The sequence below is a fragment of the Cibotium barometz genome, chromosome 57, assembly GCF_041138505.1.
Source record: "Cibotium barometz isolate CiBa-2024 chromosome 57, ASM4113850v1, whole genome shotgun sequence".
In the NCBI taxonomy this organism is placed as follows: domain Eukaryota; kingdom Viridiplantae; phylum Streptophyta; class Polypodiopsida; order Cyatheales; family Cibotiaceae; genus Cibotium; species Cibotium barometz.
Genome location: NC_141102.1, coordinates 4272290 through 4416468, shown reverse-complemented (window position 1 = coordinate 4416468; position 144179 = coordinate 4272290).

The window sequence follows — 144179 nt, the reverse complement described above, 5'->3', positions numbered from 1 at the left end:
ACATTTCCAATTAATTCTAATTGCACATTGGAAAGTTCTTTTTTGAATTTCTGTTTCAGGGGAACTTATTTTAATAAGATGAGATAATTTTCTATCTAAAAATATTAAAAATTTGAATATTCTCTCTCTAGAATATTTTCTCTCTCTAGGTTAAAACAGTTAGAAACAAGTCTTTTATATTTCTGAAGAGGGATTGATTATAGAAGAAGATACTAGACATCAAAAGGGGGTTTGGGGGAGGAATCTTACATTCTACCCCACTTAGAAAACGCGAGATGTCCTCATCTCGCAAACTGGGATAATTTCACAAGATGCACGAATTATGAGACTGAGAAAAATTTAAATCAGGATTAACCACCAAGAAAAAGTCTCAAAGAGAGCAAGATTCAAGATAAGAACAAGATTTAAACTTTATTCATTCTCAGAACTTATACAGTAAAGATAGAAGAACTCTTTACACTTCCATAAGCCCGTCCATCATATGATCACAAAAGCAGCACTCACAAGCTGCGCATGTATAAGGTAACTCATCTATGGGAATAATTCTGTTGGTTATTGCCGCACCTATCTCAGTGGTATGAGGTGTTCTAACAAAAGGACCTCTGAGAGGCAAGCCAAAAACGGGGTAAAGGCATATCTTCTCATGAGGAAGAAAACACGCCAGTAAGAAGACCCGCTCAGAAAACCCAAGATGCCTTGATCTCATGACGCAGTAGTATCGGGGACCCAAACCCAAGGCTTCAATAACCATGGCCAAGCGGACATTGTTGCGAAAGTGATGCTGACCCCAGGGTGTTACCCTAGTTATGTCTTGATAGGTCCGCCATTTGGTCTGCGCTACAGAAGTTCCCAAGTGAGGGAAAAGTGAGTGCTCATACTGTTCTATAAAATCCTTCTTCACAGACTCACTTGCGTCTTGAAGGTGAGGAATCATTATGGATAAAACTAATTCTTGTTGCCAAGCCATGAAGGAGATTAGGAAGAAAGGAGATCGATGGGAGTAAGATTACTGTGAGCGACAAGTAAAAGTTACGACTTATATAAAGGAAGGAGCTAGCGTAACTTAGAAGCCAACGGTATCTTGTCACTGAAGTTTTATCGTCTTTCCTTGATTTGGGTTTGGCACATATTTCTATGAAATACATTAAGAACTTTGAGATGAGGAGGTAAAAGAAGCTTGTAGGCTAAGTCACCTACTTTCATTGAATTCAGATATAAGGCTCACAATATCTGGGGGATAAGTTCTTATACTCCCCAAGAGATAAAGAACTTCTTTTGGGCCGTACTCGAATGAAAACCAAAACCTTGGTATCCAAAACACCGATTTTCACTTCTGAACTCATTGTTCTGAATCCTTAAACAGCGTGACTCCTGAGAAGCATTCTAGGGAAAGGGTCTTCCTTTTTTTTAAACAGAATCTTTCTTTTATTTTAGAGAGGGACTAATTATAAGATCAAAAAGGGAGATTCTTACTCCTGTATACCTCGAAGGCAGGGGAGGAATCTTACATTCTCCCCCACTTAAAAAGTGCGAGATGTCCTCATCTCGCCAAGTAGAGGACAACTCTTTTTCTTAAGATCCAATTTATTCTAGGGTTCCTTATATTCTGGTCAACCCAACAGAATACGGGGATAAATATCCCTTATATAGAACTCATCATTAAATAAATTCATTTCAGATCATATCATTCATATCTTTAACACGATAATGGTCCATCAGATCAAAAATTTTTCTTTCTGAACATTCCTCCCACGGGAATTTCAGTCAAGCAAGTTTTCAATTTGTCATCCCTTAACTTGATATACCGAGTCAAGTGTTAACAGTAGCACTTTGACAGCACAATCCACTAATCTCATAGTGATTTGCTGAAATCATTATCATCATTTATCATTACAGGGACTCGTCCCATTCATCCTCATTGCGGTTTTGCTCAGGTTATTATATTTCAACTAAATTTCAAAAATCATCATTTTTCAATCAGAATCCCAATCAATTCATCAGTTCCCAAACAGAATTAAAAATCATATCAACCACATTCAAATTCATCATCTGGATAGCATTAACGCTTATAATTTCAAGTCTTAGATTTACTCGTATATACTGTCAGTAAAGAGCTGCAGTTATACTCTCGGTATATACGGTAGTCACGGCCCTTGGAATTATAAGGTAAATACCATCATGTCTAGGCCTCAAGCAAGTCAGGGATTCTATATAATTGCGGTACTTCCATCTGAAGACCCAATTACCAATTTACGAATTTCAGTTTGAATATCAAATTGTATGAAATATATCACACAATTACAACCTTTTTTGTGCTTCTTGATAAATTTTTGACATATTTGGTTTCTCAGTTGATCTTTATTAGCCAAATGCTCTGATACCAACTGTGAGGTCCCCCGTTCCCACCTGTCCAACGGATTCAGGACACTGGCAGCGGAAGTAGCACATCATGCGTGGGTAGGGGTCTCACACTCGGGGCCTCGCCCACAGATATCCGGACAAGAGACTAATCCGACGGTTGTTCCAAAACCGAACTCGGGAAAACTTCCTTTACCCGGAAAGCACGGGCGATTCCACCAGGATAACTTTTTACTGTATCGTAGTCAAGATTATTTCTGATCAAGTTGATCCAATTGCATCTTCAAGATACTTGATCAATTCAAGGAAGAAACTTGCACTTGGATCATTGGGATCAACGCTTTTTTCCCCATTCAAGAGGCACAGCCGTTGATTCCTATCCATAGAACAATTTCTGTCCGGGATTTACTTTATCTATCGTATTGACAAAAATTGAGTCTCGATTTACGGATCCATCAGTCCAGCCTAACCCCATCCGATCCCATGGGTTAGTCAACCGCCCAACCACTGTAGTGATGGGATCCAATTTGGAATTTGGTTAGGTTTTGTCCCGGGTACCAAGGAAAAGAGTTCCAAGGCCCCCTAGCCGGAAGTTCATGCAAACATAAAATTAGGCACACCACTTACACACCCAATATGAAATTGCCTTATTCTTAGCATCAGCTAACTTTAAAACAATCCTTTAATGAAACCATAGTACCACTGATCACAGTCTTCCAAATTATCCGGTTGATTCTCAAATTTCCCATCATTCCTTCATCATCAGAGTATCTATGGCATCATTGGCAACTAGAACGCTCACCACCTGTCCACTCAGAGGCCGTTTCCATAGTTCCTAGCCCATAATACTCGGCAATATAATCATTTATCAAGATGGACTCTCGTTGAAGATCAGCAAGATCAACCAACAGATCCATATAAAAGAGCCATGGACTCATCCGTTGAAGACCAGCAAGGTCAGTCAACCAGATCCATGCCCGGTTTCACAAAACAACTCTTACTCCTTGTTCCAATATCTTCCTCGACGCACGCGTGGGTATCCTAGGCGACCCAGAGCCCGAGCACCGTATGGTCAGCACCCTCTAGGATCCTTCGCAGGTGACCTAGCGCTTCACTCATAGGCCGCTTCCTTGGTCCCTCATCCACCGTACCGGAAGCTCACCATTTTAATCGAACCGAGGCTGGTCAAGACCTCGGTCGACCTTTGCTACGCGAGACGTCCTCCATTGACTCTCCGTCAGCAGTTGCAACTTTATCAGTTAGGTCTCCACGACCTTAATCACAAGACGGTCAAAATGCTTCCCCAGCATTCTTGACATAAAACAGCCATTTACAAACAGCATTTACAAACAGTTTACAAATACAGTTTCTATATTAACTCTCACTTTTCCACATTGTTCCTCATTAATCCACATTACTTATTCCGCATTCCATTTATATGTGTACTCATCCAATCACCTCATTTTCCATCTCTTCACTTCAAATTCCTTCACATCACATATCATATATTCACATCCATATCCACATCCATACATCCACATCCATATCCACATTCACATCCATACATCCACATCTACATGCTTATCTCCATTTTCACATCTTCATTTATACATCCACATCCCATATCCACATTCATACATACACATCCATATCCACATCCATACATCCACATCCACATCCACATTCACATCCATACATCCACATCTACCTGCTTACCTCCATTTTCACATCCTCATTTATACATCCACATCCCATATCCACATTCATACATACACATTCATACATCCACATCTACATCCACATACATACATCCACATCCACATCCACATCCATACATCCACATCTACCTGCTTACCTCCATTTTCACATCCACATCCACATTCACATCCATACATCCACATCTACCTGCTTACCTCCATTTTCACATCCTCATTTATACATCCACATCCCATATCCACATTCATACATACACATTCATACATCCACATACATACATACATCCACATCCACATCCACATCCACATCCACATCCACATTCACATTCACATACATCCACATCCACATTCCCATACATCCACATCTATACATCCACATTCCACATTCACATCTATACATCCACATCTACATTCACATTCACATACATCCACATCCCCATTCCCATTCACATCTATACATCCACATCTACATCCACATACATACATACATCCACATCCACATTCCACATTCACATCTATACATCCACATCTACATCCACATTCACATACATCCACATCCACATTCCCATTCACATCTATACATCCACATCCATTCACATCTATACATCCACATCTACATCCACATTCACATCTATGCATATATATCTTCATGCATATATCCATTTTCACGTTCATACATCCACATCTACATGCTTACCTCCATTTTCACATCCTCATTTATACATCCACATCCCATATCCACATTCATACATACACATCCATACATCCACATCTACATCCACATACATACATACATCCACATCCATATTCACATTCACATACATCCACATCCACATTCACATTCACATCTATACATCCACATCTACATCCACATTCACATACATCCACATCCACATTCCCATTCACATCTATACATCCACATCCATTCACATCTATACATCCACATCTACATCCACATTCACATCTATGCATATATATCTTCATGCATATATCCATTTTCACGTTCATACATCCACACTCCCATCTCCACATCCACACATCCACATACATACATCCATTTCCACATTCCCATTTATATAACCCCATATACCTTCACATCTAATCTTTTACATCACATCCATTCTCGCCCTATCACAACCCATATACATCTTATCCTATCACATACACTTCTTACCTCATCCCCCCATACACATCTTAATTCATCTTATCACCTCCTAACTTATTTCATAAGCATCTTATCACCTCTTATCACACCTCTTATCACATCTCTTATCACCTCCTAACTTATTTCATAAGCATCTTATCACATCTCTTATCACATCCTATCACATCTCTTATCTATTTATAGAATACAAGAGAATTCTTACATTTGATATAAGATTTCTTTACACATTTATTTATGAATAAATTCTATTTAAGGAGATTAATACTTTCAAAGTAAAAATCAATCTTTTATGCATCTTCCTATGCATAAATTCATTTTTAATGAAAATGACACTTTTGAATTAAATTTTAATCTTTTATGCATTTTTCTATACATAAATTCAATTTAGATGAGAATGACACTTTTGAATTAAAAAATCAATCTTTTATGCATCTTCTTATGCATAAATTCAATTTGGTAGGAATTACACTTTTAGAATAAAAAAATTTCTCTTATGCATCTAAGTTAAGCATAAAATCCATTTATGAGGAAAGTCACACTTTTAGTATAAAAAGAATATCTTTTATGCATACCTATATGCATGAAATTCAATTATGATAAAAATCACACTTTTATAATAAAATAATTAACTTTTATGCATACCTCTATACATGAAATCCAATATGATAAAAGTAACACTTTTGATATAAAAATTTTTCCATTATGCATACTTCTATGCATGAAATAAAAATGGTAAAAATAACACTTTTGATATAAAAATTTATCCATTATGCATACTTCTATGCATGAAATAAAAATGGTAAAAATAACACTTTTGATATAAAAATTTATCCATTATGCCTAATATTAAAATTCAATTTCTCCATGATTGTAATGAAATTCTTTCAATTAATCTAGGATGATAATTCCTAGAATATGGTAGGAAGTCCTCTTTTTATGCTTTGAATGAGATTATTTTATGCATAATTTTTATAAAAATTTTGCCATAGCTCCGCTGCTATGACTGATAAATCTCAATTTTTCTAAGGGATAATGCTTATCATTAAGAAAATAATTAAAATAATCTCTAATTGGATTATCAATCCATAATGGATTGAATCATTAATATACATAAACTAAAAGCATAGAAAAAAGCCATTAATTTGGCCTCAAGCATAGCTTAATCTTGGGTTAAGGAAAAGCTTTATGAAAAGCTTGATTTGGATTGAGAACGGTTCATGAGTATGACCATTTCTTGAGTGAGAGAGAGAATTTACATAAAAATCATTAGAATTTAAACATAAATGAAAATTAACTTCAATAGCATTATGTAACTCTTCACTACTATTCAAACTTCAATAGCATTAAAAAAAAACCATACCAATTAAACTTCTCAAGCTTGAGAGGGGTTGAGAAGAGAGAAACATTGAGAAATTATAGAAAGATCAATATTCACTAATTACCTTACAACTTGCTTGATTCTTTGTTCACGGTAGAGGCCCCCAACCAATCAATTGGTTAAGTATGTTGATGGAGTCACTAATGGGGATTGAAGAAAGAGGGAAGCTCCAAAAACTAGTGAATTATTAAATGAATTCACAGTTCTTGGCTTAGGTGGAGTAGAGTAACGATGCATAAACACTATATATTTTTCAACAAGGGGGAGGCTTCTATTTATAGGAAAAATTGAGCTCCTAACCAAACAAACTGATTCTAGAATTTTCTAAATCAGTTTGGTCAATATTTGACCATTTTTAGGTCAGTTAAGCTAACTTTTTGGAACTAGACTTAAATGAGGAGAGAGGAGAGATGAAATATCTCAATTTTTATGAGTTTAAAACTCATTAAAGCATGTGAAATATGCACCTCCTTTAAAGAACTCCCCTTCCTTACATATGTCATATTTTTAATATTGCTCATAGTTTTTTACTAATAAACCTTGTACATTTTCAACTCTTCATCTTATGTGAAATATGCACCTCCTTTAAAGAACTCCCCTTCCTTACATATGTCATACTTTTAATATTGCTCATAATTTTTTTCTAATAAACCTTGTACATTTTCAACTCTTCATCTTATGTGAAATATGCACCTCCTTTAAAGAACTCCTCTTCCTTACATATGTCATACTTTTAATATTGCTCATAATTTTTTACTAATAAACCTTGTACATTTTCAACTCTTCATCTTATGTGAAATATGCACCTCCTTTAAAGAACTCCTCTTCCTTACATATGTCATACTTTTAATATTGCTCATAATTTTTTACTAATAAACCTTGTACATTTTCAACTCTTCATCTTATGTGAGCATTTACTCATTTTTGGGTATCTTCTTTTTCAAATTGGATTTATCTCCTCCCTACACATGGATTGATGCTATTGGCCCATAGGAACCTTAATTGGACCATAATCCAAAAATTTCTGAAAATCTAGACCCTTAGACTAAGGTCCTTTATACACATTTCCAATTAATTCTAATTGCACATTGGAAAGTTCTTTTTTGAATTTCTGTTTCAGGGGAACTTATTTTAATAAGATGAGATAATTTTCTATCTAAAAATATTAAAAATCTGAATATTCTCTCTCTAGAATATTTTCTCTCTCTAAGTTAAAACAGTTAGAAACAAGTCTTTTATATTTCTGAAGAGGGATTGATTATAGAAGAAGATACTAGACATCAAAAGGGGATTTGGGGGAGGAATCTTACATACAACTTCATCTAGAAGTTGCTCCTCAATCTCAAACAAATCCATCTACAGGCAAGTATTGATGCCATGAATACATAGATGTGTAAAACAATAGTCAACAAAACAAGACAACTACCACTATAAGGACCGGGAGGCTTGAAGAATTCAATACAATGCGATATGAGGCTAGACTTATAGTCCATTGTGTTGATTTCCTATAGTGTATAAATAATCAACATTTAAGAGAAACTAGCCTTCAAGAACACTAATAGGACCACACTGCTTGAGAGATTCAATACAACGCGATGTAAGGTAGTTAAAGAGCAATATCATGTTGTGCTGATTTCCTATCAAAAGGGTCAATGATGTACAAAAAATCAACAATTACGAGAAACTAGGCTTGAAGAATCTAATACCACAAGACGACGGAAGGAATTCAATACAACGCGGTGTGAGGCCGGATTGAGAAAGGAATGGTACCTATCACGTTGTATTAAATCCAACAGAAGGATATAAATATTTGAAAAATCAAGAGGCACAAAAAATGTAATATGTAAAAAAATTTACAAAATATCAAGAATTGGGAAAGAAGCTGGCAAAACAGTAGAGGCTCACTACAACGCGAAATGACACATGGAAAAGGCTTGGATGAGACTCTCAAGTTGTGATGATCGTGACACCAAAAAAGTCAAAAAGCACTAGAGAGTGTTTGAAATTCACTATAAAGCAATAAATGCCAAGAAAAACAAGACACCAAAAAAATCAAAAAGCACTAGGAAGTGTTTGAAATTCTACAGAGTAATAAATAGCAAGAAAAACGAGAAACGCAATGAGTTGGCCTTGTAATAGAGGTGAAGTCACTACAACGGGATATGGCCAAATGTGAGTTCACTTGTTTTCATCGTAACTGTCTCATTCTGTGTTCTTTTTCTTTAGAGTTATAGTGCTATGTTTTTCTTCTACCTCCATGACATGCTCTCTTGTCTGAACGATAGTCGGGACCTTGTCATGCGGCGTTGCTTGCTCCTCTTGCCGCCCAAGGAAGTACAACCACGAGAATCGCAAGGCCGCCGTCTACGCAAAGCCACCGAAGACACTTGTGGAAGCTATTGTGCTTGAAGCAAACCAGAAGGAATTGTTTGGAAAATCGAACAAATCTAGTAAAGCAGGAAGGGCACTGCCATTTTTGATAATTTTTTATGATTTTGATGAACTCACTACAAAGCGATATGGCCCCTTGAAAAATTTCTGAATGGCCAAATTGCGTTGTAGTGCATCTCATCATAACGTTTGTGCAGTACAGTAAACATGCAATAGCAGCAAATCATCTTCATTACCTGCTCCAAAGCCGGGTCACCTACTACCTCGATCTCAGCTACAGCCCATAAATCTGCATCAGCAGAAACCGCACTTTAGCAGATTACAACATTCAGGATTATGAGGGTTTTCGGCTAGGGTTTATCTTTTGCTCGATGGTTAATGGCGCACTAGCTTTACAGCTAGGGTTGTAATCACGCAAAGTCCACTTTGCTTGTGTTAAGGCTTTGACGTGGGATTATCGAGCCTTTTGTGATGGCCTTGGCAGTGAATACAACCAGGAGCTGAAGATGATCTGTGGTGGCAAGTGAGTCTCATCTCACCAACCTACTTGGCCGTGCACCTAGACACAAACAACCCACGTTCGCTGTGCACTGGCTAGCTTATGCGGCCATAGGTCTGCCCATATTTTTTGCGGCCATATCGACGGGCTCTGTGAACACACCCTTGACTGATTTTGGTTTTGGTGAACTCACTACAACGCGATATGGCCCCTTGAAAAATTTGTGTGAATGGCCAAATCGCGTTGTAGTGCATTTCATCATAACTTTCTCATCTCTATCCACCACCAAGCTCACGAGCCCGCCGTCTACCCAAAGCCGCCTAAGGCCTCTCCAATCATCAGCCTTGGCTCTCATAATTCAAGACGACGCCCATTTTGGCACAGAGACAACATGGCCTTTTTGTTTGCAAAGGTCAAGGTCCTTCTGCATCAATACGGCAGCTAGGCTTAAGCTTCCTTCTCTTGCGGCAGTGGATGGGCGCCACCTTAGCACCTTCTACAACAGAAGGTCTTTGAGGGCGAAAATGCTTCATGATAACCTACTGCTCCTAACAGGTCCTGTCCTAAAGATGGAGGGAAAAGAGCACTCCTGTAAGAGTTCAAAATCAACACCTGCAGTACTGGTAAAATTTAGGATTTCTTTGCATTTTTTTGATTTTCGACACAAGTGACGGCTACTAGGACTGGTGCGGCGCCCATTGTATCTAGGTATAAGCTCCCCGAAAGTGGAGAATACTTCGCCAGGTTGGGTGTGGGCGGCGGCAACCCAAGTACTCGCAGAGAGCGACTTCTACATGCAACTCTATTTACTCTCTCCATCTAAACGCACACAACTGTGTTGCTTACAGGCAGAGAGTTGGCACAAATTCTGCAGTTAGCTTTAATCAGTTTGCAACAGCGGTGGTGCGGCTGCTGCCAACTCCCCTAGCTCCTCTCTGGGGGGGAGCCTTTGTGGTTGCTCTTGCTTGTGCATCATTTATTAGCCAAGTCTGGCACACCGGCGCCATCTGCTGAGAGGGTGCTTTCTTAGCCTTGCGTACCATCCCTCGCCTAGTCACATCAGCATACTAATCACAGGGGAAGATGCCGTCACGCCACGTGGTAATGGGGTCTGTGTAGGGTGAGAGGCTGGTGTAGCGGCCGGCAAAGGTGGAGAGGAATCGCTTGCCAGTCCTTGTGTATGTGTTACTTGCCCAAGCGCTTGCGTCCTACTCGCTGTGACCACACTCGGATACTCGCAAATGGGACCGTGTCCTTGTGTACGTGTTACTTGCCCAAGCGCTTGCATCCTACTCTCTCTCTCTCACCACACTCGGGTACTCGCAAACGAGACCGTTGTGGTTACAATATTGCAATGCGGAGATGTTCGAGAAATGACTCATTGTGGCTACGGTATTGCAATACAACACGCGGAGGAGAGGCCCCTGACCCTCATTGCTCGCATGGTGGGCATGCAATACTCAAGACCACAGGTCTACATGAGGTTCTTATTTAGCCTCGATAGTGTAGCTACCATGTCGTCAAAGAAGCAACATATCATTGCTTTATATCTTCTCAAAAGAGGTTGGGTGCAGGGGGGGTGGCTATGCAACCCTATATCTTAGTTTATTATGGTAACCAAGGGGTGCGTTAGGGATATAGAAGGCATAAGGTATGGGAAAGGAAGGCAACATATATGTAATACATATGTATTGTGTATGTATGCACACATGTTAAACACCTATTTTACAAGTAATACATATGTATTGTGTATGTATGTACACATGTTAAACACCTATTTTACAAGTACGTGAACCAATCAATACAACGCAAGACGAGAGCCCGTAAGTGTGTCGTCCAAGATAAGAAGAAGAACACAAAGTGCAGTAAGTGCCCAATACATAAGCATAAATGTCGTCTTTGATTACCATAGTCTTGCTCAAATATTATCAATGATATACAAGGACGCTCTTCACGACGATGAAGCCAACCTTCTCACTGAAGAGGAATTTCAAGATATTCAACAAAAACTAAATAGTCCACAATTTTATTCAAGTCACTAATCTATAATTGTGAAGTTTATTGAAGAATCAAATTTTCAATATCCAAAGCATTAAGACCTGTGAATTCAATGTGTTCTATTGGCTTTGGCTTCTTTCTCCTCTATCCTAACTACAATCCTCATATACCGCCACATGAGTAATTCCCTCAATGCAATGACTTCATGGATTCCACTACCATGTAAGGTGGCCTTCTGAAACCCACAACGAGTTTGCCAATGTGAGTTCTTCATGCCTTGGGTAGACTAGATAGCTAAGCAAAGTAGAGACCATGAGCCTCCAAAATGTGTTGGAAAAAAAATGACAACAGCATATGCACATTGGTTATTTTCAATTAGAATCACTAAACAACATAGGAATATACAAATTTGGGGATCTTACCACCATATAATGTGTCCACCCATATATCAACCTGCTTTCTCCCTAATTCCCTGGCGTGTTGCATTACATAAGGGTTTACCTTAGAAGTCTCTGTCCTCTTATAGAGATGAGCATACTCATCATCCAGGTCCACATGTATAAATCACTTCTTAGAATTAGCTTTAATGTTCTACAGACCATAAAACAATATTAAAATTACAATTAACTCCTTTCTTTTTTGCAAAAATATACAGGGCAATAAAACATTATCATTAATTTCAGACGCTTGCATTTCAAATAACATAAAAATTAATGCTGTCTAATACCTCCATTAAGCATTGTAGCAACACTTCTTGATGCCCTTCTTAATGAAATCCTGGTAGTAAAATAATTGGCTATAGAAAATCAATGAAGGCAAATATGACTTTTTGGTTCCACTTCAAGGAACCAGAAAGTCAAATCTCTCTTCTCATTGTTGTCCATGCATAAACAATATGTGAGCAAAGAGGAGATTCAGGTGAAAGCTTAGAGGCTTCCTTTAAGAGATTGAAGATTTGAATGGAGAAAATTCAAACGGAGAAGAGTAGCTATTGAATGAGGAATACTCGCCCAATGAAAACCACCATAACTTCATGAAAATGCACTAGAATAGAACTTAGGCATGTTTACTTGTGCTTAAAAAAGAACTTTTCAAAATACTAAGTTTTCTTCAAGATATATTCTAGTTCTTTTAAAAAACCACTATTTTCAATCAACATCTTCTAATTCCATATTATACTTATCTCAGAAATATAGTTGCATAGGTACTTGTTTTCTTACTTTATAGAGTACTAGCTTTTCACATTTATAAATTTTCACTCGGATACAATGGTTGAAGATACGTAGAATATAAGCACATTAGAATAAAATAAGCATTGAATCTCTTTAGAAAATATGGAAAAAGGTCAATTTAGATTCGAAAAGAAGAGAGAGAAACCCAGTATAATAATATTATTTTTACACTTTTTTAGGATTCCAGGAGGAGAGAGAAAGTCCTTAAAGGGCCCACTTGGAGCCCGAATTTTTCCTTAGAATGGATGTTCTCATATAGAGTAGTCATCTTCTGGTGTCAGCCCCTTGACTGTGGCTTTAGCCTCAACCCATAGGTATGATAATTTATCATGCTTGAACTTGTAGGGATAAAGGATTTAAAAAAATCCATTTCCCATTTAGAAAATGGCCTAATGGAAGGGCATCTTATCTCTTTGTTGTGGTTTTGTGAAGCACTGACATCATAAAAAGGATGCACCCAAGTGCGTCCACATATACATGCACAAAAATCACCCCTACTTCCTTATCTCTTTGTTGTGGTTTTGTGAAGCACTGGCATCATAAAAAGGATGCACCCAAGTGCGTTCACATATACACGCACAAAAAATAACCCCTACTTCCTTTTTTATTTTTATTTACCTCCTCCTCTTTTTATTTTTATTTCCCACCCTTCCCCTTTTTTTATTTTTATTCTCCCTATTTTTAATTTTTCAAATAAATAACAAATTTTAAAAATGCAAGGTAAATTAAAAAAATGATGTGGCTTGTGGCTATATAGCCACATGCCACATAGGCCCCATTGGAGGGGCACCTCACCTTGGGAGCCCCCCATGCCGGCCTTCCCTTGTAGAGAGTTGCAAATGAGTTGTCCACTACCTTGTATCCCATTTACAACTACCCTTACCTCCTCTATCGCCTCCTCTATATGATCCCCACATTGCCGATGTACATGAAAGATGGGCAAAAAGTTGGGCCCATGTAGAAGCTTCTTCCAACAATGAACAACACTCTATTTTCTTGACACTTTGCATTATGCTTTCTTCGACTCTCTTCTCTTTTTCTCCTTGTCTCCTCTTTTGTTTTGGGTTTGGGTATCCCTAGATCTCCAAAGGATGAATCCTTAAATATGTACAGATTATCGAGGTTTTTGTTATTGTGTAATTTGAGTTTTAAAGTTTTGTGCTATGAAAGATCCTACTTCTTATGAGTGCTCTCTTATATATACAACGCACATTGTATTCTCTTACATCCTGATCTTAAATCAAATTTTGTAAATACTTGAGCACCATGCAAGCGGTCTAAAAGCTCATCTACCTGAGGGATTATGTATTTATTTTTGATCTTACACCCTTATTTCAAGATAACTTTATAGATGAGGGAAAGATGATGTCTTAAGACTGAGTGTACAAGGACGAGTATGTTGATATTCTAGGGCCAAGTACCAAAACAGCTAACTAGGTATTTGTTCGATTCCATTCATTATGCACCCTTCTGGTAGTGACTGCATCCGTTGTTGCTAGGATATGGGTTGTCAAATCATGGGAGCACATAAGCAATTAGGTCCTTGCAGAGTAGGTATAGGGTCAAAACACAAGAGCACAGAAGCGATTAGGTGTGCAGTGTGTTTAGAGTGCATCTGATTAGAGGGTTCGACAACACATTTTATGTCTAGTATAGGGGAGCAACTTTTTGGTTATTTGTTATTGGCCGCACAGCTTTTCTAGGCCCTTGCATACAGTACAGTTGAGGATTGCAAGAAAGAGTAGTGCAATTGCATCATAAAGGAAAAATTATTAGTGTATTACCACAATTAAATTTTTAGTAGTGGTTTAGTGCAAGCAATTTCTTATTTGCAGACGAATAGGTTAAAATGTGGTATTTACGTTGGCATAGCACAAGGAAGTTGCAGGTTACATGTCTTGGCCATTAATGTAGTAATCTCATTTGCAAGTGGATCAAACAGATTGCATTACATTGTTTAAGGGTTTTAAAATTCCTAGAAGTAAAGGTTGCTGAATAGGCAGTGTGGCCTAGCCCACATCCCAAAAAAGGGAAAAAGAAGGCTAGCCCACATCCCAAAAAAGGGAAAAAGAAGGCCTAATGTAGAACCTTATACCATTATGGACCTCAGTGAAACCAAGGAGAGATATATAGACAAAAAGATCTTACAAGTAGTGGGGGGTAGCATCCATCCTTAGACTCCACTTTTGACTAGCTCAACTATGTATGCTATGTTCCTACAGTGAAGTGTGTTCCTACATTGTAGTGCAGATAAGGCAAGCTTTGGATAAGATGGAAATGTTTAGAGTTGCCACCATGGGGCATGGACCTCTATAGTTGTTATGATGCCATTGCCACCTACAACTAGAAGACTGAGTGTGTGGCCATAAGTACTTTGAGAATGAAGCAGAGAAAAACTTCATCAACACCTCATTAAGATCACACCAGATCTAATTTGACGGACACTAAATATGCCAACATTAGTGAACAAGGACTATAACAAGAAGATTAGCACCCCAATTGAGAAAAGTGAGGGCTTCAAGACCACTCAATAGAAGCACTACTCTAGAGTGAGATTATGTTGCCACAGTTAGTGATGCCCTATAGGATATATTATGCCTATCTGCTGTCATTCTATAAACCTCATAAGAAAACTCAAGCCAATGTGAGCATCTTCACTAGGTTCAACAAAGCTTTGAGGTGCCCAAAACCCCAGTAGGTCTTTAGTGTGAGAGTCTGCAGAAGGATTGCCATTTGTAATAAGACCAACCACACCACTGAGACAACTTCTAACTTGGATTCTAGTTAGGAGGATTGCCATTTGTAATAAGACCAACTGCACCACTGAGACAACTTCTCTAATATAATACCACGAATAGGAACCCAAGGGTGACACACCGAAAGACAGTAAAGGAAATTGTTGGCTTGCCAGCACCTACTCTTTACAATGTACCTTAACCAGGCCAAGAACTGGCCCAAAGAGGAATTTTAAGAGTACCCGAAATGCCCTTACCACCCCTAGTTCTCTCACCTCAACCCCCATGTCGCGAATCACACATGTTCGTCAGCTAACCCTGACGAAAATCTTTAAAGAAGGGGACAAGGGGGAAAAATTCTTGAGGGTCCTACCTACGAACCCTTTGAGCCAACTAGTCCAACCTCTCAAATCCTGAGCCACTACGTGATGGAGGGTGACCAAATGTACCCAGTGTACATAGCTACCCCAATTCCACGGGACCGGGACATGAATACAATGGCAAAACTACCACCCATGCAATGCTATCGTTGCATAAGATCTCACTAAGTGGCTGAGTGTCTGATCAAGAAAGGGACGGCAATTACCTCTGTAGGTGCTCCCTCATTAACCCCTTAACTAATAAAATTGATTAAATGTAAGATAATGGTGGTAGCTCTTGTTAACCCTAGAAATGGGTTAACATCCCCCCCCTTTCTGATGGCGATCACATCCTCATGATCACGTTGAAGACCTTTGTGTGGGAAAAATGAACAAGCTTTGTCGATGGCTTTCATGTTGATTGATGCTCAATGGTCTTTGTCCCTCCAGAAGGAATAAGAAAAGCTAGTTAGTAAATAAAAAGGTTAGTGGTTTATTGGGAATTCCTAACGGGGTGGGGGGTGTAGTTTTTTGCAAATGATTGCATTTTTATATTCGTGTGAGCATGTTTTTTTTGGGGGTTTTTTGCTCACTTTGTTTTTTGCAAACATAAGCAAGGTTACATGTGATTTGTGTTAGTGGGAATGATAAGAGATGTTAATAATGGGAGAGAAGAGAGGGGACGATCTGGAGGAATATAGACATAATCATTAGAACAAGATAGTGATTCTCAATTCCTCATTTGATTCATTGAAGCAACATTTATCATTTGAAGAAATTGGCCTTCGATGGTGTCCCTTTGTGTGGTAGGATTCTTGTGAAATGTTGTTGAGTAGGACCTATTCTTGCTTTCTTATGCCCATGTGTTTTTAATGTTTTTATATATATTTAAGTGCTTTTATGAAGAAGATATATTTAAGTGCTTTTTATGTTTTTATATATATTTAAGTGCTTTTATGAAGAAGATATACTTGAAGTATAAGAATTGAGTCATATATAGACTCTTATTAAACTGCTCTATGTTGAAGTAGCCACTTGATGGCGAGGTTGAAAGAACTACATTGACTTGTGAGGCTAATATAAATATCTAAGGATTGAAGATCATTTATTTGTGAAGATGGTAGCATCGTTTTGGAGAGGTTTGGAATTTGAAGGAATTTTCCAAACGATGGGTTATACCATTGACCAAGCATTCGCCCACCATGCCCCCCCCATCCAGAGATGTACCTGGAAGTTGTCGATGGTGAGGCTTTGGTGCAAATGTTCTCCAATGCATGAGTATGGATATGTACTCATGGAGCAACTGCTACATTAATTTAGCCAAAAGAATAGTAAGCTATAAGCTTAACAATTATATAATGGCTATTGAAAATCATTGGGAAGGTGTTAATGTGTGAGATGGCTTAATCCGTGATATGGCTTAAATCCGTGATATGGCTTAAATGGTGAAAGTGGAGGTTCTTAAGCTGTGAGACTAAACTCGTGAGATTGTAGGTTTTTTGACCATGAAGGGTTATTCCATGAAATGGCCTAAACCCGTGAAAGGTAATCTCATGAAATAGTTTAAACCCATGAAAGTGCAAGTTTTTAGGCCATGAAGGGTTATTTTGTGAAATGGCCTAAACCTGTGAAATGTAATCCCGTGAAATAGTTAAAACCCATGAAAGTGCAAGTTTTTAGGTCGTGAAGGGTTATTCCGTGAAATGCCCTAAATAGGTTCTTGTGCACTTATGCTTCACATCCAGAGGGGTGACAAGAGCATTGTTATTTTGTCCTTGATGGACTCATAAGTCTCCGTTCAGACATGGGTATTGATTCTTGAATTTGTTGCTCAAATGTTATCGAGACCGTAGGTAAAATTGCTGGTTGGTTGCTTGAACACACAAGCTCTTTGTGTAGGTGTGGTGAATGCATGAGAGTGGTTAAGTGATTGCTTAGCCTCCATTCTTGTCAAACTTTAAGTGAAGCTATTGGGGTTGAAGTCTATGGTGAGGTTTTCTTCACGTTGTTCGATCTTGGCAACCATATGATGGGATTACCATCATAGTATCCTTGTTGTTGAAGCACATGCACAGGCACCCATCTTGGATGAACATTATAAATTGGTGGCTAATACGCTTGGTGCTGAGGTTTCCTTCTTTGTGCAAGCTTATGAGACTTTGTGATGCGATTGGGAATCCAAGATTTGGTATTATCTTGGTAGTATCCTTGTGCTTGCAGTAAATGTTTTGGTATTATCTTGGTAGTATCCTTGTGCTTGCAGTAAATGATTTGGTATTATCTTGGTAGTATCCTTGTGCTTGCAGTAAATGTTTTGGTACTCACACTTATCGACTTGGTGGAGTTTGCTGAGGAACTTGCATAGCCTTTTGTGGATGGTGTTGTGGAGTACTTTTATTTTTTTGAGAAAGAGGCATTGACTGTCGAGCACCCAAATTTGATTAACGCCTTCGTAGTAGACTTGAGCTACAAGTAACTGCTTCTCCACCCACATCTTGATACCATTAAGATACCTTGATCTTGGTTGTCTTGGTGGAGTTTTCTTTTTGGACGATGCAGAAGGTTTTGGGCCCTCCTTGACATTGGGTAGCGTTGAGGCTGTAGGTTGGAGACTCATGGGTATTTTTGATGAGTGATGATGAGACTAGAGTTTCTTGTGGAGTGGTTGTCAATGATGAAGCTTTCAAGCATGCAATTGTCTTCTTTGGTGAGGTTTGTCAATGAAGAGGCATAGGTTTCGGGGATTTTCCTTTGAAATCCTTGTTAGAGATATATGGTTACATGGGGGAACTTCTTCAGGAACGGCTATTGATTACGAGGTTTTGGTATTGAACGTTGTTAGTGAGTATGGAGTTGAAGAAGTATATGCTTTATCAGAGTTGTTCGTTGATGCAAATGGTAGGTCATTGTGTAGAGGGGCTTCTATGGAAGAGGCTTGTAACCTTTTGTATTCAGCATCATAGAAATCCATTAAAGTTGGATCCTCTTCCTTGCATATGGTATTGTCAACTTTTTGTCATTGACCATCATGATGACTCTATCGCTAGCAAAGCACAGTGGTGCTTGGGCACAGCAGTAATAGTCCATTTATGCCCCAAGATAAAATCTGCTTCCAACACATACTCAACCATAAAAAATGTGCAAGTAAGGGGGCTAGTTACAATATACATTGTATGTTGAAAGTACCCCAAACATGGCATGTTCAAGTCTTGTGTAAAGGGAATTCTTTCAGGATGTGCTGTGAGTTAAGTTGACTTAACAAATCCCATAGCTCGAGGGTCATGAGATTGTGTTCTCATGTTGGATAAAGTTGTGCTTGATCTGTGATGATTTTATTTAAAATTTCCAATCCAACCAAAATCCTAGGGATCTTTTCAATGCAATATGTTGGAAGTTCCAGCTCCTCCAAGGTCTCTTCCTCCTGTAAGAGCAATTGTACATTGTCTACAGGAGTGTTCAAGGTGACTGTTTGTTTGCATGGATTCATCAAGCCCGATGGATTCCCTAGGCTAGAATGCTATGTTTTCCATGATGATTCAGACACTCACTGGTTAAAATATGTTAGGGTGGTTGAAGCACCTGACCACTTCAACCAAATTTAACAAAAGGAGTTAACAAATAACTCCCTTTTGGTCCACACGACCAAAAGAAGTTAACAGATAACTCCCTTTTGGTCCACACGACCATCCCAAAAGCTGATGGAGCCCGTTGATCCAAATCCAAACCAAAAAATCTTTGCCGCTCTACGCGCAAAGCACACAATAAGACATTAGCGCTAGTGGGAAAAGAAGCCAAAAGGCTAGTAGAAGAAGAAAGATCTATGGTAGAAGAGACCAAACAAGTGTCCAAACACTTCAAGACCTTTTAGATGGCCAACAAATTTGTGCAATATGACTCATCCCAAATATCCCACAGTGGACAACTAGGGACCTCATCATATGATGATCTAGACAAGGTAAAAGAAATTAATCTAGTAGGTCCGGGCGAAGACCCAAGGCTAGTATACATTGGAGATAACCTCTCTATAGAGGAAGAGACCGAGCTCATTGCTCTACTCACAAAATTCCAAGACTGCTTTGCCTGTGTCAAAATTATGGGGAGTATGCACAATGGAAGCAATAGTTGATGGCAACATAGAGCAACATATATGGAAGAGAGCAAGAATACAAGATGTATAGAAAGCTTCTATATTACTTTCTATTTCAGCCACTCCAAGATTATGGGGAGTATGCACAATGGAAGCAATAGTTGATGGAAAGATAGAGCAACATATATGAGAGAGAGCAAGAATACAAGATGTATAGAAAGCTTCTATATTACCTTCTATTTCAGCCATGGCCTTCACCCTCAAGTGTTGTGTTACTTGTGTTGTGTTACAAAAAGTGAAGCCTCTTGCCCTTTATATAGGGTTAACCAAGGGCTAGGGTTGGGCCAACCCTAGATCCCTTTTCCACCCATATGCCCACTTTATTTGGGGTGTGTTCACACCTACATGACCTCTTTCTCTCACCCTTTATCACTTGTACATCATATATTTCAACACCCCCTCTCAATGCCACCATGGGACAATGCCAAACATGGTGCAAGGTGACCATTGGACATACAAGAACAAAATTACCCCCTCTCAACCATAGGATAGATGACAAGGTAGGTAGCCTTTATAAATTAGGCTTTTACAAAAGTGATGAGTTATAGAGTAATGTGGTTCACTCCCAATTCTAGTAAACATGCTTTACTCCTCAACTAGAAGAGTTGTTTTTCATGTGAGGAACTTCGAAAATTCTCCTCAACCTTAGCAATATCTTTGGTACCATCTCTTCCATAGTGGCTTTGGGCACCACCCTTGTTGCTCCTTTGCTTTGATGAAACCATCTTCTTGCAAAAGACAATCTTCAAGTGGGATTTGGATGTACCATTCTTCATTACATTGGCTTCATTGGTTTCATCTTCGTGCTTCTCCAATCCTTTCTCATAGTAGACACGTTTCAGGTGTACATGTCTCCTTCCAATCATGCTAGCTTCCTTAGTCCAGCTGCCACATAGACTAACAAAAGGCTACCAGCCATGTTTTAATAGCTTATGCATGTGCTTCTCAATATACTTCTTGCTTCCACCTTCCACTTCATCATGATGCATAAATACATACACCAATACGAACATTAATTTAGGAGAGGTCTTACCACTTGTTTATCAACACAAGGGAAGTGTCTAACTCCATTTACAATACGATAGATGACTTCCATGCATATGAGTTCATCAAAAAAATTTAGGATTGGATTTCTGACGCATTGATTTTACTTAGTTTCAAAAATTGTGCATGCCTTGCACTTCCCAAGCGAGAATGGTACAAAATTATTTCTTTCTCCACTTGCCTCGAGCTTGAAAGAAATGTGGGAAAACCTTTGTGTGCTCGGAAAACCCTAGAGAAGAGGCTTTTAAAAAAACCTTGTAGAAAGGTTTGAAAAAGAGACTTTTAAAAAAAAGTCTCTTTTTTTTAAGGTTTCAAACCTTGTAGAAAGGTTTGAAACCTTACATAAGGTTTGAAAAAGAGACTTTTTAAAAAAAACTTTGAGTGTAAGATTCCTCCCTCTAGCTTTTGAGGTGTAAAGGTGTAAGAACCTCCCCTTCTGTTCTTGTAATTATTCCCCTCTCTGAAATAAAAGAAAGATCTTGTTTTACCCTATTTTGGCCTAGAGAGAGAAAATGTCTAGAGAGAGATAATCCAAAATTAAGATATCTTTGGATATAAAAATCTTCCTAGTGTCTAAAATGGTTTTCCCTGAAACAAACATTCAAAATGAACTTTCTAATGTGCATTAGGAATTAATTGAAAATAGTATGAGGGACCTTAGCCTAAGGGTCTACATTCTCAATAAAAATTAGATTATGGTCCAATTAAGGTTCTAATGGGCCAATTGGATTAATCCAAGTGTTGGGATGAGATAAATCCAAAGAATAAAAGAAAATACCCAAAAATCAATAAATGCTCACATAAGATGAAGAGTTGACTGAGTACAAGGTTTATTAGTTACAAATTATGAGATATTACTAAAAAAATGAGATATTTTAGAATAATGATGCATTTTTTGACACCTTGGTAAGGAAAGGGGGACTCTTGAGGTAGGTGCCTCTTTCACATGTGTGGAAGGATTTTTAATTCAAAAAAATTGTGATATTTTTATCTCTCCTCTCTCCTGGATCAAACCAAATCAAAAAGGGAGCCAAACTGGTCTAAATCTTGTCCAAATTGAGTCAAACTGAACTTGGAAAATTCTAGAACCTAGTTGGACTTGGTTAATGGCTTCCCTCACCTATAAATAGACCCTTAGTCATTTGTAATAAAATATTAGAGCTATACTATGCCAGTATTATATTAAAATAATCATATTTTCTATTATCCTTTAAATTTTTCTCTCTCTTGAGAGCTTGGGGCTCTCTCTCTCTACAACAACTCTTAGAGTTTCTCTTCTCCTCTTAGTGAACCAATTGATTGGTCGGGGGCTTCATTGCTAATAGAGAATCAAGCCAAACTTGGAGGTAAAATTAATTTTTATGGTTTTTTCCAATTTATCTCAATGACTTTCTTCTTCTCATAACTTTCTTCTTCTCAACACCTCTCAAGCTTGAGAAGGTTTCTAAATAATTTTTTTAATTCAAATCAAGCTTTCCCTTAAAGTCTTAATGCTTAATTAAGAGAAAGTTAATCTTTATGCTTATTTATAATGCTTTCTTTAAGTAAATCTCTCTCTCTAAATGAATAGCCATCTTTATGGTTAAATCCCTTGAAAAAGGATGCTTCTCAATGATAGTCTCTTAATTCAAAGCTAAACTCTAGGCTTGTTAAGCTAGAGATTAAGAAAATGGTATTTTTATGATTTTGTGTTAACAAAATAATGGTTATTTCTTTTAGATTATTTATAAGTAGTTAAAAACTACTTTGATTGATTCTAAATGAGAAATAGATTATCCTATCAATTTGAAAAAAGAGAAATAATGGAATGAGCTTAATCTAGTGAGATAATCATAATTAAGTTTATGATGATAGTTAAAATTATGATTTAAATTCATAGTTTGATTTTAAGCATAAAAGAGGAACTACTATCATATTTTCATTACAAGCTTTATTCTTTAGAAAAAAATAAGAATTATCAGTAATAGCAGTAGTAGCGAAGCTATGACAAAATTTTCAGAAAACAATACATATCTTATTTTTATGCATAATGCTAAAAGAGGACTTCCTACCATATTCTAGGATTGGACATCCTATGCAAAAAGAATGATTTTTATCATATTCATGAGAAATATTTTTTTTGTAATTATGCATAATTAATTGATTATGAGAAAAGAGTAAATTTTGGTAAATTTATTTTTAAGCAAAAAGATGAATTTTTGGTAAATTTATTTTTATGCAAAAAGAGGAATTCCCATGATAATTGAGGTCCAAGTAATTAAATGGTAAAAGATGAATTTTTGGTAAATTTATTTTTATGCAAAAAGAGGAATTTTTGGTAAATTTGTTTTTATGCAAAAAGAGGAATTCCCATGATAATTGAGATCCAAGTAATTAAATGGTAAAAGAGGGATTTTTGGCATAATTCAAATTATAAGTATTTATCAAGTGGAATTTTGAGCATTATTAATTTTATTGGAAAATATGGGTAGAATTGATTTTTGTAAATCCCATGAATCTTTTACTCAAAAGAAGAATATTGAATATATTTCACTTGAGAAATTTGAGAAAGAATATGAGAATATCCATCGAGAAAAAGTACCTTTAACTAGGCCAAGTAATTGGCAGAAACTTAGAAAAGTCCTATCTATATCAAAAAAAGAAAACGGTACTAAATGTGAATAAGATGTGAATGCAATGTGAATAAGATGTGATAAGATGTGAATGCAATGTGAATAAGATGTGATAAGATGTGAGTGGATGTGATGAGATGTGGATGAGATGTGATGTGATGTGATGTAATGGATGTGGATGTGATGAGATGTGGATGAGATGTGATGTGATGCAAATAAATGTGGATGAGATGAGATGTGGATGAGATGTAAATGAATGTGGATGTGGATGTGGATGTGATGAGATGTGGATGAGATGTGATGTGATGTAAATGGATGTGGATGTAGATGAGATGTGATGTGATGTAAATGGATGTGGATGTGGATGTGATGAGATGTGAATAAGATGTAATGATATGTGAAGGGATGTGATGTGATGTAAATGGATGAGAATGAGATGTGATGATATGTGAAAGGATGTGATGTGATGTAAATGGATGAGAATGAGATGTGATGTGATAGATATGTATGTGAATGAATGTGGGATGTGAATGGGTGTGATGGATGTGATGTGATGTGGATCTGGTTAGATATGAATGGATGAGATATGATGTGGATAGATGAGATGTGATGTGATGTGGACTTGGGTAGATGTGAATGGATGTGAAGTAATGTAAATAGATGTGAACATGATGTGATGATATGTGGATGTGATGTGGATCTGAATGAACATAGATGGATGTGATGTGATATGAATGGATGAGATGCAATGTGGATATGTTGTGATGTGATGTGATGAGGATAGATGTGCATATATGTGATAAGATGTAATATGATGTGATTGGATGAGAATGGATGAAGGACGATGGGAATACATATAACTGGATGTGGAATAAGCAATGTGAATTGATGTAGAAGAATGTGGAATAACGAGAAACGATGTGGAACAATGTGGAAAAATAAGAGTTTGTTAGAAACTCTATTTATGAAACTTGTTTTTAAATTACTGTTTTATGTCAAGAATTCTGGGGAAGCATTTTGACCATCTTGTGAATGAGGTCGTAGAGACCTAAGCAATAAAGTTGCAATAGCTAGGGGAGAGTCAATGGAGGACGTCCCGCATAGCAAGGTAGGCCGAGGTCTTGAAAAAACCTCGTGATTTTAATGGTGAGCTTCTGGTACGGTGGATGAGGGACTAAGGAAGCAGCCTATGAGTGAAGCGCTAGGTGACCTACGAAGGAGCCTAGAGGGTGCTAACCATACGGTGCTCGGGCTCTTGGTCATCGAAGATACCCACGTGTGCATTGAGGAAGAAAAATGGAACAAGGTGTTAGAGTTGTTTTCTGAACTCAGGCATAGATCTGGATGATTGGCCTTGCTAGTCCTCAATGGATGATTGGCCTTGCTGGTCCTCAACGGATGAGTCCATGGCTCTTTTATATGGATCTGTTGGTTGATCTTGTTGATCTTCAATGGAAAGTCCATCTGGATTTTCTTATGTGATCATATTGACGGGTACTATGAGCTAGGAACTATTGAAAAGGCCCCTGAGTGAACAGGTGGTGAGCGTTTTGGTTGCCAATGATGCCATAGATACACCGATGAAGGAATTATTAGAAATTAGAATTCAAGCTAGATATTTTGGAGGATTATGATCAGTGATACTATGGTTTTGTTAAAAGATTGTTTGAATTTGTGAAACAAGCAATTTCATATTGGGTGTGTAAGTGGTGTGACTATCTTGAAGTTTGCTTGAAGCACCGGCTAGGGGGCCTGGGAACTCTTTTCTCTAATACCCAGGGCAAAACATAACCAAATTTCTAAATGGATCCTATCACTACAGCAGTTGGGCGGTTGGCTAACCCATGGGATTGGATGGGGTTAGGCTGGACTGATGGATCCCTAAAATGAGACTCGATTCTCTTAAGTTACGATAGTTGAAGTAAATCCCGGATAACCCTTGTTCTATGGAAAAGAATCAATGGTTGTGCCTCTTGATGAGGAAAAAAGTGTTGGACTCTATGATCCAAGTGCAAGACTCTTCCTTGATCTGACCATGAGACTTATGGGTTCAGTCAGATCAGTTTGGTTAGTGATGACCTTGATTACGTTAGAATAAAATATCCTTGAGGAATCACCTATGTCTACTAGAGGCGAGGGAAGTTTTTTTGAGTTCGGTTTTGAGGAACCGAGGGATTAGTCTCTTGTCCGGATATCCATGGGTGAGGCCCCGAGTGAGGTTCTACCCTACGTGTAAGAAGTGCTACTTTCGCTGCTAGCACCTCGGAATTTGCTGCGCAGAGGGGGCAGGGATCTTTCATACTTAAGATAGTCCACTAAGTCTTAACTTGGAGAAAATTTCCTATTCATCGACACCTTGACCATGCAAAGATTCAAGGATACGATTCATAGGTAAGACCTAGTCCTATCCCGCAGGGGGAGCGTGATCTTCTAAAAATCAAATCACCCATAGGGTAATTGATCATAAATTGGGCAACTACTAGTCTTGATTTCTAGACGCAATACTTTTTTTCCTCATCCATGTAAGGCACAGCCACCGCTGGCCTAGTCTTCTAGAATAGAATTGCCAAAGAGCCTATTTATCTAGCGTAGGGCTTTCACTTAATCTGTTGGAAAGCTACCTGACTAATCGGGTCCACCCGTTCGTAGGATGGTGCCATTGGGGCATTCCATCCTCCCACTTTCCACCCTACTCACACGTCAATTTGTTTTCTAATTAATCCTACCACACTATTTGACATAAATAAACATGTTCCTTAATTAAGGCCCTTTTCACAAGGTTTGTTGAAATAGAATTTTTCTAGAGTACAATAATGCCAAAGATAAGATTTATAATTCAAAAAGTTTATACATGAATCAATTCCATACAAGCCAAACTGGCTCTCTTATTCTTTTCCTTTATACTGTCAATGATCTAGAATTCGGCCTTCTAGCCTCTACATGCTGGGCAAAACCCTACGGGACCATACACCTCATTGTCGGCCATTGGCGAGGACTCAAGCCGGCCTGTCGCCCTCTCAAGCTCTGTCACTCGATCCTCCTGCCCCCCCTCAGAGGGATGTCTGCACACTAGGGTGGGCTTATTCACCGCACTAGCCTGGGCCCTCAGAACTAGACAACATCATAATCTCTTGCCTCAATCGGCGAACCTTATTCTCCCAATGGTATGAGGGATACCTTGGGCCATTCCCGAGCTTTCTCGGGCTTTGCTAACGACGCCCCTCGGCTACACAAGCACAAAACAGAGTTAGCGTCGAAGCTAGGAAAAACTTGCACTCTTTAAAGATAACAATTTCAATACATTTCATTGAATATAGCATCACTTCAAATCGTAGCTTCATACAATTTTATTTCATTATTTTAAAAGAAAAAGATACACATTTATTAACACTAATATTAAAAAAAAACTCTTCTTTAAAAGATAACCAAGCTAACTTGGCCACCATTTCCTTGAGGAGCTTGTAAACGGGAGGGTTGGGGCTGCATTAGGAACATCTTCTCTAATCTCATTATTGTGTGCTCCTCCCGAGGAAGTATTCTAATGTTTCCAAGATGGGGCCATCTTGGATGTCGCCTTGTAGGGCTTGCTGTTGCGGTCGAAATGCTCCAGTCACATCTCAATTCTGAGATCGTTTACTCACCGTATGAGCAAAAGACTACAGCGCATGAACCCTCTCTAAGGCCAAAACCTCTTGCTAAAGTCCGCACAAATGGGGGGGGATTGTGAGATTTCCTTAACACAAAAACGTTATGCTGAAGGGAAGAAGGGCGCTGCTGTAAGTCTCTTCACACAGGGGGGAAGAGTTAAGGACACTGCCTTCTAAACAAGGGGGGAGTAGAGAAAAGTTGCCTTATCTTGTGTGGCCATCATACGAGCACTCTCGTGTGTACGGTCCCTTTTTTGGGGCACGGTCTCCAAATCTGGGACACTGGCCTCGATTTGCGTGCCGGACCACCAAGGGGGGGAGCAAAATTTTTTTTGTCCGTGGTCATTGGGGTGCAGACCGTTTGTCGATCAGACGCCCGGTCGTGCATTTATTAAGGTTTAAAGGTCGCCGCTCTTTAACTAAAAATAAACAAAATTTACGTATGAGCTTGATCCGGTGTCCGTTTTGGATGCTGTAAAATCCTATATTAGGGTAAAATTGTACGTAAATTCTAAATTTGGACTCAAAATTTTAAGATTCTAAGTAGAAATGGCTCATTTAATAAAATCATTGATTTTTATACCATAAAAACTCATAAATTCATCTATTACATGAACATTTCTTTATTAGTGAAGATGGGTATGCTACATCCTTCCCCCCTTAAAGAAATCGAGATGTCCTCATCTTGTCATGAATTAGGGATAATCCTTTAATAGTGTAGCTTCATCTTCCCAAGTTGCATCGTCTTCAGGGTAATCTTTTCACTGTACTAGATGTTCTACAAGAGTTCTATTTCGGAGTTGCCTTTCCCTAGAATCTATGATCCTACTGGGCTGTAATTCAAGGACTCCTTGAGTAGGGATTACAACTTGTTCATCATCAAGAATATGATCGAGACTGGGTACATAAGATTTCAAACTTACATGAAATACATTGTGGACTTTGATATGGGCTGGGAGCTAGAGTTTATAGGCACTTTTACCTAGACACTTGATAACTGTATAGGGACCACAATATCTAGGGCTGAGCTTCTTATATTTCCCAAGTGATGGAGAACTTCATTTGGGTTGCACTCGTAGAAGAACTTTTTCTCCTTCCTTGAAGATCCTTTCTACTAGAGGAAGGTATTGAATCCATCTTCTTAGTTCCCGTCCACAATATGCTCTGAGAATGTCTTCAATTACCTGATTGACTCTCTCAGGCTAGCCATCGGTCTCTAGATGATAAGCTGTGCTAAAGAAAAGTTGAGTGCCCAGGGCTTGAAATAAGGACTGCCAAAACTTTGAAGTGAAGTAAAAATCCCGATCACTTACTATCCTTTTTGGGAGACCATGAAGTTTGAGGACTTCCTTGATGAATATTCGAGCAACATCAGAAGCTTTGAAGGTCTTCTTTGCTGGTATAAGGTGAGCTACTTTGGTAAGTAAGTCAACTACTACCAGAATAGAGTCATATCCTCCTTGTATAGTGGGGAGACTTGTGACAAAATCCATACTAATGCACTCCCAGTTCATTTGGGCAAGGGTTGAAGTTTTCTAGGCATCTTGACCCTTTCAGCTTTGATCCTTTGGCAGCATGAGAGACATTGCTTCAAGTACTGAAGGACATCATTTTTCAAGCCTGCCCAATGAAAGCTCCTTCTTACGGAATTTAATGTTTTTGCATAGCATGGGTGTCCTTGCTCAAGGACTCCTTGGTGTCAGCATAATGCTTTTGTCGATCTTGGGCAGCTTTAATATCCTTTTGGATTACCTTGGTTTGTTCCTCCATCTCTTTGAGCATTTTTCTGGATGCCTCAACTCTTATGGTCGGATCAGAGAAATTTAGAGGAGAAGCATTCTTGCCCATAGAGTGCTTTGAATGGTAACATTCCTATGCTCTGATGATAAGATGCATTGTAGGTAAATTCTACCAGAGGAAGGTATTGAATCCACCTTCTTGGTTCCCGTCCACAATATGCTCTGAGAATGTCTTCAATTACTTGATTGACTCTCTCAGTTTGGCCATCGGTCTCTGGATGATAAGCTGTGCTAAAGCAAAGTTGAGTTCCCAGGGCTTGAAATAAGGACTGCCAGAACTTTGAAGTGAAGTCAGAATCCCGGTCACTTACTATCCTTTTTGGGAGACCATGAAGTTTGAGCTTGATGAATATTTGAGCAACATCAGAAACTTTGAAGGTCTTCTTTGCTGGTTTAAGGTGAGCTACTTTGGTAAGTAAGTCCACTACTACCAGAATGGAGTCATATCCTCCTTGAATAGTGGGGAGACTTGTGACAAAATCCATACTAATGCACTCCCACTTCATTTGGGGAATATCCAAGGATTGAAGTTTCCCAGGCATCTTGACCCTTTCAGCTTTGATCCTTTGGCATGAGAGACATTGCTTCAAGTACCGAAGGACATCATTTTTCAAGCCTGCCCAATGAAAGCTCCGTCTTACAACATTTAATGTTTTTGCATAGACTGGGTGTCCTGCAGTAGGACTATCATGAGCTTCATGGAGGATTAGTTTCTTTAAAGCGGGATCCTTAGGGATACATAGCCTGTGATTGAAGTAGAGGCTTCCTTCATGAGTGGAGTATCCCTTGATTAGGTTCTTCTCTTTCTCTGAATTTCCCCCTTCTTCTACTAACTTCATCATCCTCTAATATGAGACTTCTTCCACCTTGACCACTATGGGATTATTTAACATTGAAATTGCACTTAAGAAAGATTTGCGGGTAGCTAAGTGCATCTGCAGCCACATTATCTTTCCCAGGGCGGAATTTGATGTCGAAGTCATATTCTTTTAGAATTTCAATCCATCTCCTTTGCCGCATGTTGAGGTTAGGCTTGAGGTTAGGCTGGGTGAAGATCCACTTCAGAATTTTATGGTCAGTTATTACAAGCTGGAATTTGCCCCCAAGAGATAATGTCTCCATAATTTGAGGCAATGAACAACTACTACTAAGAGCTCCAAATCATGGGTGGCATAATTCGCTTCATATTGCTTCAGCTTGCGAGAAGTATAAGCAACTGGTCTTCCTTCTTGGCCTAAGACACCACCAAGTGCTAGACTACTACTAGCACTTGGTGGTGTCTATATACTTCAGCTTGCGAGAAGTATAAGCAACTGGTCTTCCTTCTTGGCCTAAGACACCACCAAGTGCTAGACTACTACTAGCATCATATATACTTCAGCTTGCGACGAGAATTATAAGCAATTGGTCTTCCTTCTTGGCCTAAGACACCACCAAGTGCTAGACTACTACTAGCATCAGTAACCACTTCAAATTCCTTGGTGAAATCGAGAAGTTTCAGGATTGGGGCAGAAGTAATAATGACCTTGAGCTGATCAAAACTGTTTTGATGAATTGGCAGCAGCCACACTATTTTGCAATCCTTCTTAAGAAGATTCGTTAAAGGTGTAGCTACCAAGGCATAATCTTTGATAAAAATCCTATGCCATCCTATGATTCCCAAAAACCCACGAACTTCACGAACTGATTTAGGGGGTGGTCACTCCAAAATATCTATGACCAAGGTGGGGTCTACTAAGATGCCATCTTTGAAGACGGATGAACCCAAGATACTCAATTTGATGAGTAAAGAAAGTACATTTGCTCTTCTTGGCATAGAGTTTGTGTCTGTGCAACAATTGCAGAACTCTATGCACATGCTCCTCATGATCTACCATTGATTTGGAGTAGATTAAGGTGTCATAAAAAAAAACAAGCACAAATTCATCCAAGTAAGGACGGAATGTATCTTGCAGCATTAGGCGGTTGAAGGTTGCAAGAGCATTGGTTAACCCGAATGACATTACAGTAAACTCATAGTGGCCATAACGGGTATTGAAGGCTATCTTGGGTATATCTGCTTCCTTGACTTTGATCTGATAGTAACCAGACCTCAAATCTATTTTTGAGAAAACTTTGGCCCCATGAAGACTGTCAAGAAGTTCATCGATGCGAGGGATAGGTTACTTAAAGTATTCTTGATAGTGACTTGATTTAGCTCTCGATAATCTATGCAGAGGAGGCGGAGAGTTCCGTCCTTCTTTTTTTGGAAAAGAACAGGTGCCCACCAAGGAGAGCTATTGACGAATCCTTGCTCAATGAGTTGGGAAAGTTGCTCTTTAAGTTCAATGGCTTTAGGAAGGGACATTTTATAGGGCATTTTTGAGACGGGTGTTAAGCTCCAGGGATCACCTCGACTTCATGATCGACTTCTCGAGGAGGCGGTAGCCCTGTAAGCTCGTCAAGGAAGATGTCAGAGAATTCTTAGAGCCAAGAGGGTTATGTCTCCTTACTAGGTTCAATGGCTTTGTTGAGCTTAACTAAGAAATCTTGCTGACCCTTACGTGCTCCCTTGAGAATATGTTTTGCCTTGACTACCCTAGATTTAGGTTTTCCTGTTATCCCCTGAACGGATATTACTTGGCCATGCTTATTTTCAAAAGTGATACTCCCCTAGAGTTACAGTAAATGCTAGCTTTGTTTGAAATTAACCAATCCATCCCAAGGATTCCATCATAAATTCCTAATGACAAGACTCTAAAGTGGCCACCATGAGTTTTCTCATTACCCAGCTCAAAATCAAGGTTTCCTACAGAGTGGCGAGATACTACTTCTTTCCCCACTGGCTAACTCTACAGTCATTCTTCTAGCTATTTTTTGACCCAAGTTTAGTTTTTTGCAAACACCTAGGAGAAAGAAATGAATGGGTACTGCCACAATCAATCAAAAGCTAGAATGGCTTACCGTGATGAGTGGCTGGGGTTTGGATTACACCAAATTGTTTATTCAGACCTTGGTGTTCTACTACTGCATGGACGGTGGTGCGCTCTTCTTCAGCCATTTCCAAGGTCGGTTCTTCACTTATAATACAGGGGATCCTAGCAACTGCTCCTCCACGGCCTCTGCCACGTCCACCGCCTCTTGCACCTTGGTGGATAGGGGTTCAATGGCCTTGATTTCCTCTGCCACCTTGGGGAAATGATGTTGCCATCTTGGGACAGTTGGCCCTAAAGTGTCCTAGCTCATTGCATTCAAAACACAGAGGGCCTTCTCTAGAAGAAGCAGCATACGAGCAGGGGACAAAAGAGTTGCTTTGCCACCCTCTGTTGTAGTAGGGGAAATTCTGTTAGGGTTTCTTGTAGGGTTGATCTTTAGGATTTGCCTCAGGGTAAGATCTCTTTTGAGGCTTAGATTTGTCAGCCCTCATTTCTTTCACAAGGGGCTTTGCTCGTATGAGAGCATCCTATAATGTGCTTGGCCTCATTGCTTCAAGGCCGGAATCTAGGGGTTCTTTAATTCTTGGTAGAAACGAGCCACTTGTTGCTAGGAAGTAGTCATAGTCGAAAGAGTGATAAATTTAGAATAGTAGTCCTCAAGAGTTAAGCTGCACTGCCTAAGACTAAAAAACTCATTCATCTTTATGGATTCATGGGATGGGGGAAGATATCTTTCCTTCATGGCCTGCTTGATGTCTTCCCATGTTTGAGAATGCTCGGTGACTCCCTTGTCATGGCACCACTGTTTCCACTAGAGTTTAGCATCTCCGATGAGGCAAAACCATGCAAACATAGACTGATTTGCTACTCCAGTACCGGCAGCAGAGAAATAATCGTCCATCGCTTCAATCCAGACTTCAGCATCCTTCTCAATCTTTGAACCTTCTTCTTTAAAGGAGGGAGGTTGTATTTGCTTGAGCAGGAGCTTCTTCTCCTAGATATCAGTGTAAAGTGCATTGGGAAGTGGAGGTTGATCGTCCTGGCCATCATTGTAAAAACAATTTTAAGATTACAAGATTCATACTTGCACAACGCTTATTTTGGAGAGTAAAACATTGAAATCATTTTATTTCCAAATATTTACAAGGACGAGTTTTATTACAAAGATATGAGACTAATATAATTAGTCTTATTTGCCATTAAGGGAAATTCCTAAGAAGCTTGACTATGACATAAGGGTAAAGCTATCCACATAGGTGTGGTTCCGGTGTAGTTTCTAAGACTCTAAAAACTGATGGTGGTAAGGGTGGTAGACTTTGGATTGGGGTAGGTCCCAACATAGCTACTTTGTCAGCAGTAAGATTTGTATCACTCGGTCATACACCTAGCAATCTTGAGGTATGCAAATCCTATCTATAGTCACAGAGGTGTCGGCCCTGGGAGTACCGAGAGACGAACCAAAATAAACGGATCATCTTCAACTTTTCAATCCAATGAATCCGCTTTAAGTCAGTGGTAAGATTCCCAATTCAATCCGCTCGGATGAAGAAATATCTCGGTCCACCACTCCAAAAATCTCTATCCCATCCTCTTTTGATACGAGAGAAATGGGGGAGGGACATCTTCTCTAGTATCTGCACCATGGTGTCACGAAACTCAAAATTTGAGGAGTGACTAGCAGTCTTGAAGATGGATTGCAAAACTAGAAACTTCGAGTAGGCATCTTCCTCTTCCTACAATCATTCAAACATCAATTCAACTTTTTTTTAGTAAGATGTTTTTATTAATTAGCATTATGTTAGCTAAAACATACATTGCAAAACAATCCTAAAATGGCAAGTCCTAGGAGCTAAGATTGGCTCTGATACCAATTGTAAGGTTCGCCCCTTCCAAAATAGGGAAAACACTTAAGATAGTCCACTAAGTCTTAATAACTTGGAGAAAATTTTCTATTCATCAACACCTTGACCATGCAGAGATTCAAGAATACGATTCACAGGTAAGACCTATCCCTATCCCGCAGCAGGGGGAGCGTGATCTTCTAAAAATCAAATCACCCATAGGGTAATTGATCATAAATTGGGCAACTACTAGTCTTGATTTCTAGAGGCAACGCTTTTTTCCCTCATCCATGCAAGGCACAGCCGCCGCTGGCCTAGTCTTCTAGAATAGAATTGCCCAAGAACCTATTTATCTAGCGTAGGGCTTTCACTTAATCTGTTGGAAAGCTACCCGACTAATCGGGTCCACCCGTCCGTAGGATGGTGCTGTCGGGGCATTCCCCATCCTCCCACTTTCCACCCTACTCATGCATCAATTTGTTTTCTAATTAATCCTACCACACTGTTTGACATAAATAAACATGTTTCTTAATTAAGGCCTTTTTCACAAGGTTCGTTAAAATAGCCTTTTTCCACAATACAATAATGCCAAAGATAAGATTTATAAAAAAAAGTTTATACATAAATCAATTCTATACAAGCCAAACCGGCTCTCTTATTCTTTTCCTTTATACTGCCGATGATCTAGAATTTGACCTTCTAGCCTCTACATGCTGGTGGGTAAAACCCTATGGGATCATACACCTCATCGTCGGCCACTCGCAAGGACTCAAGCCAGCCTATCGCCCTCGCAGGCTCTATTGCTCGATACTCCCGCCCCTCAAAGGAATGTCTGTACACTAGGGTGGGCTTATTCACCGCACTAGCTTGGGCCCTCAGAACTAGACAACATCATAATCTCTCGCCTCAATCGGCGAACCTTATTCTCCCAATGATATGAGGGATACCTTGGGCCATTCTCGGGCTTTACTAATGATGCCGCCCGGCTACACAAGCACAGAACGGAGTTAGCGTCGAAGCCAAGAAAAACTTGCACTCTTTAAAGATAACAATTTCAATACAATTCATTGAATACAGTATCACTTCAAATTGTAGCTTCATACAATTTTATTTCATTATTTTAAAAGAAAAAGATACACATTTATTAACACTAATATTAAAAAAATCTCTTCTTTAAAAGATAACCAAGCTAACCTAGCTACCATTTCCTTGAGGAGCTTGTAACGAGAGGGTTGAGGCCACATTAGGACCATCTTCTCTAATCTCATTGTTACGCGCTCCTCCCGAGGAAATATTCTGGCATTTCCAGGATGGGGCCATCTTGAATGTCGCCTTGTAGGGCTCGCTGTCGCGGTCGAAATGCTCTAGTCAGATCTCAATATTGAGATTGTTTGCTCACCGTATGAGCAAAAGATGACAATGCATGAACCCTCTCTAAGGCCAAAACCTCTTGCTACTAAAGTCCATGCAAATGGGGGGGGGGATTTGTGAGATGTCCTTAACACAAAAACGTTTTGCTGAAGAGGAGACGGGCGCTGCTGTAAGTCTCTTCACACAGGGGGGAGAAGAGTTAAGGACACTACCTTCTAACAAGTGGGGAGTAGAGGAAAGTTACCTTATCTGAAAAGGGGCAAATGAGGGGTGTTGAGAGGGGAGGCAACACTGCAGCAAGTACACTGTGCGGGGACAGATGGCTGTACAGACGGACGACAGAGTATGGGCTACGCAAAAATGCGTGCTGTCCCATGGAGCACACCAGCAGGGGTTTATATAGCTATGGGGTACGGGTGTGGGTGCTGCGCAAAGCAAGGTCGAAAGGATGGTGTGCTGGCAAAGGCTGTAGATCAGTGGCTTACATGGCTCTCGGGGAAAGGTACGTGGAGAGACGAAAAACTCTCTCACTTGTAGCAAGAGTAGTATGATCCACATGTAGCTCAATCCAATGGGATTTGCATCCCTTTCGGAGCTAGGGATTCAACCCGTACCGATGCACAAAAGCTTATCTACACATGGAGAGAATGCTTATGGTTACCATCACATCACACTAGACTAAGCACACACACAAGCTCAACTTGCCCTCATTCCTACACACCCATTCATTCACAAATACAAGCAAGAGGAACACAATCACTATGCACTCAACCAAAGAGAAAGACCTCACTCCACTCCTATTTTCCTACAAGCATGCACACACTCAAGCATCAAGCTTCCATGAAAGCTTCAAATCAGCCCACATACATAAAAATGAAAGCTTCAAATCAGCCCACATACATAAAAATGAAATACTAAAAGCATGCATAAGAGTAAAATGATTAGAGAAGAGGATGAGAAAGACTCATAACATTGCTATTGATTTAATGAAGAGATTTATCTCATACAAAGATGTAGATGGGGTGAGAGAAGAGTCTTCACCTCTATGGAAAAGAGGGAGAGTAGCTCTCTCAAAGGAGCTCTTGCATGAACTTAGCCCAAAGTGTACCTAAGCTCTCAAATGAGCCACTTTTTATACAAAAACTCTAAAACTCCCAAAAGTTCCCATGTGGGATTATTGTCAAGCCCACTCCCACACTCATCTACAACTTAGAACTCTTTACAAGAGCCCTAAATAAGGATGTCACTTGTTTTCCTGCTTGCATCTTTTTTGTTGCATCCTTGCATTGATCGTCACTCATCACGCAACACCTCCTCTTCCTATTTTGCACACATCCTCGAGCGTGGTAAAGAAAAAGCTGCAAAAAATAGTGGATACAAGTAAAGCCTTTTATTGAAGAAAAAACCAGCAATGACAATAGCACACGTGAGCATACAAGTTTAAGGCTGATTAGAGTTTTAAAGAGTGCTAAAAGAGGTGAGTAAAGACTAGTCAAAGTGAGACTAAGTGGTAGATAGTGCTATGCAAAGGCAAGTGTGCTTGCACACCACAGGTTATGACCGCAGTCTCAATGTCCTACAAGTATTTAAGTTATTCCTAAGTGGCAAACCTACTCCTAAATATGAGCAATGGTGATTGGACCTCTTCTTCTTTTTCTTTTGTGTGTGTGTGTGTGTGTGTGTGTGTGTGTGTGTGTGTGTGAAAGATGATAAAGAGGAAGGTTCCATCCCAATGAGACCCAAGCAATGGCCAAGAGACCTCCCCCAAGAGAATCTAAAGGCCGCTAAGTATCTCAAGGGTGACAGACCCTTTTCTTTCTTTTTGTCGTAATAAGGAGTACCCCATGAAGATGAGGGCATCGGTCTCGAGGGCCCATAATGCACCCCAGAGTCCTACTAGCATCTATCAAGGCGATAGAGTCCTTGAAGTTCTTTTTCTGAATCTGTTAGACGTCAGTGTTCACCCCATGAAGACCAAGGCATCGGCCCTCAGGTGCTAAGACAACCCCAGGTCCTACCAAGCATTTCACATGGCTGTAGACACGTCTCTCGATTCACTTGTATATATTTTTTAGGGTATATTTTTCGTAAACTTTTTATTAATCCTAGCACCTAGCCCATACCTAAGAGGTAGCTACTACTAGGGATAACTAATATACTTCGAGAGCATAAGAACTTGGCATACTTCGTTGGTATATATCCTACACTGTCTTCAAATAGAAATACCTTCTACTAAGTCCTCTAAGAATCTAGAAATCACTCACCATATTTTAACAACTAATTTAAAACTTAAACCAGCCAACTGTGTGTGAACATGCAAACAATATATCCAAAAGTTAAAAGCACATAAAGAACAAAAGATTATGATTTGAATACACCTGTTGTAGTGCTCGTTGATGTTGTTCGTTTGCATTGATGCATTGCTGATGTTGTGCAGATTGCTTATCTTTGCTCTTTGTAGGCATTGCATGTCTCCCCCTTCCTAATTTGTGTGCACGATAGGTGGACTATTGGGGCGTGTTTGTATGCTCTTGTTTAGCTGAGATCTCTGCAAAATGTTTATTAACAAACAAGAAAAGAAAAGAAAGGAATAAAATTTGTTATTGGTACCAATCACCGAATATAGCCGAGGGGAAAAACCCAGTGGGAGAAAAGTGCCCTGGCTTGTTGATCTTATTGTGGAGTTGATAAGCTTACCCTTGTACTGGTGGTGGAGATCATCTCAAAAAGAACACAATCCTCTAAAGGCATAAGGAACCACATTTAGGAAAATGTGAGACTATTCAAACACTGATCTACCAAAGAGCTTCAATTGTAGTGTTAATGCCTTACCTTTGGTTTTGGGTATGTCCTTCTTAAGAGGTGGGAAGGTTAGTAATTGTCGAGGAATTTGAGCAAGATAAGAGGATTTAGGCATTGAAGTGCTAGAATCTATGCTCAAAGGAGACTCATGTAAAGTTGGATTTGTCTTAGGTACACAATTTGATGGTGGAATTGTGTAACAAGGAGAAATTGGGACAACTAGTGATTCGATACATGTTTTGGGAAGATTAACACAAGGAGATTTGTAGGTGCTATCACAACCACCTATCCTATCTTGAAGAGGTTGTGTTGATTTCCTTTGCACCCACTGATATGGAAAACCAAGGGTGGCTTTTGGAATCTTACTGATACACTCTTTTACCTCTAGCAAACCATGGCATTTGGGAAGCCAAAGTGCTGTTGCACCCTCATAATAGCCTTGTGCTTGAAGAACATGCTTTGGGACCCAACGAGTAACAATCGGGGAGGTTTAGGCTTGGAAAAGATGTGCTTTTTAGGAGGCTTAGCAACTAGGCTAGATGGTACCAGTTTGTACGCATCTTTGGGTAGCCAAATTGTTAATTCTTTCTTGTCTGGCCTTCTTTTGAGTAGTGACTAAAGTAGTTGGAACATGCCAGCCATGGCCCTCACTTGAGGACTCGTCGATTATCCACATCATTTGTGTTGGAGCTTCAAGAGCAGATTTTGAAAGTGGGTTGTGTAAGGTAGAAACACCACCCTTTTGACATGATAAAGCTCGTGGAGTAGCAGATCCCAAGATGCAATCAGAATCAATTTGCAATTTGTATTGTCTATTCTTCCAATCTAATGAACAATTGGTAGCACTTAACCATGATCGACCGAGAACAGCCTCTACCACTGCCTTGGACTTACTTGCCACATAAAAGGGAACTGACATCTGGTGATCCTGAATGGACATCATAATGACACATTTTTCCTCTATAGGGTTATCTTCACCTGAGAAGCTTCGTAAGTCAACAGGAATGTGCACAAGTGTTGATTGTCCCAAGGCTATCCATGTGTCAAACGAGAGAACATTATAATCTGCACCAGAGTCAATTAAGGCAGAGACAAAGTAGGTAGTCTCATGAAGATGAAGACACACTTGAATATTGAAAGGTTCGACATATTGTTCATCAGTAGACAACTGTAAGGCCAACATAGAAGCCTTGCGACGCTCCTTGGCTTTTGCATCTCTAGCTTTAGCCTCTTCTTGAGCCTGACGTTTAAGTAAGTCATGTGCTTCTTTCCGTGTGTGTGCAGCATGCATTTGTTGAAGCATGGCTTCAGTTAATGGTTCATTGTATTTCTTGAGACGACTTCCATTAATGAAGTTAGGCATTTGCTCACCTTTTAGTGTCTCTAAACGCACTGCACCACTTGGAGTAAGCTCATTAATCACAAACGGTCCTAGGCCACGTTTCTTGAGCTTTCTCTTATGCTTCTTAAGTGTGTACAAGAGCACAAGGTCCCCTTTTTTGAATCGGCTAATTGTTACATTTCTATCATACCATTGCTTTTGTCTCCTCTTCTCGGCATACATCCCCATTACCACCAATAAGCGGGTCTCATCAAGCTTTTTCAATTCATCAATGCTTTGTGAAAGCTCATGACCAGTCCAGTCCAATTGTTTAGCAACCCGTAGGGTAGGTACAAGAAATTTAATGGGAAGAATTGCATCTAGCCCAAAAGCAAGCTCAAATGGGGTTGTGCCCACAGATGTTTTATAGGCTGTCATATATGCCCAAAGAACTGAGTGCAACTTTTGCTCCCAATCAGTCCTATGTCCCTCAACAATCTTTGTGAGTGCTGTGCAGAGAATCTTGTTATTAGTACTCTCAGCTTGTCCATTGGTCTTGGGATGATAGGGTGCAGAACGCTTGTGAATTACCATAAATTCTTGAAGCAAAAACTCTATGACCTCATTCACAAAGTGCACACCTTGATCACTAACGATTTCAATAGGTAAGCCATAGCGTGTAAACACGTACTCATACAAGAACTTGGCTGTGGTTCTGGCATCATTTTTGACTGTAGCCTTTGCCTCTACCCATTTGGTCAAATAGTCAGTTGCGACTATAATATATTCGGCGTGCGTGTGACGAGCTGGAGGTTTAATGGGACCGACAAAATCAATACCCCATTTTGCAAAAGCACGTGTGCTTAACATAGGCCGCAATGGCATATTGTCTTTTGTGATGGGAGGTTTGGTCCTTTGACAATCGTCACAACGTTTTACATATTCTTCGACATCCATTTGTAAGGTTGGCCACCAAAGCCCAGACCACCTAATCAACTTAGCTGTGGTATTGCCCGAAAAGTGTCCACCCCCAACACCTGCATGTGCATGAGTCAAGATTTTCAAGTAGTCAGCTTCACATACACACATGCGTAAGTTGCCATCCTTGCCCCTCTTGTAGAGTTGGCCCTCTATCAGCATATAGTTTGCCGCATCAACTTCAATAGCATGCTTTCAATATTTAGGAATTTTTTGATCAGTATGACCATGCTGAAGATAGTCCACAATATACTTACTCCAACTTAGTGTAGTTGAAATTTGAAATAATGTGACATTATGAATTGGCTGTTGAATTTGACATGAAGCACAGTTACGAACAAATTTTTCAGCATCCGCATGCATGGTAGGCCACCATTGCCCATCCTGAGATATACGTCGCACACAAGTAGTAGCTGATGCATGGATTCCACCGATACCCACATGTGCCCATTCCAAGATCTCCTCATATTGGTCAAGGTTAGGTATAAGCCGCAATACTCCATCATTACCCTGACGATATAATCTCTTTGAGATTAACTTGAATGGTCGCCATAGGTCCACATTAGGACCCACTAGATGTGTCTGCCCACTTGTCAAAATTTCTAAGATGGATTCAGACCATTTAGGGGCTGTCTCTACAAGGAAAAGTGTTGAATCTAACATATCATCATCCACACCCACAGGAGCTTCGCCAGAGGTGATTCGAGACAAATGATCTGCCCTAAGATGAGTTGTTCCTTTTCGGACTGCCACTTCAAATCAAACTCAAGAAGGATGATAAACCACCTCACAATCCTTCCAGTTGCACAAGGCTTATTCACCAAATATAGCAATGCTTGATGGTCCACAAAAAATATGAATTTGTTTGCCAAAAGGTAATGGCGAAACTTTTTCACTACATATATCATGGACAAACCTTCTCTTTCTGTTGTGGTATAATTCTTCTCAGCATTGTTCAACTGTCGACTAGCATATGAGATTGGAAAATCCTTATTATGTTCTCCCGATTGAGCGAAAATACATCCAATTGCAAAGTTTGAAGCATCAATATGGACATGAAAGATTTGGTTCCAATCTGGTGCCCGTAAGATGGATGCAGTTTGCTTCAACTTTTCAAAGGATTCCTCACACTCATCAGTCCAATTAAACTTTACAAGAAGAGCATATAATGGTCTGGCTAGGACAGCGTACATGTAGATGAATCGACGATAATAGCCACAATGTCCCATGAATGTTTGTACCCCTTTAGGGTTGATAGGCCGAGGTAATGAGACAATGACATCAATTTTATCCATATCTGTTGAAAACCCATTGCGAGAAACAATATGGCCCAAAATTTTCCCTTGTCTTACCATGAATTTGCACTTGTTAGGATTCAAGCATATACGATAAACTTGACACTTTTGAAACACCAGTCTGAGGTGTTCTATATGATCATCACGCTCTTGTGAGTGAACACATAAATCATCCATGAAGATCTCAAGAAATTGCCTAAGGTACTCCTTGAATACATGACTCATTAACCACTGAAAGGTTGCTGGTGCATTTGTTAGACCAAATGGCATAACACGATAGGCAAAGATGCCATCTTCAGTAGCAAAGGCTGTCTTGTGTTGATCCTTTGGATCAATTGACACTTGATTGTAACCGGAGAATCCATCCAAGAAACTATATGCCTTTTTTCGTGCAACTCGTTCTAGAACATGATCTGTGATTGGAAGTGTATAATGATCACGTACAGTAGCTGCATTTACCTTCTTGAGGTTTACACATACTCGAAGTTTTCCATTTTTCTTGGGCACCACTACAATAGGGGAGACCCATTCAGTGTGTTCAATCTCATAGATAAATTTTGCCTCTAAGAGCTTGTCTATTTCTTCTTTTATCTTTCGTGCAAAATTCTCATTGTAAGTATAAGGACGTTGCTTGGAAGGCTTTGCATCCTCTCGCAATGGAATTGTATGCTGACATATGCTTGGATCAACTCCTTTGAGGTCTTTATAACTCCATGCAAAAACATCGCAATACTCCTTTATTGTTTGAATTAATAACTTCTCCTCATCTAAGGACAAGTCTGTGGCAATCCACACATAGCGAGGCTCTTTTCCTGGCTTAGCGATATCAATCTTTTTTGCATCTTCTGGACCATCATATGAAACCCCTGAAAACATTGAGACCTTGTTCTTGTCCACCACTCATTGAAGACCATGTGGTTTTGAGCTCTCTGTTGCAATCTTGCATCAGATTTTTTTGTTCAACCGTTATCTTTGCACTTCCGACACTCTCTTTTGAATCGGTTTTAGACTTGAGTTTTGGTTTTTGTTTCTTCGTTTTTTTGTGATTTTTGCTAACAATTTTTAGCTTTTCTCCTGGTTGGAATCCATCTGATCGTTTTACTTGGTCTTTGATACTATCTTGTGCTTGGACATAGTATAGATATCCGTTCTTTCCTGAGAAGTGAGGTGGTGGTCGAGAGTGTTCATTCTTAAACTCCTCCTTTTCTTTTTGTAGTCTCTCACATCGCTCCCTCTCATCTTGTTTACGGATTCTCTTTTGTGGCTCTTACAGTATTTACGTTTAGGTCGGCTTCGAGGGATCTCTACTTGAACCTCCCTTCCTCTCAAGAGTAGGCGTGCCTTTCCTAACTCTTTCCTCAGGGATTATCACATCATTATCAAAATCAAAGTCCCATCCATCTTCCTTATCAGCATCATTAGCAGATTCGAGTGTTAAATCCTCCACTGAGACTTCCTCTACATGCAGTGCTATTGTGGATGCATCCCCATAGTACAAAACATCTAGAAGGTCACGTGGTTGTACCATTCGTATAGGAATAATGTCATATCCATCTGAGTCACAAAATTGAATTGGCTTAGGTAAAGCACATGTCGATAATGTTGCAAGGACATGACTCCATTCTAGTGGATCAATTAAGTGCTCAGGGAAGGGTTGTGGAATGTATGCCTCATCTGATACACTTCGATTACCCTTAAGTCTCTCAGTGTTGAAATCCCTACATGAGGCTCCACACATCCACAGATCTTCTCGCCCATCTGACAATGTAACTCTTGAGTCCTCAGATGAAGCAGAATCAAACTCATCTATTGGAGACCTCGTTACATCACGATATGAGTGATTCTTTAGGTTGACCCTTGTGATGACAGAATCATGTCGGAGGTACAAATAATTGTATCCCCAATCTTGAATCATTTGAAATTGTCGCATGAATGGTCTACCCAATATCACTTCATAGTTTGGATGTTTTCCAAAATCTACTACTGCAAAGGTGTGCTCATATTCAATCCCACATGTGGTGACCAATATGTTCTCAAGCAGCCCAAGGGGATGTTCTAAGCTTCCATCTGCTAGCTGCAAGTGCATCCTGGTACTCCTAATAGCTGGTTTGCCCCACTTTTTCCAAATGGACCTTGTCACAATTCCCACTCCTGCACCACTATCAAGTATTGCAATTGAAGCTACTTTTCGCACTTCTAATGGGAGGGTAGCATTTCCCTGATCGTCCTCACAAAATTTTCCTACTTTGTTGATAGGAACTGGCATAACATGCTTTGTCTCAAGGTGTATAGTACAATGATGGTGACCCTTTTGTAGCAATACCTGCTTTGACAAACATATGGCAATATCATTCCACAACTCAGGTCGAAGCTTTATCAAATCAAGCAAAGGTAAGGTACAAGCCACTGGTGCTAACAAAATAGCTTGCACGATACCCATATCCATCTCCTTTGTCAACCTTCTATGCATGGAGGGTATCCTCAAGGTTTGAGAACAGTTCTCATATTCTCCCAAATATGATGGTAAGGTTTTCATTGTATGCTTACTTCTAGGAGAAACAATTGTTTGAACTTCCTCCTAGATGCTTGGGCGTCTAAAGTTATTTTCTGTGCCCCTCGTAAAATCCACCTCAGAGAATGGAGGTGAAATAATAGAGGACATATTCTCATTAACTTTCTCATGAACTACTGCCCACATCTCATTTGCCATGTCCTCGTTAGCATCAATAACTTCATCATTGCATGGGAAGGCAAGGCTAGGTGGTGGCAGAATACCTTCTTTCAATGGGGTGGCAATTGGTGCAGACTTCTCGCTATGAGATTGTGAGATGAGCTCACTTTTCATTTCCCGACTTGATGATACTTCTGGTATGGTTTCTAATGTTGGCTTAAGAGAGGTTGGGCCCCGAGGAATAGGTGGAGGTGGTCCCTCAAGTATTGATTGAGCTTCCCTAATGAGTTGCTGATGTACAGCTAGATTGATCTTCTCCTCACGAGGGTTTGGGTATTCTTGAAGCTTCTTGGGTAGCTCAGATAAAGCTGCAATGCGACTTCTATGAGCATCAATGATGGCATCTAGAGTCTCGTTCACCTTATCCACAAAAACAGAACCCCAGAACTATCCTCGGTCGTACTAGTCTCATCTTGTTTAGCACTAGGCCCAGGTTGAGGTTGATGCTCCTCATGCACTTCTTGGGATGTAAAAGTTTGATCCCTCATGTTTTGTTTAGAGGCTTCTTGAGAACTAGTGGATGCACTCTTAGTTCGCTTGTTGCGGTTCTTTTTCCTCCTAGTGGTCCTTTTTCTATTGGAATGTAGGGTCTTGTCCACTGGATTTGCCTTTGCATCCCTAGTTCGAGGTGTCTCATCAGTCTGCATTTCGGCATTTTGTGTCTATGATCTAGTCATGACTCTAAGTGGCACGACATCCTCATTCTCAGATGAAGGTGGTGATGGAACTGCCCCTACAAGGTTGAGTGAGACCTTGGGTTGAGAGGTGCCTTCCTCATGTGGTTTCAGCAAACAATCCTTTGCTCTTGCTTTTCCTATCCCTTTCTAAATTTAGATCTACAAGAAGTAAATCATCTATGGATGGCTTTGAGGACTGGGCATTGGATGGTCCAAGCATGTCCGGCTCAATGAGCCAATCATCTCTAGACTCCCTTGCTCTGGAAAGCTTTGATAAGTCTAAGAACTCGCTTTTAGAGAGCTCCCCTAATTTGTCTACATTCTCTGGATGATAGGTGACTTCGTAGAGCGAACACCATCTCCACCCATGTACATGTTACCCTGGTCATTGACTAGAGGTGCTCTATCAAGTTCTGAGAAAAAGTTTGCAATCTTAACAAGATACCGTTGTTGTGGATCCCTAAAGATCTCAACTCCTTGAGCATTCGTGTAGACATATTGAAGTCTCACATTGAGTGGTAACCCCATGGTGTCGGCTTCAAATGGATTAAAAGATCTTGTGGGTGTCCTATTTGGGGCTAAGGGATGACTATTTGACAGCCCTAGATTGTCCATGGACAATGAGCTAGTTGTTTTGGAAAGGGTATCAGATTGGGATTCGAAAAAAGTTTTAGCAATATCTGCCAAATTTCCTACCGATTGGGTCCCACTTTCCTGTGTAGGTACTCTAGAAGGTGCCCTAGGCCCTATGGCAGTGTCTATATGACGTCCCGACCGCAAGTGCATAAGGTCAAATTTTAAGGTTTGTTTTTTTGCTTTTTTGTTTTTGTTTTTTTTTATTTTTTATTTTTTTTATTTTTTTAATATATATATATATATATATATATATATATATATATTAACCCTACCTAACCACTAAATGCAACTAAAATAAATATATGTGTAACTATCTATCCTATTTATATATTATATATTATTATTATTATTATTTTCTATTTTTTACTAATTACACAAAAATACTAATTATGCACAAAATTACAAAAATTTAAAAAGATGCAAGTTACACTAATTATGCAAAAAATTACAAAAATTTTAAAAAAAATAAAAAATTACAGAATATGCAAAAAATATGGACTCCTAAAAAAACACATAATTTATTTAAAAAAATTATTTTTTATTTTTTTATTTTTTTATTTTTTTATTTTTTTATTTTTTTATTTTTTTATTTTTTTATTTTTTTATTTTCCTTTCTTCTCTTCTTTTCTTTTTTTTTCTTTTTTTTTCCTTTTTTTAATAAAAAATTATTTTTATTATTTTCTCTTTTTATTTTTTTTATTTTTTTTTTATTTTTTTTAAAAAATGCAAAAAAAAACATGAAAATTAAAAAAATTTAAAATTAAAAAGAATACTAACCTTTTAAGCCTTATCACGTCCGGGATTTTCGCTTCCACGTTGTCTGCTGCTGTTTCTCCGCCCGTGGGTAAGCTGACACGGCCCCACCACCTTCGCTCTCGTTCGGCCACTTCACCAACGCCAGCTCAACCTTCGCCTTCAACGCTTCGCCATCACCGCCTTCACGTTCTGCTTCTGGCCCCGCCGTAAACAACACACTTCGCCTTCTTTTTCGCTTCCTCAGTAGTAGCCGGCTTCGGCCACCGTCACCCGCCTTCGCAGCTGCGCACCGTCGCCTGGCCCCTTCACGCCTGCAACAGCAGTCGCCAACACCTTCTTCTCTTCGCCTGCAGCCACCTCTTCGCGGCCCCTTCGCCTCGCTTACAGTCGCCAACACCTTCTTCTCTTCGCCTGCTCTGCTGCTACTGCGGGTGGTCCGTTGCCTTCGCCTGCAGGTGCTTCTTCAGCCTTCACCGGCACAACCCTGCTTGCGGCCCTTCTGCAGAGCTGCCACCTTGCGCCACCTACGTTGGCCACTGGTTGGCTTTTTTTTTAAAAAAAAATTCACCGCCTCGCCTTCTTCTTCAGGTGAGGCAGAGACGGTCTCTCTTCAGCAGTTACCTAACCACCACCGCAGCTCTGCCCGCTGCTCTCAAGCCCGCCGCTACCTCCTCGCCTTCCACACGGCCTCCTACGGCAAGCTCACCACCGCCCTTCTCGCCTCTTCTGCAGCCGCCTTCGAACCAGTCAGCCAACAGCTTCTTCTCTTCGCCTCCTCACAGCTGCAGCAGTCGCCTGCGCTTCTTTTATTTCTTTTATTATTTTTTACTAATTACATGTTAGCGAAAAGCATGAAAGCATGAAATGACAAAAAACAATGAAGGTAAGCATAATGAGCGGTACTTGAAAAAGCATAAAAGCAATAAAACATAAAAAACAATGCGGGAGAAACCTCAACCGCTCAATGGGTTTTTCTTATCCTAACCCTATCCACTCACACCGGGATCGCACACCCGAACTTAACCTAATCACTCAATGGTTTTGCAACCAAAAGAGGAAATAGTGGTAGTTTCCACACACTCTCAACCGGATTTGAGTCTTCTCCCCGGCAGCGGTGCCAATGGAGAGACGGAAAACTCTCTCACTTGTAGCAAGAGTAGTATGATCCACATGTAGCTCAATCCAATGGGATTTGCATCCCTTTCGGAGCTAGGGATTCAACCCGTATCGGTGCACAAAAGCTTATCTACACATGGAGAGAATGCTTATGGTTACCATCACATCACACTAGACTAAGTACACACACAAGCTCAACTTGCCCTCATTCCTACACACCCATTCATTCACAAATACAAGCAAGAGGAACACAATCACTATGCACTCAAGCAAAGAGAAAGACCTCACTCCACTCCTATCTTCCTACAAGCATGCACACACTCAAGCATCAAGCTTCCATGAAAGCTTCAAATCAGCCCACATACATAAAAATGAAATACTAAAAGCATGCATAAGAGTAAAATGATTAGAGAAGAGGATGAGAAAGACTCATAACATTGCTATTGATTCAATGAAGAGATTTATCTCATACAAAGATGTAGATGGGGTGAGAGAAGAGTCTTCACCTCTATGGAAAAGAGGGAGAGTAGCTCTCTCAAAGGAGCTCTTACATGAACTTAGCCCAAAGTGTACCTAAGCTCTCAAATGAGCCACTTTTTATACAAAAACTCTAAAACTCCCAAAAGTTCCCATGTGGGATTATTGTCAAGCCCTCTCCCACACTCATCTACAACTTGGAACTCTTTACAAGAGCCCTAAATAAGAATGTCACTTGTTTTCCTGCTTGCATCTTTTTGTTGCATCCTTGCATTGATCTTCACTCGTCACGCAATAGTATGGTGGTGGTTTTAATAGGAAAAGAAGTGGTACGCATGTACCTTATCTGGTCAAAGGGCATGGGTGTCCACGTAGTGGTGCGTGTGAACCACACAGTGGGCGGCTGACCTTTGGTTCTTGTGCGGCCATCGTACGGGCACCCTGGTAAGTGTGTACAGTCCCTTTTTTGGGGCAGGGTCTTTAAATTTGGAACATCGGCCTCGATTTACGTGCCGGACTGCCCGGGGGGTGAATTTTTTTTGTTCGAGATGTTCCCCTAGTCGTTGGGGTGTAGACCGTTTGTTGATCGGACGCCCGGTCGTGCATTTATTAAGGTTTAAAGATCGTCACTCTTTAACTAAAAATAACCAAAATTTGCGTATAAGCTTGATCTGGTGTTCGTTTTAGATGCTGTAAAATCTTATATTAGGGTAAAATTGTATGTAAATTCTAAATTTGGACTCGAAATTTGAAGATTCTAAGTAGAAATGGCTCATTTAAAAAAATCATTGATTTTTATACCATAAAAACTCATAAATTCATCTATTACATGGACATTTCTTTATTAGTAAAGATGGGTATGTTACAGGTACGCCTTCTCAACATTGGGTACCTAAAAGGCTCCTAATCACACAAGGCTATATTATGAGGGCACTTCTACTTTGTGTATCCCCCTGATGATCCAACTCTCATCCTCATACATCGGAGCCTCGAGCTCCTCGTCCCTCTTGTAGGCAATCAATTCGACAACCACAATCCCACAGAGTACAGGACAAATGCCGACCCAAACACTCTCCAAGGCTCAACTATCCATAACCACACCATCCACCTTACCTAACAACAACCTTTAGGTGGATCCTAAAACCTCTACTATAAGCCCAACATTTCTATGAGGGCAATCGCCACATTTGGATCCCCAAATCACCACGAGACCAACTCCCAACTCGTGTCACTCCGCAATCACCCACCCTTAAGAAAAACGGAAGGCTGTTAAGGAGGAGGCATAGAAACATGCATTTTTTAAGCAAAATATTCTTGAAACCCCTCCACCGGCAAGAATAGAAGATTTTCCTCCTCACTACTCAGAAGCGGGCCCATCCTCTGCTCACTCCTTCCATTTCAACACTCTGAAGACCCTCCACTGGGCATAGATAACTTCAGATCCAGTGAAGCATATGCAAAAAGTGTACATGTTGCACATGGGGCAATCTCGAACTTTGCCTTGGGCTTCTCTCACATGGCCCATGAGCTCATCACACAGATGATAGATTATATTTACCGCCAGCACAGCAGGAGGTTGCCCCGCCGAAATGGCACAATGAGAAATGTTGCTCATAAAAACTGAGGAGAGGTAGACTACTAATCATTTGTACACTTCTAACCTCAACAACCTCCAACTCAAGACAGTCATCGTTGATGAGAAAGAGCAACAACTTATATAAGCCATCTTCACCATTTCAGAGCTCAGGCACTAGCTCAACAAGCACAGGAAGCCACATAAAGGGCCCACATCAACCTCTCTCTAGCCCAAGCCATCGCCAAAGATTCCCAGCAACAAGCTACTATCGTGGCCGGAAGAAGCACTCAGTAAGACGCAGCTAGACTTCCAACGCTATCAAGAAATCTCAGAGGAGACACTCCGTGAGAAGGAGGCCCAACTGGAAACCGCAGAGGTAAGAGCAGTGTAGCCCCCACCGCAGAGGTAAGAGCAGTGTAGCCCCCACCGCCCCCTCCTCCACCAGTGCCACAAACAAGAAGGTGGATGCCCTAATAGACACTGAGACAGAGCTCCCCAACTCACCATCCCTCCACAAAACCCATTCTAGCTCCTTGACCTTAACTACCAGACGGTTTGACTCAAAATGCTGCAGCATAATATCTTCCTCGAGACGAGCCAATCTCCCGTACCACCTATGCCTACATTATCACTAAACATCATCACCCTCATCTCCCAATTATTTTTCCAAGGACTCATCTCCTCCTTCACTCACCCCCACATTTTCTTTGACCCCACCATTAACACTTTTATATTAAAAAAATCCTTTATGCATCTTTCTATGCATAGAAATAAAAAATAAGAATAACACTTTTGTAATAAAAAAATCCCTTTATGCATCTTTCTATGCATAGAAATCAAATTTAATAAGAATAACACTTTTATGATAAAAAAAATTTCCTTTATGCATCTTTCTATGCATAGAAATCAAATTTAATAAGAATAACACTTTTATAATAAAAAAATTTACTTTATGCATCTTTCTATGCATAAAAATATAATATAATAAGAATAACATTTTTATAAAAAAAATCCTTTATGCATCTTTCTATGCATAGAAATCAAATTTAGTAAAATTAACACTTTTAGTAAAAAAATTTCCTTTATGCATCTTTCTATGGACAGAAATCAAATTTAATAAGAATAACACTTTTATAATAAAAAAACTTCCTTTATGCATCTTTCTATACATAAAAAGCAATTTTAATAATTAATATCAGTGATATCCATGCATATTCATAGGTGAATATGTACATGGAGTAATTAGAATATTTCTTTTAGATGCAAAAATGGTGGGAATTACTCTTTTGGAATAACATAAAAACAAACTTTCTTTTTCACAAAATTTTGGAAAATTTTGCCATAACCTCCTTTGTGTGGTTGACCATTTCTCATTTTTATCTTTCTTCACTTAACTTAATTAACCCAATTTAGAATTATAGAACTCTAATCTACACAATTTTCTAAATTCAAGAGAGTAAACAATAAGAAGAGTCAATAAGAAGAGTTTAATTAATCACTTAGTTAATCTTTCTAGGATTAAGAAAGGTTGGAATGTAAAGAAGAGAAGGGGGTGGCCTTTTCATCAAAGGCATAGAATTTGAATTTAATTCAATCATTTGCAAAACATAAAAATCAAGAGAACCATAGATTTTTCATTAAAATTCGTAAACAACGTAAGAAAATTAGCTTACATGGAGCTTGTAAGCTCTCCTTTGGCTTGAGGGATTGAGGGTTCTACTCTTGTCTGAAGCAATAGTGGCGACCAATTCACTTTGGAGAGGATTAGGCCAAAAATAAATGAATTATTAAAAAATTCAATGTAGATGCTCAGGACAGCATGAGTAGAGTAACAGTGCATAAACACCATTAAGCTTTTACAAAGGAGGAGGCTTCTATTTATAGGAAAAAGTGAACCTCTAACCAAGCAAACTAATTCTAGAATTTTTCAGATCAGTTTGGTCAATTTTTGACCATTTTTGGGTCAGTTCAGCTTACTTTTTGGATCTAGATTTGAAATAGGAGAGAGGAAAGATGAAAATATCTCATTTTATTAATTAAAAATTGGGGGTAATGATGAGAAAAAAGGTGCCTACTTCATGAGGGGAGATCCCTACACTGAGGTGTCAAAATTCAGTTTTTTAATTCTTTTCTTTGGTCCTTAGTCCACTCTTCATCTTATGTGAGCATTTACTCATTTTTGGGGGGTTTTTCTTTTATTCTTCGATTTATCTCCTCCCTACATTTGGATTAATCTCATTGGCCTGTCAAACCTTTGTTTGGATCTTAATCCAAATTTTTTAGAAAACAGGGGCCCTTAGGCTAAGGTCTTTTGTGCACATTATAATTTATTTCTAATGCACCTTAGGAATTTCTTTTTAAACTTCTATTATCAATGGATTTGACACCACTGTGATTGCAAGCAAGGAGGCTTTTCCACTGAGGGCATTTGCTACCACATTTTCTTTGCCTGGACGGTACTTGATTTCAAAATCAAATTCCTGCAGGGTTTGCATCCACCTTCTTTGGCGCATGTTAAGATCCTTCTGAGTGAAGATACACTTTAAGCTCTGATGATCTGTCATCAAAGTGAATCTTTGACCTAGTAGGTAATGTCTCCACAACTTCAGGGCATAGCCAAAAAGCCCAAGTATTCAACATGGTTGATAGAAAAAAGTAGAATTTCTAACTTACATGGAGTTTTGTGAGCTATCCTTTGGCTTGAGGGATTGAGGGTTCTACTCTTGCTTGGATCAAGAGTGGCCACCAATTCTTTGTAGAGGAAATAGAAAACAAGTGAATTATCAATGAATTCAATGTTTTTTGCTCTGGGGAGGAGTAGAGTAATAGTGCATAAAATACTATTAATCTTTACAAAGGGGGAGACTTCTATTTATAGAAAAAAGTGAGCCTCTAACCAAGCAAACTAATTCTAGAATTTTCCAGATCAGTTTGGTCACTTTTTGACCATTTTTAGGTCAGTTTAGCTTACTTTTTGGTTCTAGTTGAAACAGGAGAGAGGAGAGATAAAAATATCTCATTATTTACTCATCTACACATGTGAAATAGGCACCTCCTTCATGAGGGGAATTCCCCACACTGAGGTGTCAAAAATGCATCATTTCCTCTAAATATCTCTTCTTTTTTTAACTAATAACCTTGTCCTTAGTCAACTCTTCATCTTATGTGAGTATTTACTCATTTTTGAAAAAAAAAATTTATTCTTCAATTTATCTTCTCCCTACATTTGGATTAATCTTATTGGTCCATAGGAACCTTAATCCAAAAAATTTAGAAAATCTGGACCCTTAGGCTAAGGTCCTTTTTACCTATTTTCAATTTATTCCAATTGCACACTGGAAAGTTCTTTTTGAATTTTTGTTTCAAGGGAAATCATTTTAATAAGAAGGGATATTTTTCCATCTAAAGATATCTAGAAATTGAATTATCTCTCTCTAGAATATTTTCTCTCTCTAGGCCAAAACAGATAGAAACAAGATCTATTATTATTTTAAAAAGGGGATTGATTACAGGGGGAGAAACTGGACATCTTGAGGGGCTAGGGGAGGAGTCTTACATCCTACCCCACTTAAAAAAGTGCGAGATGTCATCATCTCGCAGGTGGAGTATGATCTCTTTCATCATCTTCTTCTTCTTCAATCACTTCCAGCGTTACTGCCTTGGAAGTGGACGGCCGATTTGGAAACAACTCTCTTTGACTTCCCCTATTTTGAGGTAGAGGTCTTGCATTACTTTGGTTTGAAACTCCAGGTTGGTTAGAGGGTCTACCTCTGGGACTTCCCTGATTTTGGCGGATAGAAACCTGATTACTCTAGAAGGAAGGAGCTGAAGTCTGGAATCTTGATCCTTGATTTCCCTACCCTGAAAACCTTGATCCAAAAGGAGTTGGACAATCCATACTACGATGTCTAAATCCTTGACAGTTATAGCATTTCACTCCCTTGTTCAAGGGTGAAACTTCTGTAGTTGAATTCCAGGGGATTGAGTTTCGAAAAAAGTACATTTCTTCCATTCTGGAACTTCCCATATCCTGGGCTTGACCCTGATATCTCTTAGGCAGTGGAAGGTTGGAATCACCTTTTGGAAAACTAAAAACCTTTTGAAAGGTGATGGTGCTGGCTTTGGTGGGACCTTGGCATCAAAGGCCTTGGAGAAATCCTTCGCCATCCGCACTCCTTTGGCCATGGAAATTGGCTTGGCGTTCTTCACCAAAATATTCAAAGGTTCGTTCAGTCCCCGAATGAACCTGGCCATCAACTGTTCTTCATTCAGTGGTGGCGAGTATTTGAGGAGGAGAGCGAACGCTTGGTGATATGCTTCAATAGTTCTACTCCCCTGGGTTAACTCTAAGAATTCTTTCATCTTTGTTTCCAAAAAGCCGGGAGGACAGAACCTTGTCCTTAGGTAAATTTTGAGATCATTCCATGTCTAGGTATTTCGATCCAGACGTTTTGAGGGGCCAATCAAATTCATCCAATAAAGAAAACCCCCCCAAAAATGAGTAAATACTCACATAAGATAAAGAGTGGACTAAGGACCAAAGGAATTACTAAAAAAATGGATTTTTGACACCTCACAATGGGAATTCTCCCATCATGAAGGAGGCGCCTACTTCACATGTGTGGTGGAGTTTAAAATTATCAAAAATTGAGATATTTCATCTCTCCTCTCTCCTAATTCAAGTCTAGTTCCAAAAAGTAAGCTAAACTGACCTAAAAATGAAATTGACCAAATTCATCTAGAAAATTCTAGAATCAGTTTGCTTGGTTAGAAGCTCACTTTTTCCTTTAAATAGAAGCCTCCCCCTTTATTGAAGCTCGGTCCCTGAGTGAAGTGCCAGGACACCTAAGGAGGATCCTAGAGGGTTCTGACCAGGCGATGCATGGGCTCGCGGTGCTTAGGACACCCATGCGTATGTCGTGGAAGATATATATATGTATGTATGTTGATGGAATGATTATTGTAATCTGTTACTAGATCTCGTTGTGCTGACAAGTTGGTCCCAACGAAGAGTCCAAAGTGGTACTGTTTTTGTGAAATAAGGGATTAAATGGAAATTTTGAGTTATGAAATCTGTGACCATATCTGTTTTATCAATGGATTATTTTTATATTAAAGTTTTAAAGAGGAGTGTGTGCGTATCTGTTTTCTAAAGCTAAAGTTAAGAAAGGCATTCAATTATGGGTGGGTGAGTACTTGTTTGGTTCTACCGATTCCAGTGGTAGAAGTGGAAAATTAAAGCTCTTGAGATTATAGGATATAACAAAGCATGTATAGGTGCTAATAACAAAAATGATAAAAATGAGGGAAAGTCCCCTATTTTTATGGTAAATTTTAGGGTTAAGAGTTGATTATTTCACACTAATTAAAAAAGGGTCAACTGCCCAAAACACTTAAATGTGACTATTGTAATTCTATTCAATTATTCAAACTTCATCAAAATAGTAATTGAATCCAAACGTAACGAAACAATACTTTTAGAACAAATAGTAACTAGTCGTTCAAAGCGTCATCAAATGTGACTTGTACAATGAAAATAAAAAGTATAATGACAAGTCTAATTACATTCCTAATTGTAATTTTACATCACCATCCCTCTAGGAATCATAAACCATGAAAGAGTTCTTCATACATCTCTTGATCTACATAATCATAGCGGGACAAATATTAGTAGGGCATGGATGCCAAGAAAGTTAAACTATTAACATTAATAACAAGGAAACAGTTATTACCTTTCATCATTCTCACTTGAAGATTGCTTCTTATATGCCATAAAATCCCATGATCAATAGGCGTTCTCAGATGTTTGCCAAGCTCCATTCCTTACTAGCATTAACAAGGTCAATTGAGTCATTAGGTAATCAGCTGGTTTTAGGGGTGAATCAACACCCTCACATGGCTACAATGGTATCCACTCCCCATTTTTCTTCATCCATTGCTCATAGTAGTAGAACCAGATGTATAAATTGGAGCGAGCCTTCAAGTATCTAAGTGGTGATACTAAAAATCACAACTTTGTAAGAAAATACATCCCTCTTATACACCCTTTCCACTTTATCTAAACCATTTTCAAATAAGCTATTCATCTATTCAGATTGTAATTTCTTATAAACTTAACATTGTTAGAGTGGTTTATGGTGATATCTTAGAGAAAATGTGCATGGCCCAATCTCTGCTATTTCACCCATTATTTTGGATTCTATTGGTCTTTGGGATCAAATCTCTTCTTGATCAATGCCTTCACTAGTCCTTGTTTCTTGCAATCTCTCAGGTGTGGCATCCACTTTTACCGTGTTCATAATTAGATTAGGTCCTCCTAGAATTGTATTTCTTTGTTCTCTCATCTCTTGCAACTCTTGCCAATGTCTGTTTCAAATAGGACAATTGTCCATCTATGACCAAACATACTGTAGTAAGTAGGTCTGTCAATCGTGCTCCTCTTTGACCAAACCTTCCACCAAGGATTTTTCCAAATCCTTTGTAGTAAAGGTCCCGCCGAAGCCTGCACCCTCTAACTTTAAAAGATTCCAAACCCAGGAAAGTACTTCAAACTTTCCACCCCCAAAGAGGCAGCAAGGCCCGAATCAGAATCAGGATGCAAGAAGATTCCAAAGTGAAGGAAGACCCTTCTCCCAGAATATGTAAATAATATAATAATATAATAATAATAATATAATGTAACGTGAAATAGAAGTATGATTTATTATTTATTATATTTTAATGAAGTATCCTTTATTTACTAGAGTATAAACATAAGGTATAAAAATAAATATAAGCTTATAGATATTTGTAAGTAATATAATAAACACAAGTATAAATATAAGTATAAGTTATAGATCAAACTCATTTATACTATCTATTCTCTAGCTCTCCCTTTGTGTGCTAGCTCTCCCCACTACCCATCATGGCCGCCTCCCTTGCTTTCACCGCGTGGATTAGCAGCACTCGCTATGCTCACCTTGGGGGGACCAGATCTACCTTAGGTTTTGTAAGAGTTTATATTCAATGAACAAAATTTTAAAAAAAAGAGAAATTGAAATATTACCTTTCAAGAAAGATAGTTTAGGAAGAACCTTTCCAGACTCAAACTCTGATTCAGACTATTAACCAATACCTAATTCCTTCGTCAGTTTCAATCAATGAGACGATGTGCCCAGTTCAGGAAAAAAATGCACTCAAATCACCCACCAAATCTGAAACTAAATTAAGACTTTTGATTTTGATCTGAGGATCAAGTTAACAGAATTAGAGGAATTCTGTTTGGAATTCAGACCTGGATCTAGAAGTATTGGGATACGGATTTAAGATTTATTCATGGTATTCAAACAAAATCAAAACTGAAAACTTGCATAAAAACCTTGTTTTCTTAAAGGACTGTCTTACGCCAGAATGCTGGAGGGAGCATTTGGCATACGTGTTTATCTAAGGGAAGTTCGGTTGCAACAGCTGGCAAGGAGTGTTCAAGGGATAGCTCACGCGGCAAAAACCTGCCCAGGTCTTGACTAGCCTAGGTATGGTGAAAAATGGTGTGCTTCCGGTATGATGGGCAAGGGCCGACGAAGCGGTCCCTGAGTGAAGTGCCAAGATACCTAAGGAGGATCCTGGAGGGTTCTGACCAGGTGATGCACGGGCTCGCGGTGCTTAGGACACCCATGCATATGTCTGGAAGATATATATATATATATGTATGTTGACGGAATGATTATTGTAATCTGTTACTGGATCTCGTTGCTGACAAGATGGTCCCAACAACGGAGAGTCCAGAGTGGTACTGTTTTTGTGAAACAAGGTGAAACAAGGGACTAAATGGAAATTTTGAGTTATGAAATCTGTGACCATATCTGTTTTATCAATGGATTATTTTTATATTAAAGTTTTAAGAGGAGTATGTGTGTATCTGTTTTCTAAAGCTAAAGTTAAGAAAGGCATTCAATTATGGGTAGGTGAGTACTTGTTTGGTTCTACCGATTCCAGTGGTAGGGTGGTAGCTAACCCATGGGTCAGAGGCTAGAATTAGTGGAGTTTTAATAATCAAACTGAAAAATCTTAGGATTACACTAGGATACGAGTAGTTAGTTAATTCCCTGATAAATTTCTCAATTAAGTGGATCAACGGTGGCTGTGCGTGCCTGATCTTGATTAGGAAAAAAGCGTAGAATTGCTCAGATGATCAAATTATATCAGTGATAGTTTCCTTCTATCTGGTTTATTCAGGTGGAGGATAGTTTAGATTTTGATCTCGTTAGAAAAACTTGTTAAGAAAATTTAAAAAGATGGAATCGTCCCCGCTTTCTGGGCATGGGAAATTTTCTCGGTTTTGGTTTTCGGAGTGACCACCAACCTAGTCTCATGCCTGGACATTCGTGGGGGCGAGGCCCTGAGTGAGAAACCCTACCCCGCGCATGAGGGGGCTGCTTTCACTATCAGCTACCGGGAGTCCCCGGTGCACGGAGGGGGCAGAGGGACCTCACAACGAGAATATCCAACCTTGAAGACCTCTTTCAAGGCTTCAAAGGTGGCCTTATCCTCAGCTTTCACAAGGACCTAAACCATTGGTCAGGTTTATCATCTAGGGTGAGGCCAAAGGCACTCACCTTAACTTGATCTTCCACGTGGCCAAAGATTTCATAGATTTGGTTGAACATCTCCAAGTGTGGGATGGGGTCTCCAGTCCCATAAAATTCAGTGATTAGCTTTGAGATGTTTACGGGTTTATTCTACTCTATTCTGGGTTGTCAAGGTGCTGGTTGAGCTGGGACTAGGGGCGTGATGCCCACAGCCACCCCCTCCCTATTTCCATGGCTAATCTCAACATTTTTGGTGTTAGCCCTACCATGGTTGGAGCAGCGGGTGTTGGTTGAGGAATGATTGTAGGAGGAGAGGGGATAGGCGGATAATAGACCATTGGAGGTCCTTGTCTTATGGGTGGGTTATGTTGTGCCCCTTGTGGTCCCATGTGGTACCTTGGGTATCCTCCTTGTGGTGGGTACTATTGATATACAAGTAGATTGGATTGATGAGATGGGGCTGGGTAGGCCCTTTTGGTATGATGTTTATGGTCCTTGGAAATATGGACATGGCCCTAGGTTTTGTATGGGTCTTTAGACCCTAAATGAATAAGCCACCCCTGAGACAGACATGGCTCTCCAGACTGGAGGTTGAGTCTGGGTTTGATGGCTCTCACTTTGCTCTACTTTTGCTCTAGGACCTGGCAACGCCGTGGGCTCACTTTCTTAATGATGTTCCATACCTCTCACACTAGCTGTGGCTCTTCCGACTATGTGTTACCTAGGATAAAGTTGTGGAGCCTAGAAGCAAGGCTTCTCTGTGAATGTGTGGAAAATTAGGGGAATTTTGGACTCAACTTTGGGCCCTCTAAGAAGTGCCAACTAAGCTTAGAGAGAGATAATCCAAAAAGCCTAAAAAATAAGGTGAATTTGATTTTGGCGTATTTTCTCTTGGCATTTTCTTGAGATATAGAAGATATATTTCTATTCTTAAATGTACATAAAAATGATAGAATATTGCCAGTTTTCAAAGTCTTCAATTTGTTCATATACTATATGTACTACGTGAACAATGAATTGGTCAATTCTCCAAGTTTAATGGCTTATATCTCAAAATCTCTACGTACAAGCCGAAATAGAATATTTCTTAAAATTTGAACCAAGGATCATCCAAAAATAGTTCGAGTTCCCTCCCTGCAAGAAATTTCACCTCAAATTTTGAAGGTATTTGACTTCCCTCCCTACAAAAGAAACTTTACCTCAAATTTTGAAGTTATTACATATCAAAGTTTGCAGGTATTGGTACCTTTAAAATCAAGGTTTTTCTTGCAAATTAGTTGGCCTCTTTACTTCTTTTTACTATTTTGGCACCTTTCTCTTTCCATTCAGATTTTTCTACTAATCAAGAGCAAAGAGGAACACAGAGAGAATAAAGAGGATGGCAGAGGGATTAAGAGCAAGGAGGAATACAGAGAAAAGAGACATTTACAACCTGCACATCGAACTTGAACATGAATATGAACCTCTAAGTAAGAGAAATAAACCTAATACTTTGTGTAATGCTTCTAAAGAAATGTTGAGGATGCAAGGGAAGAAAAACATAGATTTATGGATTGATGGGAGGTTATATCCAAAAGACCCTTTTAGAAACTCTACCCCCCATTTAGGAATACGACATCTCTGCTTAACTTTGTTGGAGATGGCTATAATGGGCTCCTAGGATATACACAACATTTGAAAGTAATAAGCAATGTTCTTAAATTAGAAAGAGATTTGTTTGAGAAGGAGAACATTCATTTGAAGAAAACCATGGAGCATTGTGTGCAGAAGCTATTAAGTAATAAAGGAAACCATTTCAAGGCTTGAAAAATAAATGTTTGAATTAAGACATAGGCAAACCTCATTAGGTCTCCGTAAACGATAAAAAAAACTAAGGGATATTGAGCAAATGAAGCTAGGAGGTGGTGGCATCAAGAAGAGAATACATGCAATCAAGTAAGCTCCTTTCTATTAACTGGTTTATTGTTTCTATTGTGATATTTTATGGAATAGCAATCATTATTGCATATATTCATGTATATCAATTTTTGCATTTTAATATGATATCACATCATTATTGCACCCTGATAAAGAATGAACAACAAAACCTTCTGGCACACATTTAAGTCTTCTTTTAGATCGCCAGTATGCGCAGAAGCATTGATGAACGAGAAGAAATATAAGAATGTCTCATAAAAGCAAATAGATGACTTTTTCAAAGATAATCAACTCAATCCATAGGTTTCATGTGGGGTTTCTTGAAAGCCAGCATCATACTCAACCTCAATCCCGAAAGGTTCCATCTACAAGCCAAGAAATATGTCAAGACTACGAAAGTTTTGTGTAAGATAATAAAGAATTGGCCAAGATCACTATAACGCGATAAGCGTTGGAGAAATCTCACCGACATCTCTAGTCGCGTTGTAGTAATTTGATGAAATATTAGTGAGAAAATGAAATTGTAAGGAAAAATGTGCCAAAATCACTGCAACATGATACATGTGGGAGAATTCCCAAGGAGCCCTCTCTTCACGTTATAGTGATTTGATGCAATATTTCAAAGGCAATGACGATTGTAAGAAAAATCACTACAAGAACGACAGTAGGTCAAATCACTATAACACGATATGGGTGGGAGAGTTCTCACTGACTCCCCTCTTTGCACTATAGTAATTTGATCAATTATTTGTAAGGAAAAAATTAATTTCTTAAAAATCTAAACGATGAAATCTTTGAAAAAGAAAAAAAAGAACGATATTAGGACAAATCATTATAACGCGATATGCTTGAGAGAGTTCACACCAATACCTCTTCTCGCGTTGTAGTGCTTTCAAGAAATTTATGCAAGAAAATTACCATTGTGGGCAAAATCATTACAACGCGATATGGGTACGTTAGTTCTCACCGAGATCCCTCTTTGCGTTGTAGTGATTTGATGACATATTTGGGAGAATTAAATTCTTAAAAATCTAAAAGCAGCAATCTTTGATGGAATATTTATAAAACAATTATACAACTTCGGCCAAATTGAATCACGAAAATATTTAAAAACATACCACGAAATTCACTAGGAGAGCAAGAAGCAACCAATGAAGTTGACTTAGGAGAGCAAGAAGCAACCAATGAAGTTGACTTAGGAGAGCAAGAAGCAGGGTGAAGATGATGACTACGAGAAAAATTGCACGAGAGCAAGAAGCACCGAATAATGAATGTTGGTCACCTTTATCCATGGAAACTAACGGTCTGTATACGTGGCAGACATGCATGATGGCACACCACGTGCTCTGCATACATATGATGACATGTGTCAAAATTTGATTGATTGTAATCATCATGAGTGCGGTCCCACATCCTCCTTGGCACGTGTGGACATACTCTTTTACACATGTGTCGTGCTTGTTCTCGATAAATGTGGTACTCGTCCTCAGTAAATGTCAAGTGTCCTTGTCTTTTGCCGTCGTTTTGTTTTGTCTCCTTCAGCGTGTATTCCTCTGTCGTGCCTCATCTACGCCATCTCTACGATTTATTAAGCAAGCGTCCATTACTTCAACATTTTTCCTGCGTAATGCTTTGGTCAAGCAATCACTCCTGGTCTTAAATGTTACATTCAATCATATATATCATGTTTTACCTACGTTCATTAGATATTGGGTCAAATGAAAGGCAATGTCTGACAAGTACGTGTTCAGATAGAAATTTTGATCTAATGGAACATTATTGTGATAAGGATTGAATGTTACGATCTGAGTGAATTATTATCTGATGATGAGTTTTATATAAGGGATCTTTATCCCAGGATTTTGTTGGGTTCATCAGACTATAAGGAACCCCAAAATCAGTTGGATCTTATGGAAAAGAGTTCTTCTAATTTTGCGAGATGAGGACATCTCGCGTTTTTTTAAGTGGGGTAGGATGTAGGATTCCTCCCTCCGGCTTTTGAGGTGTGCAGGTGTAAGAACCTCCCCTTCTGATCTTATATTTATTCCCCTCTATGAAATAAAAGAAAGATCTTGTTTTACCATGTTTTGGCCTAGAGAGAGAAAATGTCTAGAGAGAGGTAATTCAAAATTGAGATATTTTTGGATATAAAAATCCTCCTAGTGTCTAAAATGGTCCCTTGAAATAGATATTCAAAAAGAAATTTCCAATGTGCAATTGGAATAAATTGAAATCAGGTAAAAATTTTCTAAAATTTTTGAATTAAGGTTCATATGGACCAATTATATTAATCCAAATGTAGGGAGGAGATAAATAAAACAATAAAAGAAAATCTCCCAAAAATGAGTAAATGCTCACATAAGATGAAGAGTTGACTAAGGACAAGGTTATTAGTTAAAAAAGAAGAGATATTTAGAAGAAATGATGCATTTTTGACACCTCAGTGTTGGGAAATTCCCCTCATAAAGGAGGTGCCTATTTCACATGTGTTGTTGAGTTTTAAACTCACAAATAATGAGATATTTTTATCTCTCCTCCTGCTTCAACTAGTCCAAAAAGTAAGCTAAATTGACCTAAAAATGGTCAAAAATTAACCAAACTGATCTGGAAAATTCTAGAATCAGTTTGCTTGGTTAGAGGCTCACTTTTTCCTATAAATGAAGCCTCCCCCTTTGTAAATGGTTAATAGTGTTTTATGCACTGTTACTGTACTCCTCCCGAGAGCCAAAAACAGTGAATTCATTGATAATTCATTTGTTTTTGACCATTTCCTCTTTAAAAGAATTGGTGGCCACTCTTGTTGCAAACAAGAGTAGATCCCTCAAACCATCAAGCCAAAGGAAAGCTCACAAAACTCCTAGTAAGTTAGAAATTCTACTTTTTCTTATTCTATTTCATGGTTTTCTGATTTTTGCTTTCTTTAAAATGAAAATGGATGTTATGCCTTGCTGAAAAGGCTTTCCCCCTTCTCTTTATTATTGAATTCAGCCTTTCTTTATCCTAGATGTGTAATCAAATTGATGGAATTAAACTTTTCATATTGTTTACTCTTAATAAAGTGAAAATTGATTAGATTAGAATGATTTCAATCGTCTTGGATAATTTCTAGTAAATTTTAGAGTAAAAAATTTGAAAAATGGTCAGCCATACAAAGGAGGTTATGGCAAAATTTTCTTAAACTTGGTGAAGTAAGTTTTATCTTTTTATAATTCAAAAAGAGTAATCCCCACCACTTGTGTATTCTAAAAGTGTTATTTTTATTCTATGCATAGAAAAATGCATATTAGAAATATTTTTATTATAAAAGTGTTATTTTCATTAGAATTGATTTCTATGCATAGAAAGATGCATATTGGGAATATTTTGATTATAAAACTGTTTCTTTCATCAAAATTAATTTTTATGCATAAATAGATGCATAAAAGAATTTTTTAAATAAAAGTGTTACTTTCATTAAAATTGAATTTATGCATAAATAGATGCATCAAAGAATTTTTTTATTATAAAAGCATTACTTTCATCAAATTTTGATTTTATGCATAGAAAGATGCATAAAGAATTTATTTTTATTCCAAAAGTGTTATTCTCATCAAATTTTGATTTTATGAATAGAAAGATGCATAAAGAATTTATTTTTATTTCAAAAGAGTTATTCTCATTAATTTTGATTTTATGCATAGAAAGATGCATAAAGCAATTTATTTTTATTTCAAAAGAGTTATTCTCATTAATTTTGATTTTATGTATAGAAAGATGCATAAAGAATTTATTTTTATTCCAAAACTGTTATCCTCATCAAATTTTGATTTTATGCATAGAAAGATGCATAAAGAATTTAGTTTTATTTCAAAAGAGTTATTTATTTTTATTTCAAAAGAGTTACTCTCATGAATTTTGATTTTATGCATAGAAAGATGCATAAAGAAATTTATTTTTATTTCAAAAGAGTTACTCTCATTAATTTTGATTTTATGCATAGAAAGATGCATAAAGAAATTTATTTTTATTTCAAAAGAGTTATTCTCATTAATTTTGATTTTATGCATAGAAAGATGCATAAAGAATTTATTTTTATTCCAAAAGTGTTATTCTCATCATATTTTGATTTTATGCATAGAAAAATGCATATAGAATTTATTTTTATTTCAAAATAGTTATTCTCATTAATTTTGATTTTATGCATAGAAAGATACATAATTTTTTTTTAATTTCAAAAGAGTTGTTCTCATTAATTTTGATTTTATGTATAGAAAGATACATAAAGAATTTATTGTTATTCCAAAATTATTATTCTCATCAAATTTTGATTTTATGCATAGAAAGATGCATAAAGATTTTTTTTATTTCAAAAGAGTTACTCTCATTAATTTTGATTTTATGCATAGAAAGATGCATAAAGAAATTTATTTTTATTTCAAAAGAGTTACTCTCATTAATTTTGATTTTATGCATAGAAAGATGCATAAAGAAATTTATTTTTATTTCAAAAGAGTTACTCTCATTAATTTTGGTTTTATGCATAGAAAGATGTATAAAGAAGTTTATTTTTTATTTCAAAAGAGTTATTGTCATTTATTTGATTTTATGCATAGAAAGATGCACAAGGAATTGATTTTTATTTCAAAAGAGTTATTCTTATTAATTTTATTTAACTTATGGTAAATTTAAGAATCAATCCATAATTGGATAATGATCCAATTAGTGGTTATTCTAATCACATGTATAATACTAAACTTTATTCTTTCAAATTTATTGAGAATTATCAGTAATAGCAGCGGAGCTATGGTAAAAATTTTAAAAAAATAAACACATAAATCATTTTCATTTATATTATGAAAAGAGGACTTCCTACCATATTCTAGGATTAATCATCCTAGATTAATTGAATGATTCTCATTATAATCATGGAAAATTAATTTTTATATTTATGCATAAATAGTTAATTAGGAAAAAGAAAAATTTCTAGTAATCCATTTTTATGTCAAAAGAGTAATTCCCATGACAATGGAAATCCATGTATTCAAATGAAGTAAGAGAAAAATTGTGATGCTAAAATAATGTATATTTTATTAAAAAATTAAAGAAGGATTTTAGTTAAATTTATCTTTTTGCACAGATAAATTTTAAATGATGAAAGAGGAATTCCCACTATATTGGAATCCAAATATTTAAATGAGGAAAGTGTAATTCCTAGTGTAAAGGAATTAATGAAGATTTTTATTTAAATTTTGAAGAGAAAATTTAGTTAAATTTCTCTTTTTGTATAGATAAGATTAAATGATGAAAGAGGAATTCCCACCATATTGGAATTCAAATGTTTAAATGAGAAAAATGGAATTTTCAGCTTAATGGAATTAATGGGATATTTTTATGTAATTTTTAAGAAGAATTTTAAGTAGATTTAATTTATGGTTGGTAAAAGAGAAATTCCCATGATAATTGGATTGCACTCATTGAAATGAGAAAAAGAAGGATTTCAAGTTTATTAAAAAAAATATGTATTGATATTTTAGTTAAAAGAAGAATTTTTATGATATTTAAGAAAAGATGGATTTGAATTAAATTTTAGTGGCAAAGATGAATTTCCACCATAATTCTACCTAATGAATTAAGGCTGAGAAATTATGTGGCATAAAGAATATCTTTGGATATTTTAATTGGTAAAATCACTAAATTGATATTTACCCAAAATCTAGATGTTTAGTTGAAAAACTCTGGAAGGAAGGGGCTGGAGTCTGGAATCTTGATCCCTGATTTTCCTACCCTGAAGGCCTTGATCCAAAAGGAGTTGGGCAATCCATACTGCGATGTCCAAATCCTTGACAGTTATAGCATTTCACTCTCTTGTTCAAGGGTGGAACTTCTGAAGTTGAAATCCAGGGGATTGAGTTTCGGGAAAAGGACATTTCTTCCATTCTGGAACTTCCCATATCCTGGGTTTGACCCTGATATCTCTTCGGCAGAGGAAGGTTGGAATCACCTTCTGGGAATAAAAACCTTTTAAAAGGTGATGGTGCTGGCTTTGGCGGGACTTTGACATCAAAGGCTTTTGTGAAATCCTTTCGGCCATGGAAACTAGCTTGGCATTCTTCACCAGAATATTCAAAGGTTCGTTCAGTCCCCGAATGAACCTGGCCATCAGTTTTTCTTCATCCAGCGGTTATGCCAGAATGCTAGAAGAAGCATTTGGCTTATGTTTTTCTAAGAGGAGATTCGTTGGAACAGCTGACGGGGAGTTGTCAAGGGACGTTGCTCGCGGCAAAGTCGTCGAGGTCTTGACCAGCCTCGATACGATTAAACTGATGCGCTTCCAATATGATGGACGAGGACACACAAAGCGTTCCCTGAGTGAAGTGCTAGGACACCTAAGGAGGATCCTAGAGGGTTCTAACCAGGCGATGCACGGGCTCGCGGTTGCTAGGACACCCATGCGTACGTCAAGGAAGATTTCGGATGGACAAAAAGGAAAGATTTTTGGGAACCAAAGTTTGATACTGGATCTTGTTGGTTGGCCAGCTAGTCTTCAATAGAGAGTTTAAAGGATACATTTTTGTAATACAATGGACTCAAAATTTTGGAAAATGATGATCAAAAATATTATAATTTCTATTGAAGGATTGTTTTTAAAGCTAGTTGAATCTGGTTTAAATGGCAAGCTCATATTGGGTGTGTATGTGGTATGCCTACCTTGATTTTTGCATGAATCGCCGACGGCTATGAGGGCCTGGGAACTCTTTTCCTCAGTACCCGAGCAAAAACCAAGCAAATCTTTTATAAATGAATCCCACCAATTCAGTGGTCAGGTGGTTGGCTAACCCATTGGCCGGATGGGGTAGATCGGAGGATTCTTGAGAAACAACTAGATACAATTAGTTACGTTATTTAGTTTTAAATCCTGAGAAGACCTTGTTCTGTGGGAGGGGATCATCGGCTGTGCCTCATAAATGAGGAAAAAAGCGGTGATTCCATGGACCAAGTGCAAGTCTCTTCTTGATCTAACCATGTGACTTCACGTTTGGTCATATCAGTTTTTCTAGTTAAGACTTGACTCGTTAGAATAATTTCCCCGTTAGAAGATTTTTCTTAATTGGCGGAATCTCCCATGCCTTTCGGGCGAGGGGAGTCTTCCGGGCCCGGTCTCGAAGGGGCCGCCCAGGCTAGCCTCTCGTCTCCGCGAGCAAGGCCCCGAGTGTGTGGACCCTGCCTCGCGTAAAGGGCTGACGCCGCTTCTGCCTCCGGCGGCAGCTGGAGGCCCGGAGCAGGCGGGGGACCTCACAGATGAGAATGTGATGTGGATAGATGTGATGTGAAACAGATAGATGCGAATGGATGGATGGATGGATGTGATGTGAATAGAGGTGATGAGAATGTGAGGTGGATAGATGTGATGAGATGTGATGTGAATCAGATAAATGTGAATGAATGGATGAGATGTGATGTCATGTGAATCAGAATATAAATGAATGATATGGGATGTGAGTGAATGTATGTGATGATAATGAATGTAAATGTGTATATGAGGAATGGATGTGAATGAGTATGTGAAAGAATGGATAATGATGTGTATGAGAAGAATGGATGTGAATGTGAATGTGAATGTGAAGAATGGATGTGAATGAGTATGTGAAAGAATGGATGTGGATGTATGTGAAAGAACGGATATAGATGTGTATATCAAAGAATGTGATGTGATGTGACATGAATATATGTGGATGTGAAGTGATAGATATGAATGTATGGATAGATATGAGTAGTCATACATGTGAACAATTGGATGGATGTAGATGAATGAGATGAGATGTGTATGAATGAGATATGATGTGGATAGAAGTGGTGTGATATAATGGTGATGAGAATGAATGTGATGGATATGAATGAATGTGTTCATGTGATGGATATGAATGAATGTGATGTGATGGGATGTAAATCGGGATAGATGTGAATGAATGAGATGTGAGGTAAAATGAATGGATGAGTTGTGAGTGAATGTGATGTGGTCTGAACGGATGAGATGTTAATGTATGTGATGTGAAGAGATGTATGGGTAAATGCGAGTGGATGAGATCTGATGAGGTTAATTGAGGAAAGAAGTGTTGAGATGGAAAATGATGTGATTGGATGAGAATGGGAATGCATATGAATTGAATGTGGATTAAGTAATGTAGATTTATGTGGAAAGATGAGAGTTCGTTATAGAAATTGTATTTATGACCTGTTTTTAAATGACTATTTTATGTCAAGAATGTTGGGGAAGCATTTTGACCATCTTGTGAATGAGGTCGTGGAGACCTAGCTGATAGAGTTGCAACAGCTAACGGAGGAGAGTCAACGGCGGCGGAGGACGTTCGATTTAAATGGTGAGCTTCTAGTACGGTGGATGAGGGACCAAGGAAGTGGCCTATGAGTGAAGCGCTAGGTGACCTGCGAAGGATCCTAGAGGGTGCTGACCATACGGTGCTCGGTCGCCGACAATACCCACACGTACGTCGGGGAAGATATTGGAACTTGGAGTAAGAGTTGTTTTCTAAATCTGGGCATGGATCTGGTTGATTGACCTTGCTGGTCCTCAAAGGATGAGTCCATGGCTCTTTTATATGAATTTGTTAGTTGATCTTGCTGATCTTCAACGGAGAATCCATTTTTGATATGTGAATATATTATCGGTTACTATGAGCTAGGAACTATCAAAAAGGCCCCTGAGAGTGGACAGGTGGTGGGCGTTGTGGTTGCCAATGATGCCATAGGTACACTGATGAAGGAATGATTGGAATTAAGGATTCAACTGGAGATTTTGATTTTTATGATCAGTGACTCTATGATTTCATTAAATGATTGTTTTAAAGACACCTGATTCTATGAAAAAGGCAATTTCATATTGGGTGTGTAAGTGGTGTGACTAATTTTAAGTTTGCATGAATATCCGGTTAGGGACCCTGGGAACTCTTTTCCCCGAGACAAAACCTAACCAAATTCCTAATTGGATCCTATCACTACACTGGTTGGGTGGTTGGCTAACCCATGGGACTAGATGGGGTTAGGCTGGACTAATGGATCCCTAAATTGAGACTCAATTCTTTTATGGTACGATAGATGAAGTAAATCCCGGACAAAAATTGTTCTATGGAAAAGAATCAACAGTTGTACCTCTTAATGAGGAAAAAAACGTTGGTCTCTATGATCCAAGTGCAATCTTTTCCCTGATATAATTATGGGACATATGGGTTTGGTCAGATCAGTTATGTTAGTTAAGGCTTTTGACTACATTAGAGAAAAGTTATCCTGGAGGAATCGCCCGTGCTTTCCAGGCAAGGGAAGTTTTTTCGGGTTCAGTTTTGGAAGAGCCGATGGATTAGTCTCTATCCGGATATCCGTTTGGGCGAGGCCCCGAGTGAGGGACCCTTCCCCACGCAACTTCCATTGCTAGCACCCCTGAATTCGTTGCGCGGTGGGGATAAGGATCTCACAAACTAGTATCAAAGCAAATTTGGAATGTGGATCAACCAAGAAGCCAAAAATGTAAAAAAATTATGAGGTTATAATTGTGTGATAAAATTCGTACAAATTGTTATTCAGACTGGAATTTATAAATTGATAATTGGGTCTTCAGATGGAAGTACTGTAATTATATGGAATCCCTGACTTGCTTGAGGCCTAGACATGATGGTATTTACCTTATAGTTCCAAGGACTGTGACTACCCGTATATACCAAGGGTATAACTACAGCTCTTTACTGGCAGTATATACGAGAAAATCTAAGATGTTGAAACTATAAGCTAAAGTGCTATCCAGATGATGAATTTGAATGTGGTTGATATGATTTTAAAATTCTGATTGAGAACTGATGAGTTGAATTGGATTCTGATTAAAAAATAATGATTCCTAAATTTTTGGTTGGAAAGCGATAAACTGAGCAAAACCACAATGAGGATAAATGGGACGAGTCCCTATGTTGATGTTAACTAGAATGACGATAATGACTTTAGCAAATCACTATGAGATTAGTGGATTGTGCTGACAGATTGCTACTGTTAACTCTTGACCTAGTGGATCAAGTTAAGGGATGACAAATTAAAAATCTATAAAATGGAAATCCCCCATGGAGTACTGTTCAGATGGAAATTTTGGTCTAATAGACCATTATTGTGTTAAAGATATGAATGATATGTCCTAAATGAATTGTTATCTGATAATGTGAGTATCTTTATCCCATGATTATGTGGGGAGCCGACCTATCTAAAGAACCCCAAAATCAGATGAATCAAAAATTAGATTTGAATCATAAATAAAGGGACTTAACAAGATTTTTCGTATTGATAAGAACATGGATCGAGGAGATCGTCGTGGTAGAAATGATAACCACACCAACTCGATGAGAAAGAGCTTGACTCCTTGGATGTTTGTAAAACTCTTCATAGTTCACAGCCTGGGCCTTTCAAGGGTGAAGGGGAAAACTTGGGCGAGGCTGTGGAGAAGTGGATCGAAGCAATGGAAGAGTACTTTGATGTCACCGTCGGGTACAATGAGAAGAGCAAATGGCTCTTATAAGGCTGAAGATAGTAGAAACAGCCAGAGTGGCATGGAGAAACCATAGCGAGACAAACTGTCTGGATTGGAATACCCACCAGACATGGAATGATCTCAAAATTTACCTAAGGAACAAGGTTCTGTCCTCCCGGCTTTTTGGAAACAAAGATGAACGAATTCTTAGAGCTAACCTAGGGGAGCAGAACTATTGAAGTATATCACCAAGCGTTCCCTCTCCTCCTCAAATACTCGCCATCGCTAAATGAAGAACAGCTGATGGCCAGGTTCATTTGGGGACTGAACGAACCTTTGAATATTTTGGTGAAGAATACCAAGCCAGTTTCCATGGCCGAAGCAGTGCGGATGGCGAAGGATTTCTCCAAAGCCCTTTGATGTCAAGGTCCCACCAAAGCCAGCACCATCACCTTTCTTCTTGAAGGTGATTCCAACCTTCCACCGCCTAAGAGATATCAGGGTCAAGCTCAGGATATGGGAAGTTTGAAAATGGAAGAAATGTCCTTTTCTCGAAACTCAATCCCCTGGAATTCAACTTCAGAAGTTCCACCCTTGAACAAGGGAGTGAAATGCTATAACTGTCAAGGATTTGGACATCGCAGTATGGATTGTCCAACTCCTTTTGGATCAAGGTTTTTAGGGCAGGGAAATCAGGGATCAAGATTCCAGACTCCAGCTCCTTCCTTCCAAAGTAATCAGGCTTCTATCTGCCAAAATCAGGGAAATCCCAGAGATAGACCCTCTAACCAACCCGCAGTTTAAAACCAGAGTAATGCAAGACCTCTGCCTCAGAATAGGAAAAGTAAAAGAGAGTTGTTCCCAGATCAACCCCAGATCAACCGTCCACTTCCAAGGCAATAACGCTGGAAGTGATTGAAGAAGAATTAGAAGAAGATGAAAGAGATCATATTTCACCTGCGAGATGAGGACATCTCGTGTTTTTTAAGTGGGGTAGGATGCAAGATTACTCCCCTAGCCCCTGAAGATGTCAAGTTTCTCTCCCTATAATCAATCCCCTTTTTAGAATAATAACAGATCTTGTTTCTCTCTCTGTTTTGACCTAGAGAGAGAAAATATTCTAGAGAGAGATAATTCAGTTTCTAGATATCTTTGCATGGAAAAAATATCCCTTCTTATTAAAATGATTTCCCCTGAAACAAAATTTTAAAAAGAACTTTCCAGTGTGCAATTGGAATAAATTGAAAATAGGTTAAAAGGACCTTAGCTTGAGGGTCCATATTTTTTGAAAATTTTGGATTAAGGTTCCTATTGACCAATAAGGTTAATCCAAATGTAGGGAGGAGATAAATTGAAGAATAAAAGAAAAATCCCCCAAAAATGAGTAAATACTCACATAAGATGAAGAGTTGACTCTAAGGATAAGGTTTATTAGTTAAAAAAGAAAAGATATTTAGAGGAAATGATGCATTTTTGACACCTCAGTGTGGGGAATTCCCCTCATGAAGGATGTGCCTATTTCACATGTGTGGATGAGTTTTAAACTCACAAATAATGAGATATTTTCATCTCTCCTCTCTCCTATTTCAACAACTAGATCCAAAAAGTAAGCTAAACTGACCTAAAAATGGTCAAAAAGTGACCAAACTGATTTGAAAAATTCTAGAATCAGTTTGCTTGGTTAGAGGCTCACTTTTTCCTCTAAATAGAAGCCTTTTCCCTTGTAAAAGGTTAATAGTGTTTATGCACTATTACTCTACTCCTCCCTAGAGTCAAATACATTGAATTCACTTGATAATTCAATTATTTTTTTGACTAAATCCTCTCCAAAAGAACTGGTGGCCACTCTTGTTGCAAACAAGAGTAGAACCCTCAATCCCTCAAGCCAAGGGAAAGCTTACAAACTCCATGTTAGCTTAATTCTTACTTATTATGAATTTTAAATCTATGGTTTTCTTAAATTTTATGCTTTGAAAATGTTTGAATTAAATTATGATGCTATGCCTTGATGGAAAGGCCACCCCCTTCCATTTGTGCATTCTAAAAGATTTATTTATATTTCAAAAGTGTCATTCCCATTAAAATTGAATTTATGCATAGAAAGATGCATAAAAGAATTATTTTTATTTCAAAAGTGTTTTTCCCATTAAAATTGAATTTATGCATAGAAAGATGCATAAAAGATTTATTTTTTTATTTGAAAAGAGTTATTCTCATTAAATTTGATTTTATGCATAGAAAGATGCATAAAGGAATTTATTTTTATTTCAAAAGAGTTATTCTCATTAATTTTGATTTTATGCATAGAAAGATGCATGAAGGAATTCTTTTCTATTTCAAAAGAGTTATTCTCATTAATTTTGATTTTATGCATAGAAAGATGCATAAAGGAATTTATTTCTATTTCAAAAGAGTTATTCTCATTAATTTTGATTTTATGCATAGAAAGATGCATAAAGGAATTTATTTCTATTTCAAAAGAGTTATTCTCATTAATTTTGATTTTATGCATAGAAAGATGCATAAAGGAATTTATTTTTATATCAAATGTTTTATTCTCATTAAAATTAAATTTATGCATAGAAAGATGCATAAAAGATTTATTTTTATTCCAAAAGTGTTATTCTCATCAAATTTATGCATAGAAAGATGCATAGAAGATTTATTTTTATTCCAAAAGTGTTATTTTCATTAAAATTGAATTTTTGCATAAAAGAATTATTTTTATTTCAAAAGTGTTATTCCCATTAAAATTGAATTTATGCATAGAAAGATGCATAAAGGATTTATTTTTTTTCCAAAAGTGTTAATTTCATTAAAATTGATTTTATGCATAGAAAGATGCATAAAGGATTTATTTTTATTTTAAAAGTGTTATTTTCCTTAAAAAATAAATTTATGCATAAATAGATGCATAAAAGGATTTTGTTAAAAGTGTTATTCCCACTGAAGTTGATTTTATGCATAAATAGATGCGTAAAGAATCTTTATATCAAAAATTAGAATTCTCTTAAATTCTATGTTTAAACGAATGTGATATAATGGTGATGAGAATGAATGTGATGGATATGAATGAATGTGAATGTGATGGATATGAATAAATGTAATGTGAATCGGGATAGATGTGAATGAATGAGATGTGAGGTAAAATGAATGGATGAGTTGTGAGTGAATGTGATGTGGCCTGAATGGATGAGATGTTAATGTATGTGATGTGAAGAGATGATGGGTAAATGCCAGTGGATGAGATCTGATGAGGTTAATTGAGGAAAGAAGTGTTGAGATTGAAAATGTTAATGTATGTGATGTGAAGAGATGTATGGGTAAATGCGAGTGGATGAGATCTGATGAGGTTAATTGAGGAAAGAAGTGTTGAGATTGAAAATGATGTGATTGCATATGAATTGAATGTTTTTTTCCCAATATATATATAATATGTGTTTTGCCAACAACCAAACCTTTTCAAGCAAACCTTTAGTTAGAGTAAGAAATAATAAAAATTTGTTTATAAATACCAAGTTATATAAAAAATTTAAGTTTTTTAAAACCTACACGACCCTCATGGTCAAAATCTGAAAGTAATTGGTCAATCCACCAATTTGGCAATAGTCACTAAAAGTTTAGCTGAGAGACTAGCTAACAAAACTTGCCTAATAATGACCACCAGTTATAGCTAAATTAATCTTGTTCATAGGTTTAGTCTTACCAAGTTACTTAAATGATCCATCACATTTTTCAAAGATAGGAAATAGAGAAGATTTTAGAGGACTGAGGACTCAAGAGTCCTTAGTGTCAAGACCTAATAAAACAATCAACTTGGTCAAAGTTAAATTTTAGTAAGATTAGGAATGATGAATTTAAGTGAGATTAGGTGTACATTCTAATCTTAATCAATCTAGACGATGTAAAAGTTTAAGCATTGGGTTTAGCGAGTCGAGAGATGATGTGACACAAATGTGTGAATAAAAAATGGATACTACTTTTCCAAATCAAGAACAAAAAGTCTACTAATTTTAACAGGCCCATGTGCAAGAGAGTGTCCACCACTAACCATTGAGAGAGAGAGATTCTTAGAGATAGAGAGAGAAGCTAGCTCTACAAGTTGCCAGTATCATCAATGAATAGCCACAGGAGGACCTATTTAAAAAAAGTGTTATTTGAGGTAACCTAGGGAAGCTAGCTTATGAATAGTGATTAAAGAAGAGGCTTGATGCTTTCCTGATTAAAAAAAGCATACGTTGACTGAGATCTCACCTTTCAAAGTTGATGAAAATGTGCAACGTGCAAAACTATAAAACGTGCAAAAATGAAGTAATTAAAAAATAAAATCTCTCTCTACATTCTTGAACACTTACATGTTTAAGAAAAAAGAAGAAGAAGAAGTTAAAAGCAAAAGAAAATAATAGAAGGTGAGAACTTGCAACCTGAAAGCATGAAGAAGAAGTTGTTATAGTCGAAAATCAAAAAAAGAAGAAGAGAGAGGGAGATGCATAGGGCCCCCCGCCCCCAAATCTAATTCACCTCTCTCCCAAATCTAGGGCAATTATCTCAAATTCAAAAAAGGCTTTGATTCAAGAGAGGTGCTTTAAATGCTCTCTAGGCTATCAAATTAGATGGGTAGGGACTGGGCTATCAAAAAAGGCTTTGATTGAAGAGAGGTGATTCAAATGCTCTCTAGGCTATCAAATTGGATGGGTAGGGACTTGGCTATATGAAATAAAAAAATGCTTTCATTGAAGAGAGGTTCTTTAAATGCTCTCTAGGCTATCAAACTGGATGGGTAGGGAGTGGGCTATCAAATTTAAATTCAAATTCTATATTATTCCTTTATATAATAAAGAGATAGAGATATAATATAGATAAGATATATATATATATCATCAATCTCTCTGTGGCCACATGGCACACCAAACCTTCTACATTTATATAATATAGAGAAGATGAAAGCTTCTTGTCCCAAATTCTCAAAACACAAGGAAGCCATGTCAATATTTTTGAATGTCATTCTTTGTGCCACTCCACAAAAACTTGGCATCATCTAAAGAAAATAGAGTGGTTGTTGGTGATGCATGCAAACAACAAAGCCATTAATGAGGATGTCAAGGCACTAGTTAGGGAGTATACAAACATTGAAGAAAATATGGTTTCACATCTAGGCACAAAAGAAGCTATATGCTTTTATTATAGTAAGCTTAATAATACTTTTGCTAATTTGGCTCAAGTGGCAATTGCCATGTTTAAGTTCTATAATATTTCTATGGTCCAATGTGTTACTTTAAATTTATTATTAAATGTTATTAATGTTTATATGTTTAACATGTTATTAATCTTTTTTAAGTTTATTATAAATGTTATTAAAATTCTAGTTCAATAAAATTCAACCTTTCAAAATGGTGTCTTTGTGTGCTGATGCTTGTGTATATATGGTTGTGGCATCTAGGCAGTGACTTAAAATCTATTAATTGTATTTTTGGATGTAATCATGGTGAAAATGCATTCAATCCTTGTGTATATATGGTTGTGGCATCTAGGAAGTGGCTTAAAATCTATTAATTATATTTTTGGAAGTAGTCATTGGTGAAAATGCATTCAACCTGTGTCCCATGTGTAGGGATAATTCATATGAAGTTCTATAAACAAAAGAGTTAACCATACAATAAGAGGTCTTATCTAAGTGTGGTGGTGGCCAAGTAATGCATTCAACTTGTGTCCCATGTGTAGGGATAAGTTATATGAAGTTCTTATATAAACAAAAGAGTTAACCATATAATAAGAGGTCTCATCTAAGTGTGGTGGTGGCCGAGTAATGAAAATAAAGGGAGGCTGCAACAAATATAATCAAGGAAAATCCTAGAAATATACAAAGAAGAATTTATCTATAGATTATAAAGACCAAGAGAAGAAAGTGTAAATAAAGGAGGTCTCTCAGTGGAAGAATGAAACCTTGAGTTATAGCTAGGATGCTTTCCCCAACCAAGGATTTTTTAATGATGATATCTGAAATTCTATCTTACACATTTTTCTTTAATTTTTACACATTGCCTAGAGAGATATGTATGATATATAAGATCTTAAAACTATATATTGATATACCTACACTATGCAACCATCACAAAGGTCAGTATAAGGTCAACAAGCTCCTAAGTAGCATGGGCATCCATGGTGGGAATGTCAAAATTAGTAAGGATCAAGAATAGTCTAGCCAATGAGCTCCTAAGTAGCATGTGCATCCATGGTGGGAATGTCAAATTAGTAAGGATCAAGCAAAGTCTAGCCAACCTTATGATTAAGGTCGACAAGTGTTAACCACTCTATTGGTTAACATGGTTTTGCATGTCTGACCTATCAAAAGGCGATTTTCCATCTTACGTGGCACTTAACTTTTGTAAGACAGTGGTGGAACATATAAAGTAGGCTTACCCTGGACTTAAGTATGTTTAATTTCATAGCATGGAGGGGACGAAGGAGTGTGGAAGTTATGCACAAGGGGAAGGGGGAATGTGAGGGTGAGGAGGAAAGGGAGGGAGGATGTTGAAGATATGTTCATTTTCAAAGGTGGAGCGGGAGGGAGGGACTGTGTGATTTTAAAAGTGTAACATTGAGGTTTTTGATGCGGATTTTCATTCCTCAATAGATTTCTTGTGAGCTCTCTTGCTCCCATCTTCTTTCTTGCTTGCATGATGTTGTGTTCTCACTTGTTTAATGGATGCTTGTTTAGATAGGTGTGATTGTCGATTTCCCTCTTGTATTAGCTTCTTCTTTTGTGTGAGAGAGAACCATCACGAGGGACCATACCTTCTTACCTCCATCTAGGCATTGAGAGCTCTCCCTTTACTCCTTTGTAAAGGAGCATTCTGGTGTGACAACGGAGTGAGGATGCGAGACGAGCTAGTGCACGCACATGAAAAATTTCAAATTGCATCTCAAAGGCAAGCATATTCTTTGGCAAGGCTAAGGTAAGCTCTTGACTTAAACATATTTGGTACTACTACCGGGACAAGCCTAGGGCCTAGTTCTATTTTTCCATCCATTCCAAGCTATTAGGATCACCCGTTTCCCGGTCTTGATTAGGAGGTCACACTCCAAAAAACATATAGTTTTGGAGCCTTGGATGTGTTTCTTTTTTATTTTGATTTCCATTTGAAGTTTATTTTGCATTAAGACATTCTATGTTTATCTATTGGTAGGGTAAAACCTTAATTTTCATGAAATTGGAGCCCAGGGGCCTTAAATTTCATTGCTTTGATCCAAGAATTAGCTTAGAAATTTTCATTAAGAGTGGAATAATTTCACTTTGAAAACATGAGCATTGAACTCCATTAGGTTGAATTAGAGTGAAGTTGTCAAATTTAATTCGTGCATTTCATAATTTTTCATAGTTTATTCATGCATTGTGGTATGCAAAAACATCCAAAACCAATCAAAAAACACTTAATTAGTTGCATCACAATCTTTAATCAAGATTAAAACCACTAAACACACTCCATCAAGTCCAGGAAATCATAAAAAGCACAAAAAATATGCCAAGCTAGCTCTTGGGTAGGAGACGTGAGCCCACATTCCTGTGCAAAAAGATGTGATCTTAGACTGTGAGTCATGAGCCATGAGGTAGATATACCTAATATAGTACTATGAGCCTAGATATGTGAGCCGTGAGCCATGAGGTAGATATACCTAATATAGTACTAACCAATTATTTATAGCCATAAAAACCCACATGGACACACCTAACCGATGTCCTATATTCTTGTCATACTATGTGAGATCCCTGTCCCAACCGCGCAACGAATACCAGGGGTGTGAGCCGTGAGCCATGAGGTAGATATACCTAATATAGTACTAACCAATTATTTATAGCCATAAAAACCCACATGGACCTAGAGATGTGAGCCGTGAGCCATGAGGTAGATATACCTAATATAGTACTAACCAATTATTTATAGCCATAAAAACCCACATGGACACACCTAACCGATGTCCTATATTCTTGTCATACTATGTGAGATCCCTGTCCCAACCGCGCAATGAATACAGGGGTGCTAGCAGCGCAAGTAGCACTTCTTGTGTGGGGCTGGGTCCCACACTCAAGGCCTCGCCCACAGATATCCGGACAAGAGACTAATCCATCGGAACCGAACCCGAAAAAACTTCCCTTGCTCGGAAAGCACGAGCGATTCCTCCAGGATAACTTTCCTCTAACGTAGTCAAAAGCCTTAACTAACTGAACTGATCTGACCGAACCCGTAGTATCAAAGTCAGATCAAGGAAAAAATTACACTTGGATCATAGAGACCAACGCTTTTGTCATCATTGAGGCACAGCCGTTGGGATCTACTTCATCTATCGTACCATAACAGAATTGAGTCTGACCACATCATATTCACTCACATCACATCTTATTCAGACCTTATCACATTCATTCACATCTATCTCGATTCACATCCCATCACATCCCATATCATTCATTCACATCCCATCACATCCCATATCATTCACATCCCGATTCACATGACATCACATCCATTCACATCCCATACCATTCATTCTCATCTTGATTCACATGCCATCACATTCATTCACATCCCAATTCACAGGCTATCACATTCATTCACATCCCTTATCATTCATTCACATCCTGACTCACATGCCATCACATTCATTCACATCCCATATCATTCATTCACATCCCTTATAATTGATATCTATCCAATTTACATCACATCTCATCGCCTCTATTCTCGTTCATATTCATCACATTCACATCCACATATATTCTTCCACATACATCCACATCCATACTTATCACATACACATCCACATCTATCCTTTCACCTGCATCTACATCCATCCTTTCACACATACATACATCCACATCCATTCTTTCACATACATCCACTTCCATCCCATATCATTCATTTACATCCTGATTCACATGACATCTCATCACTTCTATTCACATCACATCTATCCATCCATTCATTCACATTTATCTGATTCACATCACATCACATCTATCCATCCATTCATTCACATTTATCTGATTTACATCACATCTATCCATTCATTCTTTTATAAATATCAACTTCAGTGGTGGGAATAACACTTTTATAAAAATCTTTTTATACATCTATTTATGCATAAATTCAATTTTAAGGAAAATAACACTTTCAAAATAAAAATAATTCCTTTATGCATCTTTCAATGCATAAAATAAAATTTAATGAGAATAACTCTTTTGAAATAAAAATAAATTCCTTTATGCATCTTTCTATGCATAAAATCAAAATTAATGAGAATAACTCTTTTGAATCAAAATAAATTCCTTTATGCATCTTTCTATGCATAAAATCAAAATTAATGAGAATAACTCTTTTGAAATAAAAATTAAATCCTTTATGCATCTTTCTATCCACTACTTCTACTATCGTAACTGCTCTGGCTGCTGCTGCAGATTATCTTTCTCTTTGGTTACCCCAGTTCTGGGAGGGAGTTCTGAGATTACTCTAAACAGAGGCAGATGGTTGAGCTCGAGTTCTCCTGGGATTGCCCTGATTTTGGCGAGATGAACCCTGATAGGAAGGGGCTAGTCTCTGCACTACTCTAGGTCCTTGATTTCCCTATCCTCTTGACATGGCAGGAGTCGGGAAGTCTTTAAGCCGGTAACCAAAACCCTAACACCCAAAACACCTGTTCTCACTTCTAAGCTCATCCCTCTGAATCCTTGAAAGAGGTGGGGCTCCTGAGGAAGTGTTCTAAGGGAAGGATCTTCCTTCACTTCTGAATTTCCCAGCATCTTGATTTTGATTAGGGCCTTGCTGTCTCTTTGGGGGTGGAAAGTTTGAAGCATTTCTCGAGGTTTGGAATCTTTTAAAGTTTGAGGGTGTAGGCTTTGGCGGGACCTTAACAACAAATGCTTTCGCAAAGTCCTTTGCCATTCTGACAGCTTCTGCCACCATAAAGACTGGTTTGGCATTTTTTGATAAAGTGTACAATGGCTCGTTCATCCCTCGAATGAATTTGGCCACCATCAGCTACTCTTCATCCAAAAGTGGAGAATATTTGAGGAGAAGGGCAAATTCCTGATGGTATTCTTCAATTGTCCGGCTATCTTGCTTCAATTCCAAGAACTCATTCATTTTGGTTTCCAGGAAACCCGGAGGACAAAAGCTCTTTCCTGAGGTAAGCTTTAAGATCTGACCAGGTCTGGATATTTCGGTCGAGACGGTTTGTCTCGCAATGGTTCCTCCATGCGACCCTGGCCGTTTCCACAATTTTCAATCTGGCGAGAGCCATCTTGCTCTTCTCGTTAACCAGTTACATCAAAATACTCTTCCATTGCCTTGATCCATTTTTCCATTACTTCTCCTAACTGTTCCCCTTCACCCTTGAAGGGACCAGGTTGGGATCGGTGTAGGGCTTTACGAACATCCGGAGCTAACTCTTCATCATCGTCGGTAAGAGGATCCGGCTGCCTACCACACGGGCCACGCACCTTATGATTCTGATAAAACGATATTTTTGTCAACTTAACTATGTTATCAGATTTATGAATATTTAATTTTTGAGATTTATTTCTTAAACAAATAAATATTCCATCATAATTCTTAAAAACAAGATTCATTCTGATAATTTTATTAACCAATATTCACAACCACGAAAACAATTTGGAATCTTTTGCAAAACATCATTTATTGTCAAAAGTTTTTTATATATACATAGAGCATCTCAGCTCCAAAAGTCATCGCCTCAATCATATACGCATAAAAAGGTGATACTGCAATGGAGACATGCTATGATATACACGATTCATCACTAATAATGGTGCTGTAATTCTTCTCCTAGGAATAAAGCGGCTAAGAAGTCTAAAAATACGGCAAGAATTTCCAAAATTTTTGGGTGAGTGATTATAGAGTTGTACATAATGAACAACTCTTAGCCTTATCAAGATCATAGCTAGCGAGATATTCTATCTGAGTCTCTGTCGTTGATTAGTATTGACGCGAATACTTCGCCCTCAAGAGAACCACATTTGATGATGTCGCTCTACTGGATCAGGAAAGTATAGATCCTCAAAGTGACGAGCGAGTCTCACTCTGCTTCCTCGGGTTGTAGCAGAGTTGATGAGATTTTCGAAGGCAAAGGTGATCATATCCTTACTCTAGGAGAGTCCAGGAATGCTAGACAGACTTGGGGTATCCATCTAAAAATCCAGTTCAATTTATGAGTTTTCAATTTATGAAGTTCATTTCAAACATAATCTTAATAAGTGAAAACATTATTTCCCAATTTTACTTTAAAATTTTAGGCAATTTCTGCTGCTGTTTCGTAAGTTTACAACAGCGCTCTGATACCAGCTGTGAGACCCCTCTACCCCCTTCGTGCACCGAATTCTCGGTTGCTAGCAGAAGTAGCTTCCTCTTGCGCGGGGCAGGGTTTCCCACTCGAGGCCTTGCCCCTCAAATGTCCGGACACGAGACTAATCTGGTGGTCATTTTGAAACCAAAATTGGGAAAATTTTCCTTGCCGCCCGGAAGACAGGGACAATTCTACCTTTTTTATTTTCTTAAAGAATTTTCTAACAGGGTCAAGAGACTAAACTATCCTTCACTTGATTAAACCAGATAGAAGGAAAACTATCACTAACTTAGTTTGAAGAAATCAACGCTTTTTTCCTAATCGAAATCAGGCACAGCCGTTGATCTAATCATTTGAGAAAATCAACGCTTTTTTTCTAACCGAAGTCAAGCATAGCCATTGATCTACTCATTTGAGAAATTTTTTAGGTTTTTATTTAACTACTCGAATTCTAAGCGTATTCCTATTATTTTAATTTAATCATTAAAACTCCATTGATTCTAGTCTAACCCCATCCGGCGGGGCGGCCCATGGGCCAACCACTGGAATCAGTAGAACCAAACAATTACTCACCCACCCATAATTGAATGCCTTTCTTAACTTTTACTTTTGAATACAGAAATGCACACGCTCCTCTTTAAAACTTTAACATATAAAATAATCCATTGACAAACAGTTATTGGTTACAGATGTCATAACTCAAAAATTCCATCCAGTCTCTTGTTTCTCAAAAAATAGTATCTCTGGACTCTCCGTTGTGAGACCAACTGGTCAAGCAAACGAGATCCAATAACAGATTACAATAATCATTTCATCCATCATACATATCTTCCACGACATACGCATGGGTGTCATAGGCACCGTGAGCCCGTGCATCTCCTGGTCAGAACCTTGCAGGATCCTCCTTAGGTGTCCTGGCACTTCACTCAAGGACCGCTTCGTCGGCCCTCGCCCATCGTACCGGAAGTGCACCATTTTTCAACCACACCGAGGCTGGTCAAGACCTAGGCAGGCTTTGCCACATGAACCGTCCTTTGAACACTCCCCGCGAGCTGTTGCGACCAAACTTCCCTTAGAAAAACATATACCAAATGCTCCCTCCAGCATTCTAGCGTAAGATAGTCCTTTAAGAAAACAGAGTTTCTATGCAAGTTTTTAGTTTGATTTTCTTTTGAATACAAGGAGTATTTCTTGAATCAGTATCCCCAAAACTTCTTGATTGAAATTCTAAATTTCATACCAAAATTCCTCGAATTCTATAACCATGATCCACAGATCAATTCGAAGGGTCTCAAACTTAGTTTCAGATTTGGCGGGAGTTTTGAGTGTGTTTTTCTAAACTGGTCACACCTTCTTTCCTTGAAACTGACGAAAGAGTTTGGTCTTGGTCATAGTCTGATTCAAGGTTCGAGTCGGATAAGATTTTTCCTGAACCATCTTTCTCGAAAAGGTTTGATAATTCAGTTACTATTTTACTAAATTTCTTTCTTTGAATATTCACTTAACTGATTTCTAAATTAGTTACGAATTTCAATGAGGAATAAATTAATCATTTATCTGAATATTTTGATACATTATTCATTTATCAAATACTCATAGAATTTAAACATAGAATTTAAGAGAATTCTAATTTTGATATAAAAATTCTTTATGCATCTATTTATGCATAAATATCAACTTCAATGGGAATAACACTTATAAAAAAATCCTTTTATGCATCTATTTATGCATAAAATCAATTTTAATAGGAATAACACTTTTAAAATAAAAAGAATTTCTTTATGCATCTATTTATGCATAAAAATCAAGTTTTATAAGAATAACGCTTTTATAATTAAAAATTTTCCTTTATGCATCTTTCTATCCATAAAAATCAATTTTAATAAGAATAACACTTTTGCAATAAAAAAATCCTTTATGCATCTTTCTATGCATAAAAATCAAATTTAATAAGAATAACACTTTTGTAATTAAAAAAATTCCTTTATGCATCTTTCTATGCATAGAAATCAAATTTAATAAGAATAACACTTTTATAATAAAAAAAAATCATTTATGCATCTTTCTATGCATAGAAATCAAATTTAATAAGAATAACACTTTTATTTAAAAAAACTCCCTTATGCATCTTTCTATGCATAGATGTAAGATTCCTCCCTTCAGTTTTTGAAGTGTGTAGGTGTAAGAACCTCCCTTCAGTTTTTGAAGTGTGTAGGTGTAAGAACCTCCCCTTCTGATCTTATAATTATTCCCTCTCTGAAATAAAAGAAAGATTCTGTTTTACCTTATTTTGTCTTGAGAGAGAAAATGTCTAGAGGGAGGTAATTCAAAATTGAGATATTTTTGGATATAAAAAATCCTCCTAGTGTCTAAAATGGTTTCCCTTGAAACAGAAATTCAAAAAGAACTTTCCAATATGCAATTGGAATTAATTGAAAATAGGTATAAAGGACCTTAGCTTAAGGGTCCAAATTTTAAAAAAAAAATAGATTATGGTCCAATTAAGGTATGGGCCATTAGGATCAATCCAAGTGTAGGGAGGAGATAAATTGAAGAATAAAAGAAAAATCCCCCAAAAAATGAGTAAATGCTCACATTAGATGAAGAGTGGACTAAGGACCAAAGAAAAGAATTAAAAAACTGAATTTTGACACCTCAGTGTGGGGATCTCCCCTCATGAAGTAGGCACCTTTTTCTCAGTGTGGGGATCTCCCCTCATGAAGTAGGCACCTTTTTCTCATCATTACTCCCAATTTTTAATCAATAAAATGAGATATTTTCATCTCTCCTCTCTCCTAATTCAAAACTAGATCCCAAAGTTAAGCCGAACTGACCCAAAAATGGTCAAAAATTGACCAAACTGATCTGGAAAATTTTAGAATCAGTTTGCTTGGTTAGAGGCTCACTTTTTCCTATAAATAGAAGCCTCCCCCTTTGTAAAAGCTTAATGGTGTTTATGCACTATTACTCTACTCCTGTCCTGAGCCATCTACATTGAATTTTTTAATAAGTCAATTGTTTTTGGCCTAATCCTCTCCAAAGTGAATTGGTGGCCACTATTTCTTCAAACAATAGTAGAACCCTCAATCCCTCAAGCCAAAGGAGAGCTTACAAGCTCCATGTAAGCTAATTTTCTTACTTTGTTTACAAATTTTAATCAAAAATCTATGGTTTTCTTGATTTTTATGAACTGCAGATGATTGAATTAAATTCAAATGCTATGCCTTTGATGAAAAGGCCACCCCCTTTTCTTTACATTCCAACCCTACTTAATCCTAGAAAGATTAACTAAGTGATTAATTAAACTCTTCTTATTGTTTACTCTCTTGAATTTAGAAAATTATGTAGATTAGAGTTCTATAATTCTAAATTGGGTTAATTAAGTTAAATAAAGAAAGATAAAAATGAGAAATGGTCAGCCATACAAAGGAGGTTATGGCAAAATTTTCTAGAATTTTGTGAAAAAGAAAGTTTATTTTTATATTATTCCAAAAGAGTAATTCCCACCATTTTTGCATCTTAAAGAAATACTCTAATTACTCCATGTACATATTCACCTATGAATATGCATGGATATCACTGATATTAATTATTAAATTTGATTTTTATACATAGAAAGATGCATAAAGGAAAAAAATTTATAAAAGTGTTATTCTTATTAAATATGATTTCCATGCATACAAATATGCACAAAGGAATTTTTTTAAAAAAAGTGCTATTCTTATTAAATTTGATTCCTATGCATAAAAAGATGCATAAAGGAATTTTTTTAAATTACAAAAGTGTTATTCTTATTAAATTTGATTTTTATGCATAGAAAGATGCATAAAGAAAGTTTTATTATTATAAAAGTATTATTCTTATTAAATTTTATTTTTATGCATAGAAAGATGCATAAAGGAATTTTTTTTATTATAAAAGTGTTATTCTTATTAAATTTGTTTTTTATGCATAGAAAGATGCATAAAGGAATTTTTTTAATTATAAAAGTGACATTCTTCAAAATTTGATTCTATGCATAGAAAGATGCATAAAGGAATTTTTTTTATTATAAAAGTGTTATTCTTATAAAATTTGATTTTTACGCATAGAAAGATGCATAAAGAAATTTTTTATTATAAAAATATTATTCTTATAAAAATTGATTTTTATGCATAAATAGATGCATAAAGAAATTCTTTTTATTTTAAAAGTGTTATTCCTATTAAATTTGATTTTATGCATAAATAGATGCATAAAAGGATTTTTTTTACAAAAGTGTTATTCCCATTTAAGTTGATTTTTATGCATAAATAGATGCATAAAGAATTTTTATATCAAAATTAGAATTCTCTTAAATTTTATGTTTAAATTCTATGAGTATTTGATAAATTAATAATTAAATACTCTAAGAGAGAAATTTCTATCGTTTAATATTCACACGGATTGTAAAAAGAAAATTCAAGAAATCTATCGAGATCAAAATATTCAGATACTTCCTTATTGAAATTCGTAACTAATTTAGAAATCAGTTAAGTGAATATTCAAAGAAAGAAATTCAGTAAAATAGTAACTGAATTATCAAACCTTTTCGAGAAAGATAGTTCAGGGAAAATCTTATCCGACTCCAACCTTGAATCAGGCTATGACCAAGACCAAATTCTTTCGTCAGTGTCGAGGAAAGAAGGTGTAACCAGTTTAGAAAAATACACTCAAAACTTCTGCCAAATCTGAAACTAAGTTTGAGACCCTTTGAATGGATCTGTGGATCAAGGTTATAGAATTCGAGGAATTCTGGTATGAAATTCAGAATTTCGATCAAGAAGTTTTGGGGATACTGATTCAAGAAATACTCCTTGTATTCAAAAGAAAATCAAACTGAAAACTTGCATAGAAACCCTGTTTTCTTAAAGGACTGTCTGACACCAGAATGGATGGATGGGATGTGATGTGAATAGATGTGATGAGATGTGATAAGAATAGATGTGATGAGATGGATGGATGGATGGATGGGATGTGATGTGAATAGATGTGATGAGATGTGATAAGAATAGATGTGATGTGAATCAGATAGATGTGAATGAATGGATGAGGTGCAATGTCATGTGAATCGGGATGTAAATGAATGATATGGGATGTGAATGGATGATATGTGATGAAAATGGATGTGAATGTGTATGTGAAGAATGGATGTGGATGTGTATGTGATGAAAATGGATGTGAATATGTATTTCAAGAATGGATGTGGATGTGTATGTGAAGAATGGATGTGGATATGTATGTGAAGAATGGATGTGGATGTGTATGTGAAGAATGGATGTGGATATGTATGTGAAGAATGGATGTGGATGTGTATGTGAAGAATGGATGTGGATATGTATGTGAAGAATGGATGTGGATGTGTATGTGAAGAATGGATGTGGATATGTATGTGAAAGAATGGATGTGGATGTATGTGAAAGAATGGATGTGGATGTGTATGTGAAGAATGGATGTGGATATGTATGTGAAAGAATGGATGTGGATGTGTATGTGAAAGAATGGATGTGGATGTATGTGAAAGAATGGATGTGGATGTGTATGTGAAAGAATGTGATGTGATGTAAAGAGCTCTGATGTGACATGAATATATGTGGATGTGAATTGATAGATATGAATGTATGGATAGATGTGGGTAGTCGTACATGTGAACGATTGGATGGATGTGGATGAATGAGATGAGATGTGTATGAAAGAGATATGATGCAGATAGATGTGATGTGATGTTATGTGGAGAGAATGTATGTGATGGGATGGTGATGAGAATGAATGTGATGGATATGAATGAATGTGATGTGATGGATGTGAATGGATGGAGGTGATGTGATGTGAAATGGATAGATGTGAGTGAATGAGATGTGATGTGAATGAATGAGATGTGATGTCATCATGTGAGTCGGGATGTGAATGAATGATATGGGATGTGAATTAAATGACTGTTTTATGTCAAGACTTATGGGGAAGCATTTTGACCGTCTTGTGAATGAGATCGTGGAGACCTAACTGATAAAGTTGCAACAAATGACGGAGAGTCAATGGAGGACGTCTCGCGTAGCAAGGTCGGGGGTCGAGGTCTTGACTAGCCTCGGTTTGATTTAAATGGTGAGCTTTCGGTACGGTGGATGAGGGACTAAAGAAGCGGCCTATGAGTGAAGCGCTAGGTGACCTGCGAAGGATCCTAGAGGGTGCTGACCATACGGTGCTCGGGCTCTGGGTCGTCGAAGATACCCACACGTGCATCGGGGAAGATATTGGATCAAGGAGTAAGAGTTGTTTTCTGAATTTGGGCATGGATCTGGTTGATTGAACTTGCTGGTCCTCAACCGATGAGTCCATGGCTCTTTTATATGGATCTATTGGTTGATCTTGCTGATATTCAATGGAGATTCCATTTTGATTTTTATAAGTGAATACATTGCTGGGTACTATGAGTTAGGAACTATCGAAAAGACCCCTGAGTGGACAGGTGGTGAGCATTCTGGTTGCCAATGATGCCATAGGTACACCGATGAAGAAAAAATTGGAAATTAGGATTCAACCGGATATTTTAGAGGATTATGATCAGTGATACTATAGTTTCATTAAAAGATTGTTTTAAAGATAGCTGAATCTGTGAAGAAGGCAATTTCATATTGGGTGTGTAAGTGGTGTGACTAGTTTTAAGTTTGCATGAATATCCGATTAGGGGGCCTGGGAACTCTTTTCCCTAGAACCGGGGACAACCAAATTCTTAAATGGATCCCATCACTATAGTGGTTGGGGGCGGTTGGCTAACCCACGGGACTGGATGGGGTTGGGTTGGTGGACTGATGGATCCCTAAAATGAGACTCAATTCTGTTATGGTACGATAGATGAAGTAAATCCCGGATAAAAATTATTCTATGGAAAAGAATCAACGATTGTGCCTCTCAATGAAGAAAAAAGCATTGGTCTCCATGATCCAAGTGCAAGTCTTTTCCTTGATCTGACTATGGGACTTACGGGTTCGGTCAGATCAGTTCAGTTAGTTAAGGCTCTTGACTACGTTAGAGTAAAAATATCCTAGAGGAATCGCGCGTGCTTTCCGGGTGAGGAAAGCTTTTTTCGGGTTTGGAAGAACCGAGGGATTAGTCTCTTGTGCGGATATACGTGGGCGAGGCCCCGAGTGAGGGACCCTGGCTCGCGCAAGAAGTGCTACTTGCACTGCTAGCACCCAAGAATTGGTTGCACGGAGGGGACAGGGGTCTTTCAGCTGGTATCAGAGCAAATTGGCTAAAGTGGATCAAGTGAGAAGCCAAAAATGTCAAAAATTTATGAAGTAACAGTAAAAAGTTGAAAATGTGTGATGAAATTCATACAAATTGATATTCAGACTGAAATTCATAAATTAGTAATTGGGTCTTCAGATGGAAGTACCGTAATTGCATGGAATCCATGACTTTCTTGAGGCCCAAACATGATGGTATTTACCTTATAATTCCAAGGACCATGACTACCCGTATATACCGAGGGTATAACTGCAGCTCTTTACTGGCAGTATATACGAATAAATCTAAGACCTTGAAATTATAAGCAAAAATGCTATCCAATGTGGTTGATATGATTTTAAAACTCTGGTTGAGAACTGATGAGTTGATTTGGATTGTGATTGAAAAATGATGATTCCTGAATTTTTGTTGAAAAGCGATAAGCTGAGCGAAACCACAATGAGGATGAATGGGACGAGTCCCTGCTGTGATGATGATCATATAACAAGAATGACGATAATGACTTTAGCAAATCACTATGAGATTAGTAGATTGTGCTGACAGATTGCTACAGTTAACACTTGACCCAGTGGATCAAGTTAAGGGATGACTAATTAAAAATCTGTATAATTGAAATTCCCATGGAGAACTGTTCAGATGGAAATTTCGATCTAATGGACCATTATTGTGTTAAAGATATGAATAATATGATCTAAATGAATTGTTATCTGATGATGAGTTCTATATAAGGGATCTTTATCCCAGGATTCTATTGGATTGACCAGACTATAAGGAACCCCAGAATCCGTTGGACCTTAAGGGAAAGAGTTGTCCTCTAGTTTGCGAGATGAGGACATCTCGCATTTTTTAAGTGGGGTAGGATGTAAGATTCCTCCCTTCACCTTTTGAAGTGTGCAGGTGTAAGAACCTCTCCTTCTGATCTTATAATTATTCTCTCCATGTTTTGGCCTGGAGAGAGAAAATGTCTAGAGGGAGGTAATTCAAAATTGAGATATTTTTGGATATAAAAATCCTCCTAGTGTCTAAAATGGTTTCCCCTGAAACAGAAATTCAAAAAGAACTTTCCAATATGCAATTGGAATTAATTGAAAATAGGTATGAAGGACCTTAGCCTAAGGGTCCAGATTTTTAGAAATTTTTGGATTATGGTCCAATTAACGTTCCTATGGGCCAATAGGATCAATCCAAGTGTAGGGAGGAGATAAATTGAAGAATAAAAGAAAACCCCCCCAAAAATGAGTAAATGCTCACATAAGATGAAGAGTGGACTAAGGACCAAAGAAAAGAATTAAAAAATTGAATTTTACACCTTAGTGTGGTGATCTCCCCTCATGAAGTAGGCACCTTTTTCTCATTATTACCCCCAATTTTTAATCAATAAAATGATATATTCTCATCTCTCCTGATTCAAAACTAGATCCAAAAAGTAAGCTGAACTGACCCAAAAATGGTAAAAACTTGACCAAACTGATCTGGAAAATTCTAGAATCAGTTTGCTTGGTTAGAGGCTTACTTTTTCTTATAAATAGAAGCCTCCCCCTTTGTAAAAGCTTAATGGTGTTTATGCGATGTTACTCTACTCCTGTCCTGAGCCATCTACATTGAATTTTTTAATAATTTAATTATTTTTGGCCTAATTGTAAGATTCCTCCCCAGCCTCTGAGGATGTCCAGTATCTTTCCTTGTAGTCAAATCCCCCTTCAGAAATATAAAAGATCTTGTTTCTACCAGTTTTGGCTTAGAGAGAGAAAATCTTCTGGAGAGTGGTAATTCAGTTTTTAAATATTTTTGGATGGAAAAATATCTCTTCTTATTAAAATAAGTTCCCCCAAAACAGAAGTTCAAAAAGATTTTCAGAAGATGCATTAGAAGTCAAGAGGCCTTATCCTGAGGGTCAAGATTTTTTTGAAATTTTAAATTAAGGTTCCTATGGGCCAATAAGATTCATCCAAATGTGTGGAGAAGATAAATGGAAGAAATAAAGAAAATCCCCCCAAAAATGAGTAAATACTCACATAAGATGAAGAGTTCACTAAGGACAAGGTTATTATCAAATGAGTAAATACTCACATAAGATGAAGAGTTCACTAAGGACAAGGTTATTAGTTAAAAAAGAGAGATATTTAGAAGAAATGATGCATTTTTGACACCTCAGTATGGGGAAATTTCCCTCATGAAGGAGGCGCCTATTTCACATGTGGAGGAGAGTTTTAAACTCCCAAATAATGAGATATTTTTATCTCTCCTCTCTCCTGTTTCAACTAGATCCAAAAAGTGAGCTAAACTGACCTAAAAATGGTCAAAAATTGACCAAACTGATCTAGAAAATTCTAGAATCAGTTTGCTTGGTTAGAGGCTCACTTTTTCCTATAAATAGAAGCCTCCCCCTTTGTTGAAGATTAATAGTGTTTTTGGCACTGTTACCCTGCTTCTCCCAAGAGCCAAAAACTGTGAATTTACTCATAATTCATTAGTTTTTGACCTTCCCTCTTCTAAAGATTGGTGGCCACTCTTGTTTCAAACAAGAGTAGATCCCTCAAACCATCAAGCCAAAGGAAAGCTCTCAAATTATCCTTGTAAGTTGGAGATTCTTCTCTTTTCTATTTCATTTTATAGTTTTTATGATTTTTGTCTTCTCTAAAATGATTATGATGTTATGCCTCATTGAAACAAGGCATTCCCCTCTCTTCTTTAGTAAATCCAACCATTCTTTATCCTAGATGAATGATTAATGGATAAAATCAAGTTTTTCATAATGTTTCGCTTTGAGAATTAAAAATTAAAAAATGGTCAACCATACAAAGGAGGTTATGGCAAAATTTTCTAAAATTGTGAAAAATAAGTTTTATTTTTTTAATTCAAAAAGAGTAATTCCCATCGTATATGTATTCTTAAAGTGTTAATTTTCATCCTAGGTATAAGAAAATGCATACTAAAAATATTTTATTAAAAAAGTGTCACTTTCTTTAGAATTAAATTCCATGCATAGAAGGAAGTATATTGAAATTGTTATTTTGATTATAAAAGTGTGATTTTCATCATAAATGATTTTTATGTATAAAAGAAAATTTTTTATATTAAAAGAGTGATTTTTATCATAAATAATTTGTATGCATAAACATATGCATAAAATATATTTTTTTATATTAAAAGTGTGATTTTCATCATAAATGATTTTTATGCATAAATGGATGCATAAAAGAAATTCTTTTATATTAAAAGAGTGATTTTCATCATAAATGATTTGTATGCATAAACATATGCATAAAAGATATTTTTTATTTTAAAAGTGTGATTTTCATCATAAATGATTTTTATGCATAAATGGATGCATAAAAGAAATTCTTTTATATTAAAAGAGTGATTTTCATCATAATTTGAATGCATAAACATATGCATAAAATATATTTTTATATTAAAAGTGTGATTTTCATCATAAATCGATTTTATGCATAAATTAGATGCATAAGAGAAATTCTTTTATTCTAAAAGTGTAATTCCTACTAAATTGGATTTATGCATGGAAAGATGCATAAAGAATTTATTTTAATCCGAAAGTGTTATTCTCATCAACTTGATTTTATGCATAGAAAGATGCATAAAGAAATCCATTTTTATTCCAAAAGTTATTCTTATCAATTTTGATTTTATGCATAAAGAATTTTATTTTGAATTCAAAAGAGTTATTTTCATCAATTTTGATTTTATGCATACATAGATGCATAAAAAATTTTATTTTTATTCCAAAAGAGTTATTCTTATCAATTTTGATTTTATGCATAGAAAGATGCATAAAGAATTTTATTTTTAATTCAAAAGAGTTATTTTTATCAATTTTGATGCATAAAGAATTTTATTTTTAATTCAAAAGAGTTATTTTCATCAATTTTGATTTTTGCATAGAAAGATGTATAAAGAATTTTATTTTTAATTCAAAAGAGTTATTCTTATCAATATTGATTTTATACATAGAAAGATGCATAAAAGATTTATTTTTATTTCAAAAGTATTATTTTCATTGAAATTAAATTTATGCATAGTTAGATGCATAAGAGATTTATTTTTATTTTGAAATTGTTATTCTCATTAAAATGGAATTTATGCATAGTAAAATGCATAAAAGATTTATTTTTATTTTAAAAGTGTTATTCTCATTAAAATGGAATTTATGCATAGTAAAATGCATAAAAGGTTTATTTTTAATTCGAAAGTGTTATTTTCCTTAAAATTGAACTTATGCCTAAATAGATGCATAAAAGGATTTTTATAAAATTAGATGCGTAAAGAATCTTTATATAAAAAAATTAGAATTCTCCTACATTCTTTAAATAAATGTGATAAGATATTATAGGAATCAGATAGATGTAAATGGATGGATGGATGTGAATGTGAATATGGATGTATGAATGTGGAATGTGGAAATGGATGTTTGGATGTGAATGTAGATGTGGATGTGGATATATGAATGTGAATGTGAATATGGATGTATAAATGTGGAATGTGGAAATGGATGTATGGATGTTAATGTAGATGTGGATGTGGATGTATGAATGTGAATGTGGATATGGATGTATGAATGTGGAATGTGGAAATGAATGTATGGATGTGAATGTGGATGTGGATGTGGATGTATGGATGTAGATGCGGATGTGGATGTATGTATGTGGATGTGGATGTATGAATGTGGATGTGAAAATGGATGTATGGACGTAGATGTGGATGTATGGATGTGAATGTGAATGTGGATGTGGATGTATGGATGTATGTATGTGGATGTGGATGTATGAATGAGGATGTAAAAATGGATGTATGAATGTGGATGTGAAAATGGATGTATGGATGTAGATGTGGATGTATGGATGTGGATGTGGATGTGTGTATGGATGTGGATGTGGATGTATGGAAGTATGTATGTGGGTGTGGATGTATGAATGTAGATGTGAAAATGGATGTATGAATGTGAATGTGGATGTGGATGTATGAATGTGGAATGTGGATATGGATGTATGAATGTGGAATGTGGATATGGATGTATGGATGTGAATGTGAATGTGGATGTATGGATGTGGGTATGGATGTGGATGTATAGATGTAGATATGGAATGTGGATGTGGATGTATGAATGTGGATGTGGAAATGGATGTATGCATGTGGATGTGGATGTGGATGTGGAAATGGATGTATGGATGTGGATGTGGATATGGATGTATGAATCTGGATGTGGGATGTATGGATGTGGATATGGTATGAATACGGATATGGAATTGGATGTGGATGTATGAATGTGGATATGGATGTGTATGTATGAATACGGATGTGGAATTGGATGTATGATGTGGATGTGTATGTAGAATAATGAATGCGAATGTGTATGTGAAATGATGGTCGATATGAGTGAATGGATGAGATGTGATGACATGTGAATTGGGATGTGAATATATGATATGCGATGTGAATGAATCTGAGGTGATGAGATGGAAAATGATGTGATTGGATGAGAATGAGTACATATATGAATGGAATGTGGAATAAGTAATGTGGACAGATGAGGGATAATGTGGAATAAGTAATGTGGACAGAGGAGGGATAATGTGGAAAGACGAGAGTTCAATATAGAAACTGTATTTGTGACCTGTTTGTAAATGACTTTTATGTCAAGAATGCTGGGAAAGCATTTTGATCGTCTTGTGATTAAGGTCGTGGAGACCTAACTAATAAAGTTGCAACTGCTGAGACGGAGAGTCAATGGAGAACGTCTCGCGTAGCAAGGTCGGCCGAGGTCTTGACCAGCCTCGGTTCGATTTAAATGGTGAGCTTTCGGTACGGTGGATGAGGGACCAAGGAAGCGGCCTATGAGTGAAGCGCTAGGTGACCTGCGAAGGATCCTAGAGGGCGCTGACCATACGGTGCTCGGGCTCTGGGTCGCTGAAGATACCCACACGTGCGTCGTGGAAGATATTGGAACAAGGAGTAAGAGTTGTTTTCTAAAACCGAGTATGGATCTGGTTGATTGACCTTGTTGGTCCTCAACTGATAAGTCCATAGCTCTCTTATATGGATCTGCTGGTTGATCTTGCTGATCTTCAACGAGGATTCCATCTTGATTTTTATAAGTGATTAGTTGCCGGGTACTATGAGCTAGGAACTATCGAAAAGGCCCCTGAGTGAACAGGTGGTGAGCGTTCTGGTTGTTGCCAATGATGTCATAGATACTCCGATGAAGGAATGATTGGAAATTAAGATTCAACCGGATACTTGGAAGTTTATGATCATTAACACTATGTTTTCATTAAATGACTGAATTAAATACATTTGAATCTAGGAAAAAGGCAATTTCATATTGGGTGTGTAAGTGGTGTGACTGGAGTTAAATTTGCTTGAAAATCCAGCTAGGGAGCCTGGGAACTCTTTTCCTGGTACTCGAGACAAAACCTAACCAAATTCCTAATTTGATCCCATCACTATAGTGGTTGGGCAGTTGGCTAACCCATGGGACTGGATGGGGTTAGGCTGGACTGATGGATCCGTAAATCGAGACTCAATTTCTATTTAGTTCGATAGATGAAGTAAATCCCGGACAAAAATTATTCTATGGAAAAGAATCAATTGATGTGCCTCTCAATGAGGAAAAAAGCGTTGGTCTCTATGATCCAAGTACAGTCTTTTTCCCTGATCTGACTCCCTGATCTGACTATGGGACTTACGGGTTCGGTCAGATGAGCTCAATTAGTTTAGGATTTTGACTACGTTAGGGAAAAGTTATCCTGGTGGAATCGCCCGTGCTTTCTGGACGGCAAAGGAAGTTTTTTTTCGGTTCGGTTTTGGAAAAACCGATGGATTAGTCTCTTGTCCGGGTATCCATGGGTGAGGCCCCGAGTGTGGGACCCTGCCCCGCGTAAGAAGTGCTACTTCCGCTGCTAGCACCCTTGAAATTGTTGCGCGGTGGGGACAGGGATCTTACAGTAAAATATTTTTAATATGCATTTTCTACCCCACTTAAAAAATGCGCAAGACCTCCACCTCAGAATAGGGGAAGTCAAAGAGAGTTATTTCCAAATCGGCTGTCCACTTCCAGGGCAGTAACGCTAGAAGTGATTGAAGAAGAAGAAGAAGATGAGAGAGATCATACTCCACCTGCGAGATGAGGACATCTCGCATTTTTTAAGTGGGGTAGAATGTAAGATTCCTCCCCAGCCTCTCAGGATGTCCAGTATCTTCCCCTGTAGTCAAATCCCTCTTCAAAAATATAAAAGATCTTGTTTCTACCTATTTTGGCCTAGAGAGAGAAAATGTTCTAGAGAGAGGTTATTCAGATTTTGGATATTTTTGGATGGAAAAATATCTCTTTGTATTTAAATAAGTTCCCCTGAAGCAGAAGTTCAAAAAGATTTTCAGAGAAGGTGCATTAGAAATCAAGTATAATCTGTTCAAGAGGCCTTATCCTGAGGGTCAAGATTTTTTCAAAATTTTAAATTAAGGTTCCTATGGGCCAATAAGATCAATCCATGTGTGGGGAGGAGATAAATCCAATTTGTAAAAAAAATACCCAAAAATGAGTAAATGCTCACATAAGATGAAGAGTTGACTATGTACAAGTAAAAAACTGTGAGTATTACTAAAAAAATGAGATATTTTGGGTATAATGATTCCATTTTGACACGTGTAAGGAAGGGGAGTCCCTTCAAGGAGGCGCCTACTTCACATGCTTGAATGAGTTTTAATCTCAAAAATAATGTGATATTTTTATCTCTCCTCTCTCTTGGATCAAACCGAATCAAAAAGGAACCAAACTAGGTCCAAATCTAGTCCAAATTCAACCAAACTGAATCTAGAAAATTCTAAAAATCAGTTGGTCTTGGTTAGAGCCTCCCTCTCCTATAAATAGAACCTGAGCTCTTTATAAAACAAATAGGAGAATTATACTATGCCAGAATTACCTAGATGAATGATTAATGGATAAAATCAAGTTTTTCATAATGATTCTCTTAAATAAGTAGAAATTGTTTACATTAGAATGATTTAAATATTCTTGGTGAAATTCTAGTTGATTTTAGAGAGTTAAAATTTGAAAAATGGTCAGCCATACAAAGGAGGTTATGGTAAAATTTTCTAAAATTGTGTAAAAATAAGTTTTACTTTTTTATTCTAAAAGTGTAATTCCTACTAAATTAGATTTATGCATGGAAAGATGCATAAAGAATTTATTTTAATCCAAAAGTGTTATTCTCATCAATTTTGATTTTATGCATAAATAGATGCATAAAGAATTTTATTTTTAATTCAAAAGAGTGATTTTCATCATAAATGATTTTTATGCATAAATAGATGCATAAAAGAAATTCTTTTATATTAAAAGAGTGATTTTTATCATAAATGATTTCTATGCATAAACATATGCATAAAAGATTTTTTATATATTTAAAGTGTGATTTTCATCATAAAAGATTTTTATGCATAAATAGATGCATAAAAGAAATTCTTTTATATTAAAAGAGTGATTTGTATGCATAAACATATGCATAAAAGATATTTTTTATATTAAAAGTGTGATTTTCATAATAAATGATTTATATGCATAAACATATGCATAAAAGATATTTTTTATAATAAAAGTGTGATTTTCATCATAAATGATTTGTATGCATAAACATATGCATAAAAGATATTTTTTTATATTAAAATGTGATTTTCATCATAAATGATTTGTATGCATAAATATATGCATAAAAAATATTTTTTATATATTAAAAGTGTGATTTTCATCATAAATAATTTGTATGCATAAACATATGCATAAAATATATCTTTTAATATTAAAAGTGTGATTTTCATCATAAATGATTTTTATGCATAAATTATATGCATAAAAGAAATTGTTTTATTATAAAAGCGTGACTTTCATCAAAATTGAATTTATACATTAAAGAGAATTTTTATTTTAAAAGAGTTATTTTTCATTGGATTTAGTTTTTATGCATGGGAAGATGCATAAGAGAAATTCTTTTATTCTAAAAGTGTAATTCCTACTAAATCGGATTTATGCATGGAAAGATGCATAAAGAATTTATTTTGATCCCGAAAGTGTTATTCTCATCAATTTTGATTTTATGCATAAATAGATGCATAAAGAATTTTATTTTTAATTCAAAAGAGTTATTTTCATCAATTTTTATTTTATGTATAAATAGATGCATAAAGAAATTTATGTTTAATTCAAAAGAGTTATTTTCATCAATTTTGATTTTATGCATAAATAGATGCATAAAGAATTTTATTTTTAATTCAAAAGAGTTATTTTCATCAATTTTGATTTTATGCATAAATAGATACATAAAGAATTTTATTTTTAATTCAAAAGAGTTATTTTCATCAATTTTGATTTTAAGCATAGAAAGATGCATAAAAGAATTATTTTTATTTCAAAAGTATTATTTTCATTGAAATTGAATTTGTGCATAGATAGATGCATAAAAGATTTGTTTTTATATTAAAAGTGTTATTCTCATAAAAATGGAATTTATGCATAGTAAAATGCATAAATGGTTTATTTTTAATTCGAAAGTGCTATTTTCCTTAAAATTGAATTTATGCTCAAATGAATGCATAAAAGGATTTTTAGAAAAGTGTTATTCCTACTAAAGTCTTTATGCCTAATTAGATGCGTAAAGAATCTTTATATCAAAAAATTAGAATTCTCTTACATTCTATAAATAGATGTGATGAAATGTGATAGGAATCCGATAGATGTAAATGGATGGATGGAAGTGATGTGAATCCGATAAATGAAAATGGATGAATGGATGTGGTCTTGTAAATTAGGATGTGAATGAATGGTATAGGATGTGAAGGAATGTGAATCGTGATATGAATGAATGATAAGGGATGTGAAAATGGATGTGGATGTATGAATGTGAATGGGGATGTGTGGATGTATAAATGTAGATGTGGATGTGGAAGTGAATGTGGATGTGGATGTATGATTGTGAATGGGGATGTGTGGATGTATGAATGTAGATGTGGATGTGGATGTGAATGTGGATGTGGATGTATGAATGTGAATGGGGATGTGGATGTATGAATGTGGATGTGGATATGGATGTATGAATGTGGATGTGAAAATGGATGTATGGATGTGGAAATGGATGTATGGATGTGGATGTGGATGTGGATATGGATGTATGAATGTGGATGTGGAAATGGATGTATGGATGTGGATGTGGATGTGGATGTGGATGTGGATGTATGAATGTGGATGTGGATGTATGGATGTGGATATGGATGTGTATGTATGAATGCGGATGTGGAAGAGGATGTATGGATGTGGATGTGGATGTGTATGTATAAATGCGGATGTGTACGTGGATGTATGGATGTGGATGTACGAATGTGGATGTGGAAGTGGATGTATGGATATGGATGTACGAATGTGGATGTGTATGTATAATAATGAATGCGAATGTGTATGTGAAATGATGTGATGTCGATATGAGTGAATGGATGAGATGTGATGACATGTAAATTGGGATGTGAATAAATGATATGTGATGTGAATGAATCTGAGGTGATGAGATGGAAAATGATGTGATTGGATGACAATGAGTACACATATGAATGGAATGTGGAATAAGTAATGTGGACTGATGAGGGATAATGTGGAAAGACGAGAGTTCATTATAGAAACTGTATTTGTGACCTGTTTGTAAATGACTGTTTTATGTCAAGAATGCTGGGGAAGCATTTTGACCGTCTTGTGTGATTAAGGTCGTGGAGACCTAACTGATAAAGTTGCAACAGCTGACAGAGAGTCAATGGAGGACGTCTCGCGTAGCAAGGTCGACTGAGGTAAATGATGAGCTTCCGGTACGGTGGATGAGGGACCAAGGAAGCGGCCTATGAGTGAAGCGCTAGGTGACCTACGAAGGATCCTAGAGGGTACTGACCATACGGTGCTCGGGCTCTAGTCGCCAAAGATACTCACACGTGCGTCGTGGAAGATATTGAATCAAGGAGTAAGAGTTGTTTTCTGAAATCGGGCATGGATCTGGTTGATTGACCTTGCTGGTCCTCAACGAATGAGTCCATGACTCTTTTATATGGATCTATTGGTTGATCTTGCTGATCTTCCACGGAGATTCCATTTTGTTATGTGAATATATTACCAGTTACTATGAGCTAGCTATCGAAAAGGCCCCTGTGTGAACAGGTGATGAGCGTTCTGGTTGCCAATGATGCCATAAGTACACCGATGAAGGAATGATTGGAAATAAGGATTCAACCAAAGATTTTGAGGATTGTGATCAGTGACAATGGTTTCATTAAAGGATTGTTTTAAAAATAGCTGATGCTGAGAAAAAGGCAATTTCATATTGGGTGTGTAAGTGGTGTAACTAGTTTTATGTTTGCATGAACATCCGGCTAGGGGGCTTGGGAACTCTTTTCCCCTCGGGACAAAACCTAACCAAATTCCTAATTGGATCCTATCACTACAGTTGTTGGGCGGTTGGCTAACCCATGGGACTGGATGGGGTTAGGCTGGACTGATGGATTCGTAAATCGAGACTCAATTTCTGTTTAGTTTGATAGATGAAGTAAATCCCGGACAAAAATTGTTCTATGGAAAAGAATTAACAGCTATGCCTCTCAATGAGAAAAAAAGCGTTAGTCTCTATGATCCAAGTACAGTCTTTTTCCTTGATCTGACTACGGGACTTACGGGTTCGGTCATATGAGATCAGTTAGTTAAGGCTTTTGACTACGTTAGGGAAAAGTTATCCTGGTGGAATCGTCCGTGCTTTTCGGGCAAAGGAAGTTTTTCCGGGTTCGGTTTTGGAAAAACCGATGGATTAGTCTCTTGTCTGAATATCCGTGGGGACGAGGCCGTGAGTGTGGGACCCGACCCCGTGCAAGAAGTGCTACTTCCGCTGCTAGCACTTCTTGTACGGGGCAGGGTCCCACACTCGGGGCCTCGCCCATGGATATCCGGACAAGAGACTAATCCATCGGTTTTTCCAAAACCGAACCTGGAAAAAAATTGCCCGGAAAGCACGGGCGATTCCACCAGGATAACTTTTCCCTAATGTAGTCAAAAGCCTTAACTAATTGAGCTCATCTGACCAAACCCGTAAGTCCCATAGTCAGATCAGGGAAAAAGACTGTACTTGGATCATAGAGACCAATGCTTTTTTCCTCATTGAGAGGCACAACCGTTGATTCTTTTCCCATAGATATCTGGACAAGAGACTAATCCATCGGTTTTTCCAAAACCGAACCCGAAAAAAAATTACCCGAGAAGCATGGGCGATTCCACCAGGATAACTTTTCCCTAATGTAGTCAAAAGCCTTAACTAATTGAGCTCATCTGACCGAACTCGTAAGTCCCATAGTCAGATCAGGGAAAAAGACTGTACTTGGATCATAGAGACCAATGCTTTTTTCCTCATTGAGAGGCACAACCGTTGATTCTTTTCCCATAGAACAATTTTTGTCCAGGATTTACTTCATCTATCAAACTAAACAGAAATTGAGTCTCGATTTACGGGATCCATCAGTCCAGCCTAACCCCATCCAACCCCCACTGTAGTGATGGGATCCAATTAGGAATTTGGTTAGGTTTTATCCCGGGTACCAGGGAAAAGAGTTCCTAGGCTCCCTAGCCGGATTTTCAAGCAAATTTAACTCCAGTCACACCACTTACACACCCAATATGAAATTGCCTTTTTCCTAGATTCAAATGTATTTAATTCAGTCAGTTAATAAAAACATAGTGTTACTGATCATAAACTTCCAAGTATCCGGTTGAATCTTAATTTCCAATCATTCCTTCATCGGAGTATCTATGATATCATTGGCAACCAGAACGCTCACCACCTGTTCACTCAGGGGCCTTTTCGATAGTTCCTAGCTCATAGTACCCGACAGATAGCCACTTATAAAAATCAAGATGGAATCCTCGTTGAAGATCAGCAAGATCAACCAACAGATCCATATAAGAGAGCTATGGACTCATCAGTTGAGGACCAGCAAGGTCAATCAACCAGATCCATACTCGGTTTTAGAAAACAACTCTTACTCCTTGTTCCAATATCTTCCACGATGCACGTGTGGGTATCTTCGGTGACCCAGAGCCCGAGCACCGTATGGTCAGCACCCTCTAGGATCCTTCGCTCGCAGGTCACCTAGCACTTCACTCATAGGCCGCTTCCTTGGTCCCTCATCCACTATACCAGAAGCTCACCGAACCGAGGCTGGTCAAGACCTCGGCCACCTTGCTACGCTCCATATTCCACATTCATACATCCATATTCACATTCACATCCATACATCCATTTACATCTATCTGATTCCCATTCACATCCATACATCCATTTACATCTATCTGATTCCTATCACATCCATACATCCATTTACATCTATCTGATTCCTATCACATCTTATCACATTTATTTATAGAATGTAGGAGAATTCTAAATTTTTTATATAAAGATTCTTTACGCATCTAATTAGGCATAAAGACAACTTTAGTAGGAATAACACTTTTAAAAAAATCCTTTTATGCATCTATTTAGGCATGAGCTCAATTTTAAGGAAAATAACACTTTCAAATTAAAAATAAACCTTTTATGCATTTTACTATGCATAAATTCCATTTTAATGAGAATAACACTTTTAAAATAAAAATAAATCTTTTATGCATTTTATTATGCATAAATTCCATTTTAATAAGAATAACACTATCAAAATAAAAACAAATCTTTTATGCATCTAACTATGCATAAATTTAATTTCAATGAAAATAATACTTTCGAAATAAAAATAAATCTTTTATGCATCTTTCTATGCATAAAATCAATATTGATAAGAATAACTCTTTTGATTCTTTATGCATCTTTCTATGCATAAAATTAAAATTGATGAAAATAACTCTTTTGAATTAAAAATAAAATTCTTTATGCATCTTTCTATGCATAAAATCAAAATTGATGAAAATAACTCTTTTGGGATAAAAATAAAATTCTTTATGCATAAAATCAAAATTGATGAAAATAACTCTTTTGAATTAAAAATAAAATTCTTTATGAATCTTTCTATGCATAAAATCAAAATTGATAAGAATAACTTTTGGAATAAAAATGGATTTCTTTATGCATCTTTCTATGCATAAAATCAAGTTGATGAGAATAACACTTTTGGATTAAAATAAATTCTTTATGCATCTTTCCATGCATAAATCTAATTTAGTAGGAATTACACTTTTAAAATAAAAGAATTTCTCTTATGCATCTAATTTATGCATAAAATCCATTTATGATGAAAATCACACTTTTAATATAAAAATATCTTTTATGCATATGTTTATGCATACAAATTATGATGAAAATCACTCTTTTAATGTAAAAGAATTTCTTTTATGCATCCATTTATGCATAAAAATCATTTATGATAAAAATCACACTTTTAATATAAAAAATATCTTCTATGCATATGTTTATGCATACAAATCATTTATGATGAAAATCACTCTTTTAATATAAAAGAATTTCTTTTATGCATCCATTTATGCATAAAAATCATTTATGATGAAAATCACACTTTTAATATAAAAAATTATATTTTATGCATATGTTTATGCATACAAATCATTTATGATGAAAATCACTCTTTTGATATAAAAGAATTTCTTTTATGCATAAAAATCATTTATGATGAAAATCACACTTTTATAATCAAAATAACAATTTCAATATACTTCCTTCTATGCATGGAATTTAATTCTAAAGAAAGTAACACTTTTTTAATAAAATATTTTTAGTATGCATTTTCTTATCTAGGATGAAAATTAACACTTTAAGAATACATATACGATGGGAATTACTCTTTTTGAATTAAAATTTTTTAAAACTTATTTTTCATAATTTTAGAAAATTTTGCCATAACCTCCTTTGTATGGCTGACCATTTTTCAAATTTTAATTCTCTAAAATTAATTGAAAGTTCACCAAGAGTATTTAAATCATTCTAATGTAAACATTTTCTACTTATCAAAGCTAAATATTATGAAAAACTTGATTTTATCCATTAATCATTCATCTAGGATAAAGAATGGTTGGATTTACTAAAGAAGAGAGGGGAATGCCTTGTTTCAATGAGGCATAACATCATAATCATTTTAGAGAAGACAAAAAACATAAAAAACATAAAATGGAATAGAAAAGAGAAGAATCTCCAACTTACAAGGAGAATTTGAGAGCTTTCCTTTGGCTTGATGGTTTGAGGGATCTACTCTTGTTTGAAACAAGAGTGGCCACCAATCTTTAGAAGAGGGAAGGTCAAAAACTAATGAATTATGAGTAAATTCACAGTTTTTGGCTCTTGGGAGAAGCAGGGTAACAATGCAAAAAACACTATTAAGCTTCAACAAAGGGAGAGGCTTCTATTTATACGAAAAAGTGAGCCTCTAACCAAGCAAACTGATTCTAGAATTTTCCAGATCAGTTTGGTCAATTTTTGACCATTTTTAGGTCAGTTTAGCTCACTTTTTGGATCTAGTTGAAACAAGAGAGAGGAGAGATAAAAATATCTCATTATTTGGGAGTTTAAAACTCTCCCCCACATGTGAAATAGGCGCCTCCTTCATGAGGGGAATTCCCCCATACTAAGGTGTCAAAAATGCATCATTTCTTCTAAATATCTCTCTTTTTTAACTAATAACCTTGTCCTTAGTGAACTCTTCATCTTATGTGAGTATTTACTCATTTTTGGGGGGATTTTCTTTATTTCTTCCATTTATCTCCTCCACACATTTGGATGAATCTTATTGGCCCATAGGAACCTTAATTTAAAAATTTGAAAAAATCTTGACCCTCAGGATAAGGCCTCTTGAACAGATTATACTTGATTTCTAATGCACCTTCTGAAAATCTTTTTGAACTTCTGTTTCGGGGGAACTTGTTTTAATAAGAAGAGATATTTTTCCATCCAAAAATATTTAAAAACTGAATTACCACTCTCTAGAAGATTTTCTCTCTCTAGGCCAAAACTGGTAGAAACAAGATCTTTTATATTTCTGAAGAGGGATTTGACTACAGAGGAAGTGTAAGGTTCCCCCCTTCTAAAATAGGAGAAACACTTAAGATAGTCCACTAAGTCTTAACTTGGAGAAAACTTCCTATTTATCGACACCTTGACCATGTAGAGATTCAAGGATACGATTCATAGGTAAGACCTAGTCCTATCCCACAGGGGAAGCGTGATCTTCTAAAAGTCAAATCACCCATAGGGTAATTTATCATAAATTGGGCAACTACTAGACTTGATTTCTAGAGAGATAGGTCAGGAAAAATCTTATCCGACTCCAACCTTGAATCAGGCTATGACCAAGACCAAACTATTTCGTCAAAGAAGGTGTGACCAGTTTAGAAAAATACACTCAAAACTCTTGCCAAATCTGAAACTAAGTTTGAGACCCTTCGAATTGATCTGTGGATCAAGGTTATAGAATTCGAGGAATTCCGGTATGAAATTCAAAATTTTGATCATACTGATTCAAGAAATACTCCTTGTATTCAAAAGAAAATCAAACTGAAAAACCCTATTCTGACGCCAAAATGGATGGATAGGATGTGATGTGAATAGATGTGATGAGATGTGAAGTGAATCAGATAGATGTGAATGAATGGATGAGGTGTAATGTCAAGTGAATCAGGATGTAAATGAGTGATATGGGATGTGAATGGATGATATGTGATGAAAATGGATGTGAATGTGTATGTGAAGAATGGATGTGGATGTGTATGTGATGAAAATGGATGTGAATGTGTATGTGAAGAATGAATGTGAATGTGTATGTGAAGAATGGATGTGGATGTGTATGTGAAGAATGGATGTGGATATGTATGTGAAAGAATGGATGTGAATGTGTATGTGAAGAATGGATGTGGATGTGTATGTGAAGAATGGATGTGGATATGTATGTGAAAGAATGGATGTGGATGTGTATGTGAAGAATGGATGTGGATATGTATGTGAAAGAATGGATGTGCATGTATGTGAAAGAATGGATGTGGATGTGTATGTGAAAGAATGGATGGGGATGTGTATGTGAAAGAATGGATGTGGATGTGTATGTGAAAGAATGTGATGTGATGTGACATGAATATATGTGGATGTGAATTGATAGATATGAATGTATGGATAGTTGTGGGTAGTCGTATACATGTGAACGATTGGATGGATGTGGACGAAATGGATGTGATGTGGATCAGGGTAGATATGAATGGATGAGATGTGGATGGGTAGATGTGAGTGGATGGTTAGATGCGAGTGGATGAGATCTGATGAGGATAAATGAGGAAAGATGTGATGAGATGAAAATGATGTGATTGGATGAAAATGAGAATACATATAAAAATGAGAATATATATAAAAATAAAATGAAAGATGTGATTGGATGAAAATGAGAATACATATAAAAATGAGAATACATATGAAATGGATGTGGATTAAATAATGTGGATTGATGTGAAACAATGTGGAAAGACCAGAGTTCCTTATAGAAACTGTATTTATGACCTATTTTTAAATGACTGTTTTATGTCAAGAATGCTGGGGAAGCATTTTGACCGTCTTGTGAATGAGATCGTGGAGACCTAATTGTTGATAAAGTTACAACAATTGATGGAGAGTCAATGGAGGACGGCTTGCATAGCAAGGTCAGCCGAGGTCTTGACCAGCCTTGGTTCGATTTAAATGGTGAGCTTCCGATATGGTGGGTGAGGGACTAAAGAAGTGGCGAGTGAAGCGCTAGGTGACCTGTGAAGGATCCTAGAGGGTGCTGACCATACGGTGCTCGGGATCTGGGTCGTTGAAGATACCCACACGTGCATCGGGGAAGATATTGGATCAAGGAGTAAGAGTTGTTTTCTAAATTCGGGCATGGATCTGGTTGATCGACCTTTGCAACAACGGATGAGTCCATGGCTCTTATATATGGATCTGTTGGTTGATCTTGTTGATCTTCAACGGAGATTCCATTTTGATTTTTATAAGTGAATATATTACCGGGTACTATGAGCTAGGAACTATCGAAAAGTCCCCTGAGTGGACAGGTGGTGAGCATTCTGGTTGCCAATGATGCCATAAGTACACCGATGAAGAAAAATTGAAAATTAGGATTCAATCGGATATTTTGGAAATTAGGATTCAGCCGGATATTTTGGAGAATTATGATCAATGATACTATAGTTTCATTAAAAGATTGTTTTTTAAAGACAGCTGAATCTGTGAAAAAGGCAATTTCATATTGGGTGTGTAAGTGGTGTGACTAGTTTTAAGTTTGCATGAATATCTAGTTAGGGGACCTGGGAACTCTTTTCCCTGGTACCCGGGACAAAACCTAACCAAATTCTTAAATGGATCCCATCACTACAGTGGTTGGGCGGTTTGCTAACCCATGGGACTGGATGTGGTTAGGCTGGACTGATGATTCCCTAAAATGAGACTCAATTATGTTATGGTATGATAGATGAAGTAAATCCCGAATAAAAATTGTTCTATGGAAAAGAATCAATGGCTGTGCCTCTCAATGAGGAAAAAAGCATTGGTCTCTATGATCCAAGTGCAAGTCTTTTCTTCTAACTATGGGACTTACGGGTTCGGTCAGATCAGTTCAGTTAGTTAAGGCTCTTGACTACGTTAGAGTAAAAATATCTTGGAGGAATCGGTCGTGCTTTCTGGGCGAGGGAAGTTTTTTCCGGGTTCGGTTTTGGAAGAACCGAGGGATTAGTCTCTTGTTCGGATATACGTGGGAGAGGCCCCGAGTGAGGGATTAGTCTCTTGTTTGGATATACGTGGGAGAGGCCCCGAGTGAGGGACCCTAGCCCGCGCAAGAAGTGCTACTTCCACTGCTAGCACCCCAAAATTTGTTGCACGGAGGGGACAAGGATCTTTCAGCTGGTATCAGAGCGAATTGGCTAAAGTGGATCAACCGAGAAGCCAAAAATATCAAAAATTTATGAAGTAACAGTAAAAAGTTAGAAATGTGTGATGAAATTCATACAAATTGATATTCAGACTGAAATTCATAAATTAGTAATTGGGTCTTCAGATGGAAGTACCGCAATTACATGGAATCCCTGACTTGCTTGAGGCCCAGACATGATGGTATTTACCTTATAATTCCAAGGACCGTAACTACCTGTATATACCGAGGGTATAATTGTAGCTCTTTACTGGCAGTATATACGAGTAAATCTAAGACCTTGAAATTATAAGCAAAAATGCTATTGAGATGATGAATTCGAATGTGGTTGATATGATTTTAAAACTCTGGTTGAGAACTGATGAGTTGATTTGGATTCTGATTGAAAAATGATGATTCTTGAATTTTGGTTGAAAAGCAATAAGCTGAGCAAAACAACAATGATTGAAAAATGATGATTCTTGAAAAGCAATAAGCTAAGCAAAACAACAGAGGATGAATGGGACGAGTCCCTGTGATGATGTTTGTAATAACTAGAATGATGATAATGACTTCAGCAAATCACTATGAGATTAGTGTGACAGATTGCTACTTTTAACACTTGACTCAGTGGATCAAGTTAAGGGATGACTAATTAGAAATCTGTATAATTGAAATTCCCATGGAGGATTGTTCAGATGGAAATTTTGGTCTAATGGACCATTATTGTGTTAAAGATATGAATGATATGATCTAAATGAATTGTTATCTGATGATGAGGTCTATATAAGGGATCTTTATCTCAGGATTCGGTTGGATCTTAAGGGAAAGAGTTGTCCGGACATCTCGCGTTTTTTAAGGATGTAAGATTCCTCCTCCAGTTTTTGAAGTGTGCATGTGTAAGAACCTCCCCTTCTGATCTTATAATTATTCCCTCTGAAATAAAAGAAAGATCATGTTTTACCCTATTTTGGCCTGGAGAGATAAAATATCTAGAGGGAGGTAATTCAAAATTGAGATATTTTTGGATATAAAAATATTCCTAGTGTCTAAAATGGTTTTCCCTGAAATAGAAATTCAAAAAGAACTTTCCAATGTGCAATTGGAATTAATTGAAAATAGGTATAAAGGACCTTAGCCTAAGGGTCCAGATTTTAAGAAATTTTTAGATTATGGTCCAATTAAGGTTCCTATGAGCCAATAGGATCAATCAGTGTAGGGAGGAGATAAATTGAAGAATAAAAGAAAAACCCCCCAAAAATGAGTAAATGCTCACATAAGATGAAGAGTGGACTAAGGACCAAAGAAAAGAATTAAAAAACTCAATTTTGACACCTCAGTGTGGGGATTGTTGGAATTAGGGTTGCAGGAATGCACACACAACTTCAAGAAGATGAGGAAGCTTGAGCACAACACAGTAGTGTATTATGAGTGCCAAAAATGAAAGATTACTAGCCCTAGAAGATAATGGGCGTATATACAATGCACGGGGGAAAAAACCTCCTAGTGAGGGAAAAAGTGCCCCGGCGGTCCTAAGTGTGTTCACACACATCACTACTATAATATGGTAACAAATCCCCCCTGGAGTGATGCGGTGAACAAGAGCTAGCACTCATGTATAGGGAAGTGTCTAGCTATGTGGATGAATCCACAAAAGGGAGTAAGCCCAAAGCTTTGCGAAAAGCTTCGAACTTCTCACGAGGCAGAGCCTTTGTGAAAAGGTCTGCAAGGTTATCCTGTGTTGGCACATAAGCCAAACTGATCTCTCCTGCAGAGAGTCTCTCCCTGACATAATGGTAGTGCACCTCAATGTGCTTCGTACGAGCATGGAACACTGGGTTCCGCGCAACTGCCAATGCGCTCTGACTGTCAGTGAAGATGGTGGTGGCAGATGGCTGCCCAACACCCAAATCAGCCATAAGGCGTCTGAGCCACACACACTCAACCGTAGCTGTGAAAGCTGCCCTGTACTCAGCTTCACAACTAGAAGTGGCCACAGTAGGCTGCTTCTTGCTCAACCATGATATGCATGAGCTTCCAAGCATGAAGCAAAAACCACTCGTGGACACGCGTGTGTCATAACAACCAGCCCAGTCAGAATCTGAAAAAGCATGTAAATCTGGCGGCAATGATCCCCCCTTGGGATAAAACAACCCAAGATGCCGAGTACCACTCAAATAGCGAAAGATACGCTTCACTGCCTGCCAATGCTTAATGCCTGGGCTATGCATAAATCTGCTCACCTGTGAGACTGCAAACTGAATGTCTGGCCTCGTAATGCATACATAAATGAGGCAACCAACAGCTGTCTGATAGAGTGTGACATCAAAGTGATCTCCAGCATCATGAAGACTCAACTTCAAACCTGTCTCCATTGGAGTAGCAATAGGCTTGCAGTCTTCAAGGCCAAATCTCTGCAACAATGTTTCAATATACTTTGTCTGACACAAAGCAATACCTCCATCACACTGCTTAAATTGTATTCCCAAATAATGATGCAAATGCCCCAAATCTGACATCTCAAAAGAGGCATTCAAATCAGCCTTAAAATCAGCAATATGATTGTCATTTGGTCCTGTGAGCAGCATGTCATCGACATAGAGAGCAATGATTAGATGTACACCATCCACACGTTTAGCATACAAAGTGCTTTCTGTTGGACTATTCTGAAACCCATGTGCAGTCAAATATGCATGTATTTTTTCATACCAAGCTCGTGGAGCTTGCTTTAAACCATATAAAGGCTTTTTTAACCTGCACACTTTGTTTTCCTGCCCTCTTTGAACAAAACCACGAGGCTGCGATACATACACCTCCTCATGCAAATCGCCATTTAAGAACGCAGTCTTTATGTCCAGCTGATGTACATTCCAACCATTATGAGCTGCTAATGCACAGATGCTACGAACAGTGGTCATACGACATGTGGGAGCAAAAGTCTCATCAAAATCAATGCCCTTCTCTTGAGCATAACCTTTTGCAACAAGCCTAGCCTTATGGCGATCCACTGTGCCATCAGGCTTACGCTTCAATTTGTAAACCCACTTAGTGCCAATGGCCTTCTTGCCAGGGGGCAAGTCACATAAAGACCATGTACCATTCTTTATAATAGCATCGTATTCTGCTTGCATAGCAGCCATCCAATTTTCTGAACTTTGTGCCTCATCAAATGAAACAGGCTCACTTTCATCGCACATACTAGAAACAGCCAATGCATAACAATCTGACGCATAAGAGGCACCATGAGAGCCAGAACGAGTGCGACTAGACAAAGGGGCATCCAACTTGCTGTCACGCAAAGTCTGCACCAGCCATCTAGGCATATTCCTAGAGCCCTCAATCTCTTGTCTCTCATCCTCAAGTGCATCATGCACATCCGCATCAGATATAGGCTGATCTGTGCCATCATTTAAAACCTGCATAGGCTGAAAAACTGCCTCATGAGGTATTGCACTTGACTGTGCACCACTGAAAAGAGGCAACAATGTATCATAGACATCACGTGAGCTGATATCTGTCTCCTTAGTACATGAAACCAAGGGCTGAACTGCATCTTCCACAAACACAACATCACGGCTAACCAAAATGCGCTTTGTCTGTGGATGATACAAACGATAGCCTTTGCTCTCAGCACTATATCCAACAAAAATACATTTGACAGCTTTGTCATCCAATTTTCTGCGATGTTGCACAGGCACTAATGCATATGCCAGGCAACCAAAAACACGTAAATGGCCAACAGATGGCTTGCGGCCATGCCAAGCCTCATATGGAGTGACAACCTGTAATGCTTTGGTGGGACACCTGTTTAGTACATAAGTGGCACACATGACAGCCTCAAGCCAAAAACCATGTGGTAGACTTTGACTCTTAACCATACATCTTGCCATTTCCATGAGAGACCTGTTTTTTCTCTCAGCCACACCATTTTGCTGTGGTGTATACGGCACTGTACATTGGTGTTTTATCCCACGCTCAGCCAGAAATGCATTAAATTCTGAAGACATATACTCCCCCCCTCGATCTGAACGGAGGGTGCCCATCTTACTTTCTGAAACATTTTCAGCCATAACCAAAAACTGTTTGAAGCACAAAAACACTTCGGACTTTGCCTTCAAAGGATATACCCATGCATGCCTGGTAAAATCATCAATGAAAGTCACGAAGTAAAGGTAGTTTCCAAATGATGGAGTTTGCATGGGACCACAAACATCACTGTGAACAAGCTGCAATCTGCGTTCAGCTCTCACTGATCCATCTTTGGGAAAGGAAGCACGCTGCATTTTACCCAATATGCAGCCCTCACAAACATGCTTGACAGGTGCCTCAAGCTTAGGCAAAGAAGACACCATTTCAGATTTCTGCAGGCGCAGCAAACTTGCAAAATTCAGATGACCAAAACGTGCATGCCACAGTTTTGCATTTGAAATAGCCTGCGTATCCATAATAGCACATGCTGAATCCTCTACACATTTACCATCCATATTGAGCTTATACAGCCCTCGACATAGTGAACCAGATGCTACAATGATGTCACCACAAGAGAGATCATGAACAGTACATCTGTCATCCACAAATTTTACAACCAAACCTGTTTTGGCAAATGCGGAGACTGACAGCAGATTCTTTTTGATCCCTGGCACATACAATGCATCAAAAAGTGTAAAGGTGTTGCCATTTGCAACATTCAGCACAATCTGTCCAACTCCTTCAACGGGATAAGAGGAGTTATTGGCACAAGTGACAGTATTCCCTGTGGGAGCAGACTCAAGGAAAGTGAATAAACTGCGCTGCGAGGTGATATGCTTAGTGGCACCACTGTCAAAGTACCATACATCTGAATCTACTGCAGACATACATGTGTCATGCAAAGATGGGTCATAACTGCACTGCGCATTGAATGCCCATTCTGTATCTAGCACAACATTAGCAGATTCATTGTTAGAAGGAGAGGCATCTGCAACAGCCATACCAGCCTCTTTCTTCTTAGCCTCTTTCGCAGCCAGCTTAGGACAAGCTTTGATGACATGATCATTTCCCTTACAGTACTTGCAAAATGTCTTCTGTTTGTCACCCTTCTTCTCATCTTTGTCTTCCTTCTTTGGTTGCGCAGCATTTGCAGATTTCTGCTTACTAGAAGAAAAGCCAGCTTTACCTTTCCCGCTTCTCTGACTAGCAACGAAAGCTTGATCTGCGACACGCATAATATTCCTGTTTTGCCTTGACTGATCTTCTTGCAGCAAAACAGAAACTAACTCCTCAAATGATAAGGCATTGGGATTGCCTTTCATCATCAAGCGAAGAGTGGAAGCAAAACCCTGATAAGAATCTGGTAGACCATTCAAAACAGTCTGCACAAGTGAACTGTCAGACAGGATTTCATCTGCAGAAATGAGCTGCTCTTTGAAATCCTTGATCTTTGTCAAAAAGCTATCCATAGAATCACCTTCGTTCATATGCTCACTCTCCAACTGTTTTCGGAGGTAAGCAACACGAGCCTCATTTCTTGCCTGATACAATGTGGCAAGTACATCCCAAGCATCCTTAGAAGTCCTGCAGGAGCGAATATGTGGGATAATGGTACGTTTGACAGACAGCGCAATCAAGGCATGAGCCTGCGCATCTCTACCATCCCAACGAATCTGCTCTGCTGAAAGTGGTGGTTCTCGAACAGCTGCTACAGCACTTGTGCCTGCACCATCATCAACAGTACCTGTTTCTGATGTGTTTGCAGCATTCCCAGCCACAATAGGACGTGCATCAATACCCTGCACAATGTTCCATAACCCCTTTGCTACCAATACATGTCGCATCATATATGCCCACAATGGATAGTTGGTGCCATCCAACTTATCCTCAGCAGCCAACATGCGGAATACATCATTGTTGTCAGCCATGGCCAATGACTGTACTACTAGATGTAAATGCTGTCTGTAAGAGGAAAACCTGTATAAAATTGACCTGTGCTATGTAGCACAGCCCAAAACAGACGAATGGGAACCTGTCCTGCAGATTTCAATCTTGACAGAAAATCTGCACAGTAGGACGATTTTGCCTGCGCAGTACTTGGAATGCAAAAACGGAGGGCGAAATGACCTCAGATCAAAATTCTGAAACAACCACGGCATATACTAACCTGCAGTCGCTCGTGAAACCTCGTTGCAATCGGAGGAGATGAAGCGGCAGGTGCCGGTGATGCTGCCCGGGAGGAGGAAGCCTGCTCTGATACCAATTGTTGGAATTAGGGTTGCAGGAATGCACACACAACTTCAAGAAGATGAGGAAGCTTGAGCACAACACAGTAGTGTATTATGAGTGCCAAAAATGAAAGATTACTAGCCCTAGAAGATAATGGGCGTATATACAATGCACGGGGGAAAAAACCTCCTAGTGAGGGAAAAAGTGCCCCGGCGGTCCTAAGTGTGTTCACACACATCACTACTATAATATGGTAACAAATCCCCCCTTGGGGATCTCCCCTCATGAAGTAGGAACCTTTTTCTCATCATTACCCCCAATTTTTAATCAATAAAATGAGATATTTTCATCTCTCCTCTCTCCTAATTCAAAACTAGATCCAAAAAGTAAGCTGAACTGACCCAAAAATGGTCGAAAATTGACCAAACTGATCTGGAAAATTCTAGAATCAGTTTGCTTGGTTAGAGGCTCACTTTTTTCTATAAATAGAAGCCTTCCCCTTTGTAAAATCTTAATGGTGTTACTCTACTCCTGTCCTGAGCCATCTACATTGAATTTTTTAATATTTCAATTGTTTTTGGCCTAATCCTCTCCAAAGTGAATTGGTGGCCACTATTGCTTCAAACAATAGTAGAAACCTCAATCCCTCAAGCCAAAGGAGAGCTTACAAGCTCCATGTATGCTAATTTTCTTACTTTGTTTACAAATTTTAATGAAAAATCTATGGTTTTCTTGATTTTTATGAATTGCAGATGATTGAATTAAATTCAAATGCTATGCCTTTGATGAAAAAGCCACCCCCTTCTCTTCTTTACATTCCACCCCCTTCTCTTCTTTACATTCCAACCCTTCTTAATCTTAGAAAGATTAACTAAGTGATTAATTAAACTCTTCTTATTGTTTACTCTCTTGAATTTAGAAAATTGTGTAGATTAGAGTTTTATAATTCTAAATTAGTTTAATTAAGTTGAATAAAGAAAGATAAAAATGAGAAATGGTCAACCATACAAAGGAGGTTATGGCAAAAATTTTTATGCATAGAAAGATGCATAAAAGAAATTTTTTTATTACAAAAGTGATATTCTTATTAAATTTGATTTCTATGCATAGAAAGATGCATAAAGGAATATTTTTTTTATTACAAAAGTGTTATTCTTATTAAATTTGATTTTTATGCATAGAAAGATGCATAAAGGAATTTTTTTATTACAAAAGTGTTATTCTTATTAAATTTGATTTTTATGCATAGAAAGATGCATAAAGGAATTTTTTTATTATAAAAGTGTTATTCTTATTAAATTTGATTTTTATGCATAGAAAGATGCATAAAAGAAATTGTTTTATTATAAAAGTGTTATTCTTATTAAATTTGATTTTTATGCATAGAAAGATGCATAAAGGAATTTTTTTATTATAAAAGTATTATTCTTATTAAATTTGATTCTATGCATAGAAAGATGCATAAAGGAAATTTTTTTATTATAAAAGTGTTATTCTTATTAAATTTGATTTTTATGCATAGAAAGATGTATAAAGGATTGTTTTTAATTTTTATGCATAAATAGATGCATAAAGAAATTCTTTTTATTTTAAAAGTGTTATTCCTATTAAATTTGATTTTATGCATAAATAGACGCATAAAAGGATTTTTTTATAAAAGTGTTATTCCCATTGAAGTTGATTTTTATGCATAAAGAATTTTTATATCAAAATTAGAATTCTCTTAAATTCTATAAGTATTTGATAAATAAATAATTAAATACTCTAAGAGAGAAATTTCTATCGTTTTATATTCACACGGATTAGTAAAAAAATTTTTTAGAAAATCTATAGAGATCGAAATATTCAGATAAATGATTAATTTATTCCTCATTGGAATTTGTAACTAATTTAGAAATCAGTTAAGTGAATATTCAAAGAAAGAAATTCAGCAAAATAGTAACTGAATTATCAAACCTTTTCGAGAAAAATAGTTCAGGAAAAATCTTATCCGACTCCAACCTTGAATCAGCAGGCTATGACCAAGACCAAACTCTTTCGTCAGTTTCGAGGAAAGAAGGTGTGACCAGTTTAGAAAAATACACTCAAAACTCTCGCCAAATCTGAAACTAAGTTTGAGACCCTTCGAATTGATCTGTGGATCAAGGTTATAGAATTCGAGGAATTCCGGTATGAAATTCAAAATTTTGATCATACTAATTCAAGAAATACTCCTTGTATTCAAAAGAAAATCAAATCGAAAACTTGCATAGAAACCTTGTTTTCTTAAAGGACTGTCTGACGCCAGAATGGATGGATGGGATGTGATGTGAATAGATGTGATGAGATGTGATGTGAATCAGATAGATGTGATGTGAATCAGATAGATGTGAATGAATGGATGAGGTGTAATGTCATGTGAATCGGGATGTAAATGAATGATATGGGATGTGAATGGATGATATGTGATGAAAATGGATGTGAATGTGTATGTGAAGAATGTATGTGGATGTGTATGTGATGAAAATGGATGTGAATGTGTATGTGAAGAATGGATGTGAATGTGTATGTGAAGAATGGATGTGAATGTGTATGTGAAGAATGGATGTGAATGTGTATGTAAAGAATGGAGGTGGATATGTATATGAAAGAATGGATGTGAATGTGTATGTGAAGAATGGATGTGGATGTGTATGTGAAGAATGGATGTGGATGTATGTGAAAGAATGGATGTGGATGTGTATGTGAAGAATGGATGTGGATATATGTGAAAGAATGGATGGGGATGTGTATGTGAAAGAATGGATGTGGATGTGTATGTGAAAGAATGTGATGTAATGTAAAGAGATGTGATGTGACATGAATATATGTGGATGTGAATTGATAGATATGAATGTATGGATAGATGTGGGTAGTCGTACATATGAATGATTGGATGGATGTGGATGAATGAGATGAGATGTGTATGAATGAGATATGATGTGGATAGATGTGATGTGATGTTATGTGGATAGAATGTATGTGATGGGATGGTGATGAGAATGAATGTGATGGATATGAATGAATGTGATGTGATGGATGTGAATGGATGGAGGTGATGTGATGTGAAATGGATAGATGTGAGTGAATGAGATGTGATGTGAATTGGGATGTGAATGAATGAGGTGTGATGTCATGTGAATCGGGATGTGAATGAATGATATGGGATGTGAATGGATGAGATGTGATATGAGGTGAACCAGGATGTGAATGAATAAGAAGTGAGGTGAAATGGATGTGATATGGATCAGGGTAGATATAAATGGATGAGATGTGAATGAATGTGACGTGATGAGATGTGGATGGGTAGATGATGCGAGTGGATGAGATCTGACGAGGATAAATGAGGAAAGATGTGATGAGATGAAAATGATGCGATTGGATGAAAATGAGAATACATATGAAATGGATGTGGATTAAATAATGTGGATTGATGTGGAAAGGAAAGACGAGAGTTTGTTATAGAAACTGTATTTATGACCTATTTTTAAATGACTGTTTTATGTCAAGAATGCTGGGGAAGCATTTTGACCGTCTTGTGAATGAGGTTGTGGAGACTTAACTGATAAAGTTGCAACAACTGACGGAGAGTCAATGGTGGACGTCTCGCGTAGCAAGGTCGGCCGAGGTCTCTTGACCAGCCTCGATTTGATTTAAATGGTGAGCTTCCGGTACGGTGGATGAGGGACTAAAGAAGCGACCTATGAGTGAAGCACTAGCTGACCTATGAAGGATCCTAGAGAGTGCTGACCATATGGTGCTCGGGCTCTGGGTCACCGAAGATACCCACACGTGCATCGGAAAAGATATTGGATCAAGGAGTTTTCTGAATTCGGGCATGGATTTGGTTTATTGACCTTGCTGGTCCTCAACGGATGAGTCCATGGCTCTTTTATATGGATCTGTTGGTTGATCTTGCTGATCTTCAACAGAGATTCCATTTTGATTTTTATAAGTGAATATATTACCAGGTACTATGAGTTAGGAACCATCGAAAAGACCCTTGCATGGATAGGTGGTGAGCATTCTGGTTGCCAATGATATCATAGGTACACCGATGTGAAGGAAAAATTGGAAATTAGGATTCAACCGGATATTTTGGAGGATTATGATCAGTGATACTATAGTTTCATTAAAAGATTGTTTTAAAGATAGCTGAATCTGTGAAAAAGGCAATTTCATATTGGGTGTGTAAGTGGTGTGACTAGTTTTAAGTTTGCATGAATATCCGGTTAGGGGGCCTAGGAACTATTTTCCCTGGAACCCGGGACAAAACCTAACCAAATTCTTAAATGGATCCCATCACTACAGTGGTTGGGGGCGGTTGGCTAACCCACAGGACTGGATGGGGTTAGGCTAGACTGATGGATCCCTAAAATGAGACTCAATTCTGTTATGGTACGATAGATGAAGTAAATCCCAGATAAAAATTCTTCTATAGAAAAGAATCAACGGCTGTGCCTCTCAATGAGGAGAAAAGCGTTGGTCTCTATGATCCAAGTGCAAGTCTTTTCCTTGATCTGACTATGGGACTTACGGGTTCGGTCATATCAGTTCAGCTAGTTAAGGCTCTTGACTACATTAGAGTAAAAATATCCTAGAGGAATCGCCCATGCTTTCCTAGCGAGGGAAGTTTTTTTCGGGTTCGGATTTGGAAGAACCGAGGGATTAGTCTCTTGTCCGGATGTACGTGGGTGAGGCCTCGAGTGAGGGACCTTGGCTCGCGCAACAAGTGCTACTTCCACTGCTAGCACCCTAGAATTCGTTGCACGGAGAGGACAAGGATCTTTCAATAGAAATCAAAAATAAGAATAACACTTTTGTAATAAAAAAATTCCTTTATGCATCTTTCTATGCATAGAAATCAAATTTAATAAGAATGACACTTTTATTTTAAAAAAAGTTTCCTTTATGCATCTTTCTATGCATAGAAATCAAATTTAATAAGAATAACACTTTTATAATTAAAAAATTTCCTTTATGCATCTTTCTATGCATAGATATCACATTTAATAAGAATAACACTTTTATTAAAAAAATTCCTTTATGCATCTTTCTATGCATAGAAATCAAATTTAATAAAAATAACACTTTTATAAAAAAATTTCCTTTATGTATCTTTCTATGCATAGAAATCAAATTTAATAGGAATAACACTTTTATAATAATAAAAATTCCTTTATGCATCTTTCTATGCATAAAAGTCAATTTTAATAATTAATATCGGTGATATCCATGCATATTCATAGGTGAATATGTATATGGAGTAATTAAAATATGTATATGGAGTAATTAAAATATTTCTTTTAGATGCAAAAAATGGTGGGAATTACTCTTTTGGAATAACATAAAAATAAACTTTCTTTTTCACAAAATTTTAAAAAATTTTGCCATAACCTCCTTTGTATGGCTGACTATTTCTCATTTTTATCTTTCTTCACTTAACTTAATTAACCCAATTTAGGATTATAGAACTCTAATCTACATAATTTTCTAAATTCAAGAGAGTAAACAATAAGAAGAGTTTAATTAATCACTTAGTTAATCTTTCTAAGATTAAGAAAGGTAGAGCACTTGGGTGACACAAGTGGTGGTGGAGTAAGCCCCTAGCGGCCTCAGAAAGGGGAGTTGACCCTCATTAGGTTTGGCTAAGTGCGCAATATCCGACTTGACCCTTGCATGTTTGCTTCTCTTGTTCTCTCCCTCTCTCTTGTGTGCAAGGTTGTATGTTAGGATTAACAAGCTTCACACACTCTCACTTTGCTCTCACTCCATTATGTCACTCTCTCACTCTCTTTCAAGTGCACAACATGTTTATTAAAATAGAGACACAACACTCTTATTCAACACATTGTAGAGAGTAACACATGGACATAATGAATGGCAACATTGCTCTTTGTTTACAATATTACTTCCAAAATCATTACAGGATTACTATAGAGCAACTGCTTAACACAAAGGCTACTACTTCCTAAGGACTATAACCATGTTAGGCTTCACATTACTGGCTATCAACTACTATCTGTGAGCTAATTGCAGCAACCTCTGAAATCTTCATCAAAACTCATGCATCCCTTGCAGCCTTGCTTGCTCTTGCAAACTCCTTGCAGTAGTGATCAACCATCCTTTTAAGCTTTGTCTTCTTGATCTTGGCAATGTATACTCTAGTGGTTACATCCCACCACCTTCACATGTGTAGTACAGAGGTGGTGCTCACGATGTGGAAGGTGGTCTGACTAAGTGCTTTGTTCACCCACTGAGCCACTGGGTGCAACACCTAGCATGCCTAGTGCTGGAGCTTTTGCTATGGAACCCGTTCCCTTGACAAATTTATCTTTAAACTTTATGAATATTTCTAGAGGAGTGCAATCCAAAATGTATACATTATCTGAGTAGGTGGCATATTTTTGCATCCTCTTCAACTTTGTTGCCTACTCTTGTATGCACCCAAGACTCTATTTGTTAGTTTGCGGAGTCTGCACGTCAAAACCTCTTACCACTGGTGGTCGGAGTGGGGTCTGCCTTAGAATTTCCTTTTCTACCACTAGGATAGGCCCCACTCAACATGTGTAGCTTCTTCGTATTCTTTTGGATGTTCTAGAAGTGGGCTTTGTGTCTTTTCCACATCTGGACCTCTGGTGTCCCACTTCCAGACATCGGCGCTAGTTGGTGCTTTCATCCTTGGTGGTAGCATCTTTCTTCCCTCCGGAGTCTGAGAGAACAAGTACTAAGAGCATGGATGCTCTAGAGGAAGGGGTTTCCTAGTTAGTATGGACCTTATTCTATCTCCATTCTGAAAGTATGGATGCTCTAGAGGAAGAGGTTTCCTAGTTATTAGTATGGAATTTAGTCTCTCTAGAGGAAGGGGTTTCCTAGTTAGTATGGACCTTATTCTATCTCCATTATGAAAGTATGAACCTTATTCTATCTCCATTTTGAAAGCATGGATGCTCTAGAGAGGAAGGAGTTTCCTAGTTAGTATGGACCTTATTCTATCTCCATTCTGAAAGTATGGTGGTAGCTCTTTGTTAGCCTTCAACAGTTCTGAGAACATTACATTCATTTCCACTCTTGTGAGGGCTTTGCTAGCATAATTATTGAAATATGCAAGTGAATGGGTGTGTGCAGCAGGAACAAACCCTTAGTAGCTAGAGACTGTAAAAGGGAGTCCGTAATTGAGTTGGTAGCAGTGAAAAGGTGAGAAGAATCTACTAAATGAGAGAATCAAGGGTAGCATGAGTGAATATAGGGGTGTGGAAAGATTCTAGGGAAAGGTGCCCCCAGCCAATGTAGGGAAGGTGGTACAAATCAAGGAGAAATCAGTGGTGGGATTAGATGCTTGGCACCTTGTGGATGTAAAAGCTATAAATTGAGGCATTGGCCTAATGAGAATTTGTTGGTTTTTAAGTATCCATGCCTACATTATACTATTAGATTAATTGGGCACTAATCTTGCTTTAATCACTTTCTAATTACTTACTAATCATGTTCATTCTTGCATTTGATCCACTATAGTTCATCACATTGCTGCAAATTTAGCATAGTATCACAGCCAAGCTTAGCATTCAGATGTCTTAAGCTTAATCACCTTCTAAATTACTAATTAGAGACTAATAGCTTTATAAGCCTTTTTTTCCACTTCTACAGTACCCACACCCAATGGAGCTTAGATCTCTCCCTCTACATAGCTCTATTGCCTACAAAACTTACACAGCTTCTTGCCAACACCCTAACACATAGGCGTGGCATCTCAATAGCACAAATCACGGATGGGCGCAACCAGGAGAGAGGTCAAATTTGTAGGCGCTTTTTTCTGAAGCAAATCCTAGATCTACACTCCCACAAGTGGAATTAATCTAATTCCTCTTAGCCCCAGAGGTTTTCAAGGGTGCTCTACATGCCTATGATCTCAAATTTCAAAAATTCATCAAGGAGAAGTGGCATCAAGCTCTGGATCAAATCTGCAAGTGACAGCATTCAATAGTTGGTCAAATATTATGTTTTTGGGCTTGATCTTCTACTAGACTAAGTGCTTTTAATGCCCTTGAAAGGATTTGAGCTCATTTGAACTCTAAGGCACCAGATCTGGCCTCCCCGTACACTCTATTGTATATGCACACAAAATAGGGGATTAATCTCACTAATTAGTGAGATGATTAATTTCACTAATCATTATGGTGCAATTGATTAATTAGCACTAATCACTACATTTTGGTGCAATTGATGGTTCAAACTTACCATTGGGTATCTGATACAAATCTCTATCACTCTAGATTACAATTTTAAGTTGGTTTGATGTCCCAACCATCTAGTATAAAACCAACTATCCCTGCCTCTATGCAAGTTTTGGTGTATTCATGCTTGTAAACTTATTGTAATCATCATTAAACACAAAATTGGAGTTGTAAAAGGGTAGACACTGCCCTTGAATCTTGAATTGGATCAAGAGGTAAGACCCCCTTCACATCATCATGAGCATTGCATAGGAAGTAACTAAGTTCAACAGGAGCAATTTCATACATGGCAAACCAAAACCATGTATTTGCTAGTTGAGGGAAGAGATGAATGTCCAATGGAGAATGGGGAGAATGAGTGGAAGAGCAAAAATGAGAAATCATTAGGACTCATTGCACTTAGCTTAAATGATGAAATCAGTCCACCACATTGTAGGGATTCAACAAGCTAAAGATGCATGGAATGAACTTAATTAATTATTTAGCACTCAAGCAAAGAATTCAAAGATAAATCTGCTAATGCAATTCTACAAACTTGACATGAAAGAAAGTGAACCTCTAATCACACACTTGAACAAATACAAAAGCATCAAGCAACAACTTGCAACCATTGGGAAGAAAGTAGAAGATGACGAGGCACTAGCAGTGCTTCTAAAGAGTGTGGACAAGGGAGAGTATGAGAACATTGTGGAAACCTTAAAGAATATACCAGATTTGAAGTTGCATGAGATAGAAGGAGCTCTACTAGAGCAAGAGAACAAGGTCAAAGAGAAGAAAGGATTGGATCCAACATCTCAATAAGAGAAAGCACTCTACACCCGAGGAGGCCTCGCACAAGGACGAGGACAAAGAAGAGGCAGGGGAGGAGGAAGGACCTTCACTTGCCACAACTGTGGGAAGCCAAGACACATGGTTAGATACTGCTACTACAACAAACCAAATGAAGAAGGATCGGCATCGACGGCAAACTTCATGGAGACTCCTAAGGTAGATGAGCCAGAATATCTTCTCTGAGATAGAAAGAGAGAAACCCCACAACCCAATGTAGCCTTCCCCAATAGAGTAAAACCACATCTGAGGAGCCATTAATGATGCAGGCCATGTGGTAGATGTATGTGTGAGCACTTTAGTCAAAGTTGCAGGCACTTGTAGTAGTAGCCTTGGACAAATAGAGAGAGAGTGTCAAGGACTATGAGTTAGGGACTTGAGGCACTGGTCGTGGGCTACCAAGTAAGAGGGAAACTTGGTATAGGGTCCAAGTGTGCTAGAATTATTCACTTGAGGGGAGGTGTTGAAATATGCAAGTGAATGGGTGTGTGCAAGAACAAACCCTTAGCTAGAGACTGTAAAAGGGAGTTTGTAATTGAGTTGGTAGCAGTGAAAAGGTGAGAAGAATCTACTGAATGAGAGAATCAAGGGTAGCATGAGTGAATATAGGGGTGTGGAAAGATTCTAGGAAAAGGTGCCCCTAGAAGTAGGGGAGGTGGCACAAATCAAGGAGAAATCTGTTGAATTAGATGCTTGTCACCTTGTGGATGTAAAAGCTATAAATTGAGGCATTCTCCTAATGAGAATTTGCTAGTTTTTGAGTATCCATGCCTACATTATACTATTAGAGTAATTGTGCACTAATCTTGCTTTAATCACTTTCTAATTACTTACTAATTATGTTGATTCTTGCATTTGATCCACCATATCTCATCACATTGTTGCAAATTTAACAATAATGAATGGTTTGCATATACCCCTCCTGCTTCTCCTGCATCAGCATCAGTGCACTACCCCACTACTTTGTTTGAAGCATCAGTGCACTACCCACCACTACTTTGTTTGAAGCATCAACATACATATGGAACATTTCATTCCATTCTAGGGTGCATCAGTGCACTACCCCACTACTTTGTTTGAAGCATCAGTGCACTACCCACTACTTTGTTTGAAGCATCAACATACATATGGAACATTTCATTCCATCAGTGCACTACCCACTACTTTGTTTGAAGCATCAGTGCACTACCCACTACTTTGTTTGAAGCATCAACATACATATGGAACATTTCATTCCATTCTAGGGTGGTTACTACTGGTATAGTTGTTAACACCATTCTCTTTAGCCATTGGAATGCTTTTTGACACTTAAGATTCCATTCATACTTTGTATCTTTCTTAGTAAACACATACAATGGGTTAGCCACATGTGTTAAATATTTTAGAAATCTCGCATGCCAGTTAACCTTACCAAGGAACCTCTCTAGTTGCTTAATATTTTGAGGAGCCGACATTCTAGATATGGCCTCCGCTTTGGCAGGATCTATGGCCAATCCTTGGGCTGACACTATGTGTCCTAACAGTGTTCCTGGTCTTACTACAAATGCACACTTGGTTTAATTTAGCTTAAGCCTTGTATCTTTGCTTCTCTATAGACAAAGCCTCAAATGATAGGTGTGCTTTGCCTTATACCTAGACACACTGAAGTCACCTACAAAAGCTTTCATGAAGTCTATCAGGTAATCTTGCACCATTCTTTGAAAAGTAATAGGTGCATTTTTCAAGCCGAACATCATGACAATCGCCACACAAAGACACCCCATTCAGTGATGAACGTTGTTTTCTCTCTGTATCCTCGTGCCATATTTACCTGGTTGTACCTAGTGAATCCATCCATAGCAGAAATGAGTACATTTTCTTTCTACCGCCTCATCCAACAAAGAGTCCATAAACAAAAGTGGAAAGGGATCCGAGATAGTTGCGGCATTCAGCTTGCTAGTCCACACAGATTTTGATCTTCATGCTCTTTTGGGAACTACCACAATTGGGGATATCCAAGAAGCTTTCTCTACTAGAACAATGAAACCTACTCTTAGTAGTATGTCAATTTCTTCTTTGACTTGTCTGGCATAGTTGGGGTTCATTATGTACCTCTGCTATCTGACTGGTATGGCTCCTTCTCTTAAATTGATGTTGTGCTGGAAGAATTTAGGGTCGATGCCCTCCATGTCCTTATACAACCAAGCAAAGACATTTTGGTATTCTTTCAGTAATAAGGACACCAACTCTTGCTTGAATTATTCTTCCAGTTCCAAACTAATCTTCACAGGCTTTTCTTCTTTTTCATCTCCTAGGTTCACCACATCTTGTAGCCTGTTTGGGTTTACTTTTGTGGCATTTTTTCTTTTGGTTCTATTTTTGCTTCTAAACCCAATCATGGATCTCTTTAATTTATTCCTCTTGCTCCAGATTGCATGCCCATTCAATCTCTGGTGAGGCTTTCTCTTGCATGGTTTTGCTCAGTTTTTTTTCTCCTTGAGCCCTTTGGTTTTGCAGAATTTGATTCTTTTTTCTTCATTTCTTTGGTTGTTTCTTCCACATTTTCATCCTTTGCTTCCACATAGTGCCCCATCACTTCATCCACATGTAACATGTACAAGGGCACCAGGTCGGGATGTTCGTGTGGAGTATTTTATCTTCTTCATTATCATCAAAGCGCAGCCTTATGACATATTGAATGTCTCCAAATGAGTTGGCCTTTAAACAAGTGTTACTGATCCCCTTACATTAGAAAGATCAACATGGACTTTCTGCTTCCCCTTTCTGAGATAGAGATTCTGTTTCTGTCCCAATCTTGCTTTACTTTTCATGTCTCAACCAGGGCCTTTGACTTTGGCTACTTCATCATCTTTGGATGCTCCGGGTTCCTCAACTTACACTTTACTGCATTTTGGGGTTTCTTCTTCTTCTAAGTGCTTCAGTTCCTTGCTTATTCCTTCAATTCCTGCCATCAAGATTTAAGCCTTGAATCTTGGACATGAGTCCACTTGTCTGAGCAGAACCTGTCTATCCAGTAGCATTGATACTACATTGGTTTGCAAACCGGTCACTATCCTTTTTGTTTTCTTCCAAGCACATTTCATTGTTGTGCTCTGCACGCATCTTGTGTAGATTTTTTGCCTGCCTGCGGGAGTGATCTACAATGACTTCACATGAGCCACCCTCCTTTTGCTTGCCTTGCCTTCTTTATATTTCCTTTGTAAGATTCCTCCCTCTAGTTTTTGAGATGTAAAGGTGTAAGAAACTCCCCTTCAGTCTCTATAATCATCCCCTAATTCAGAATATAAGAAAACATTGTTTTCCCTTGGCCTAGAGAGAGAAAATATTCTAGATAGAGGTAATACAAAATTGAGATATTTTTGGATACAAAGTTTCTCCTAATATCTAAGATGAATTCCTCTGAAATAGAAGTTAAAAAAGAATTTTCCAATGTGCATTAGAAATTAATTGAAAATGTGTATAAGAGACCTTAGCCTAAGGGTCCACATTTTTAGAAATTTTTCATTAAGGTCCAAATAAGGTTCCAAAGGGCCAATAGGATTAATCCAAGTGTTGGGATGACAAAAATACAAAGAATAAAATAAAATCCCCCAAAAATGAGTAAATGCTCACATAAGATGAAGACTTGACCAAGTACTGGGTTTATTAGTTAAAAATTAAGGTTTATTAGTAAAAAAATCAACTTTTGACACCTCAGTAAGGAAGGAAAGGGCTCATGAAGGAGGTGCCTTTTTTTCATCATTACCTTGCATTTTTAATTCAAAAAAATGAGATATTTTTATCCCTCCTCTCTCCTCTTGCAAACTAGATCAAAAAGTGAGCTAAACTGGTCTAAAACTTGTCCAAAATGGATCAAACTAAAGCTGGAAGCCTCGAGATCCCAGTTGGACTTGGTTAGTGGACTCCCTCATCTTTAAATAGACCATTATTCCTTTTTATTTTCATCTTTGAGTAATTAGATGCCAGTATTATCTTCATTTTAATGTAATTCTATTATCCCTCTATTTTGCCTCTACTTTTGGAAGCTTTGGAGCTTCACAATTCTCCATCCTCTCTTGGAGATTACCCTCCCCAACTTGGTGGCTAAAGCTTGCTTTGTGGGCTTCACTTATTTCTTTAAAGAATCAAGCCAAAATCAAAGGTAAGCCTTAATCCAATAGTTTTCTTATCTTTCTCAATGGTTATCTCCTTCCCAACCCATCTAACGCTTGGGAAGCTTTCAATTAAATGGTTTTTTTCCTTGAAATCAAGCTTCTAATGATTCATAATGTTTAAATGGGTTAATACTAATGTTTATGCTTAATTATAGTGTTTTATTAGTAAAACTCTCTTTTTGGAAAGATTAATCATCTTTATGGTTAGATCCTTGTTAGAAGGATGGTTCTTAATGATAAACTCATTATCTTAAACAAAACTCTAGGCTTGACAAGCTAGAGAAAAAGATTAAGTATTTTTATGATTTTTAATCTAGTTAAAAATGATGATTAATTTATTTAAGCTTGTTTATGATTAAGAAAAATCATATTAATTCATTTTAAGTTGAAAGAGGGTTATGCTAACATTTTTGGAAATGAGGAATGGATATTTAAGAATAATCAAGAGATTTAATCGTAATTATGCTTACAATTATGTTATGTATGCATAAATAAGTTTTAGTTTAAAAGTGGAGTTCTTATCATATTTCAATTATAAATATTCATTTAAAGTTAGAAAATTGAACATTCTTAGAAAATGCAGCAAAACTATGGCAAAAGTTTTAAAAAATGAATTTAACTTTGTGCATAATTTTGTTAATACAAAAAGAGGAATTCCCATTGTATTCTAGGCATAAACCTTTTTATGCTAAAATAATGATTTTTGTCATATTTATGGAAAATACTTTTATAGTATTTATGCATATTTATTTAAATAGAGAAAAGAGGAATTCCCATCATATTCTAGACATAGATACTTTTATGCTAAAATAATGATTTTTGTCATATTTATAAAAAATACTTTTATAGTATTTATGCATAATTATTTAAATAGAGAAAAGAGAAATTTTTGTTATATTTATCTTTATATATGTACATGCATAAATAAATTTTATGCTAAAAGTGGAGTTTTGAGCATTATTCAATAGCCAGAAAAATAAAGAAGGTTATGCACAAATATTATAGAATCATTCAATTTATGAAAATTATGGAAATAATTCATTTAGATAAATGGATTAGTGTTTATACTAAAAGAGTAAATATGGGTTTAATTGATTTTGTAAATCCCATGAGTCTTTTATTCAAAAAGAAGAATATTGAGCATATTTTATTTTGAGAAATTTGAGAATGAATGTGAATGGATGTAGAAATGATGTGAATGAATGTGAATGGATGTAGGAATGATGCGAATGAATGTGAATGGATGCGAATGAATGTGAATGGATGTAGGAATGATGCGAATGAATGTGAATGGATGCGAATGAATGTGAATGGATATAAGAATGATGCGAATGAATGTGAATGGATGCGAATGAATGTGAATGGATGTAGGAATGATGTGAATGAATGTGAATGGATGTAGAAATGATGTAAATGAATGTGAATGATGTGAATGAATGTGAATGGATGTAGAAATGATGTAAATAGATGTAGGAATAATGTGAATGGATGTAAGAATGATGTAAATGGATGGGAATGGATGTAGGAATGATGTGAATGGATGTAAGAATGATGTGAATGGATATGACTAGATGTAGGAATGATGTGAATGGATGTAGGAATGATGTGAATGGACGTGAATGGATGTAGGAATGATGTGAATAGATGTGAATGGATGTAGGATGATGAGAATGGATGAGGAATGATGTAAATGGATGTGAATGGATGTAGGACGATGTAAATGGATGTGGAATGATGCGATGTGAATTGATGTAGAAGAATGTGCAATGATGAGAAATGATGTGGAATGATGTGGAAAGATGGGAGTTTGTTGGAAACTGTAATTGAGACCTATTTTTAAAGATTGTTTTATGTCAAGAATGCTGAGGAAGCCTTTTGACTATCTTGTCGCAAATAAGGTCGTGAGAGGACCCAAGTGAAAAGGTTGCAACAGCTGACTGCGGAGAGTCAATGAAGGATGTCTCACATGGCAAGGTCGGCTGAGGTCTTGACCAGCCTCGGTTGTTCGATTAAAATGGTGAGCTTCCAGTGTGTACGGTGGATGAATGAGGGACCAAGAAAGCGGCCTATGAGTGAAGCACTAGGTGACTTGCGAAGGAGCCTAGAGGGTGCTGACCATACGGTGCTCAGGATTTAGGTCACCCAGGATACCCACGCATGCGGCGGGGAAGAAAATGAGTTGGAGTCATTTTTTGAACAGGTTGATCTTGCTGATCCCCAACTAAGAGTGGTTTTTATGTGATAGAAACAGTAGAGAAGTGGATCAAAGCTATGGAAGAGTACTTCGATGTCACTGGTTACAATGAAAAAAGTAAGGTGGCTCTTGCCAGGTTGAAGATCGTAGAAAAAGCCAGGGTAGTGTGGAGGAACCACTGTGAGAAAAACCGTTTGGATCGGAACACCCAAACGTGGAATGATCTCAAAGCTTACCTCAAGAAGAGATTCAATCCTCCCGGGTTCCTAGAAACTAAGATGAATGAATTCCTAGAGCTAACCCAAGGAAGCCGAACCACGGAGGAATATCAGCAGGTGTTCGCTCTCCTCCTCAAATACTCGCCACCGCTGGATGAAGATGGCGAGGTTAATTTGGGGAATGAACGAACCCTTGGATACCCTGTGAAGAATGCTAAGCCAATTTCTATGGCTGAAGCAGTGTGGATGGCAAAGGATTTCGCCAAGGCCTTTGTTGTCATGGTCCCGTCGAAGCCAACACCATCATCTTTCAAAAGATTCCTAGCTCCGGAAGGTGATTCCAACTTTCCACCTCCTAAGAGACAACAAGGGAAAAATCAAGATATGGGAGTTTCCAAAATGGAAGAAAGGTCTTTTTCTCGGAACACAATCCACTGGAATTCAACTTCAAAAGTTCCACCCTTGAACAAAGAAGTTATGTGAGGTCCCCCCCGCCCGCTCCGGGGCTCCTGCTGTCGACGAAAGCGGCGTCGACCTCCCGCGTGAGACAGGGTCCACACACTCAGGGCCTCACCTGTGGATGTCCGGGATGAGAGGCTAGCTCGGGCGCCCGAAAGACTCCCCTCGCCCGAAAGGCACGGGCAATTCCGCCAATTGGGAAAAATCTTCTAACGGGGAAATTACTCTAACAAGTCAAGTCTTAACTAGAAAAACTAATCTGACCAAACCTGAAGTCACATGGTCAGATCAAGAAGAGACTTGCACTTGGTCCATGGAATCATCGCTTTTTTCCTCATTTACGAGGCACAGCCGATGATCCCCTCCCATAGAACAAGGTCTTCTTAGGATTTAAAACTAAATAACGTACCTAATCGTATCTAGTTGTTTCTCACAGGAATCCTCCGATCCATTCGGCCCATGGGTTAGACCACTGAATTGGTGGGATTCCTTTATAAATATTTGGTTGGGTTTTTGCCCGGGTACCGAGGAAAAGAGTTCCCAGGCCCGCTAGACGGCGATTCATGCAAAAATCAAGGTAGGCATACCACGTACACACCCAATATGAACTGGCCATTTAACAGATTTGACTGGCTTTAAAAACAATCCTTCAATAGAAATCATAATATTTTTTATCATCATTTTCCAAAATTTTGTGTCCATTGTATTGAATGTATCCTCTGAACTCTCCGTTGAAGACCAGCTGGCCAACCAACGAGATCCAGTATCAAAATTTGGTTCTCAAAAATCTTTCCTTTTTGTCCATCCAAAATCTTCCTCAACGTATGCATGGGTGTCCTAGAAACCGCGAGCCCGTGCATTACCTGGTCAGAACCCTCTAGGATCCTCCTTAGTTGTCCTAGCACTTTACTCAGGGACCACTTTGTCGGTCCTTGCCCATCGTACTGGAAGTGCACCATTTTAACCGTACCGAGGCTGGTCAAGACCTCGGCAGGCTTTGTCGCGAGCAACATCCCTTAACGACTCCCCGCCAGCTGTTCCAACGAACCTCCTCTTAGAAAAACATAAGCCAAATGCTTCCTCCAGCATTCTGACGTAAAACAGTCCTTTGAATGAAAAAAAACAGAGGTTCCAATGCAAGTAAAGTTCCAGTTTGAGATCGGTTCCAAAAACCTTTTTTCCATAATTCCCAGTTTCAATAATGAGGATCCTTAATCTCTCATGAGGGTAATCTACCCATTATTTTGTCCATTTGTCCAACTAGATTCTTGGTGAGTTTGGTCAAGGAAAAACTAGATTAGTTTCGGTAGTCTGTTCTTTGGATTTAGTAACTAGAATCGGTCACGAAGTTTTTGTTTGATTCAGATCGAGAGAAGGACAATTAGGTTTACTATCCATCCCTCACGTAGTCTAACCAAATTCATATTCTTCATGCCACATAATTTCTCAGCCTTAATTCATTAGGTAAAATTATGGTGGAAATTCATCTTTTGATACTAAAACTTAACTCAGATCCATCATTTCTTAAATATCATAAAAATTCTTCTTTTAACTATAATATCAATACCTATTTTTTTGAATAAACTTGAAATCCCTCTTTTTCTCATTTCAATGAGTGTAATCCAATTATCGTGGGAATTCCTCTTTTATAATAAATTAATCTACTTAAAATTCTTCTTAAAAATTACATAAAATATCCATTAGTTTCATTAAGCTAAAAATTCCACTTTTCTCATTTAAACATTTGAATTCCAACATGGTGGGAATTCCTCTTTCATCATTTAATCTTATGTATACCAAAAAGATAAATTTAACTAAATTTTTTCTTAAAATTTAAATAAAAATCTTCATTAATTCCTTTGCACTAGTAATTACACTTTCCTCATTTAAATATTTGGATTCCAATATAGTGGGAATTCCTCTTTCATCATTTAAAATTTATCTATGCAAAAAGATAAATTTAACTAAATTTTCTCTTAAAAATTCAAATAAAAATTCTTCATTAATTCCTTTACACTAGGAATTACACTTTCCTCATTTAAATATTTGGATTCCAATATAGTGGGAATTCCTCTTTCATCATTTAAAATTTATCTATGCAAAAAGATAAATTTAACTAAAATCCTTCTTTAATTTTTAAATAAAGTATGCATTATTTTAGCATTACAATTTTTCTCTTACTTCATTGGAGCACATGGATTTCCATTGTCATGGTGATTACTCTTTTAACATAAAAAAATGGATTACTAGAACTTCCTCTTTTTTGTAATTAACTATTTATGCATAAACATAAAAATTAATTTTCCATGATTATAATGAGAATCATTCAATTAATCTAGGATGATTAATCCTAGAATATGGTAGGAAGTCCTCTTTTCATAATATTAATGAAAATGATTTATCTGTTTATTTTTTAGAAATTTTACCATAGCTCCGTTACTATTACTGATAATTCTTAATAAATTTGAAAGAATAAAGTTTAGTATTATTCATGTGATTAGAATAACCACTAATTGGATCATTATCCAATTATGGATTGATTCTTAATTTTACCATAAGTTAAATAGCATAAAAGTATTACAAAGCCATTATTTTGGCCTCCAATTAGACAAGCATAGAAATTACTTTTAGATTAGAGAAATGCATCATGAGAAGCTTCATTCGAATTGAGAATAGGTCATAGGAATGACCATTCTTTGGGGGAGAGAGAGAAATGCTTAAAAACCATTATGCATAAATGATTTCTTGTATTCAGAAACATAGAATGATTACAAGGGATTGAAGTAGAGGCTTAATCAATATTCAGCTCGAGGAGGAACCTTACAAGTTAAATGCTTTAACTGCGAGGAATACGGTCATCGTAGTATATGGATTGCCCAACTCCTTTTGGATCAAGGTTTTCGGGACAAGGAAATCAAGGACCAAGATTCCAGATTCTAGCTCCTTCCTTCCAAAGTAATCAAGGTCATTTCCGTCAAAATCAGGGAAACCCCAAAGGTAAACCCCCTAACCAACCCTCAGCTTCAATGCAAAGTAATGCAAGACCTCACTCTAAGAATTGGGGAAATCAAAGAGAGAAGTTTGCAAACCAACCGTCCACTTCTAAGGCAGTAACGCTGGAAGTAATAGAAGAAGAAAGAGAACTAAAAGATTATCCTCCAGCTGCGAGATGAGGATATCTCGCATTTTTTAAGTGGGGTAGGATGTCAGATTCCTCCCTCCATCTTTTGAGATGTAAAGGTGTAAGAACCTCCCCTTCAGTCTTTGTAATCATCCCCTAATTCAGAATACAAGAAAACATTATTTTTCCTTGTTTTGGCCTAGAGAGAGAAAATATTCTCTAGAGAGATAATACAAAATTGAGATATTTTTGGATAGAGAGGTTCTCCTAATATCTAAGATGAATTTCCTTGAAACAAAAGTTTAAAAAGAATTTTCTAATGTGCATTAGAAATTAATTGAAAATGTGTATAAGAGACCTTAGCCTAAGGGTCCACATTTTCAAAAAAATTTGATTAAGGTCCAAATAAGGTTCCAAAGGGCCAATAGGATTAATCCAAGTGTTGGGATGACAAAAATACCCTCCCTCATCTTTAAATAGACCCTCATTCCTTTGTATTTTCATCTTTGAGTAATTACATGCCAATATTATCTTCATTTTAGTGTAATTCTATTATCCCTCATCTTTAAATAGACCCTCATTCCTTTGTATTTTCATCTTTGAGTAATTACATGCCAATATTATCTTCATTTTAGTGTAATTCTATTATCCCTCTATTTTGCCTCTACTTTTGGAAGCTTTGGAGCTTCACAATTCTCCATCCTCTCTTGGAGATTACCCTCCCCAACTTGGTGGCTAAAGCTTTCTTTGTGGGCTTCACTTCTTTCTTTAAAGAATCAAGCCAAAATCAAAGGTAAGCCTTAATCAAATGGTTTTTCTATCTTTCTCAATGGTTATCTCCCAACCCCTCTAATGCTTGTGAAGCTTTCAATTAAATGGTTTTTTTCCTTGAAATCAAGCTTTCTAATGATTCATAATGTTTAAATGGGTTAATACTAATCTTTATGCTTAATTATAGTGTACTCTCTTTTTGGAAAGATTAATCATCTTTATGGTTAGATCCTTGTTAGAAGGATAGTTCTTAATGATAAACTCATTATCTTAAACAAAACTCTAGGCTTGACAAGCTAGAGAAAAAGATTAGGTATTTTTATGATTTTAATCTAGTTAAAAATGATGATTAATTTCTTTAAGCTTGTTTATGATTAAGAAAAATCATATTAATTCATTTTAAGTTGAAAGAGGGTTATGCTAACATTTTTGGAAATGAGAAATGGATATTTAAGAATAATCAAGAGATTTAATCATAATTATGCTTATAATTATGATTATAATTATGTTATGTATGCATAAATAAATTTTAGTTTAAAAGAGGAGTTCTTATCATATTTCAATTATGAATATTCATTTAAAGTTAGAAAAATAAACATTCTCAGAAAATGCAGCAAAACTATGGCAAAAGTTTTAAAAAAATGAAATTAATTTTGTGCATAATTTTGTTAGTACAAAAAGAGGAATTCCCATCGTATTCTAGGCATAAACATTTTTATGCTAAAATAATGATTTTTGTCATATTTATGAAAAATGCTTTCATAGTATTTATGCATATTTATTTAAATAGAGAAAAGAGGAATTTCCATCATATTCTAGGCATAGATATTTTTATGCTAAAAGAATGATTTTTGTAATATTTATGGAAATTACTTTTATAGTATTTATGCATAATTGTTTAAATAGAGAAAAGAGGAATTTTTGTTATATTTATCTTTATATATGTACATGCATAAATAAATTTTATGCTAAAAGTGGAGTTTTGAGCATTATTCAATAGTGAGAAAAATAAAGAAGGTTATGCACAAATATTATAGAATCATTCAATTTATGAGAATTATGGAAATAATTCATTTAGATAAATCGATTAGTGTTTATACTAAAAGAGTAAATATGGGTATAATTGATTGTGTAAATCCCATGAATCTTTTAATCAAAAAGAAGAATATTGAGCATATTTTCTTTTGAGAAATTTGAGAATGAATGTGAATGGATATAGGAATGATGCGAATGAATGTGAATGGTTGTAGGAATGATGCGAATGAATGTGAATGGATGCGAATGAATGTGAATGGATGTTGGAATGATGTGAATAAATGTGAATGGATGTAGAAATGATGTGAATGGATATAGGAATGATGTGAATGGATGTAGGAATGATCTGAATGGATGGGAATAGATGTAGGAATGATGGGAATAGATGTAGGAATGATGTGAATGGAGGTAGGAATGATGTGAATGGATGTAGTAATGATGTGAATGGATGTGAATGCATGTGAATGGACGTAGGAATGATGTGAATGGATGTGAATGCATGTGAATGGACGTAGAAATGATGTGAGTGGATGTGCATGGATGTAGGATGATGTGAATGGATGTAGGATGATGAGAATGGATGCGAATGGATGAGGAATGATGTGAATGGATGTGAATGGATGAGGAATGATGTAAATGGATGTGAATGGATGTAGGACGATGTAAATGGATGTGGAATGATGCAATGTGAATTGATGTAGAAGAATGTGGAATGATGAGAAATGACGTGGAATGATGGGAAAGATGGAAGTTTGTTGGAAACTGTAATTGAGACCTGTTTTTAAAGATTGTTTTATGTCAAGAATGCTAGGGAAGCATTTTGACTATCTTGTCGAATAAGGTCGTGAGGACCCAAGTGAAAAGGTTGCAACAGCTGACGGAGAGTCAATGAAGGACGTCTTGCATGGCAAGGTTGCGGCCGAGGTCTTGACCAGCCTCGGTTTGATTAAAATGGTGAGCTTTCGATACGGTGGATGAGGGACCAAGGAAGCGGCCTATGAGTGAAGCGCTAGGTGACTTGTGACTTGACCTTTGTCAGTTTTCTATCCTCCAGACCCTTAGATTTTCCTTCATAACCGGAAATCTTCAATCCCCAAAGATCTAGCACTAGAACCCTACTGAATTTGTTACTTGTCCTCTACTAACTCTTATTTAACTCAAATATGAATAAACTGATTCAACTGATTCAGATCTCCTCACCTCTATGTCCTCTGACACTCACATACCTTCAAATATTAAACACTACAGTCTCTTACCTCACTTTAGTTGACTTGCAGATATCCCTAAATCTCTACTAATATAATCTGACACCTTATCCTCCTCAACCTAAATCAGTCGACCCTCTAAAATGACTTCTGATGTTATATATGACTCTGAACAACCCTGATATTCAACCCTATCTCCTCAGTTGACCTTCGCTGATAACCTGCTGATCTAAATTGACCCCAACTGACTCTCAGCTGACCACTACCTAACTGAAATCTGATTCAGCTAACTGTCTGACCTCTTCAATTTCTTGTCCTCCTCCACACTCTCAAATTTTCCTCCAAAATTAGCAATCTTCAATCCCCAAATATCTAGCTACTATAAAAACCCTATTTAATATGTTAATTTTCCTCTACTGACTCTTATTTGACTCAAGTCTGAATCAACTGATTCAGATCTCCTCATCTATGTGTCCTTTGACACTCACAGACCTTCATATACTTCGGATCCTATAGAGATTGAACACTACAGTCTCTTACCTCAATTTAGTTGACCTTCAGCTATCCCCTTAATCTGTGCTGATACAGTCTGACACTTTACCCTCCTTAAATTAAATTAGTTGATCCTCTAAAATGTCTTCTCAAGTCAGATATGACTCTGAACAACTCTAATCTTCAACCCTATCTCCTCATCTGACTTTCTCTGATAACCTGCTGACCTAAACTGACCCCAACTGACTCTAATAACTTGTTGACCTAAACTAACCTTCTTTGATAACTTGCTAACCTAAATTGACTCTTAGCTGACCACTACTTGACTATAATCTGATTTAGCCACTGTTAACCTCCATTAGATTCTTATCCTCTAGATCCTCAAATTTTCCTCCAAAACCAACAATTTTCAATCCTTAAATATCTAGCGCTGGGACCCTACTGTATATGTCAGTTGTCCTCTACTGACTCTTATTTGACTCAAGTCTGAATAAACTGATTTAGGTGATTCAGATCTCCTCACCTTTGTGTCCCTTGACACTCACAAACCTTCAAACACTTTAGATCCTACAAAGATTGAACACTACAGTCTCTTACCTCACTTTAGCTGACCTTCAACTATGATGACTGCATGAGTTCTATCTTGTTTAGCTAATTAATCTAACTCAGATCTTTCCACTTATAATATAAGTCCTGTACACACAATAATTAAACATGGTGACTAGTTAAAGGGACTTGGTTTGATGCTACTTGGGCTATTGGATGAAGCACTAGTTACTTGGGCTACTGGGTAAATATGAATATGTTACTAGTGTTGATTATAATTTTTATATATATTGTAGCTGATGGGGCTACTGACCTTGGCTTAAAATCTGATAATAGGTTAAATAATATCTTTATGGACTTTTTTTCAGATGACATACAGATGGAGGTTCAAGACATCTTAGCAGTCACAAGGGCCAAAAAATGAATCTGGTGTAGTAATAGCTCCGCTAGATAATCAAGACTCACCTAAAGCCCATAAGAAGGTAGATGATGTGGATTCGGAACAACAGGAGAAGGTGAGGATCCAAACCACTAAGGAAATATAAAGAAGGCAAGGCAAGAAAAAGGATGGTGGCTCATGTGAAGTCATTGTAGATCACCCGGAGGCAGGCAAAAATCTACACAAGATGTGTGTAGAGCACAACAATGAAATGTGCTTGGAAGAAAACAAAAAGGATGGTGATTGGTTGCAAACCAATGTAGTATCAATGCTAATGGATAGACAGGTTCTGCTGAGAGATCCCTGCCCCCTCTGCGCATCGAACTCTAGAGTGCTGGCAAATGGAAGTAGCAACCTTGCACGCAAGGTAGAGTTTCCCACTCGGGGACTCGCCCACGAATGTCTGGACAAGAGACTAATCCGGTGGCTCTTCCAAAATCGAACTCGGAAAAACTTTCCTCGCCCAGAAAGCATAGGCGATTCCTTTAGGAAAATCTTCTAACGTAGTCAAGAGCCTTAACTTTCCTTTTGCATTCCAACCGAACCCGCGAACCACATGGCGGGATCAAGGGAGGAACTTGCACTTGGATCATAGAGACCAATGCTTTTTTCCTCGTCAAGAGGCATAGCCGTTGATTCTTTTCCATAGAACAAGGATTATCCGTGATTTACTTCAACTATCGAAACTTCAACAGAATATTGAATTTTAATTATAGAAATCCATCAGTCCAGCCTAGCCCCATCCAGTCCCATGGGTTAGCCAACTGCCCAATCACTGTATTGATAGGATCTATTATGAAAATTTGGTTATGTTTTGTCCTAGGTACCAGGGAAAAGAGTTCCCAGGCCCCCTACCCAGCTCTCATGCAAAAATTAAATAGACAGACCACTTACACACCCAATATGAAATTGCCTTTTCTTTGATTCAACTATTTCCAAAATAGATTTGCAATAAAACCACAGTGTTTCCTTCCTAATCCTTAGTATTCCATTTTCAAATCCAATTTCCAACTTTTCCACTTTCCAACCCTAAGATCTAATTTCAGTCATTCCTTCCTTATCATACCTATGGCATCATCAGCAACCAGAATGCTCACCACCTGCTCACTCAGGGGCCTTTTCAATAGTTCCTAGCCCATAGTACCTAGGAGTTGAATCACATAAAAACCATATGGACTCTCAGTCGGGGATCAGCAAGATCAACCAACAAGATCCATGTAAAAGAGCCATGAACTCATTCGTTGAAGACCAGCAAGGCCAATCAACCAGATCCATGCCCATGTTCAGAAAATGACTCTAACTCATTTTCTTTCTCGACGCACGCGTGGGTATCCTAGGCAACCCAGAGCCTGAGCACCGTATGATGGTAGCACCCTCTGGGCTTCACAGCCGTTAGCTAAATCAGATTTTAGTCTGGTAGTGGTCAGTTGGAGAGTCAGCTTGGGGTCAATTTATGTTAGCAGCAGGTTATCAGAGAAGGTCAGGTGTGAGGAGATAGGGTTGAAGATCTGGGTTGTTCAGAGTCAAATCTGACCTGAGAAGTCATTTTAGAGGATCAATTGATTTAAGTTGAGGAGGGTAAGGTGTCGAACTGTATCATATGAGATTCAGATGATATTTAAATGTCAGCTGAATTGAGGTAAGAGACTATAGTGTTCAATCTTTATAGGATCTTAAGTGCTTGAAGGAAGGTCTATGAGTGTCAAAGGACACAGAGGTGAGGATACCTGAATCAGCTGAATCAGTTTATTCAGACTTGACTCAAATAACAATCAGTAGAGGACAACTGACATATTCAGTAGGGTTCTAGAGTTAGAGATTTGAGGATTGAAGATTGCTAGTTTTGGAGGAAAATCTAAGGGTCTGGAGGACAAGAAACTTAGGAAAATCTGAGGGTCTAGAGGACAAGAAACTCGTTTTGGAGGAAATTTTGAGGGTGTAGAGGATAAGAAGCTAACAGAGGTAAGCAACAGTTAGCTAAAGATTACAGTAGTGTAGCTGAGAGGCCATTTAAGTCAATAGGTTGTTAGAGAAGGAGGTCAGCTGAGGATATAGGGTTGAAGGTCAGCGTTTCTTAGAGTTATATCTGACCTAAGAACATATATCAGCTAACTCAAGTTGAATAGGGTAAGGTGTTGGACTGTATCAGTAGAGATTCAGAGGATAGTTGTAAATCTATTTTGGGCTGGGCAACTCATACCCATCTGTAGAAGATGTAGCCTAAATAGAGTGATGAATCAAGGCCAGAATGAACCCATGTTCATAATCATGTGTATTCATAGTCTTCTCATAGTCCTAAGCAACACCCTTTCATTTTTACCATGTAGAACAGTTAAAACAAGGTATTGATCCAGAAATACTCAGAGCTAAAACACATAATGATTCCCATGGATACAGTTCCACATATTGCAAAAACCTAACTTATTCAAGTATGAAAAAAAATAGTGTTGTTCTTAAGTACTTGTGTACATGGGTAGAAGGATCCCCTGCGACGAGAGGCAAGGGTGAGAGACATCATGCAATGTTTCAATAAGAAAGCAGACAGGCTAAGTGACTAAAAGAGCCCACCTCTAATACATGGGTCACTACTGAACCAGAGCGGATGAATCTCCATCATAGCAACAAGTGCCGCAAGACTGTTACTGCCCACCACCATCCTTTGTAAGATCATGATAAACAATCATGTATAGAGGCACAACAGAGAGTTGCAGCAAGCTGTATGAAGCCGGGTGCCACAAAAATGTAACATCCCCACCCCTTGTAAGGTTATGATGAACACAAAGATGCAGCAGAGTCGCAATGTCCAATAAGTCCAATGTGAAAGAGTTTGCATAAGTAAAGAACCCTAGCAAAGTAGGTTATTATTCCATTTGTACCATTACATGTGTCATATGAGCACAAGTGGATTAAGTGTGCGTGTGTGTGTTGATTGAGTTAGTATATTTCCAACCAAAGCATAAATCTTTAATCATATCACAATTATGTAAAACTGAATTAAAAGCAACCATTATCACAATTTAAGCATAAATCTTTAATCATATCACAATTATGTAAATTTGACTTAAAAGCAGCCATTATCACATCCTTGGGATGAATAAAATCAAAAAGTCTATTGATAAAGAGGCAATGAAAAAAAGGCTCATGTGATGGTTCATCAGTAGTACATAATGTTCTTTTCTCCGTCAATCCAATTAGCACCTAAAACCATGGTTATAGATTAGAATTATTGAAGGTTTTTGACAAGTAGACCTCTACCTCTCCCTCTCCCAGTAAAGGACTTAAATTTACCCTTTTGTAACTATTATTAGAGGAGGTAGACGGGGTGAGAAAAGAGGTAAAAGAGCTAGGAGTTCTAGGAGGCAGAGAGGGCTTTTTCATAGGAGGTGGGGATGACTCGTCCTCAATACAAGGGGGTTAAGTAGGCCAGAGATGATTTTTACACCTCTAAAACTACCATAAGTGGTGAGAATAGTTCCTTGTTCATTACTCCTTCTATTAAGATTTTTAGCATAATATCCCTAAAATATATAAAGGATACCTGTGCTAATACCAAGTTCCTAGCTTGTCTCCCTAGCCAAGAGCATAGTAAGGATAAGTGAAATACAATCAGTTTGTCAGGAAACAAAATTTCTAGAGGATTAAGGACAAACCAAATAGCATGGTCAAACCAGATAGCTAGATTTTCAAGGTGCCTTTGGATCCAAAAATTTGTAGGCACATTTGAGATAGGGATTGTAGATGTTCCAGATGCTCTCGGAGTAGTAATTGGCACTTGGCTTGGTGAAGGCCATAGATCCCTTTGTACATCCATAGATGCCCACAGGTGATAAGCGTTTAGCAGGATCAAGAAAACACATAGAGAAGGGAGACTTAAGTAGCTCTCCTCTATCTAGATATTGGACCCCTTTCAAGGGGTTCATTCTACACTCTTCTAAAGTTGAGGCTGGGAGATTAGCTAAAGAAGTCCAAGTTTCAACCTATATAGGTGTTAAGGATAACATGCTACCTTGCACACAAGAGAGAAAGAAGAGAAGAAAGATGCATGAAAGAGTCGAGTCCGGAGAGTTGCACTTGGCCAACCCTATGAAGGGTTAACTCCTCAATGTGAAGCCGCTAGGGGCTCACTCCACCTCTTCCTGTGTCACCCAAGAAGAGATCCAAATGCTAGGTAGAGAGCAAGAAGGAGGGAGCTATGGAGAGCTCAACCTCTACTTCATGCAACTAGCATGCAAAAGGGACATGGTAGATAGCAAAGAGAAGGTAAAGAAGAGGAGAAAGGAGAGCATTACCATCCCTCCTTACGTACACCAACAATCCAACATGCAAGTAAGCAAGAACACATGCTAACATGCAACCACAAGCTCAAATGAGAAAGACAAAGAGAAAGCAACATCAAGTGAGACAAATGGGATTGTCCCTTTTCATATTCCATAAAATGATTTATGTACATGAGCTCATAATTACAATGTCCATCCGCCCATTTACAATTGGGGGCCCAAAACTAGTCTTCCTAGTTTCTCTAGCTCTATGTACATCTATTCCTCATGACCGGCATGTTACACAAGCCGTAAGCTCGGTCATCCCATGTCTCTTTTATAATGAGTGCTTTGCACGATTACAAAAAGATAAATTACAACGGTTCAGCAATGCACAAGGTAATGTTAACCAAAGTGGTTAACATATCCCCCTCCCTAATGCAAGTCCGTCTTCAGAGCTGGCTGGATCTGGCGTGGGATCTATCTGTAATAGATCGAGTAGGTTATGATGAAATTGCGGTGTGAGGTTGGAGCAGGGGGGGCTCGATGGAAGACCTTGTAGCTTGTCCAAAATGTTATCTCCAACATATCTTTTAATGTTCGTAGCACGCCAGGCGGGCATCCACATAATGTGCTCGTAGTAGTCGAAGATCTGAGAGTGGGCCTTTTGTTTATGTTAAAGGCCAAACCTTGTGCGCCTTCATAGTAATGGTCCCTGTCAGGAAAGGATTCTAGCAGCGTGATGATAAAATTGAAGAATCAAATGGTTGCAATCACGGTTGGTTCAGGGACTTGGTCGTATATCGATGGATGAATTCGTGGAAGCGTTGGACCATGCTTTCTTCAGTGCAAGGGTGTTGTGTTGATGGGGGAGCCAACCAGGGGAAGTTGAATTTGAGTTTGGGGTTCTTCTTCTGCTCCTCGTGGAAGAGATTCCATGCCCACCGTCAGCAAATTGGGAAGTAATCGGGGCTGATCTGAAGTGCACGAGGCACGTTGTAGTAGGTCTCCAAGATAAAAGGTTTGGCGAGGAAGGGTCACACCTCTAGGCCGGCTGCTCGCCCATAATTTCAAACGTAATGAGGCAAGCAGGGCGGGTGGCCGGTGGCCGGTGGTATCCACTTGTGTCCTTGGGGGGTGGTCGCACCGCCATTCGTGGTGCTTTGCATTGAGGTAAGGGCACCAGACATAAATGTCCATGTAGTCGATGAGGCGGGTAATGGGCTCTTCTTAGAGTTGTGGACCGAGTAGGATGGCGATGGCCTACTCGAACTCCGTGCAGTTGAGGGGATCACGCCAATTGAGAGGGTTGAGCAAAGGGTTGACCTCATCATGCTCCAATGGTGGCAATGGCGGGATCTCTCTTTCTGTGGGAGCATTGTTGAGTTGGCGACAGGGGTGGAGGGGTTGTTGATGTTGAGGGTCCCGTGGGTGAGGCTTACGTCGAGGGATATTACGGAATTTTGTGTGCATTCCCAACAACTGAAGGGATAAAAAAGGAGGTGGGGGGTGTGGGTGAGGGAGGTGGGGTGGGGTGGGAAAATGGATGGGCAGAGAAGACGGTTGTGCATGGAAAAGGGGGAGGGTGGATGTGCCAAATGGGGGAGGTGATGGTGGGGGTTGGCTGATGGTAGGGCCAAAAGATGAGTTGGGTGGTGGTGGGGGAGGTGGGGGAGAAGAGGTGATGGTGATGGTAGGGCCAAAAGATGAGTTGGGTGGTGGTGGGGGAGGTGGGGGAGAAGAGGGTCGTGGGGGTTGGCTGATGGTAGGGGCAAAAGATGAGCTGGGAGGTGGGGGAGAAGAGGGTTGTGGGGGTGGCAGATTGCCCTGGCCATCATCACCCCCATCGTTTTATCATCCGAGGCTAGGCCAGCTTCAGCAGC